The sequence below is a fragment of the Pelecanus crispus genome, chromosome 5 (genome assembly GCF_030463565.1).
Source record: "Pelecanus crispus isolate bPelCri1 chromosome 5, bPelCri1.pri, whole genome shotgun sequence".
In the NCBI taxonomy this organism is placed as follows: domain Eukaryota; kingdom Metazoa; phylum Chordata; class Aves; order Pelecaniformes; family Pelecanidae; genus Pelecanus; species Pelecanus crispus.
The window spans coordinates 60,071,131-60,185,820 of record NC_134647.1 but is presented as its reverse complement, the minus strand read 5'-3'; the positions used below and the strand labels follow the sequence as shown (position 1 = coordinate 60,185,820).

General features: G+C 47.5%; 2 protein-coding genes across 3 annotated transcripts; both read right to left on the bottom strand.

Moving 5' to 3' along the window:
- Nucleotides 1-43,114: 43,114 nt before the first annotated feature.
- On the bottom strand, nucleotides 43,115-98,242 carry LOC142593565 (uncharacterized). Its single transcript, XM_075711214.1, is given in 27 exon segments — nucleotides 43,115-43,186; nucleotides 43,677-44,414; nucleotides 44,613-44,732; nucleotides 44,734-45,073; nucleotides 54,601-54,790; nucleotides 54,951-54,999; nucleotides 56,371-56,406; nucleotides 60,639-60,674; nucleotides 61,165-62,231; nucleotides 65,172-65,184; nucleotides 65,455-65,516; nucleotides 72,031-72,177; nucleotides 73,142-73,173; nucleotides 74,632-74,734; nucleotides 75,862-76,008; nucleotides 79,694-79,840; nucleotides 82,425-82,732; nucleotides 85,271-85,457; nucleotides 86,960-87,140; nucleotides 87,807-88,025; nucleotides 89,347-89,502; nucleotides 89,993-90,076; nucleotides 90,759-90,887; nucleotides 92,691-92,762; nucleotides 93,377-93,502; nucleotides 94,926-95,019; nucleotides 98,223-98,242. Coding segments are annotated over 27 exon segments (4,875 nt in total).
- A 6,405-nt stretch (nucleotides 98,243-104,647) lies between these two features.
- LOC104037748 (quinone oxidoreductase-like) lies at nucleotides 104,648-111,989 on the bottom strand. Of its 2 annotated transcripts, XM_075710101.1 has the most exons (8): nucleotides 111,873-111,989; nucleotides 111,382-111,534; nucleotides 109,496-109,659; nucleotides 108,639-108,690; nucleotides 106,493-106,642; nucleotides 105,976-106,077; nucleotides 105,787-105,882; nucleotides 104,648-105,525 (listed from the first exon to the last, which is right to left on the bottom strand). In XM_075710101.1, exons 1-8 carry the CDS (start codon nucleotides 111,987-111,989, stop codon nucleotides 105,364-105,366), a joined length of 996 nt encoding a protein of 331 aa, XP_075566216.1. In that variant the 3' UTR covers nucleotides 104,648-105,363. The 2 variants fall into 2 exon arrangements, with proteins under 2 accessions (XP_075566216.1, XP_075566217.1); XM_075710102.1 differs by lacking the exon at nucleotides 105,976-106,077.
- Nucleotides 111,990-114,690: the final 2,701 nt, after the last annotated feature.

The following is a 114,690-nucleotide window of genomic DNA, read 5'->3' as shown; positions in this document are numbered from 1 at the left end:
AAGACATTGCTCCTTGCTCCTTTCAGTGGTACAAAACTTCTCATTTTCTGAAGAATAGGAACCTGCCATGGTTGTACAAAACACCAGTGCAGCAGCACAGACTGCTGGGGGTGCCTGCCCAGGGACAGATCTGGCAGCACCGAATTCAATGAGGGCATTGCCGTTAAATTCCCAGGGGGCTGGAATTGACCCTGTGTTATTCCCCTGGTGTAATTACAGAATCCATGGGAAGCAATTACCCATTTTACATGAACAGCTGAGTATTCTTCTTCCTGTCAGATGCCCTTTCGATATTATACTCCTCTTTGCCCTTAATATTGTCTTCCATCGTTTCAGCATGAGAGCCATCTTCACTGCTGTGCTGAGTACCGATGCATGAGAGAGCGTGTGCAGGCCTCCTATCTGCATGGAAAACCATCCCATCGCTGGGCACGCCGGGCAGCCCTGCGACTGGGGCCGCCCGGGGGACAGGTAGTCCTCACGGCTGGCAGCAGTCTCTGAAGCAGGTTTCTCCTCTTGGTGCAGCTTCTCGCCAGCCTCCACTCCCAACACTGCAGCCAGGAGGGAGGGTTCTTTCCTTGTGGGTAGAAGCTTCTTTTAAAGAAATCCGGCAATCAGAGCATGCTTTGGTAGCTCTACCCTATGAAACATCTGGTCAATTAGATAGTCAGGTAGGGAATTTTCATCAGCATCCCAACTGCACCTTCTCCCATCTGCTCTGCACGTCTTTTCTCAAAGCATGCCAATTTCCAGTGTTGCTTTTAGAAAGAATACGACGTATCTCCTCCAGTTGCAAAGAAACCTGGATGTTGTTTTCTTGCGGTTTGCAGTGTGGACATTGGATTGTTACAGTGGAAGGACAACAGAATGGCTGAGTTCAGTGTGTGTTGGCAACGTCATGTTTGACCTGGAGGGTGTTAGCACCAACGTCAGAACTGTTTGTTGGCAATGAACTGGAATTTGTTCAGGGGACACCTCCTTTTTTCCCCCCAGTGACTTATCCAAGTGGGCAAAATACTAATTTCAGTGTGTTTTACGCTCTTTTTCTGCTTTCAGGAACGAAAAATGGGAAATGATCAAGGAGGATGTTTTTAACCTGAACAAATTCTGGCTGTTTGCATTTTGACCTGCAGATGTGCCTGCCCCTCAGCTCGGATGCTGCAGGGTTAGTGGACTCCTTGTGCAGGGGCATCTCCTGTCTCATTGGCTAATCCTGTTTCAAGCCATAAGCTCTACAAATTCTATAGCTATAATGGGAAATATTCCTGCCAGACAACCATTTGCAAAATAACAAAGCTAATCATTGGTTTGAAAAGTTATCATGATGATTGATGATGTAATATAGCGATGATGTAATATAGCGATAGTAATTACAGCGATGTAATATATACAGAAATATATACCAACAGAAATGTATACCTACAGAAATATATACCTACAAAAATATATACCTACAGAAATATATACAGCATATCTACCCTCAGCCCTCCCTCCCACCAGCCAGCAGAAGCTGCTCCTTCTCCTCGTCCTCGTCCTCCTCCTCCTCCTCCCTCTCCTCAGGTGCAGATTCCTCCACTGCAAGCTGACCCTCCGCCTGCAGCCTACCCACTGTGTCTTCCTTGGGTAGCAAATCTCCCACCCATGCCATTTCTTCTCCTGACTCTTCGGTGCAAGCATCTCCTCCCTCAGCAACAAAATCTTCCTTCTCAAGTGCTTGTCTCTCCCCTACCATCTGCCCTTCTTGTACCACTTGTTCTGCTGTCTTCTGCACATCAAGTGTTCTTGTTCCTTCTGCCAAGAAAGCTCCATCTGGTGCTATTAAGAAATAATCAAAACATTAGTTTTATTGAGAACTGTATTAGTGTTAAGGCTGTTTTACAGGGTTATTATTAAAGATGCTATCTCTCCCAAGCAATGAAGGGACATCAGCATGGTGATGAGAAGAAAACTTGCTGTGCTGCTTCTCATCACACACCTGTGCTCTGACTATGTTTCCAGTGCTGCTGTTCTGGCATCTGGCATAACTAATTTAAGCAAAAATGTTGATGCATGACCAGATTTCAACTCTGACAAGTTCTCCCTTCCCTGCCTACTCTCCCTCCTTCCTTCACCTGCCTAGTAGGGAGCTGAGGTGTGTGTATGAAATAGCTATAAGCTTGACAACAACACACAAAAATTCAGAAATAGGTGGTAAATTTCTTATGTAAAATATGCACACACAGGAAGAAGAATACTCAGCTGTTCATGTAAAATGGGTAATTGCTTCCCATGGATTCTGTAATTACACCAGGGGAATAACACAGGGTCAATTCCAGCCCCCTGGGAATTTAACGGCAATGCCCTCATTGAATTCGGTGCTGCCAGATCTGTCCCTGGGCAGGCACCCCCAGCAGTCTGTGCTGCTGCACTGGTGTTTTGTACAACCATGGCAGGTTCCTATTCTTCAGAAAATGAGAAGTTTTGTACCACTGAAAGGAGCAAGGAGCAATGTCTTTCCCAAGCTACCCTTTCTCAAACTGGGCAAAGGCTGTCTCGCCCCAAATCATCTCCCATTGGTTTTGACTTATTTTACCATCTTGCACTACTGCTGCACTCCAGAATTACTGCTTTTTGCTGCCTGGTTGGGCAACTGCCTGTGCAACTAGACCCCATCTCTAGAACAGCAGCCAGAGAAGACTCCAGGAGACAAACAGGCCTGGAGGACACTCTTTGTCCAGCCTGCCTCTGCCAGCAGAGTGGAGCTTGTGTCCAGTTTCCCACAACCCTTCCACTGGCCTTGCTGCTCCCCACTGCCACTCTGCCCTTCCGGTCCTTCAGCGCTGGACTTGATTCACTCAGGGGGCAGGTCTGCTGCAGAGGAAAGCAGAAGGTGCACAAGGCAGCTCAAGCAGCTGCAGACAGTCAAGGAGCCAGAAGAAGAAAGGACAGGCTGAGAAGAGAGTTTCCAGAGAGAGAATTAAGGTTGTGGTAGGAGAGGAGAGAGCACAGCAGGTTGTTTCCTCCCACCAGACCACACATTGCCTGAACAGTAGACCAAGCAAGTGGTGCCTGGGGGAGGAGCAGAGGTTCAGCCAGTCCAATATTTCTCCGTGTTTTGGGAAAAATAAGCTTGACAGCTGTGGAACAATCCTTGCAATTATTGTCTTCGTAACTACGAAGGAGTGCTGTTTCCTGGGATGGCATGTACAGGCTTATTTCATTTGTCTGCTGCACACGGAGAAGCTGCGCTAGTAAAATGTGACAGATGGTTGTGGTACTCGTGGAGTAAAATAAAGGAGTGAACATCCCAACTGGCAAAAATCCACAGTGATTTGTGTAACTGTTGCAGGACACAGCACTGAAGGAGCTGCAGAAAAAGCTTAGAGGAGAGTTTCTTCCCCATCCTGGAGCTGTACCGGGGACACGACAACCTCGTCTGGGTTTACAACATCCTACGAAACAAGAAAAACATTAGCTTTACAGAAAACGTGCTAAGCTTTGAGCTACTGAGATGACGCTCTAACAGATTTCCTACAGGCAGCTGCCAGAGTAACCAGAGAAGCCGAGTGCTGCCGTTGACCTGGAGCGTCAGAGCCAGCGGGTGCTGCCGAGGCTCACCCGCTGCCACTAGCGCCAGGCTGAGGAGCGGGCAGCCCAGCCCCCCTCCCAGAGCGGGAAAGAGCGGGAAGGGGCGAGCTGCTGACGTGCGGCAGCTCTGACGCGGCGTGGGCGGGGCCAGGAGTGACGGCGGCAGTTTAAAACCGGTGTAACTGCCCACTTGGGCGCAGTCACCGAGGCGAAGGGCTCCGGAGCGGACGCTCGTGCCGGAACACCCTTGCTGAGGCGGCAAAACAAAAGCGCGAAGGGCGGGAACGGGCAGTCCAGCCCCCCTCCCAGAGCGGGAAAGGGCGAGCTGCTGACGTGCGGCAGCTCTGACGCAGCGTGGGCGGGGCCAGGAGTGACGGCGGCCAAACCCCCCCACCTATAAAAGCAGCCCCCAGGGAGCGCGAGCGACCAGGACGTGGCGCGTCAGTTTGCGCGTGTCAGGGAGCGTGTGGAAGGCTGAGTGTCCCCCCTCCAAGTTCCAAAGGGGAACCCAGGCAGTGGTCACCGTCCTCCCAGGAGAACACCTGGCAGCGATGGTCACCGCCCGCCCGAAAGGCGCTGCCAGAAGGAATGCGGCGACCCAGAGGGAGCTCCCGCCCAAACACGCGGCCGTCCAGGTCGCCGGCTGCAGGGAGTGCCTGAGCCTGTCGCTTGCGCCAGACGGCAGCGGGGACGGCAAATGTCTTCGGTGTGAGCAGGTGGATGATCTGCTCAGCCTGGCGGCAGAGCTGAAGGAGGAGGTGGAAAGGCTGAGGAGCATCAGGGAGTGCGAGAGGGAGATAGACCGGTGGAGCCGCACCCTGCCGTCCCTGGGGCCAGGGCAGCAGGCGGAGGCCCCACAAGCAGCGGAGGATCCCCTGCCCTCTGACCGGCAAGCAGAAGGAGGGGATCCAAGAGACCGGGGGGAATGGAAACAGGTCCCTGCCCGGGGAGGCAGGCGAATCCCCTCCCAGCCTCCCTCACCTTCCCAGCTGCCCTTACACAACAGATATGGGGCTCTGGAGGTTGAGGGCCAGGCAAGCCGGGAGGGAGGTGAAGGGGAAGGTCCAGCCAGGGGGTTGCCGAGGGCCAGTCAGTCACCCCCACGGATTACGACTGCCCCTGTTAAGAAAAAAAGGAGGGTAATTGTGGTGGGCGATTCCCTCCGGCGGGCAACTGAGGGCCCGATCTGCCGCCCGGACCCATCCCACAGGGAAGTCTGCTGCCTCCCTGGGGCCCGGGTTAGGGACGTTATGAGGAAACTCCCCGACCTCGTGAGGCCCTCCGATTATTACCCGTTGCTGGTTATACAGGTCGGTAGTGATGAGATTACAGAGAGAAGTCCTAAGGCAATGAAGAGGGACTTCAGGGCACTGGGGCGATTGGTCGCAGGATCGGGAGCACAGGTTGTGTTTTCCTCAATCCCGTCAGTGGCAGCAAGGAACACTGAAAGGAATGGGAAAACTCACCTGATTAACAGGTGGCTCAGAGGCTGGTGCCGTCGGTGGAATTTTGGGTTTTTCGATCATGGGGAGGTCTACACGGCACCGGGCCTGCTGGCGGCTGATGGAGATCGGCTGTCTCCAAGGGGGAAAAGGATTCTCGCCCATGAGTTGGCGGGACTCATTGGGAAGGCTTTAAACTAGGTTTGAAGGGGGAAGGGGATATACACGGGCCCGCTAATGAGGAGCCCAGGGACAGCACGACAACGTTGGGGGCGAAATCGACAGCCCAGCTTAAGTGCATCTACACCAATGCATGTAGCATGGGCAACAAACAGGCGGAGCTGGAAGCCCTTGTGCAGCAGGATGGCTATGACATAGTCACCATCACAGAAACGTGGTGGGATGACTCTCATGACTGGAGTGCTGCACTGGAGGGCTATAAGCTCTTCAGAAGGGATAGGCAGGGAAGGAAAGGCGGTGGGGTGGCTCTGTATGTTAGGGAGTGTTTCGACTGCATAGAGCTTGACAGTGGTGATGACAAGGTGGAATGCTTATGGGTAAGGATGAGGGGGAAGGCCGGAAAGGCGGATGTCCTGTTGGGAGTCTGCTATAGACCACCCAACCAGGATGTAGAGGTAGATGAGGCATTCTATAAACAGCTGGCAGAAGTCCCACAATCGCTAGCCCTTGTTCTTGTGGGGGACTTCAACTTGCCAGACAACTGCTGGAAATACCACACAGCAGAGAGGCAGCAGTCTTGGAAGTTCCTAGAGCGTGTGGGGGATAACTTTCTAATGCAGCTGGTAAGCGAGCCTACCAGGGGAGGTGCCCCGCTTGACCTGCTGTTTACCAACAGAGAAGGGCTTGTGGGAAAGGTCGAGGTCGGAGGCCGTCTCGGGCTTAGCGACCACGACATGATAAAGTTCTCAATTTTGGGTGATGCTGAGCGGAGGGGCAGCAAAACTATTACCATGGACTTCCGGAGGGCAGACTTTGGCCTCTTCAGGACCCTGGTTGGGAAAGTCCCTTGGGAGGTGGTCCTGAAGGGCAAAGGGGTCCAGGAAGGCTGGGCCCTCTTCAAGAAGGAAGTCTTAAGGGCGCAGGAGCAGGCTGTCCCCGTGTGTCGTAAGACCAACCGGCGGGGAAATCGACCGGCCTGGCTGAATAGGGAGCTTTTGCGGGGACTCAGGGAAAAAAGGAGAGTCTACCACCTTTGGAAGAAGGGGCGGGCAGCTCAGGAGGAGTACAGGGATCTTGTTAGGTCCTGCAGGGAGGAAATTAGAAAGGCAAAAGCCCAGCTAGAACTCAATCTGGCCAGTGCTGTAAAAGACAATAAAAAATGCTTTTATAAGTACATCAGCAATAAAAGGAGAGCCAAGGAGGATCTCCATTCTTTGCTGGATGTGGGGGGGAACATTGTCACCGAGGACAAGGAAAAGGCTGAAGTACTTAACGCCTTCTTTGCCTCTGTGTTCAACAGCCAGACCGGTCATCCCCAGGGTACTCAGGCCCTTGAGCACGAGGATAGGGATGGGGACCAGAATGGAGCCCACATAGTCCAGGAGGAAGCAGTTAATGACCTGCTACGCCACCTGGACGCTCACAAGTCTATGGGGCCGGATGGGATCCACCCGAGAGTACTGAGGGAGCTGGCGGAGGAGCTCGCCAAGCCACTCTCCATCACCTATCAGCAGTCCTGGTTAACAGGGGAGGTCCCTGATGACTGGAGGCTTGCCAATGTGATGCCCATCTACAAGAAGGGCCGGAAGGAGGACCCGGGGAACTACAGGCCTGTCAGCCTGACCTCGGTGCCGGGGAAGATTATGGAGAGGTTCATCTTGAGCGAACTCCACAGGCAAGTACAGGTCAACCAGGGGATCAGACCCAGCCAGCATGGGTTCACAAAAGGCAGGTCCTGCTTGACCAACCTGATCTCCTTCTATGACCTGGTGACCCGCCTGGTAGATGATGGAAAGGCTGTGGATGTCATCTACCTGGACTTTAGCAAAGCTTTTGACACCGTCTCGCATAATATCCTCCTCGGGAAGCTGGCAGCTCACGGCTTGGACAGGCATACTCTTCGCTGGGTAAAGAACTGGTTGGGTGGCCGAGCCCAGAGAGTTGTGGTAAATGGTGTTAAGTCCAGTTGGCAGCCGGTCACGAGCGGTGTTCCCCAGGGCTCTGTTTTAGGGCCAGTCTTGTTCAATATCTTTATCAATGATCAGGATGAGGGGATCGAGTGTGCCCTCAGTAAGTTTGCAGACAACACCAAATTGGGTGGGAGTGTCGATCTGCTCGAGGGTAGGATGGCCCTGCAGAGGGACCTGGACAGGCTGGATCGATGGGCCGTGGCCAACTGTATGAGGTTCAACAAGGCCAAGTGCCGGGTCCTGCACTTCGGTCACAACAACCCCATGCAACGCTACAAGCTTGGGGAGGAGTGGTTGGAAAGCTGCCTGGCCAAAAAGGATCTGGGGGTGTTGGTAGATAGCTGGCTGAACATGAGCCAGCAGTGTGCCCAGGTGACCAAGAAGGCCAACAGCATCCTGGCTTGTATCAGGAATGCTGTGGCCAGCAGGAGCAGGGAGGTGATCGTCCCCCTGTACTCGGCGCTGGTGAGGCCGCACCTGGAATACTGTGTCCAGTTTTGGGCCCCTCACTACAAGAAAGACATTGAGGTGCTGGAGCGTGTTCAGAGACGGGCAACAAGGCTGGTGAAGGGTCTGGAGAACAAGTCTTATGAGGAGCGGCTGAGGGAACTGGGGTTGTTTAGCCTGGAGAAGAGGAGGCTGAGGGGAGACCTTATCGCTCTCTACAACTACCTGAAAGGAGGTTGTAGTGAGGTGGGTGTTGGTCTCTTCTCCGAAGTAGTTAGCGATAGGACGAGAGGAAATGGGCTCAAGCTGCGCCAGGGGAGGTTTAGGCTGGAAATTAGGAAAAATTTCTTTACGGAAAGGGTGGTCAAGCATTGGAACAGGCTGCCCAGAGAGGTGGTGGAGTCGCCATCCCTGGAAGTGTTCAAAAAACAGGTAGATGTGGCACTTTGGGACATGGTTTAGTCTATTCTACCCTTGATTGGTTTAGGTGGGCTTGGTAGTGTAGGTTAATGGTTGGACTGGATGATCTTAAAGGTCTTTTCCAACCTAGACGATTCTATGATTCTATGATTCTATGATTGCAGTGATCAAAAAGAATCTTAATTTTTATTTCCTTGTGATAATCAGAAATAGCTTGTGATTCATGAATAATCAGTACAATTAAGCATTCTTTTCTGCATTCTCTTGTTAGTGTATGGCATTACAAAGTGTTTTGGTGGCTTTAATCAGCTGCTTTTCAAGCTCTAGCAGTGCGTGATGATCAAGTGAAAGTGTGTGGATGCATAGGTGTGCATAGGTGGAAAGGAACAGGTAACGGTAAGGGCCTTTCATGGCTACCTATGCATTAAGGCCTTTGTTAAGGGCCACCCTTTTTCACCTTTTTTTGTACTGGGATGCAGTACTGCTGCATGCACCAAAACTCACTAGTTCAATACAGATTTTTCTGTGATGAGGAGAAAAGACTGTTGGGAAGCCACCAAATCTTGAAATATGGCTCTTTAACATCAGCAACTAATAGTGTAAAACAGCTAGCCATCTAGGCAGGGGCTCCCTACTGATCAGCTGGCAGGCACTGCTAATGTTTTTCAGTATGTGTTTGCCATGGCTTGCTTTGTTCTCCTTTACTGCAGCAGCTCAGGACATATGCGTTTAAATCATTTACATTCTCTGTGGTTTTAAATAAGACAGGTTTAATCTTCTTTCTTAGCAGCCTGATTTGCTGCTTCTGTCTTTTACGTCAGCACACTAATAGAGTGTTCATCAGTTATGACTTGCATCTCATTTGGCAATCAGCAGTAGGCCATGGGGGTGTGGTGCTGAGCAGCCTTGCCTCCGTGGAAATGAGGGAAGCTGTTTTCAAAGGGGCTTCTTGAGAATCTCACAACTTGGAGTCACTTTTCTGTTTGGCCCACATGAGCTGTGGCCTCTTAACATTTTCTCCATGACTTTTGGTGAGAGGAGGCAGAGAAGCTGGCTTTACTGAATTTTCCCTGTTGTGTTTGCTGAGGAGGTAAGAAAGAGACGGATAATACTCTAATTTGACATTGGGTATTTTAGTGTGAGGAGTGGTTACCCAAATACTGGATGGGGGCCTCGAGGGGTTTTTAGAAGTCTAAATATGTAAATACAGTAAATAATGGAAGAGGCATGGATTAGGAGCTAGGGATACTGGTGGAAAAGCCTTTTTTGTGACCGCTGGTTCTATTGTGAACGCATGTGTTCTGTGCTCTGAGCTGTTTGCTCCCCATATGTGTAAATGACTGTCAACAAGAGGAGCAGTGCTTCCAACATTTATCTTCTTGGGGCAGGAAGCCTGAAGGAGTTCTGCAGTCCTTATTTAGTGCTAGTAAGTGGTAGACTGTAACACTAGATAAGGATGTTTCAAGGTTACCTCTAGCTTTGGGTGACATTTCAGATCACTGGGATTTTGGATTTCTAGGGACTTTCATTTAAGTTTGAAAGTCCTCAGATATTCTTCATTTCTGTCCTTGGCATTCTGTCACTTCAGTACTTTAGAAGCACTGATGGAAAGAAAAAGAGGTGAGCAATAAGATCTGAAAGGGGAGAAATTATGGCCACGAGGAAAGCTGGTGTGCCAGCAGTGACAGCTCTCCTTCACAATTTAGGTTTGTTGCCTCTCTGCTGCATGTGCAGTGAACTAGTGGTAGCAGTGGAATTACTGAATTTTCAATGGAAATCACTGACATCACTGTGCATGCTGGTGCCTGGGATTTTAAATAGCGCAGCCTTGGCTGGAAAGGCAAGGATTCTTTAATGCATATGCATGAAGACAGTCTTTACCTATGGATCTCAGCAAAGTTATCTATCAAATGTTACAACTTGTCAAGCTAGTAGCCTGGGATGAAATCCAGACCGTGTTGCTGTAAGAATGGTAATTCTGCTGTAAGCTTCGTTTGTACCAGGATTTCACCTGGGACCTGAATGAGCATATTAGAACAGTGTGATAACAGAATGTTCCTCTGCAGCACCCCTTGGCTGGATTTAATGAATTCATTTAGTTTGTAAGCCACTTCTTTGCTAATTAGCCACGTCAATCCACATTTATCGTACTTTGCCCTACGATATATTACCTTTCTCCAGCTTTCTCTATTGCTTGTGGTTTTTTTCATCACAACAAGTTTTTCTCCTGTAATGAGACTGTCTTGCATTTTAGTTCTGTTTGCCCAGCTCTTAATCTTTCTAGTCCTTTCAGTGGCTAATCATTTTGTTTGTTTTGCTGTTAATGTATTAATCATACTTGATGCATCATTCAGTAGCTTTGTTGCATTTTTGCTACTCTGTCTATGAAGAACGTGATGGTTTTTTATGATAATGTGCTCTTATGAGTCCTATCTGTGGTCTTAGATTCTCTCATGGCTTTAAAAAGACTGAGCAAATGCAAAGGCAAAAGGAGATTAATGAAGTTAACCTCTGTCTGCTTAAAAAGAACTTTATTAGTTGTGAATTCCATTTCCTGTCTGACAGTATGATTCTTTTATTTTAGAGTATGATGAAGATTTTGAAGCATATGAAGAAGTTAATGAAGAGGGACAGGCTGGTGATCACATGAGTGGAATGTCAAAGTCATCCTCAGATGATAAAAACCACAATTTAGACTATGAAAACGAGAGGAAAAACTCATCACAGAAGGCACTGCAGGCCTCTGACAGCGAGGAAGATGAAAGAGATGGTGATTCTGAGAGTGACTCAGAGGATGAGGAACAAGGTTAGGTTTTTTCATAATGAGGCTTAGAGAAGTTAACCTGATGCATGTTTTACATTTTGTGCGTGTCCAGTACGTATGTTGAGTCTGCTTAGGAAAAACCACGCAATTCCTACTGAATTGGTAAAATACAGCTATTTTCTCTGTTCTTATTAATTCTACCATCTGTCACTGAAATACAGCCAAACCCACTGGCAATGTAAGCGTGTGTCAGCTCACAGTAGACACTGCTGAGCTATTTAGTTGCAGAAATGGAGAGGGAGCCAGTCAGCAAATTAGCATGAAATATTTGGGGCAGATCAGCACTTCATGTCAGTGGTCACCGACGTCCAAGAAGCTATGACCGCTTACACCTGCCGAGGATACTCACTTTTATCTGAGAAGTCACCAGGAAACCCAGCATGCCACCTTGTATTTCAGAAGTGCTGTCTTTAGCGGCCCTGAATAATCAGAACCTCAGCTTTGTCCTCTGGTACATCACTGACTCTGTCCTGGCTCAGGGAGGAAACGCCATCAGCTCAGCTGCCCGTGCTACTTGCAGCGGTTACGCGGTTTGTGAGAGTCCTTGTTCAAGTCTGGCTGTGAATGAGTGAGAGTCCGAGTCAGTGAGATAGTTTGTGATTCTTGATCCAAATGTAGGTACAAAAGTGTGCAGTGAGGTGTCCAAGACCATTATTATTATTAATTCAGAAAGATTAAACTGTTCTGGAGTAATTTTTTGTAGAATAAGTAGCGTTTTCTGTCATTCGGTTTTTTGGATCAGCACTTTTAATGTCTAGTGTTTTAACTGTGTGCCTTCATGCCATCCAAGCCATGCATCTTCATAAATAATCCCACAGAAAACTTGTGGGCAATTTCCCATTTATTAGACGAACACTAGAATTCCATCCACCACGTGGTGAATAAGCCAAAAGTGAATTGCCTCTTCCTTCTGGCACAGTGTTTTATTTCTCTCTAACGTTGCTCGTCTATGGCTTTGTTAGATCCTGAGCTGACTTATATGCTTCTTGCTTGTCATAATGTACCAGGATTTCTCCATTTACTGCTGTGTTCCTTACACTTGACAGTCCTATTGTGCAAGCGGTTCCTCAAGTTAAAGGGAAACATTACTTTCACATTTGTATTTCTAGGTGAATTAAACAAAGGTGATACAGCTGTTTGTGAAAAGGTTGCAGCTGCAAGAAAGGTGCAGTCTTTTTATAGAAAGTATAAAATCCAACAAACTCAAATCGGGTTTGAAACATCCTTGCTTATAAAATCATTGCGCCCACTTGGGCGCAGTCATCGAGGCGAAGGGCTCCGGAGCGGACGCTCGTGCCGGGGCACCCTTGCTGAGGCGGCAAAAAAAAAGCGCGAAGGGCGGGAGCGGGCAGCCCAGCCCCCCTCCTAGAGTGGGAGAGAGCGGGAAAGGGCGAGCTGCTGACGTGCGGCAGCTCTGAGCTGCGTGGGCGGGGCCAGGAGTGACGGCGGCCAAACCCCCCCACCTATAAAAGCAGCCCCCAGGGAGCGCGGCGACCAGGAGCGCGGCGACCAGGACGTGGCACGTCAGAAGGGCGTGGCGCGTCAGTTTGCGCGGTCAGGGAGCGCGGGGAAGGCTGAGTGTCCCCCCTCAGGACGTCCACCATGTGTCCCCCCTCAGTGTCCCCCCGCGACCAGGAGCGCGGCGACCAGGACGGGCAAACAGGGCGTGGCACGTCAGGAGGCCGTGGCGTGTCAGTTTGCGCGTCAGTTCGCGCGGTCAGGGCGCGCGGGGAAGGCCGAGTGTCGCCCACCCCCCCCCCCCCCCTCCAAGTTCCAAAGGGGAACCCAGGCAGTGGTCACCGTCCTCCCAGGAGAACACCTGGCAGCGATGGTCACCGCCCGCCCGAAAGCCGCCGCCAAAAGGAATGCGGCGACCCAGAGGGAGCTCCCGCCCAAACACGCGGCCGTCCAGGTCGCCGGCTGCAGGGAGTGCCTGAGCCTGTCGCTTGTGCCAGACGGCAGCGGGGACGGCAAATGTCTTCGGTGTGAGCAGGTGGATGATCTGCTCAGCCTGGCGGCAGAGCTGAAGGAGGAGGTGGAAAGGCTGAGGAGCATCAGGGAGTGCGAGAGGGAGATAGACCGGTGGAGCCGCACCCTGCCGTCCCTGGGGCCAGGGCAGCAGGCGGAGGCCCCACAAGCAGCGGAGGATCCCCTGCCCTCTGACCGGCAAGCAGAAGGAGGGGATCCAAGAGACCGGGGGGAATGGAAACAGGTCCCTGCCCGGGGAGGCAGGCGAATCCCCTCCCGGCCTCCCTCACCTTCCCAGCTGCCCTTACACAACAGATATGGGGCTCTGGAGGTTGAGGGCCAGGCAAGCCGGGAGGGAGGTGAAGGGGAAGGTCCAGCCAGGGGGTTGCTGAGGGCCAGTCAGTCACCCCCACGGATTACGACTGCCCCTGTTAAGAAAAAAAGGAGGGTAATTGTGGTGGGCGATTCCCTCCGGCGGGCAACTGAGGGCCCGATCTGCCGCCCGGACCCATCCCACAGGGAAGTCTGCTGCCTCCCTGGGGCCCGGGTTAGGGACGTTACGAGGAAACTCCCCGACCTCGTGAGGCCCTCCGATTATTACCCGTTGCTGGTTGTACAGGTGGGCAGTGATGAGATTACAGAGAGAAGTCCTAAGGCAATGAAGAGGGACTTCAGGGCACTGGGGCGATTGGTCGCAGGATTCTATGATTCTACGATTTATGAGTTAGAATTGTTCTGATTTAACAATTTTCAACATTTCAAAGTCCCAAGAATGCCCTGAAGTGTGGCCAGCAAGAAGCCTGGATCTCCAAGGAGAGAGCAGCCCCCCCCGCACGCTACCCGTCCCGCAGCACGGGGCACCCGTGCACGCTGGAGGCCTCGCTTGTCTGTAACGTGGGGTGGAGGCAGCCCCCCAAGCTAAAAAACCCTGTGTGAGGCCACCATTCCCCTTGTGATCCTGCCATTCACATCTCTGCTGAACACCCCCAGATGCTCTTCTCAAAGCACTCATGTGTGCAAGTGCCCTATGCACAGCAATGAAGACACAACCCCGACTCACAATGAAGAGTCTGCAGTTCAGAAAGGCAAATGAACGCAGGAAAATTTAATCAGAACATGGAAACAGATACAATCAAACATGAACACTCTGTATAAACAAACTTCTTAACAAACTTCTGAAAATATATACCTACAGAAATATATACCTACAGTATGTAAAATATGCACACACAGGAAGAAGAATACTCAGCTGTTCATGTAAAATGGGTAATTGCTTCCCATGGATTCTGTAATTACACCAGGGGAATAACACAGGGTCAATTCCAGCCCCCTGGGAATTTAACGGCAATGCCCTCATTGAATTCGGTGCTGCCAGATCTGTCCCTGGGCAGGCACCCCCAGCAGTCTGTGCTGCTGCACTGGTGTTTTGTACAACCATGGCAGGTTCCTATTCTTCAGAAAATGAGAAGTTTTGTACCACTGAAAGGAGCAAGGAGCAATGTCTTTCCCAAGCTACCCTTTCTCAAACTGGGCAAAGGCTGTCTCGCCCCAAATCATCTCCCATTGGTTTTGACTTATTTTACCATCTTGCACTACTGCTGCACTCCAGAATTACTGCTTTTTGCTGCCTGGTTGGGCAACTGCCTGTGCAACTAGACCCCATCTCTAGAACAGCAGCCAGAGAAGACTCCAGGAGACAAACAGGCCTGGAGGACACTCTTTGTCCAGCCTGCCTCTGCCAGCAGAGTGGAGCTTGTGTCCAGTTTCCCACAACCCTTCCACTGGCCTTGCTGCTCCCCACTGCCACTCTGCCCTTCCGGTCCTTCAGCGCTGGACTTGATTCACTCAGGGGGCAGGTCTGCTGCAGAGGAAAGCAGAAGGTGCACAAGGCAGCTCAAGCAGCTGCAGACAGTCAAGGAGCCAGAAGAAGAAAGGACAGGCTGAGAAGAGAGTTTCCAGAGAGAGAATTAAGGTTGTGGTAGGAGAGGAGAGAGCACAGCAGGTTGTTTCCTCCCACCAGACCACACATTGCCTGAACAGTAGACCAAGCAAGTGGTGCCTGGGGGAGGAGCAGAGGTTCAGCCAGTCCAATATTTCTCCGTGTTTTGGGAAAAATAAGCTTGACAGCTGTGGAACAATCCTTGCAATTATTGTCTTCGTAACTACGAAGGAGTGCTGTTTCCTGGGATGGCATGTACAGGCTTATTTCATTTGTCTGCTGCACACGGAGAAGCTGCGCTAGTAAAATGTGACAGATGGTTGTGGTACTCGTGGAGTAAAATAAAGGAGTGAACATCCCAACTGGCAAAAATCCACAGTGATTTGTGTAACTGTTGCAGGACACAGCACTGAAGGAGCTGCAGAAAAAGCTTAGAGGAGAGTTTCTTCCCCATCCTGGAGCTGTACCGGGGACACGACAACCTCGTCTGGGTTTACAACATCCTACGAAACAAGAAAAACATTAGCTTTACAGAAAACGTGCTAAGCTTTGAGCTACTGAGATGACGCTCTAACAGATTTCCTACAGGCAGCTGCCAGAGTAACCAGAGAAGCCGAGTGCTGCCGTTGACCTGGAGCGTCAGAGCCAGCGGGTGCTGCCGAGGCTCACCCGCTGCCACTAGCGCCAGGCTGAGGAGCGGGCAGCCCAGCCCCCCTCCCAGAGCGGGAAAGAGCGGGAAGGGGCGAGCTGCTGACGTGCGGCAGCTCTGACGCGGCGTGGGCGGGGCCAGGAGTGACGGCGGCAGTTTAAAACCGGTGTAACTGCCCACTTGGGCGCAGTCACCGAGGCGAAGGGCTCCGGAGCGGACGCTCGTGCCGGAACACCCTTGCTGAGGCGGCAAAACAAAAGCGCGAAGGGCGGGAACGGGCAGTCCAGCCCCCCTCCCAGAGCGGGAAAGGGCGAGCTGCTGACGTGCGGCAGCTCTGACGCAGCGTGGGCGGGGCCAGGAGTGACGGCGGCCAAACCCCCCCACCTATAAAAGCAGCCCCCAGGGAGCGCGAGCGACCAGGACGTGGCGCGTCAGTTTGCGCGTGTCAGGGAGCGTGTGGAAGGCTGAGTGTCCCCCCTCCAAGTTCCAAAGGGGAACCCAGGCAGTGGTCACCGTCCTCCCAGGAGAACACCTGGCAGCGATGGTCACCGCCCGCCCGAAAGGCGCTGCCAGAAGGAATGCGGCGACCCAGAGGGAGCTCCCGCCCAAACACGCGGCCGTCCAGGTCGCCGGCTGCAGGGAGTGCCTGAGCCTGTCGCTTGCGCCAGACGGCAGCGGGGACGGCAAATGTCTTCGGTGTGAGCAGGTGGATGATCTGCTCAGCCTGGCGGCAGAGCTGAAGGAGGAGGTGGAAAGGCTGAGGAGCATCAGGGAGTGCGAGAGGGAGATAGACCGGTGGAGCCGCACCCTGCCGTCCCTGGGGCCAGGGCAGCAGGCGGAGGCCCCACAAGCAGCGGAGGATCCCCTGCCCTCTGACCGGCAAGCAGAAGGAGGGGATCCAAGAGACCGGGGGGAATGGAAACAGGTCCCTGCCCGGGGAGGCAGGCGAATCCCCTCCCAGCCTCCCTCACCTTCCCAGCTGCCCTTACACAACAGATATGGGGCTCTGGAGGTTGAGGGCCAGGCAAGCCGGGAGGGAGGTGAAGGGGAAGGTCCAGCCAGGGGGTTGCCGAGGGCCAGTCAGTCACCCCCACGGATTACGACTGCCCCTGTTAAGAAAAAAAGGAGGGTAATTGTGGTGGGCGATTCCCTCCGGCGGGCAACTGAGGGCCCGATCTGCCGCCCGGACCCATCCCACAGGGAAGTCTGCTGCCTCCCTGGGGCCCGGGTTAGGGACGTTACGAGGAAACTCCCCGACCTCGTGAGGCCCTCCGATTATTACCCGTTGCTGGTTATACAGGTCGGTAGTGATGAGATTACAGAGAGAAGTCCTAAGGCAATGAAGAGGGACTTCAGGGCACTGGGGCGATTGGTCGCAGGATCGGGAGCACAGGTTGTGTTTTCCTCAATCCCGTCAGTGGCAGCAAGGAACACTGAAAGGAATGGGAAAACTCACCTGATTAACAGGTGGCTCAGAGGCTGGTGCCGTCGGTGGAATTTTGGGTTTTTCGATCATGGGGAGGTCTACACGGCACCGGGCCTGCTGGCGGCTGATGGAGATCGGCTGTCTCCAAGGGGGAAAAGGATTCTCGCCCATGAGTTGGCGGGACTCATTGGGAAGGCTTTAAACTAGGTTTGAAGGGGGAAGGGGATATACACGGGCCCGCTAATGAGGAGCCCAGGGACAGCACGACAACGTTGGGGGCGAAATCGACAGCCCAGCTTAAGTGCATCTACACCAATGCATGTAGCATGGGCAACAAACAGGCGGAGCTGGAAGCCCTTGTGCAGCAGGATGGCTATGACATAGTCACCATCACAGAAACGTGGTGGGATGACTCTCATGACTGGAGTGCTGCACTGGAGGGCTATAAGCTCTTCAGAAGGGATAGGCAGGGAAGGAAAGGCGGTGGGGTGGCTCTGTATGTTAGGGAGTGTTTCGACTGCATAGAGCTTGACAGTGGTGATGACAAGGTGGAATGCTTATGGGTAAGGATGAGGGGGAAGGCCGGAAAGGCGGATGTCCTGTTGGGAGTCTGCTATAGACCACCCAACCAGGATGTAGAGGTAGATGAGGCATTCTATAAACAGCTGGCAGAAGTCCCACAATCGCTAGCCCTTGTTCTTGTGGGGGACTTCAACTTGCCAGACAACTGCTGGAAATACCACACAGCAGAGAGGCAGCAGTCTTGGAAGTTCCTAGAGCGTGTGGGGGATAACTTTCTAATGCAGCTGGTAAGCGAGCCTACCAGGGGAGGTGCCCCGCTTGACCTGCTGTTTACCAACAGAGAAGGGCTTGTGGGAAAGGTCGAGGTCGGAGGCCGTCTCGGGCTTAGCGACCACGACATGATAAAGTTCTCAATTTTGGGTGATGCTGAGCGGAGGGGCAGCAAAACTATTACCATGGACTTCCGGAGGGCAGACTTTGGCCTCTTCAGGACCCTGGTTGGGAAAGTCCCTTGGGAGGTGGTCCTGAAGGGCAAAGGGGTCCAGGAAGGCTGGGCCCTCTTCAAGAAGGAAGTCTTAAGGGCGCAGGAGCAGGCTGTCCCCGTGTGTCGTAAGACCAACCGGCGGGGAAATCGACCGGCCTGGCTGAATAGGGAGCTTTTGCGGGGACTCAGGGAAAAAAGGAGAGTCTACCACCTTTGGAAGAAGGGGCGGGCAGCTCAGGAGGAGTACAGGGATCTTGTTAGGTCCTGCAGGGAGGAAATTAGAAAGGCAAAAGCCCAGCTAGAACTCAATCTGGCCAGTGCTGTAAAAGACAATAAAAAATGCTTTTATAAGTACATCAGCAATAAAAGGAGAGCCAAGGAGGATCTCCATTCTTTGCTGGATGTGGGGGGGAACATTGTCACCGAGGACAAGGAAAAGGCTGAAGTACTTAACGCCTTCTTTGCCTCTGTGTTCAACAGCCAGACCGGTCATCCCCAGGGTACTCAGGCCCTTGAGCACGAGGATAGGGATGGGGACCAGAATGGAGCCCACATAGTCCAGGAGGAAGCAGTTAATGACCTGCTACGCCACCTGGACGCTCACAAGTCTATGGGGCCGGATGGGATCCACCCGAGAGTACTGAGGGAGCTGGCGGAGGAGCTCGCCAAGCCACTCTCCATCACCTATCAGCAGTCCTGGTTAACAGGGGAGGTCCCTGATGACTGGAGGCTTGCCAATGTGATGCCCATCTACAAGAAGGGCCGGAAGGAGGACCCGGGGAACTACAGGCCTGTCAGCCTGACCTCGGTGCCGGGGAAGATTATGGAGAGGTTCATCTTGAGCGAACTCCACAGGCAAGTACAGGTCAACCAGGGGATCAGACCCAGCCAGCATGGGTTCACAAAAGGCAGGTCCTGCTTGACCAACCTGATCTCCTTCTATGACCTGGTGACCCGCCTGGTAGATGATGGAAAGGCTGTGGATGTCATCTACCTGGACTTTAGCAAAGCTTTTGACACCGTCTCGCATAATATCCTCCTCGGGAAGCTGGCAGCTCACGGCTTGGACAGGCATACTCTTCGCTGGGTAAAGAACTGGTTGGGTGGCCGAGCCCAGAGAGTTGTGGTAAATGGTGTTAAGTCCAGTTGGCAGCCGGTCACGAGCGGTGTTCCCCAGGGCTCTGTTTTAGGGCCAGTCTTGTTCAATATCTTTATCAATGATCAGGATGAGGGGATCGAGTGTGCCCTCAGTAAGTTTGCAGACAACACCAAATTGGGTGGGAGTGTCGATCTGCTCGAGGGTAGGATGGCCCTGCAGAGGGACCTGGACAGGCTGGATCGATGGGCCGTGGCCAACTGTATGAGGTTCAACAAGGCCAAGTGCCGGGTCCTGCACTTCGGTCACAACAACCCCATGCAACGCTACAAGCTTGGGGAGGAGTGGTTGGAAAGCTGCCTGGCCAAAAAGGATCTGGGGGTGTTGGTAGATAGCTGGCTGAACATGAGCCAGCAGTGTGCCCAGGTGACCAAGAAGGCCAACAGCATCCTGGCTTGTATCAGGAATGCTGTGGCCAGCAGGAGCAGGGAGGTGATCGTCCCCCTGTACTCGGCGCTGGTGAGGCCGCACCTGGAATACTGTGTCCAGTTTTGGGCCCCTCACTACAAGAAAGACATTGAGGTGCTGGAGCGTGTTCAGAGACGGGCAACAAGGCTGGTGAAGGGTCTGGAGAACAAGTCTTATGAGGAGCGGCTGAGGGAACTGGGGTTGTTTAGCCTGGAGAAGAGGAGGCTGAGGGGAGACCTTATCGCTCTCTACAACTACCTGAAAGGAGGTTGTAGTGAGGTGGGTGTTGGTCTCTTCTCCGAAGTAGTTAGCGATAGGACGAGAGGAAATGGGCTCAAGCTGCGCCAGGGGAGGTTTAGGCTGGAAATTAGGAAAAATTTCTTTACGGAAAGGGTGGTCAAGCATTGGAACAGGCTGCCCAGAGAGGTGGTGGAGTCGCCATCCCTGGAAGTGTTCAAAAAACAGGTAGATGTGGCACTTTGGGACATGGTTTAGTCTATTCTACCCTTGATTGGTTTAGGTGGGCTTGGTAGTGTAGGTTAATGGTTGGACTGGATGATCTTAAAGGTCTTTTCCAACGTAGACGATTCTATGATTCTATGATTCTATGATTGCAGTGATCAAAAAGAATCTTAATTTTTATTTCCTTGTGATAATCAGAAATAGCTTGTGATTCATGAATAATCAGTACAATGAAGCATTCTTTTCTGCATTCTCTTGTTAGTGTATGGCATTACAAAGTGTTTTGGTGGCTTTAATCAGCTGCTTTTCAAGCTCTAGCAGTGCGTGATGATCAAGTGAAAGTGTGTGGATGCATAGGTGTGCATAGGTGGAAAGGAACAGGTAACGGTAAGGGCCTTTCATGGCTACCTATGCATTAAGGCCTTTGTTAAGGGCCACCCTTTTTCACCTTTTTTTGTACTGGGATGCAGTACTGCTGCATGCACCAAAACTCACTAGTTCAATACAGATTTTTCTGTGATGAGGAGAAAAGACTGTTGGGAAGCCACCAAATCTTGAAATATGGCTCTTTAACATCAGCAACTAATAGTGTAAAACAGCTAGCCATCTAGGCAGGGGCTCCCTACTGATCAGCTGGCAGGCACTGCTAATGTTTTTCAGTATGTGTTTGCCATGGCTTGCTTTGTTCTCCTTTACTGCAGCAGCTCAGGACATATGCGTTTAAATCATTTACATTCTCTGTGGTTTTAAATAAGACAGGTTTAATCTTCTTTCTTAGCAGCCTGATTTGCTGCTTCTGTCTTTTACGTCAGCACACTAATAGAGTGTTCATCAGTTATGACTTGCATCTCATTTGGCAATCAGCAGTAGGCCATGGGGGTGTGGTGCTGAGCAGCCTTGCCTCCGTGGAAATGAGGGAAGCTGTTTTCAAAGGGGCTTCTTGAGAATCTCACAACTTGGAGTCACTTTTCTGTTTGGCCCACATGAGCTGTGGCCTCTTAACATTTTCTCCATGACTTTTGGTGAGAGGAGGCAGAGAAGCTGGCTTTACTGAATTTTCCCTGTTGTGTTTGCTGAGGAGGTAAGAAAGAGACGGATAATACTCTAATTTGACATTGGGTATTTTAGTGTGAGGAGTGGTTACCCAAATACTGGATGGGGGCCTCGAGGGGTTTTTAGAAGTCTAAATATGTAAATACAGTAAATAATGGAAGAGGCATGGATTAGGAGCTAGGGATACTGGTGGAAAAGCCTTTTTTGTGACCGCTGGTTATATTGTGAACGCATGTGTTCTGTGCTCTGAGCTGTTTGCTCCCCATATGTGTAAATGACTGTCAACAAGAGGAGCAGTGCTTCCAACATTTATCTTCTTGGGGCAGGAAGCCTGAAGGAGTTCTGCAGTCCTTATTTAGTGCTAGTAAGTGGTAGACTGTAACACTAGATAAGGATGTTTCAAGGTTACCTCTAGCTTTGGGTGACATTTCAGATCACTGGGATTTTGGATTTCTAGGGACTTTCATTTAAGTTTGAAAGTCCTCAGATATTCTTCATTTCTGTCCTTGGCATTCTGTCACTTCAGTACTTTAGAAGCACTGATGGAAAGAAAAAGAGGTGAGCAATAAGATCTGAAAGGGGAGAAATTATGGCCACGAGGAAAGCTGGTGTGCCAGCAGTGACAGCTCTCCTTCACAATTTAGGTTTGTTGCCTCTCTGCTGCATGTGCAGTGAACTAGTGGTAGCAGTGGAATTACTGAATTTTCAATGGAAATCACTGACATCACTGTGCATGCTGGTGCCTGGGATTTTAAATAGCGCAGCCTTGGCTGGAAAGGCAAGGATTCTTTAATGCATATGCATGAAGACAGTCTTTACCTATGGATCTCAGCAAAGTTATCTATCAAATGTTACAACTTGTCAAGCTAGTAGCCTGGGATGAAATCCAGACCGTGTTGCTGTAAGAATGGTAATTCTGCTGTAAGCTTCGTTTGTACCAGGATTTCACCTGGGACCTGAATGAGCATATTAGAACAGTGTGATAACAGAATGTTCCTCTGCAGCACCCCTTGGCTGGATTTAATGAATTCATTTAGTTTGTAAGCCACTTCTTTGCTAATTAGCCACGTCAATCCACATTTATCGTACTTTGCCCTACGATATATTACCTTTCTCCAGCTTTCTCTATTGCTTGTGGTTTTTTTCATCACAACAAGTTTTTCTCCTGTAATGAGACTGTCTTGCATTTTAGTTCTGTTTGCCCAGCTCTTAATCTTTCTAGTCCTTTCAGTGGCTAATCATTTTGTTTGTTTTGCTGTTAATGTATTAATCATACTTGATGCATCATTCAGTAGCTTTGTTGCATTTTTGCTACTCTGTCTATGAAGAACGTGATGGTTTTTTATGATAATGTGCTCTTATGAGTCCTATCTGTGGTCTTAGATTCTCTCATGGCTTTAAAAAGACTGAGCAAATGCAAAGGCAAAAGGAGATTAATGAAGTTAACCTCTGTCTGCTTAAAAAGAACTTTATTAGTTGTGAATTCCATTTCCTGTCTGACAGTATGATTCTTTTATTTTAGAGTATGATGAAGATTTTGAAGCATATGAAGAAGTTAATGAAGAGGGACAGGCTGGTGATCACATGAGTGGAATGTCAAAGTCATCCTCAGATGATAAAAACCACAATTTAGACTATGAAAACGAGAGGAAAAACTCATCACAGAAGGCACTGCAGGCCTCTGACAGCGAGGAAGATGAAAGAGATGGTGATTCTGAGAGTGACTCAGAGGATGAGGAACAAGGTTAGGTTTTTTCATAATGAGGCTTAGAGAAGTTAACCTGATGCATGTTTTACATTTTGTGCGTGTCCAGTACGTATGTTGAGTCTGCTTAGGAAAAACCACGCAATTCCTACTGAATTGGTAAAATACAGCTATTTTCTCTGTTCTTATTAATTCTACCATCTGTCACTGAAATACAGCCAAACCCACTGGCAATGTAAGCGTGTGTCAGCTCACAGTAGACACTGCTGAGCTATTTAGTTGCAGAAATGGAGAGGGAGCCAGTCAGCAAATTAGCATGAAATATTTGGGGCAGATCAGCACTTCATGTCAGTGGTCACCGACGTCCAAGAAGCTATGACCGCTTACACCTGCCGAGGATACTCACTTTTATCTGAGAAGTCACCAGGAAACCCAGCATGCCACCTTGTATTTCAGAAGTGCTGTCTTTAGCGGCCCTGAATAATCAGAACCTCAGCTTTGTCCTCTGGTACATCACTGACTCTGTCCTGGCTCAGGGAGGAAACGCCATCAGCTCAGCTGCCCGTGCTACTTGCAGCGGTTACGCGGTTTGTGAGAGTCCTTGTTCAAGTCTGGCTGTGAATGAGTGAGAGTCCGAGTCAGTGAGATAGTTTGTGATTCTTGATCCAAATGTAGGTACAAAAGTGTGCAGTGAGGTGTCCAAGACCATTATTATTATTAATTCAGAAAGATTAAACTGTTCTGGAGTAATTTTTTGTAGAATAAGTAGCGTTTTCTGTCATTCGGTTTTTTGGATCAGCACTTTTAATGTCTAGTGTTTTAACTGTGTGCCTTCATGCCATCCAAGCCATGCATCTTCATAAATAATCCCACAGAAAACTTGTGGGCAATTTCCCATTTATTAGACGAACACTAGAATTCCATCCACCACGTGGTGAATAAGCCAAAAGTGAATTGCCTCTTCCTTCTGGCACAGTGTTTTATTTCTCTCTAACGTTGCTCGTCTATGGCTTTGTTAGATCCTGAGCTGACTTATATGCTTCTTGCTTGTCATAATGTACCAGGATTTCTCCATTTACTGCTGTGTTCCTTACACTTGACAGTCCTATTGTGCAAGCGGTTCCTCAAGTTAAAGGGAAACATTACTTTCACATTTGTATTTCTAGGTGAATTAAACAAAGGTGATACAGCTGTTTGTGAAAAGGTTGCAGCTGCAAGAAAGGTGCAGTCTTTTTATAGAAAGTATAAAATCCAACAAACTCAAATCGGGTTTGAAACATCCTTGCTTATAAAATCATTGCGCCCACTTGGGCGCAGTCATCGAGGCGAAGGGCTCCGGAGCGGACGCTCGTGCCGGGGCACCCTTGCTGAGGCGGCAAAAAAAAAGCGCGAAGGGCGGGAGCGGGCAGCCCAGCCCCCCTCCTAGAGTGGGAGAGAGCGGGAAAGGGCGAGCTGCTGACGTGCGGCAGCTCTGAGCTGCGTGGGCGGGGCCAGGAGTGACGGCGGCCAAACCCCCCCACCTATAAAAGCAGCCCCCAGGGAGCGCGGCGACCAGGAGCGCGGCGACCAGGACGTGGCACGTCAGAAGGGCGTGGCGCGTCAGTTTGCGCGGTCAGGGAGCGCGGGGAAGGCTGAGTGTCCCCCCTCAGGACGTCCACCATGTGTCCCCCCTCAGTGTCCCCCCGCGACCAGGAGCGCGGCGACCAGGACGGGCAAACAGGGCGTGGCACGTCAGGAGGCCGTGGCGCGTCAGTTTGCGCGTCAGTTCGCGCGGTCAGGGCGCGCGGGGAAGGCCGAGTGTCGCCCACCCCCCCCCCCCCTCCAAGTTCCAAAGGGGAACCCAGGCAGTGGTCACCGTCCTCCCAGGAGAACACCTGGCAGCGATGGTCACCGCCCGCCCGAAAGCCGCCGCCAAAAGGAATGCGGCGACCCAGAGGGAGCTCCCGCCCAAACACGCGGCCGTCCAGGTCGCCGGCTGCAGGGAGTGCCTGAGCCTGTCGCTTGTGCCAGACGGCAGCGGGGACGGCAAATGTCTTCGGTGTGAGCAGGTGGATGATCTGCTCAGCCTGGCGGCAGAGCTGAAGGAGGAGGTGGAAAGGCTGAGGAGCATCAGGGAGTGCGAGAGGGAGATAGACCGGTGGAGCCGCACCCTGCCGTCCCTGGGGCCAGGGCAGCAGGCGGAGGCCCCACAAGCAGCGGAGGATCCCCTGCCCTCTGACCGGCAAGCAGAAGGAGGGGATCCAAGAGACCGGGGGGAATGGAAACAGGTCCCTGCCCGGGGAGGCAGGCGAATCCCCTCCCGGCCTCCCTCACCTTCCCAGCTGCCCTTACACAACAGATATGGGGCTCTGGAAGCTGAGGGCCAGGCAAGCCGGGAGGGAGGTGAAGGGGAAGGTCCAGCCAGGGGGTTGCCGAGGGCCAGTCAGTCACCCCCACGGATTACGACTGCCCCTGTTAAGAAAAAAAGGAGGGTAATTGTGGTGGGCGATTCCCTCCGGCGGGCAACTGAGGGCCCGATCTGCCGCCCGGACCCATCCCACAGGGAAGTCTGCTGCCTCCCTGGGGCCCGGGTTAGGGACGTTACGAGGAAACTCCCCGACCTCGTGAGGCCCTCCGATTATTACCCGTTGCTGGTTGTACAGGTGGGCAGTGATGAGATTACAGAGAGAAGTCCTAAGGCAATGAAGAGGGACTTCAGGGCACTGGGGCGATTGGTCGCAGGATTCTATGATTCTACGATTTATGAGTTAGAATTGTTCTGATTTAACAATTTTCAACATTTCAAAGTCCCAAGAATGCCCTGAAGTGTGGCCAGCAAGAAGCCTGGATCTCCAAGGAGAGAGCAGCCCCCCCCGCACGCTACCCGTCCCGCAGCACGGGGCACCCGTGCACGCTGGAGGCCTCGCTTGTCTGTAACGTGGGGTGGAGGCAGCCCCCCAAGCTAAAAAACCCTGTGTGAGGCCACCATTCCCCTTGTGATCCTGCCATTCCACATCTCTGCTGAACACCCCCAGATGCTCTTCTCAAAGCACTCATGTGTGCAAGTGCCCTATGCACAGCAATGAAGACACAACCCCGACTCACAATGAAGAGTCTGCAGTTCAGAAAGGCAAATGAACGCAGGAAAATTTAATCAGAACATGGAAACAGATACAATCAAACATGAACACTCTGTATAAACAAACTTCTTAACAAACTTCTGAAAATATATACCTACAGAAATATATACCTACAGTATGTAAAATATGCACACACAGGAAGAAGAATACTCAGCTGTTCATGTAAAATGGGTAATTGCTTCCCATGGATTCTGTAATTACACCAGGGGAATAACACAGGGTCAATTCCAGCCCCCTGGGAATTTAACGGCAATGCCCTCATTGAATTCGGTGCTGCCAGATCTGTCCCTGGGCAGGCACCCCCAGCAGTCTGTGCTGCTGCACTGGTGTTTTGTACAACCATGGCAGGTTCCTATTCTTCAGAAAATGAGAAGTTTTGTACCACTGAAAGGAGCAAGGAGCAATGTCTTTCCCAAGCTACCCTTTCTCAAACTGGGCAAAGGCTGTCTCGCCCCAAATCATCTCCCATTGGTTTTGACTTATTTTACCATCTTGCACTACTGCTGCACTCCAGAATTACTGCTTTTTGCTGCCTGGTTGGGCAACTGCCTGTGCAACTAGACCCCATCTCTAGAACAGCAGCCAGAGAAGACTCCAGGAGACAAACAGGCCTGGAGGACACTCTTTGTCCAGCCTGCCTCTGCCAGCAGAGTGGAGCTTGTGTCCAGTTTCCCACAACCCTTCCACTGGCCTTGCTGCTCCCCACTGCCACTCTGCCCTTCCGGTCCTTCAGCGCTGGACTTGATTCACTCAGGGGGCAGGTCTGCTGCAGAGGAAAGCAGAAGGTGCACAAGGCAGCTCAAGCAGCTGCAGACAGTCAAGGAGCCAGAAGAAGAAAGGACAGGCTGAGAAGAGAGTTTCCAGAGAGAGAATTAAGGTTGTGGTAGGAGAGGAGAGAGCACAGCAGGTTGTTTCCTCCCACCAGACCACACATTGCCTGAACAGTAGACCAAGCAAGTGGTGCCTGGGGGAGGAGCAGAGGTTCAGCCAGTCCAATATTTCTCCGTGTTTTGGGAAAAATAAGCTTGACAGCTGTGGAACAATCCTTGCAATTATTGTCTTCGTAACTACGAAGGAGTGCTGTTTCCTGGGATGGCATGTACAGGCTTATTTCATTTGTCTGCTGCACACGGAGAAGCTGCGCTAGTAAAATGTGACAGATGGTTGTGGTACTCGTGGAGTAAAATAAAGGAGTGAACATCCCAACTGGCAAAAATCCACAGTGATTTGTGTAACTGTTGCAGGACACAGCACTGAAGGAGCTGCAGAAAAAGCTTAGAGGAGAGTTTCTTCCCCATCCTGGAGCTGTACCGGGGACACGACAACCTCGTCTGGGTTTACAACATCCTACGAAACAAGAAAAACATTAGCTTTACAGAAAACGTGCTAAGCTTTGAGCTACTGAGATGACGCTCTAACAGATTTCCTACAGGCAGCTGCCAGAGTAACCAGAGAAGCCGAGTGCTGCCGTTGACCTGGAGCGTCAGAGCCAGCGGGTGCTGCCGAGGCTCACCCGCTGCCACTAGCGCCAGGCTGAGGAGCGGGCAGCCCAGCCCCCCTCCCAGAGCGGGAAAGAGCGGGAAGGGGCGAGCTGCTGACGTGCGGCAGCTCTGACGCGGCGTGGGCGGGGCCAGGAGTGACGGCGGCAGTTTAAAACCGGTGTAACTGCCCACTTGGGCGCAGTCACCGAGGCGAAGGGCTCCGGAGCGGACGCTCGTGCCGGAACACCCTTGCTGAGGCGGCAAAACAAAAGCGCGAAGGGCGGGAACGGGCAGTCCAGCCCCCCTCCCAGAGCGGGAAAGGGCGAGCTGCTGACGTGCGGCAGCTCTGACGCAGCGTGGGCGGGGCCAGGAGTGACGGCGGCCAAACCCCCCCACCTATAAAAGCAGCCCCCAGGGAGCGCGAGCGACCAGGACGTGGCGCGTCAGTTTGCGCGTGTCAGGGAGCGTGTGGAAGGCTGAGTGTCCCCCCTCCAAGTTCCAAAGGGGAACCCAGGCAGTGGTCACCGTCCTCCCAGGAGAACACCTGGCAGCGATGGTCACCGCCCGCCCGAAAGGCGCTGCCAGAAGGAATGCGGCGACCCAGAGGGAGCTCCCGCCCAAACACGCGGCCGTCCAGGTCGCCGGCTGCAGGGAGTGCCTGAGCCTGTCGCTTGCGCCAGACGGCAGCGGGGACGGCAAATGTCTTCGGTGTGAGCAGGTGGATGATCTGCTCAGCCTGGCGGCAGAGCTGAAGGAGGAGGTGGAAAGGCTGAGGAGCATCAGGGAGTGCGAGAGGGAGATAGACCGGTGGAGCCGCACCCTGCCGTCCCTGGGGCCAGGGCAGCAGGCGGAGGCCCCACAAGCAGCGGAGGATCCCCTGCCCTCTGACCGGCAAGCAGAAGGAGGGGATCCAAGAGACCGGGGGGAATGGAAACAGGTCCCTGCCCGGGGAGGCAGGCGAATCCCCTCCCAGCCTCCCTCACCTTCCCAGCTGCCCTTACACAACAGATATGGGGCTCTGGAGGTTGAGGGCCAGGCAAGCCGGGAGGGAGGTGAAGGGGAAGGTCCAGCCAGGGGGTTGCCGAGGGCCAGTCAGTCACCCCCACGGATTACGACTGCCCCTGTTAAGAAAAAAAGGAGGGTAATTGTGGTGGGCGATTCCCTCCGGCGGGCAACTGAGGGCCCGATCTGCCGCCCGGACCCATCCCACAGGGAAGTCTGCTGCCTCCCTGGGGCCCGGGTTAGGGACGTTATGAGGAAACTCCCCGACCTCGTGAGGCCCTCCGATTATTACCCGTTGCTGGTTATACAGGTCGGTAGTGATGAGATTACAGAGAGAAGTCCTAAGGCAATGAAGAGGGACTTCAGGGCACTGGGGCGATTGGTCGCAGGATCGGGAGCACAGGTTGTGTTTTCCTCAATCCCGTCAGTGGCAGCAAGGAACACTGAAAGGAATGGGAAAACTCACCTGATTAACAGGTGGCTCAGAGGCTGGTGCCGTCGGTGGAATTTTGGGTTTTTCGATCATGGGGAGGTCTACACGGCACCGGGCCTGCTGGCGGCTGATGGAGATCGGCTGTCTCCAAGGGGGAAAAGGATTCTCGCCCATGAGTTGGCGGGACTCATTGGGAAGGCTTTAAACTAGGTTTGAAGGGGGAAGGGGATATACACGGGCCCGCTAATGAGGAGCCCAGGGACAGCACGACAACGTTGGGGGCGAAATCGACAGCCCAGCTTAAGTGCATCTACACCAATGCATGTAGCATGGGCAACAAACAGGCGGAGCTGGAAGCCCTTGTGCAGCAGGATGGCTATGACATAGTCACCATCACAGAAACGTGGTGGGATGACTCTCATGACTGGAGTGCTGCACTGGAGGGCTATAAGCTCTTCAGAAGGGATAGGCAGGGAAGGAAAGGCGGTGGGGTGGCTCTGTATGTTAGGGAGTGTTTCGACTGCATAGAGCTTGACAGTGGTGATGACAAGGTGGAATGCTTATGGGTAAGGATGAGGGGGAAGGCCGGAAAGGCGGATGTCCTGTTGGGAGTCTGCTATAGACCACCCAACCAGGATGTAGAGGTAGATGAGGCATTCTATAAACAGCTGGCAGAAGTCCCACAATCGCTAGCCCTTGTTCTTGTGGGGGACTTCAACTTGCCAGACAACTGCTGGAAATACCACACAGCAGAGAGGCAGCAGTCTTGGAAGTTCCTAGAGCGTGTGGGGGATAACTTTCTAATGCAGCTGGTAAGCGAGCCTACCAGGGGAGGTGCCCCGCTTGACCTGCTGTTTACCAACAGAGAAGGGCTTGTGGGAAAGGTCGAGGTCGGAGGCCGTCTCGGGCTTAGCGACCACGACATGATAAAGTTCTCAATTTTGGGTGATGCTGAGCGGAGGGGCAGCAAAACTATTACCATGGACTTCCGGAGGGCAGACTTTGGCCTCTTCAGGACCCTGGTTGGGAAAGTCCCTTGGGAGGTGGTCCTGAAGGGCAAAGGGGTCCAGGAAGGCTGGGCCCTCTTCAAGAAGGAAGTCTTAAGGGCGCAGGAGCAGGCTGTCCCCGTGTGTCGTAAGACCAACCGGCGGGGAAATCGACCGGCCTGGCTGAATAGGGAGCTTTTGCGGGGACTCAGGGAAAAAAGGAGAGTCTACCACCTTTGGAAGAAGGGGCGGGCAGCTCAGGAGGAGTACAGGGATCTTGTTAGGTCCTGCAGGGAGGAAATTAGAAAGGCAAAAGCCCAGCTAGAACTCAATCTGGCCAGTGCTGTAAAAGACAATAAAAAATGCTTTTATAAGTACATCAGCAATAAAAGGAGAGCCAAGGAGGATCTCCATTCTTTGCTGGATGTGGGGGGGAACATTGTCACCGAGGACAAGGAAAAGGCTGAAGTACTTAACGCCTTCTTTGCCTCTGTGTTCAACAGCCAGACCGGTCATCCCCAGGGTACTCAGGCCCTTGAGCACGAGGATAGGGATGGGGACCAGAATGGAGCCCACATAGTCCAGGAGGAAGCAGTTAATGACCTGCTACGCCACCTGGACGCTCACAAGTCTATGGGGCCGGATGGGATCCACCCGAGAGTACTGAGGGAGCTGGCGGAGGAGCTCGCCAAGCCACTCTCCATCACCTATCAGCAGTCCTGGTTAACAGGGGAGGTCCCTGATGACTGGAGGCTTGCCAATGTGATGCCCATCTACAAGAAGGGCCGGAAGGAGGACCCGGGGAACTACAGGCCTGTCAGCCTGACCTCGGTGCCGGGGAAGATTATGGAGAGGTTCATCTTGAGCGAACTCCACAGGCAAGTACAGGTCAACCAGGGGATCAGACCCAGCCAGCATGGGTTCACAAAAGGCAGGTCCTGCTTGACCAACCTGATCTCCTTCTATGACCTGGTGACCCGCCTGGTAGATGATGGAAAGGCTGTGGATGTCATCTACCTGGACTTTAGCAAAGCTTTTGACACCGTCTCGCATAATATCCTCCTCGGGAAGCTGGCAGCTCACGGCTTGGACAGGCATACTCTTCGCTGGGTAAAGAACTGGTTGGGTGGCCGAGCCCAGAGAGTTGTGGTAAATGGTGTTAAGTCCAGTTGGCAGCCGGTCACGAGCGGTGTTCCCCAGGGCTCTGTTTTAGGGCCAGTCTTGTTCAATATCTTTATCAATGATCAGGATGAGGGGATCGAGTGTGCCCTCAGTAAGTTTGCAGACAACACCAAATTGGGTGGGAGTGTCGATCTGCTCGAGGGTAGGATGGCCCTGCAGAGGGACCTGGACAGGCTGGATCGATGGGCCGTGGCCAACTGTATGAGGTTCAACAAGGCCAAGTGCCGGGTCCTGCACTTCGGTCACAACAACCCCATGCAACGCTACAAGCTTGGGGAGGAGTGGTTGGAAAGCTGCCTGGCCAAAAAGGATCTGGGGGTGTTGGTAGATAGCTGGCTGAACATGAGCCAGCAGTGTGCCCAGGTGACCAAGAAGGCCAACAGCATCCTGGCTTGTATCAGGAATGCTGTGGCCAGCAGGAGCAGGGAGGTGATCGTCCCCCTGTACTCGGCGCTGGTGAGGCCGCACCTGGAATACTGTGTCCAGTTTTGGGCCCCTCACTACAAGAAAGACATTGAGGTGCTGGAGCGTGTTCAGAGACGGGCAACAAGGCTGGTGAAGGGTCTGGAGAACAAGTCTTATGAGGAGCGGCTGAGGGAACTGGGGTTGTTTAGCCTGGAGAAGAGGAGGCTGAGGGGAGACCTTATCGCTCTCTACAACTACCTGAAAGGAGGTTGTAGTGAGGTGGGTGTTGGTCTCTTCTCCGAAGTAGTTAGCGATAGGACGAGAGGAAATGGGCTCAAGCTGCGCCAGGGGAGGTTTAGGCTGGAAATTAGGAAAAATTTCTTTACGGAAAGGGTGGTCAAGCATTGGAACAGGCTGCCCAGAGAGGTGGTGGAGTCGCCATCCCTGGAAGTGTTCAAAAAACAGGTAGATGTGGCACTTTGGGACATGGTTTAGTCTATTCTACCCTTGATTGGTTTAGGTGGGCTTGGTAGTGTAGGTTAATGGTTGGACTGGATGATCTTAAAGGTCTTTTCCAACCTAGACGATTCTATGATTCTATGATTCTATGATTGCAGTGATCAAAAAGAATCTTAATTTTTATTTCCTTGTGATAATCAGAAATAGCTTGTGATTCATGAATAATCAGTACAATGAAGCATTCTTTTCTGCATTCTCTTGTTAGTGTATGGCATTACAAAGTGTTTTGGTGGCTTTAATCAGCTGCTTTTCAAGCTCTAGCAGTGCGTGATGATCAAGTGAAAGTGTGTGGATGCATAGGTGTGCATAGGTGGAAAGGAACAGGTAACGGTAAGGGCCTTTCATGGCTACCTATGCATTAAGGCCTTTGTTAAGGGCCACCCTTTTTCACCTTTTTTTGTACTGGGATGCAGTACTGCTGCATGCACCAAAACTCACTAGTTCAATACAGATTTTTCTGTGATGAGGAGAAAAGACTGTTGGGAAGCCACCAAATCTTGAAATATGGCTCTTTAACATCAGCAACTAATAGTGTAAAACAGCTAGCCATCTAGGCAGGGGCTCCCTACTGATCAGCTGGCAGGCACTGCTAATGTTTTTCAGTATGTGTTTGCCATGGCTTGCTTTGTTCTCCTTTACTGCAGCAGCTCAGGACATATGCGTTTAAATCATTTACATTCTCTGTGGTTTTAAATAAGACAGGTTTAATCTTCTTTCTTAGCAGCCTGATTTGCTGCTTCTGTCTTTTACGTCAGCACACTAATAGAGTGTTCATCAGTTATGACTTGCATCTCATTTGGCAATCAGCAGTAGGCCATGGGGGTGTGGTGCTGAGCAGCCTTGCCTCCGTGGAAATGAGGGAAGCTGTTTTCAAAGGGGCTTCTTGAGAATCTCACAACTTGGAGTCACTTTTCTGTTTGGCCCACATGAGCTGTGGCCTCTTAACATTTTCTCCATGACTTTTGGTGAGAGGAGGCAGAGAAGCTGGCTTTACTGAATTTTCCCTGTTGTGTTTGCTGAGGAGGTAAGAAAGAGACGGATAATACTCTAATTTGACATTGGGTATTTTAGTGTGAGGAGTGGTTACCCAAATACTGGATGGGGGCCTCGAGGGGTTTTTAGAAGTCTAAATATGTAAATACAGTAAATAATGGAAGAGGCATGGATTAGGAGCTAGGGATACTGGTGGAAAAGCCTTTTTTGTGACCGCTGGTTCTATTGTGAACGCATGTGTTCTGTGCTCTGAGCTGTTTGCTCCCCATATGTGTAAATGACTGTCAACAAGAGGAGCAGTGCTTCCAACATTTATCTTCTTGGGGCAGGAAGCCTGAAGGAGTTCTGCAGTCCTTATTTAGTGCTAGTAAGTGGTAGACTGTAACACTAGATAAGGATGTTTCAAGGTTACCTCTAGCTTTGGGTGACATTTCAGATCACTGGGATTTTGGATTTCTAGGGACTTTCATTTAAGTTTGAAAGTCCTCAGATATTCTTCATTTCTGTCCTTGGCATTCTGTCACTTCAGTACTTTAGAAGCACTGATGGAAAGAAAAAGAGGTGAGCAATAAGATCTGAAAGGGGAGAAATTATGGCCACGAGGAAAGCTGGTGTGCCAGCAGTGACAGCTCTCCTTCACAATTTAGGTTTGTTGCCTCTCTGCTGCATGTGCAGTGAACTAGTGGTAGCAGTGGAATTACTGAATTTTCAATGGAAATCACTGACATCACTGTGCATGCTGGTGCCTGGGATTTTAAATAGCGCAGCCTTGGCTGGAAAGGCAAGGATTCTTTAATGCATATGCATGAAGACAGTCTTTACCTATGGATCTCAGCAAAGTTATCTATCAAATGTTACAACTTGTCAAGCTAGTAGCCTGGGATGAAATCCAGACCGTGTTGCTGTAAGAATGGTAATTCTGCTGTAAGCTTCGTTTGTACCAGGATTTCACCTGGGACCTGAATGAGCATATTAGAACAGTGTGATAACAGAATGTTCCTCTGCAGCACCCCTTGGCTGGATTTAATGAATTCATTTAGTTTGTAAGCCACTTCTTTGCTAATTAGCCACGTCAATCCACATTTATCGTACTTTGCCCTACGATATATTACCTTTCTCCAGCTTTCTCTATTGCTTGTGGTTTTTTTCATCACAACAAGTTTTTCTCCTGTAATGAGACTGTCTTGCATTTTAGTTCTGTTTGCCCAGCTCTTAATCTTTCTAGTCCTTTCAGTGGCTAATCATTTTGTTTGTTTTGCTGTTAATGTATTAATCATACTTGATGCATCATTCAGTAGCTTTGTTGCATTTTTGCTACTCTGTCTATGAAGAACGTGATGGTTTTTTATGATAATGTGCTCTTATGAGTCCTATCTGTGGTCTTAGATTCTCTCATGGCTTTAAAAAGACTGAGCAAATGCAAAGGCAAAAGGAGATTAATGAAGTTAACCTCTGTCTGCTTAAAAAGAACTTTATTAGTTGTGAATTCCATTTCCTGTCTGACAGTATGATTCTTTTATTTTAGAGTATGATGAAGATTTTGAAGCATATGAAGAAGTTAATGAAGAGGGACAGGCTGGTGATCACATGAGTGGAATGTCAAAGTCATCCTCAGATGATAAAAACCACAATTTAGACTATGAAAACGAGAGGAAAAACTCATCACAGAAGGCACTGCAGGCCTCTGACAGCGAGGAAGATGAAAGAGATGGTGATTCTGAGAGTGACTCAGAGGATGAGGAACAAGGTTAGGTTTTTTCATAATGAGGCTTAGAGAAGTTAACCTGATGCATGTTTTACATTTTGTGCGTGTCCAGTACGTATGTTGAGTCTGCTTAGGAAAAACCACGCAATTCCTACTGAATTGGTAAAATACAGCTATTTTCTCTGTTCTTATTAATTCTACCATCTGTCACTGAAATACAGCCAAACCCACTGGCAATGTAAGCGTGTGTCAGCTCACAGTAGACACTGCTGAGCTATTTAGTTGCAGAAATGGAGAGGGAGCCAGTCAGCAAATTAGCATGAAATATTTGGGGCAGATCAGCACTTCATGTCAGTGGTCACCGACGTCCAAGAAGCTATGACCGCTTACACCTGCCGAGGATACTCACTTTTATCTGAGAAGTCACCAGGAAACCCAGCATGCCACCTTGTATTTCAGAAGTGCTGTCTTTAGCGGCCCTGAATAATCAGAACCTCAGCTTTGTCCTCTGGTACATCACTGACTCTGTCCTGGCTCAGGGAGGAAACGCCATCAGCTCAGCTGCCCGTGCTACTTGCAGCGGTTACGCGGTTTGTGAGAGTCCTTGTTCAAGTCTGGCTGTGAATGAGTGAGAGTCCGAGTCAGTGAGATAGTTTGTGATTCTTGATCCAAATGTAGGTACAAAAGTGTGCAGTGAGGTGTCCAAGACCATTATTATTATTAATTCAGAAAGATTAAACTGTTCTGGAGTAATTTTTTGTAGAATAAGTAGCGTTTTCTGTCATTCGGTTTTTTGGATCAGCACTTTTAATGTCTAGTGTTTTAACTGTGTGCCTTCATGCCATCCAAGCCATGCATCTTCATAAATAATCCCACAGAAAACTTGTGGGCAATTTCCCATTTATTAGACGAACACTAGAATTCCATCCACCACGTGGTGAATAAGCCAAAAGTGAATTGCCTCTTCCTTCTGGCACAGTGTTTTATTTCTCTCTAACGTTGCTCGTCTATGGCTTTGTTAGATCCTGAGCTGACTTATATGCTTCTTGCTTGTCATAATGTACCAGGATTTCTCCATTTACTGCTGTGTTCCTTACACTTGACAGTCCTATTGTGCAAGCGGTTCCTCAAGTTAAAGGGAAACATTACTTTCACATTTGTATTTCTAGGTGAATTAAACAAAGGTGATACAGCTGTTTGTGAAAAGGTTGCAGCTGCAAGAAAGGTGCAGTCTTTTTATAGAAAGTATAAAATCCAACAAACTCAAATCGGGTTTGAAACATCCTTGCTTATAAAATCATTGCGCCCACTTGGGCGCAGTCATCGAGGCGAAGGGCTCCGGAGCGGACGCTCGTGCCGGGGCACCCTTGCTGAGGCGGCAAAAAAAAAGCGCGAAGGGCGGGAGCGGGCAGCCCAGCCCCCCTCCTAGAGTGGGAGAGAGCGGGAAAGGGCGAGCTGCTGACGTGCGGCAGCTCTGAGCTGCGTGGGCGGGGCCAGGAGTGACGGCGGCCAAACCCCCCCACCTATAAAAGCAGCCCCCAGGGAGCGCGGCGACCAGGAGCGCGGCGACCAGGACGTGGCACGTCAGAAGGGCGTGGCGCGTCAGTTTGCGCGGTCAGGGAGCGCGGGGAAGGCTGAGTGTCCCCCCTCAGGACGTCCACCATGTGTCCCCCCTCAGTGTCCCCCCGCGACCAGGAGCGCGGCGACCAGGACGGGCAAACAGGGCGTGGCACGTCAGGAGGCCGTGGCGCGTCAGTTTGCGCGTCAGTTCGCGCGGTCAGGGCGCGCGGGGAAGGCCGAGTGTCGCCCACCCCCCCCCCCCCTCCAAGTTCCAAAGGGGAACCCAGGCAGTGGTCACCGTCCTCCCAGGAGAACACCTGGCAGCGATGGTCACCGCCCGCCCGAAAGCCGCCGCCAAAAGGAATGCGGCGACCCAGAGGGAGCTCCCGCCCAAACACGCGGCCGTCCAGGTCGCCGGCTGCAGGGAGTGCCTGAGCCTGTCGCTTGTGCCAGACGGCAGCGGGGACGGCAAATGTCTTCGGTGTGAGCAGGTGGATGATCTGCTCAGCCTGGCGGCAGAGCCGAAGGAGGAGGTGGAAAGGCTGAGGAGCATCAGGGAGTGCGAGAGGGAGATAGACCGGTGGAGCCGCACCCTGCCGTCCCTGGGGCCAGGGCAGCAGGCGGAGGCCCCACAAGCAGCGGAGGATCCCCTGCCCTCTGACCGGCAAGCAGAAGGAGGGGATCCAAGAGACCGGGGGGAATGGAAACAGGTCCCTGCCCGGGGAGGCAGGCGAATCCCCTCCCGGCCTCCCTCACCTTCCCAGCTGCCCTTACACAACAGATATGGGGCTCTGGAGGTTGAGGGCCAGGCAAGCCGGGAGGGAGGTGAAGGGGAAGGTCCAGCCAGGGGGTTGCCGAGGGCCAGTCAGTCACCCCCACGGATTACGACTGCCCCTGTTAAGAAAAAAAGGAGGGTAATTGTGGTGGGCGATTCCCTCCGGCGGGCAACTGAGGGCCCGATCTGCCGCCCGGACCCATCCCACAGGGAAGTCTGCTGCCTCCCTGGGGCCCGGGTTAGGGACGTTACGAGGAAACTCCCCGACCTCGTGAGGCCCTCCGATTATTACCCGTTGCTGGTTGTACAGGTGGGCAGTGATGAGATTACAGAGAGAAGTCCTAAGGCAATGAAGAGGGACTTCAGGGCACTGGGGCGATTGGTCGCAGGATTCTATGATTCTACGATTTATGAGTTAGAATTGTTCTGATTTAACAATTTTCAACATTTCAAAGTCCCAAGAATGCCCTGAAGTGTGGCCAGCAAGAAGCCTGGATCTCCAAGGAGAGAGCAGCCCCCCCCGCACGCTACCCGTCCCGCAGCACGGGGCACCCGTGCACGCTGGAGGCCTCGCTTGTCTGTAACGTGGGGTGGAGGCAGCCCCCCAAGCTAAAAAACCCTGTGTGAGGCCACCATTCCCCTTGTGATCCTGCCATTCCACATCTCTGCTGAACACCCCCAGATGCTCTTCTCAAAGCACTCATGTGTGCAAGTGCCCTATGCACAGCAATGAAGACACAACCCCGACTCACAATGAAGAGTCTGCAGTTCAGAAAGGCAAATGAACGCAGGAAAATTTAATCAGAACATGGAAACAGATACAATCAAACATGAACACTCTGTATAAACAAACTTCTTAACAAACTTCTGAAAATATATACCTACAGAAATATATACCTACAGTATGTAAAATATGCACACACAGGAAGAAGAATACTCAGCTGTTCATGTAAAATGGGTAATTGCTTCCCATGGATTCTGTAATTACACCAGGGGAATAACACAGGGTCAATTCCAGCCCCCTGGGAATTTAACGGCAATGCCCTCATTGAATTCGGTGCTGCCAGATCTGTCCCTGGGCAGGCACCCCCAGCAGTCTGTGCTGCTGCACTGGTGTTTTGTACAACCATGGCAGGTTCCTATTCTTCAGAAAATGAGAAGTTTTGTACCACTGAAAGGAGCAAGGAGCAATGTCTTTCCCAAGCTACCCTTTCTCAAACTGGGCAAAGGCTGTCTCGCCCCAAATCATCTCCCATTGGTTTTGACTTATTTTACCATCTTGCACTACTGCTGCACTCCAGAATTACTGCTTTTTGCTGCCTGGTTGGGCAACTGCCTGTGCAACTAGACCCCATCTCTAGAACAGCAGCCAGAGAAGACTCCAGGAGACAAACAGGCCTGGAGGACACTCTTTGTCCAGCCTGCCTCTGCCAGCAGAGTGGAGCTTGTGTCCAGTTTCCCACAACCCTTCCACTGGCCTTGCTGCTCCCCACTGCCACTCTGCCCTTCCGGTCCTTCAGCGCTGGACTTGATTCACTCAGGGGGCAGGTCTGCTGCAGAGGAAAGCAGAAGGTGCACAAGGCAGCTCAAGCAGCTGCAGACAGTCAAGGAGCCAGAAGAAGAAAGGACAGGCTGAGAAGAGAGTTTCCAGAGAGAGAATTAAGGTTGTGGTAGGAGAGGAGAGAGCACAGCAGGTTGTTTCCTCCCACCAGACCACACATTGCCTGAACAGTAGACCAAGCAAGTGGTGCCTGGGGGAGGAGCAGAGGTTCAGCCAGTCCAATATTTCTCCGTGTTTTGGGAAAAATAAGCTTGACAGCTGTGGAACAATCCTTGCAATTATTGTCTTCGTAACTACGAAGGAGTGCTGTTTCCTGGGATGGCATGTACAGGCTTATTTCATTTGTCTGCTGCACACGGAGAAGCTGCGCTAGTAAAATGTGACAGATGGTTGTGGTACTCGTGGAGTAAAATAAAGGAGTGAACATCCCAACTGGCAAAAATCCACAGTGATTTGTGTAACTGTTGCAGGACACAGCACAGAAGGAGCTGCAGAAAAAGCTTAGAGGAGAGTTTCTTCCCCATCCTGGAGCTGTACCGGGGACACGACAACCTCGTCTGGGTTTACAACATCCTACGAAACAAGAAAAACATTAGCTTTACAGAAAACGTGCTAAGCTTTGAGCTACTGAGATGACGCTCTAACAGATTTCCTACAGGCAGCTGCCAGAGTAACCAGAGAAGCCGAGTGCTGCCGTTGACCTGGAGCGTCAGAGCCAGCGGGTGCTGCCGAGGCTCACCCGCTGCCACTAGCGCCAGGCTGAGGAGCGGCACACTGGGCAGTGGGAGCTGCTCTGCACGGCCGGAGGTGTTTATACTTGACTGAGGGGCTGCGAGCGTTAGCGCCAGAGCAAAGATACTTGGAACGAGGTTTCAGGAAGAGGAAAGAATGCAGAAGCTGCTACCCAAAAGGATTTCTCATCCCTTAGCCCAGCTACCAGCAGCAGATACTTAAGGAGAGTATAAGAAATGGGACAAAGTGGTGCATCCTCTGCTTCTGACAGGGATCAGTCTGGGGACTCAAATGGGCACAGGGGGCAGTGGCCGACCCACGCAGGACTCACCTCTAGGGGACTGTGGCTCCTCTCGTCCACGTCCACGTCAGCAGCTCCCAGGGCGTCTGGGCTCCCTCCAACAGGACTGATCTCCCTCTGCTCCCTGACGCCAGAAGCGCACCATCCATGCTCCAAGACACCCACTACCTCTCTCTCTCTGCCAAGTGATGGGCTTCCACTCAAAAGTGCTTCTGCTGAGCCCTCCTCGTCCTCATCGTCCTCCTCCTTCTCCTCGTCCTCGTCCTCCTCCTTCTCCTCGTCCTCCTCCTCCTTCTCCTTGTCCTCCTCGTCCTGCTCCACCTCCTCCTCCCTCTCCTCCTCCTCCTCCCTCTCCTCGTCCACCTCCTTCTCCTCATCATCCTCCTCCTCCTTCTCCTCGTCCTCCTCCTCCTCCTCAGACCACTGGAGAAGGTCCTTGGCATGAATTTAAATTCTGAACACTTCACCTACCAGGTGTATTCAACTGTAGAATATGTAAACACCGATTACCTATTTACTGCACTTTTTTTTTATATCGAACAACATTGAGAATGTCTTGGTCCAGTGAATATGCCACTTTCGATTTTATGGACATTCCCTGGTTGAAAGGAAAAGACCATTGCTGAATGGTCAAAGGTCAGATATGTTCTTTCAAGCAAATATTGCATATCTTGCACAGAATAAACATTTCAACCGCACCACTCAGGATCACTTGATGAAATGCTTTCATTTAAACTGCTGAGGACTGTAAAGCTATTATTAGCCTTTTTTGTTGACTTTTCTCTTTCAAAGCACTTCCTGGTATCCGGACTGAAAATACAAATGCAACCGTCTTTAGTACAGGAGGGAACAAACATGAATTATTTGATCGCATTTGAATTTCCTTTCACATGTACATTGATCTTAAGTGACTTACAGTAACAATCCACTCAAAATCCTGCTCATTTCAGTTCCCTTTCCTGATCTGAAAACACAGTCATTGTCCCCCTGTGTAGGGGTAGAGCACCCCGTGGCCCACCGAGCAACGCCTGCCAGGCTGCTGCGCACCCAGCCCTGGACGCCGCAGCCTGGCAGGGTCTCAGGGAGCCCTTGGAGGTGTGGGAGAGCTGAAAGGGAGACTCTGGCAGTGGAGATCCACAGCCGGCACTGGGCTGAAACAGCTTTACACTGACCACCCCTCCTGCAGTTTCAGCACAGACTGCGTGGGCCCAGGGAGTTACCCCTGACTGACACCAGCAAAAGCAAAAGGGCGGTCACAGAGGTGAAGGGCTCTGGAGCGGGCGCTTGTGCCGGGGCACCCTTGCTGAGGCGGCAAAAAGCGCAGGGCGAGGGCAGGCAGCCCAGCCCCTCGCCTAGAGCGGGGAAGAGTGGGGAAGAGCGGGAAAGGGCGAGCTGCTGACGTGCAGCAGCTCTGACGCAGCGTGGGCGGGGCCAGGAGTGATGGCGGCCAGACCCCCGCACCTATAAAAGCGGCCCCCAGGGAGCGCGGCAAACAGGAGGGGCAAACAGGGCGTGGCGCGGCAGTTGGCGCGGCAGTTGGTGCGGCAGTTGGCACGGTCAGGGCGCGCAGGGAAGGCTGAGAGCCCCCGCTCCTAGTTCCAAAGGGCAACTCAGGCAGTGGTCACCATCCTCCCAGGAGAATACCTGGCAGCTATGGTTACCGCTTGCCTGAAAGCCGCCCATGAAAGCTGTCCATTCCAAAGAAGGAATATGGCGACCGAGAGGGAGCTCCCGCACAAACACACAGCCGTCCAGGTCGCCGGCTGCAGGGAGTGCCTGAGCCTGTCGCTTGTACCGCAGGGCAGCGGAGACGGCAAATGTCTTCTCTGTGACCAGGGAGATGATCTCCTCAGCCTGGCGGCAGAGCTGAAGGAGGAGGTGGAAAGGCTGAGGAATATCAGGGAGTGTGAGAGGGAGATAGACCGGTGGAGCCGCACCCTGCCGTCCCTGGGGCCAGGGCAGCAGGCGGAGGCCCCACAAGCAGCGGAGGATCCCCTGCCCTCTGACCGGCAAGCAGAAGGAGGGGATCCAAGAGACCGGGGGGAATGGAAACAGATCCCTGCCCGGGGAGGCAGGCGAATCCCCTCCCGGCCTCCCTCACCTTCCCAGCTGCCCTTACACAACAGATATGGGGCTCTGGAAGCTGAGGGCCAGGCAAGCCGGGAGGGAGGTGAAGGGGAAGGTCCAGCCAGGGGGTTGCCGAGGGCCAGTCAGTCACCCCCACGGATTACGACTGCCCCTGTTAAGAAAAAAAGGAGGGTAATTGTGGTGGGCGATTCCCTCCGGCGGGCAACTGAGGGCCCGATCTGCCGCCCGGACCCATCCCACAGGGAAGTCTGCTGCCTCCCTGGGGCCCGGGTTAGGGACGTTACGAGGAAACTCCCCGACCTCGTGAGGCCCTCCGATTATTACCCGCTGCTGGTTATACAGGTGGGCAGTGATGAGATTACAGAGAGAAGTCCTAAGGCAATGAAGAGGGACTTCAGGGCACTGGGGCGATTGGTCGCAGGATTCTATGATTCTACGATTTATGAGTTAGAATTGTTCTGATTTAACAATTTTCAACATTTCAAAGTCCCAAGAATGCCCTGAAGTGTGGCCAGCAAGAAGCCTGGATCTCCAAGGAGAGAGCAGCCCCCCCGCATGCTACCTGTCCCGCAGCACGGGGCACCCGTGCACGCTGGAGGCCTCGCTTGTCTGTAACGTGGGGTGGAGGCAGCCCCCCAAGCTAAAAAACCCTGTGTGAGGCCACCATTCCCCTTGTGATCCTGCCATTCCACATCTCTGCTGAACACCCCCAGATGCTCTTCTCAAAGCACTCATGTGTGCAAGTGCCCTATGCACAGCAATGAAGACACAACCCCGACTCACAATGAAGAGTCTGCAGTTCAGAAAGGCAAATGAACGCAGGAAAATTTAATCAGAACATGAAAACAGATACAATCAAACATGAACACTCTGTATAAACAAACTTCTTAACAAACTTCTTAACAAAATAACTTAACTTCTTAACATATATTAAATAACATTAAATAACTTCTTAACAAAATATATACCTACAAAAATATATACCTACAAAAATATATACAGCATACCCTCAGCCCTCCCTCCCACCAGCCAGCAGAAGCTGCTCCTTCTCCTCGTCCTCCTCCTCCTCGCTGCTCCCCACTGCCACTCTGCCCTTCCGGTCCTTCAGCGCTGGACTTGATTCACTCACGGGGCAGGTCTGCTGCAGAGGAAAGCAGAAGGTGCACAAGGCAGCTCAAGCAGCTGCAGACAGTCAAGGAGCCAGAAGAAGAAAGGACAGGCTGAGAAGAGAGTTTCCAGAGAGAGAATTAAGGTTGTGGTAGGAGAGGAGAGAGCACAGCAGGTTGTTTCCTCCCACCAGACCACACATTGCCTGAACAGTAGACCAAGCAAGTGGTGCCTGGGGGAGGAGCAGAGGTTCAGCCAGTCCAATATTTCTCCGTGTTTTGGGAAAAATAAGCTTGACAGCTGTGGAACAATCCTTGCAATTATTGTCTTCGTAACTACGAAGGAGTGCTGTTTCCTGGGATGGCATGTACAGGCTTATTTCATTTGTCTGCTGCACACGGAGAAGCTGCGCTAGTAAAATGTGACAGATGGTTGTGGTACTCGTGGAGTAAAATAAAGGAGCGAACATCCCAACTGGCAAAAATCCACAGTGATTTGTGTAACTGTTGCAGGACACAGCACTGAAGGAGCTGCAGAAAAAGCTTAGAGGAGAGTTTCTTCCCCATCCTGGAGCTGTACCGGGGACACGACAACCTCGTCTGGGTTTACAACATCCTACGAAACAAGAAAAACATTAGCTTTACAGAAAACGTGCTAAGCTTTGAGCTACTGAGATGACGCTCTAACAGATTTCCTACAGGCAGCTGCCAGAGTAACCAGAGAAGCCGAGTGCTGCCGTTGACCTGGAGCGTCAGAGCCAGCGGGTGCTGCCGAGGCTCACCCGCTGCCACTAGCGCCAGGCTGAGGAGCGGCACACTGGGCAGTGGGAGCTGCTCTGCACGGCCGGAGGTGTTTATACTTGACTGAGGGGCTGCGAGCGTTAGCGCCAGAGCAAAGATACTTGGAACGAGGTTTCAGGAAGAGGAAAGAATGCAGAAGCTGCTACCCAAAAGGATTTCTCATCCCTTAGCCCAGCTACCAGCAGCAGATACTTAAGGAGAGTATAAGAAATGGGACAAAGTGGTGCATCCTCTGCTTCTGACAGGGATCAGTCTGGGGACTCAAATGGGCACAGGGGGCAGTGGCCGACCCACGCAGGACTCACCTCTAGGGGACTGTGGCTCCTCTCGTCCACGTCCACGTCAGCAGCTCCCAGGGCATCTGGGCTCCCTCCAACAGGACTGATCTCCCTCTGCTCCCTGACGCCAGAAGCGCACCATCCATGCTCCAAGACACCCACTACCTCTCTCTCTCTCGTGTTTTCACAGAGGCCTGGCTGTTCCCCCTCAGCTTTCACTCCTGCCTGCTCTGTCCCCTCCGGCAGCCCGTCCTTGCCCTCCACTGCCCCAGTCCCGGGAGGTGCCAGCTGTGGCAGGGTGCCCAGGCACAGCCCCTCACCTCCTGTGGACCCTCTCCCCCTTGGCTCCGGTCCCCCATCCTCATGCGCAGGGGTGCTCTGGGAGGTTTCTGCAATTGGCTGCTCCTCAAGGAACATCGCTCCACATGGTTCTCCATGCCATGGGGACTCGAGACGCGCTGTGTCCCACTCCCACTCCACCTCGTCCTGGCCCTCGGCCCCCGCCAGCTCTGGCCCCCTTCCCTCGCACCCCAGCACTGCCTCCTGGTTCACCCCTTGCCCACAGGCCACAGCTCCATCAGCCACCCCTTCCCTGTCCATCCCAGACTCGCTGGCTGCCCCCCTTCCCTCGGCTGACACCCCCTCTGATGCTGCTGCCCCCATCCCGCTCTGTCCCCCCAACGCTGGTCCTGTCACCCCCTCCTGTGCCACTGCCCCGTCGCCCATCCCACCATCCCCAGCCACCACCACCTCCTGCCCCGCTGCCTCCCCCGTCGCCTCCCCTGCTGCTCCCTCATCCAGAGCCCCTGGCCCTGCCTGACTGCCCGCCACAGCACCAGCCACCACCCCTGCCTCCCCCGCCCTGCTCACACTCAGCCCTGGGGCAGGCACCACCCCCTCACCAGGAGACCTCTCCTTCCCTCTCTCTTCAGCACACTCCAGAGATCCCTCCATCCCAGCCGCCAGCTCCCTTGGACCTGCTGCTCCACCCGTGAACTCCTCTCCACCTCCTGACTCCGCTCTGGCTATCTCCGCAGATTCTCCCATCACCGCTCCATCAGGTTTTTCTTCCATTGCACTCTGTCTCTGCTTTGCTGCCAAGGGATGGGCTTCCACTCAAAAGTGCTTCTGCTGAGCCCTCCTCCTCCTCGTCCCCCTCCTCCTCCTCGTCCCCCTCCTCCTCCTCGTCCCCCTCCTCCTCCTCTTCTGTTGTGGTGTCCTCCAACTGAGATGACCCTTCACTTATGGAATCCCCTCCAGCATCCACCAGTGCCTCTAATTCAGGTGTTACTTGCAACACGGGACCCTTGCCAGGCTCCACAGACTCCTCCACTGCATCCTCTGCGCTCAGGAGAGAGCTCCCTTCTACCTCTGATGCCTCGCCTGTCTCAGATGTTCTTGCTCCTACAGCATCCTGCTGGCGGCTGATGGAGATCGGCTGTCTCCAAAGGGGAAAAGGATTCTCGCCCATGAGTTGGCGGGACTCATTGAGAGGGCTTTGAACTAGGTTTGAAGGGGGGAAGGGGATATAAACGGGCCCGCTAGTGAGGAGCCCAGGGGCAGCATGGCAACATTGGGGGCGAAATCAATAGCCCAGCTCAAGTGCATCTACACCAATGCACGTAGCATGGGCAACAAACAGGAGGAGCTGGAAGCCCGTGTGCAGCAGGATGGCTATGACATAGTCGCCATCACAGAAACGTGGTGGGACGACTCTCATGACTGGAGTGCTGCACTGGAGGGCTATAAGCTCTTCAGAAGGGAGAGGCAAGGAAGGAGAGGTGGTGGGGTGGCTCTGTATGTTAGGGAGTGTTTTGACTGTATAGAGCCTGACAGCGGTGATGACAAGGTCGAGTGCTTATGGGCACTTTGGGACCTGGTTTAGTCTAGTCTACCCTTGATTGGTTTAGTGTGGACTTGGTAGTGTAGGTTAATGGTTGGACTGGATGATCTTAAAGATCTTTTCCAACCTAAACGATTCTATGATTCTATGATTTATGAGTTAGAATTGTTCTGATTTAACAATTTTCAACATTTCAAAGTCCCAAGAATGCCCTGAAGTGTGGCCAGCAAGAAGCCTGGATCTCCAAGGAGAGAGCAGCCCCCCCGCATGCTACCTGTCCCACAGCACGGGGCACCCGTACACGCTGGAGGCCTCGCTTGTCTGTAACGTGGGGTGGAGGCAGCCCCCCAAGCTAAAAAACCCTGTGTGAGGCCACCATTCCCCTTGTGATCCTGCCATTCCACATCTCTGCTGAACACCCCCAGATGCTCTTCTCAAAGCACTCATGTGTGCAAGTGCCCTATGCACAGCAATGAAGACACAACCCCGACTCACAATGAAGAGTCTGCAGTTCAGAAAGGCAAATGAACGCAGGAAAATTTAATCAGAACATGAAAACAGATACAATCAAACATGAACACTCTGTATAAACAAACTTCTTCTTAACAAACTTCTTCTTAACAAACTTCTTCTTAACAAACTTCTTAACATATATTAAATAACATTAAATAACTTAACTTCTTAACAAAATACATACCTACAGAAATATATACAGCATACCCTCAGCCCTCCCTCCCACCAGCCAGCAGCAGCTGCTCCTTCTCCTCGTCCTCCTCCTCCTCGCTGCTCCCCACTGCCACTCTGCCCTTCCAGTCCTTCAGCACTGGACTTGTCACGGGGCAGGTCTGCTGCAGAGGAAAGCAGAAGGTGCACAAGGCAGCTCAAGCAGCTGCAGACAGTCAAGGAGCCAGAAGAAGAAAGGACAGGCTGAGAAGAGAGTTTCCAGAGAGAGAATTAAGGTTGTGGTAGGAGAGGAGAGAGCACAGCAGGTTGTTTCCTCCCACCAGACCACACATTGCCTGAACAGTAGACCAGACTTGAAAATTAAAAGCTCTACCTTTTGCAATATGAGAAATCATGCCTTCATCCAAGACATATCTTGCACCACGTTTGTTGCTTACGTTTACAACTAGCTTTCTGTCCCTTCTTATATTTTAAAATTTTTCTCATTTTATACATACATATTAATCAGTTATCAATCACTATCCTATTTTTACAGCACTCACACTGAAAGTCCTACCTCCTGAATCTGGGAGAGCTCAGGCCCACTATCAAAATCAGGAACATGTAATCATTTAAAAAACCTCTAATGGAAGTTTTGGTACAAAATGAAATAAAACATCCCAAACTGTCATGCCAACTCAGAATTAAATATTACTGTCTCCACAAAAGTACAGTGTCTGAACTGTCCAGCTGCTAATATTGGTCTGAGTCTAATGGAATGGATTTTGCCAGTCCCTGTAAAATAGATGCTTTGTTCACTTTGTCTGAAAGAAACCAAATGGGGTGTTGTGCGTGGTATAGTCTACATGTTTACCTGCTTCATTAGCAGAGAGAGGAGTTAATTTACTCTGGCTGCTGCTTACAAAGTATTCCCTTCTGTAAAGTGAGGTCTTGCATTGGGCAGGAATGGTAACAGCAACTGTGAAGTTGTTTCAGAATTAAAGTATTCAAAATGAAGCACCATGCGAACCTGAGAAGTTAACAACTAGGAGATTCCAGGAAGCAAACCTACCGCTATTCGCTACCTGGAAGCAAAGGGAAACTCAATGGATTCCTGATTTCCACAGCTATTTTCTTGACTGGAAGCCATTTTTTTCATGGCCTGGATTCTTTATCTAGGGCCTTATAACTGCCAAAAAAGCATTAATTATACATGACTACAGAAGCCAGCCAGTCATCACCCAATTTTATACAAGTTAGGAAAGAAAAGAGCACAAGGAGGGTTTGATAGCCTAGAAAGGAAAGGGAAAGGGCAAACACTTCTATAAAAAGACTTCAGATTAATAAGAACTCACGTGATGATCATTTCCAATTGCCTTTGCTATTTCCTCCTGGACTGGTTTGCAATCTTCAAAAACTATCACAAAGTTACAAAAAGAGGAAGCAAGAAAGAGAAACTGTTAAAAGCCAGAAGGGGAGTAGAAGTCATCCAGCTATCTCAGCCTGGTTTAAAATTTGAAATGTTAGGACAGAGCCGATTGGAGCCATGTAAATCTTCACCAGCAATAATTTTTTTAAGTAGATTAAAACCAAATGGAGACAACCATTAAAAACCCAAGGAAAATTCATGCAAGACCATCTACTGAAACATAAAGCGGCAATATTCCACAACATTTTCACAAAACAGTGAGATTGCTTTTGTCAGTCAGTCTGAGGGGGGTTCAACATACAAGCAACAACACTGTTTTATAGACTTAATATTTTCATTGTTCTAGGAATACTTTTAAAAAAAATTCTATGTTAAGCTCCCAACTATAGTCCTGATGATTCCCCAGTTCCCCAAATTAAGTGACTGAAGACCCGTGCTTATCTACAAGTAAGTGAGGAAGTATTTTCTACTCTGTAAATGCAATGATTGTGATGCTTCACAGTCAAGTCATACATTTGACATTATTGTTACGATTGTGCTATCAATTCCATTTTTGCTTTATGACATGATGGATGATTACGTGAATGGCTTTCAAGCTAGTAATACTAAACAACCTCTTTATGAGCAGTATTCCAGCTACGTCCACAGTGTGATCCCTTCAGCACCTCCTCTGAGAGCTCTTCCCTCTGGTAACCCAGGCTTCTCCCTTCAAGTTCTATCAGTTTTCTATATCCTTCCTTTTCTGTGGCATTTATTGGCTTAGTCTTTTACATAAAGAGCTTGCTAGTTTGCCATGGGTATGGATTGACAGCATAAAGTCAAATCTCGCACTTGGTTTTACAGCCAGATGGCCTCTACTGCCAGTATGCTGTGCCCATTAGGAACCACAGACCTTCAGGTACATCTCTGAAACAGCTGTCCACTTTTGTTTATGTCATGACTGTCAGTGTGAGACTTGATTAATTCTGGTTGCTGCTTGGATGGTGCCAGTGGCCATGTGTTTCAGACTCCTCCTCTGCAGCTTGGAACAATCAAGTCTTTGACTAAGAGGGGGTAACTCAGTCAATTGCTTGTACTCGATACTTAAGCATAACTTTCAGATCATAAAGGAGACAATCACAACATTTCTAGATCTTATCACTGTATGTGACATGAAGCAGTACACTGGTCAGCTTCATCTATGCAGTGCAAGTGCTGCAGAGACACTTGTTCCAAGTTCCAGTTTCTAGATGTCTACAGACAAATTCTACGCCAAGGCTCAGTGAGAACACGGACACTTTTCAGTATCTTCACCAATGATCTCCACAGAATCTGCCTATGCTGTTTTATTTAGACAAAGTATTTTGTTTGAGAGTAGAGGAGCAGGGTTTCAGCCAGAGAGAAAAAAAAGATCTGAATCCTGACTTGGCCTTCTATTACAAAAATACAGAGACTGAAACCAATTGCCACAACAAACCACTTCACATGTTTCTGGCTAAATCATGACTCACAGCCTAGATAAAGAGGTGTTACATGGTATGGTATCTTGACTTTCAAGCAACACCTTATTTTGATTTCTCTGAAAATAAAAATAAGGAGCCATGAGTAAAAAGCTAATGCTCCGACACTAAGGAAATGGCTGACTTTGGGCCACTCTGCAGTACAGCATGTAATAAAGGTACCCAAAATTTTGGGCTTCATAAAGAGCGAACAGGACAGAAGCAGTGAACCTGCTGTGACAGGGGCTGGCAGTATCAGCAGATTCAAAACCAGACTAGACCAACTCATGCACATCAGATCCATAAATGGATACTAAAGGACTAGGCATGCATTTTTTTCTAACAGCTACTATACAACAGATTGGAGTGTGAGAGAGCTACGAAATGAATGAAATTCAGAAAACAGAGCCTCCTGTGTTCATGAACAGCATCTTCTATTGCCACTGTGAGAGGCAGACTACTGTGAGAGGTGTGCCTCTGGGCTGATCTGTCAGGAATTTCTGAAGTTACTAGGAGGTCTGCTAGAAGAAAACCACTTGCATAAAAATAAGCACAGTAAGACTGACCGAGCTGGCCACTAGTCTCATCCAAATTGCCCTCTTAACCCACAGAAATACTGTCTTGCTTCAAAGCATTTGTACAGGTCTTCTATGGATCGCTGTCACTCCTGGGCATCATGTATTGAAATCACGTGTACTTCCATGTGGCAGAATGTTCCCTCCAACAATTTTTTAAGAAAAATGGCTATAAATTCTTATGAGACTGGTTTTTTATACATGTAGCTGTGTGTATGGGATTTAATCTGACTGCCGCTTCAGAGTCAGTCAGGGCACTGAAAGGTCCAGGAGTGGGAGAGGTGTTGTTCCCACTGGCTTGCAGTGAGAAGACTTAACACTGTCTTCCCTGCCACAGCCTTGCACTCTTCCGAAATCCCCGCCTCTCTCTTGCCAATGCATAACCCTGTGCTCCCTCACCTTTCTCCTATGAGATTGCTTTTCTCTTCACTATTGATTCTGTCTTTCTACTCACCCTTGTCTCTGTTACTTTTCCTCTTTTTTTACTTTTGTTTTTATTTTTACTTCTTCCTCCTGTGGTTCCTCCTACTTCATGCTTACACCCATCCTTCCTACCCCATCAGTACCCTGCACCCACACAGCTCTGAATAGAAACGTGAGAAAATTTTTAAAAGACCATTTCAGTCTACAGAACAAAAGGCACTTGCTCAGCATGAACACCTTTTTGCTGGTACCATAGGTCCTAAATGGCAGTGATGGCTTCACTCCTTGCTGTCACATTTCACCTGGGTGAAGCTCTAAGATCTCTGCAAGGAACCATGCAAGTCAGGCAGGGAAGGTCCCAGGAAAGCATTTATAAGGTTTGCCCTGAGGCAATATATTAATGTCTAGATCTGTCACAACTAGATATATTAGGGAAGCGGCAATCCAGGTTGAGTGGAAAAGAGGTGGGTATTAAAGAGGTATATGGATTCAGTTATAAGAGAAAAACTACGTAGGATTTGGCAACATGATGACTCAGGCAGGGGATACGCTGTCTTGGAGAATTTGTAAATGTAAACATAAAGAAGGGAAAAGAACTGCTTCAGGATGTGCAAAAAGGCAAAACTAAAAGCAATGGAGTTAAATTAAAGAAAAATCTTTGTAATAATGAATATCCAGAAAAATATTCCACTGTTGAGACCTATTAGGCACTTTAATAATCTCCTAAAAAATAGAACTAGTAGTTGCTACTAAAGTTGCTTGAAGTGTTTCCACACAGACTATTTTCAGAGAGCAAGCAGCCTTCATTCAAACAGAAAGCTCTTCTTGTCCTCAAAATTACCAGTGAATTATTGTTTTTCATAAATTTATTATTACATCTCGGTTGGGAAAAGCCCACATCTTTTTTACCCCTTCTCTCCACCTCTTCTGTTCAGTGGTGAAAAAAAAAGTAGAAGATTTCATTACAAAGGGGAAAATATCAAAAAGCAACAAATAGGAAACAGGAATAAAAAAATCACAGGCATTTTGTGTTCAATGTATCAAGGCCTAGAGTGGTTAATAAAAACAATGCAAAAAAAGTTATCATTTCCTTTAAAGGATTAAAACCAAACCTGGATAAAACTAGATGAGGACTCCAATGCCATCAGGTAAACAGTAAATAGACATTTGGAAGATGACAAACCCTTCCCACAACAAACTTCCTATTCATGCAGAAGGAAATGCCCTGCACCAGTTCGGGTTCCGCTGTTTACTGTTTGTAAACACATTCTGTGCAAGCGCAAAGGAGTAGATACCAACGGGTTTCTGAATGCTTCTACCACCCTGAGCGCAGAAACCTTTTTGAAGATTAATCACTACAGCCAGAACAAAAAGATCATCCTGACTTTCAAACTTAAATGAAAGTCCCTAGAAATCCAAAATCCCAGTGATCTGAAATGTCACCCAAAGCTAGAGGTAACCTTGAAACATCCTTATCTAGTGTTACAGTCTACCACTTACTAGCACTAAATAAGGACTGCAGAACTCCTTCAGGCTTCCTGCCCCAAGAAGATAAATGTTGGAAGCACTGCTCCTCTTGTTGACAGTCATTTACACATATGGGGAGCAAACAGCTCAGAGCACAGAACACATGCGTTCACAATAGAACCAGCGGTCACAAAAAAGGCTTTTCCACCAGTATCCCTAGCTCCTAATCCATGCCTCTTCCATTATTTACTGTATTTACATATTTAGACTTCTAAAAACCCCTCGAGGCCCCCATCCAGTATTTGGGTAACCACTCCTCACACTAAAATACCCAATGTCAAATTAGAGTATTATCCGTCTCTTTCTTACCTCCTCAGCAAACACAACAGGGAAAATTCAGTAAAGCCAGCTTCTCTGCCTCCTCTCACCAAAAGTCATGGAGAAAATGTTAAGAGGCCACAGCTCATGTGGGCCAAAGAGAAAAGTGACTCCAAGTTGTGAGATTCTCAAGAAGCCCCTTTGAAAACAGCTTCCCTCATTTCCACGGAGGCAAGGCTGCTCAGCACCACACCCCCATGGCCTACTGCTGATTGCCAAATGAGATGCAAGTCATAACTGATGAACACTCTATTAGTGTGCTGACGTAAAAGACAGAAGCAGCAAATCAGGCTGCTAAGAAAGAAGATTAAACCTGTCTTATTTAAAACCACAGAGAATGTAAATGATTTAAACGCATATGTCCTGAGCTGCTGCAGTAAAGGAGAACAAAGCAAGCCATGGCAAACACATACTGAAAAACATTAGCAGTGCCTGCCAGCTGATCAGTAGGGAGCCCCTGCCTAGATGGCTAGCTGTTTTACACTATTAGTTGCTGATGTTAAAGAGCCATATTTCAAGATTTGGTGGCTTCCCAACAGTCTTTTCTCCTCATCACAGAAAAATCTGTATTGAACTAGTGAGTTTTGGTGCATGCAGCAGTACTGCATCCCAGTACAAAAAAAGGTGAAAAAGGGTGGCCCTTAACAAAGGCCTTAATGCATAGGTAGCCATGAAAGGCCCTTACCGTTACCTGTTCCTTTCCACCTATGCACACCTATGCATCCACACACTTTCACTTGATCATCACGCACTGCTAGAGCTTGAAAAGCAGCTGATTAAAGCCACCAAAACACTTTGTAATGCCATACACTAACAAGAGAATGCAGAAAAGAATGCTTAATTGTACTGATTATTCATGAATCACAAGCTATTTCTGATTATCACAAGGAAATAAAAATTAAGATTCTTTTTGATCACTGCAATCATAGAATCATAGAATCATAGAATCGTCTAGGTTGGAAAAGACCTTTAAGATCATCCAGTCCAACCATTAACCTACACTACCAAGCCCACCTAAACCAATCAAGGGTAGAATAGACTAAACCATGTCCCAAAGTGCCACATCTACCTGTTTTTTGAACACTTCCAGGGATGGTGACTCCACCACCTCTCTGGGCAGCCTGTTCCAATGCTTGACCACCCTTTCCGTAAAGAAATTTTTCCTAATTTCCAGCCTAAACCTCCCCTGGCGCAGCTTGAGCCCATTTCCTCTCGTCCTATCGCTAACTACTTCGGAGAAGAGACCAACACCCACCTCACTACAACCTCCTTTCAGGTAGTTGTAGAGAGCGATAAGGTCTCCCCTCAGCCTCCTCTTCTCCAGGCTAAACAACCCCAGTTCCCTCAGCCGCTCCTCATAAGACTTGTTCTCCAGACCCTTCACCAGCCTTGTTGCCCGTCTCTGAACACGCTCCAGCACCTCAATGTCTTTCTTGTAGTGAGGGGCCCAAAACTGGACACAGTATTCCAGGTGCGGCCTCACCAGCGCCGAGTACAGGGGGACGATCACCTCCCTGCTCCTGCTGGCCACAGCATTCCTGATACAAGCCAGGATGCTGTTGGCCTTCTTGGTCACCTGGGCACACTGCTGGCTCATGTTCAGCCAGCTATCTACCAACACCCCCAGATCCTTTTTGGCCAGGCAGCTTTCCAACCACTCCTCCCCAAGCTTGTAGCGTTGCATGGGGTTGTTGTGACCGAAGTGCAGGACCCGGCACTTGGCCTTGTTGAACCTCATACAGTTGGCCACGGCCCATCGATCCAGCCTGTCCAGGTCCCTCTGCAGGGCCATCCTACCCTCGAGCAGATCGACACTCCCACCCAATTTGGTGTCGTCTGCAAACTTACTGAGGGCACACTCGATCCCCTCATCCTGATCATTGATAAAGATATTGAACAAGACTGGCCCTAAAACAGAGCCCTGGGGAACACCGCTCGTGACCGGCTGCCAACTGGACTTAACACCATTTACCACAACTCTCTGGGCTCGGCCACCCAACCAGTTCTTTACCCAGCGAAGAGTATGCCTGTCCAAGCCGTGAGCTGCCAGCTTCCCGAGGAGGATATTATGCGAGACGGTGTCAAAAGCTTTGCTAAAGTCCAGGTAGATGACATCCACAGCCTTTCCATCATCTACCAGGCGGGTCACCAGGTCATAGAAGGAGATCAGGTTGGTCAAGCAGGACCTGCCTTTTGTGAACCCATGCTGGCTGGGTCTGATCCCCTGGTTGACCTGTACTTGCCTGTGGAGTTCGCTCAAGATGAACCTCTCCATAATCTTCCCCGGCACCGAGGTCAGGCTGACAGGCCTGTAGTTCCCCGGGTCCTCCTTCCGGCCCTTCTTGTAGATGGGCATCACATTGGCAAGCCTCCAGTCATCAGGGACCTCCCCTGTTAACCAGGACTGCTGATAGGTGATGGAGAGTGGCTTGGCGAGCTCCTCCGCCAGCTCCCTCAGTACTCTCGGGTGGATCCCATCCGGCCCCATAGACTTGTGAGCGTCCAGGTGGCGTAGCAGGTCATTAACTGCTTCCTCCTGGACTATGTGGGCTCCATTCTGGTCCCCATCCCTATCCTCGTGCTCAAGGGCCTGAGTACCCTGGGGATGACCGGTCTGGCTGTTGAACACAGAGGCAAAGAAGGCGTTAAGTACTTCAGCCTTTTCCTTGTCCTCGGTGACAATGTTCCCCCCCACATCCAGCATCCCACCCATGCCATTTCTTCTCCTGACTCTTCGGTGCAAGCATCTCCTCCCTCAGCAACAAAATCTTCCTTCTCAAGTGCTTGTCTCTCCCCTACCATCTGCCCTTCTTGTACCACTTGTTCTGCTGTCTTCTGCACATCAAGTGTTCTTGTTCCTTCTGCCAAGAAAGCTCCATCTGGTGCTATTAAGAAATAATCAAAACATTAGTTTTATTGAGAACTGTATTAGTGTTAAGGCTGTTTTACAGGGTTATTATTAAAGATGCTATCTCTCCCAAGCAATGAAGGGACATCAGCATGGTGATGAGAAGAAAACTTGCTGTGCTGCTTCTCATCACACACCTGTGCTCTGACTATGTTTCCAGTGCTGCTGTTCTGGCATCTGGCATAACTAATTTAAGCAAAAATGTTGATGCATGACCAGATTTCAACTCTGACAAGTTCTCCCTTCCCTGCCTACTCTCCCTCCTTCCTTCACCTGCCTAGTAGGGAGCTGAGGTGTGTGTATGAAATAGCTATAAGCTTGACAACAACACACAAAAATTCAGAAATAGGTGGTAAATTTCTTATGTAAAATATGCACACACAGGAAGAAGAATACTCAGCTGTTCATGTAAAATGGGTAATTGCTTCCCATGGATTCTGTAATTACACCAGGGGAATAACACAGGGTCAATTCCAGCCCCCTGGGAATTTAACGGCAATGCCCTCATTGAATTCGGTGCTGCCAGATCTGTCCCTGGGCAGGCACCCCCAGCAGTCTGTGCTGCTGCACTGGTGTTTTGTACAACCATGGCAGGTTCCTATTCTTCAGAAAATGAGAAGTTTTGTACCACTGAAAGGAGCAAGGAGCAATGTCTTTCCCAAGCTACCCTTTCTCAAACTGGGCAAAGGCTGTCTCGCCCCAAATCATCTCCCATTGGTTTTGACTTATTTTACCATCTTGCACTACTGCTGCACTCCAGAATTACTGCTTTTTGCTGCCTGGTTGGGCAACTGCCTGTGCAACTAGACCCCATCTCTAGAACAGCAGCCAGAGAAGACTCCAGGAGACAAACAGGCCTGGAGGACACTCTTTGTCCAGCCTGCCTCTGCCAGCAGAGTGGAGCTTGTGTCCAGTTTCCCACAACCCTTCCACTGGCCTTGCTGCTCCCCACTGCCACTCTGCCCTTCCGGTCCTTCAGCGCTGGACTTGATTCACTCAGGGGGCAGGTCTGCTGCAGAGGAAAGCAGAAGGTGCACAAGGCAGCTCAAGCAGCTGCAGACAGTCAAGGAGCCAGAAGAAGAAAGGACAGGCTGAGAAGAGAGTTTCCAGAGAGAGAATTAAGGTTGTGGTAGGAGAGGAGAGAGCACAGCAGGTTGTTTCCTCCCACCAGACCACACATTGCCTGAACAGTAGACCAAGCAAGTGGTGCCTGGGGGAGGAGCAGAGGTTCAGCCAGTCCAATATTTCTCCGTGTTTTGGGAAAAATAAGCTTGACAGCTGTGGAACAATCCTTGCAATTATTGTCTTCGTAACTACGAAGGAGTGCTGTTTCCTGGGATGGCATGTACAGGCTTATTTCATTTGTCTGCTGCACACGGAGAAGCTGCGCTAGTAAAATGTGACAGATGGTTGTGGTACTCGTGGAGTAAAATAAAGGAGTGAACATCCCAACTGGCAAAAATCCACAGTGATTTGTGTAACTGTTGCAGGACACAGCACTGAAGGAGCTGCAGAAAAAGCTTAGAGGAGAGTTTCTTCCCCATCCTGGAGCTGTACCGGGGACACGACAACCTCGTCTGGGTTTACAACATCCTACGAAACAAGAAAAACATTAGCTTTACAGAAAACGTGCTAAGCTTTGAGCTACTGAGATGACGCTCTAACAGATTTCCTACAGGCAGCTGCCAGAGTAACCAGAGAAGCCGAGTGCTGCCGTTGACCTGGAGCGTCAGAGCCAGCGGGTGCTGCCGAGGCTCACCCGCTGCCACTAGCGCCAGGCTGAGGAGCGGCACACTGGGCAGTGGGAGCTGCTCTGCACGGCCGGAGGTGTTTATACTTGACTGAGGGGCTGCGAGCGTTAGCGCCAGAGCAAAGATACTTGGAACGAGGTTTCAGGAAGAGGAAAGAATGCAGAAGCTGCTACCCAAAAGGATTTCTCATCCCTTAGCCCAGCTACCAGCAGCAGATACTTAAGGAGAGTATAAGAAATGGGACAAAGTGGTGCATCCTCTGCTTCTGACAGGGATCAGTCTGGGGACTCAAATGGGCACAGGGGGCAGTGGCCGACCCACGCAGGACTCACCTCTAGGGGACTGTGGCTCCTCTCGTCCACGTCCACGTCAGCAGCTCCCAGGGCGTCTGGGCTCCCTCCAACAGGACTGATCTCCCTCTGCTCCCTGACGCCAGAAGCGCACCATCCATGCTCCAAGACACCCACTACCTCTCTCTCTCTGCCAAGTGATGGGCTTCCTCTCAAAAGTGCTTCTGCTGAGCCCTCCTCGTCCTCATCGTCCTCCTCCTTCTCCTCGTCCTCGTCCTCCTCCTTCTCCTCGTCCTCCTCCTCCTTCTCCTTGTCCTCCTCGTCCTGCTCCACCTCCTCCTCCCTCTCCTCCTCCTCCCTCTCCTCGTCCACCTCCTTCTCCTCATCATCCTCCTCCTCCTTCTCCTCGTCCTCCTCCTCCTCCTCAGACCACTGGAGAAGGTCCTTGGCATGAATTTAAATTCTGAACACTTCACCTACCAGGTGTATTCAACTGTAGAATATGTAAACACCGATTACCTATTTACTGCACTTTTTTTTTATATCGAACAACATTGAGAATGTCTTGGTCCAGTGAATATGCCACTTTCGATTTTATGGACATTCCCTGGTTGAAAGGAAAAGACCATTGCTGAATGGTCAAAGGTCAGATATGTTCTTTCAAGCAAATATTGCATATCTTGCACAGAATAAACATTTCAACCGCACCACTCAGGATCACTTGATGAAATGCTTTCATTTAAACTGCTGAGGACTGTAAAGCTATTATTAGCCTTTTTTGTTGACTTTTCTCTTTCAAAGCACTTCCTGGTATCCGGACTGAAAATACAAATGCAACCGTCTTTAGTACAGGAGGGAACAAACATGAATTATTTGATCGCATTTGAATTTCCTTTCACATGTACATTGATCTTAAGTGACTTACAGTAACAATCCACTCAAAATCCTGCTCATTTCAGTTCCCTTTCCTGATCTGAAAACACAGTCATTGTCCCCCTGTGTAGGGGTAGAGCACCCCGTGGCCCACCGAGCAACGCCTGCCAGGCTGCTGCGCACCCAGCCCTGGACGCCGCAGCCTGGCAGGGTCTCAGGGAGCCCTTGGAGGTGTGGGAGAGCTGAAAGGGAGACTCTGGCAGTGGAGATCCACAGCCGGCACTGGGCTGAAACAGCTTTACACTGACCACCCCTCCTGCAGTTTCAGCACAGACTGCGTGGGCCCAGGGAGTTACCCCTGACTGACACCAGCAAAAGCAAAAGGGCGGTCACAGAGGTGAAGGGCTCTGGAGCGGGCGCTTGTGCCGGGGCACCCTTGCTGAGGCGGCAAAAAGCGCAGGGCGAGGGCAGGCAGCCCAGCCCCTCGCCTAGAGCGGGGAAGAGTGGGGAAGAGCGGGAAAGGGCGAGCTGCTGACGTGCAGCAGCTCTGACGCAGCGTGGGCGGGGCCAGGAGTGATGGCGGCCAGACCCCCGCACCTATAAAAGCGGCCCCCAGGGAGCGCGGCAAACAGGAGGGGCAAACAGGGCGTGGCGCGGCAGTTGGCGCGGCAGTTGGTGCGGCAGTTGGCACGGTCAGGGCGCGCAGGGAAGGCTGAGAGCCCCCGCTCCTAGTTCCAAAGGGCAACTCAGGCAGTGGTCACCATCCTCCCAGGAGAATACCTGGCAGCTATGGTTACCGCTTGCCTGAAAGCCGCCCATGAAAGCTGTCCATTCCAAAGAAGGAATATGGCGACCCAGAGGGAGCTCCCGCACAAACACACAGCCGTCCAGGTCGCCGGCTGCAGGGAGTGCCTGAGCCTGTCGCTTGTACCGCAGGGCAGCGGAGACGGCAAATGTCTTCTCTGTGACCAGGGAGATGATCTCCTCAGCCTGGCGGCAGAGCTGAAGGAGGAGGTGGAAAGGCTGAGGAGCATCAGGGAGTGTGAGAGGGAGATAGACCGGTGGAGCTGCACCCGACCGTCCCTGGGGCCAGGGCAGCAGGCGGAGGCCCCACAAGCAGCGGAGGATCCCCTGCCCTCTGACCGGCAAGCAGAAGGAGGGGATCCAAGAGACCGGGGGGAATGGAAACAGGTCCCTGCCCGGGGAGGCAGGCGAATCCCCTCCCGGCCTCCCTCACCTTCCCAGCTGCCCTTACACAACAGATATGGGGCTCTGGAAGCTGAGGGCCAGGCAAGCCGGGAGGGAGGTGAAGGGGAAGGTCCAGCCAGGGGGTTGCCGAGGGCCAGTCAGTCAACCCCACGGATTACGACTGCCCCTGTTAAGAAAAAAAGGAGGGTAATTGTGGTGGGCGATTCCCTCCGGCGGGCAACTGAGGGCCCGATCTGCCGCCCGGACCCATCCCACAGGGAAGTCTGCTGCCTCCCTGGGGCCCGGGTTAGGGACATTACGAGGAAACTCCCCGACCTCGTGAGGCCCTCCGATTATTACCCGCTGCTGGTTGTACAGGTGGGCAGTGATGAGATTACAGAGAGAAGTCCTAAGGCAATGAAGAGGGACTTCAGGGCACTGGGGCGATTGGTCGCAGGATTCTATGATTCTACGATTTATGAGTTAGAATTGTTCTGATTTAACAATTTTCAACATTTCAAAGTCCCAAGAATGCCCTGAAGTGTGGCCAGCAAGAAGCCTGGATCTCCAAGGAGAGAGCAGCCCCCCCCGCACGCTACCCGTCCCACAGCACGGGGCACCCGTACATGCTGGAGGCCTCGCTTGTCTGTAACGTGGGGTGGAGGCAGCCCCCTAAGCTAAAAAACCCTGTGTGAGGCCACCATTCCCCTTGTGATCCTGCCATTCCACATCTCTGCTGAACACCCCCAGATGCTCTTCTCAAAGCACTCATGTGTGCAAGTGCCCTATGCACAGCAATGAAGACACAACCCCGACTCACAATGAAGAGTCTGCAGTTCAGAAAGGCAAATGAACGCAGGAAAATTTAATCAGAACATGAAAACAGATACAATCAAACATGAACACTCTGTATAAACAAACTTCTTAACAAACTTCTTAACAAAATAACTTAACTTCTTAACATATATTAAATAACATTAAATAACTTCTTAACAAAATATATACCTACAAAAATATATACCTACAAAAATATATACAGCATACCCTCAGCCCTCCCTCCCACCAGCCAGCAGAAGCTGCTCCTTCTCCTCGTCCTCCTCCTCCTCGCTGCTCCCCACTGCCACTCTGCCCTTCCGGTCCTTCAGCGCTGGACTTGATTCACTCAGGGGGCAGGTCTGCTGCAGAGGAAAGCAGAAGGTGCACAAGGCAGCTCAAGCAGCTGCAGACAGTCAAGGAGCCAGAAGAAGAAAGGACAGGCTGAGAAGAGAGTTTCCAGAGAGAGAATTAAGGTTGTGGTAGGAGAGGAGAGAGCACAGCAGGTTGTTTCCTCCCACCAGACCACACATTGCCTGAACAGTAGACCAAGCAAGTGGTGCCTGGGGGAGGAGCAGAGGTTCAGCCAGTCCAATATTTCTCCGTGTTTTGGGAAAAATAAGCTTGACAGCTGTGGAACAATCCTTGCAATTATTGTCTTCGTAACTACGAAGGAGTGCTGTTTCCTGGGATGGCATGTACAGGCTTATTTCATTTGTCTGCTGCACACGGAGAAGCTGCGCTAGTAAAATGTGACAGATGGTTGTGGTACTCGTGGAGTAAAATAAAGGAGCGAACATCCCAACTGGCAAAAATCCACAGTGATTTGTGTAACTGTTGCAGGACACAGCACTGAAGGAGCTGCAGAAAAAGCTTAGAGGAGAGTTTCTTCCCCATCCTGGAGCTGTACCGGGGACACGACAACCTCGTCTGGGTTTACAACATCCTACGAAACAAGAAAAACATTAGCTTTACAGAAAACGTGCTAAGCTTTGAGCTACTGAGATGACGCTCTAACAGATTTCCTACAGGCAGCTGCCAGAGTAACCAGAGAAGCCGAGTGCTGCCGTTGACCTGGAGCGTCAGAGCCAGCGGGTGCTGCCGAGGCTCACCCGCTGCCACTAGCGCCAGGCTGAGGAGCGGCACACTGGGCAGTGGGAGCTGCTCTGCACGGCCGGAGGTGTTTATACTTGACTGAGGGGCTGCGAGCGTTAGCGCCAGAGCAAAGATACTTGGAACGAGGTTTCAGGAAGAGGAAAGAATGCAGAAGCTGCTACCCAAAAGGATTTCTCATCCCTTAGCCCAGCTACCAGCAGCAGATACTTAAGGAGAGTATAAGAAATGGGACAAAGTGGTGCATCCTCTGCTTCTGACAGGGATCAGTCTGGGGACTCAAATGGGCACAGGGGGCAGTGGCCGACCCACGCAGGACTCACCTCTAGGGGACTGTGGCTCCTCTCGTCCACGTCCACGTCAGCAGCTCCCAGGGCATCTGGGCTCCCTCCAACAGGACTGATCTCCCTCTGCTCCCTGACGCCAGAAGCGCACCATCCATGCTCCAAGACACCCACTACCTCTCTCTCTCTCGTGTTTTCACAGAGGCCTGGCTGTTCCCCCTCAGCTTTCACTCCTGCCTGCTCTGTCCCCTCCGGCAGCCCGTCCTTGCCCTCCACTGCCCCAGTCCCGGGAGGTGCCAGCTGTGGCAGGGTGCCCAGGCACAGCCCCTCACCTCCTGTGGACCCTCTCCCCCTTGGCTCCGGTCCCCCATCCTCATGCGCAGGGGTGCTCTGGGAGGTTTCTGCAATTGGCTGCTCCTCAAGGAACATCGCTCCACATGGTTCTCCATGCCATGGGGACTCGAGACGCGCTGTGTCCCACTCCCACTCCACCTCGTCCTGGCCCTCGGCCCCCGCCAGCTCTGGCCCCCTTCCCTCGCACCCCAGCACTGCCTCCTGGTTCACCCCTTGCCCACAGGCCACAGCTCCATCAGCCACCCCTTCCCTGTCCATCCCAGACTCGCTGGCTGCCCCCCTTCCCTCGGCTGACACCCCCTCTGATGCTGCTGCCCCCATCCCGCTCTGTCCCCCCAACGCTGGTCCTGTCACCCCCTCCTGTGCCACTGCCCCGTCGCCCATCCCACCATCCCCAGCCACCACCACCTCCTGCCCCGCTGCCTCCCCCGTCGCCTCCCCTGCTGCTCCCTCATCCAGAGCCCCTGGCCCTGCCTGACTGCCCGCCACAGCACCAGCCACCACCCCTGCCTCCCCCGCCCTGCTCACACTCAGCCCTGGGGCAGGCACCACCCCCTCACCAGGAGACCTCTCCTTCCCTCTCTCTTCAGCACACTCCAGAGATCCCTCCATCCCAGCCGCCAGCTCCCTTGGACCTGCTGCTCCACCCGTGAACTCCTCTCCACCTCCTGACTCCGCTCTGGCTATCTCCGCAGATTCTCCCATCACCGCTCCATCAGGTTTTTCTTCCATTGCACTCTGTCTCTGCTTTGCTGCCAAGGGATGGGCTTCCACTCAAAAGTGCTTCTGCTGAGCCCTCCTCCTCCTCGTCCCCCTCCTCCTCCTCGTCCCCCTCCTCCTCCTCGTCCCCCTCCTCCTCCTCTTCTGTTGTGGTGTCCTCCAACTGAGATGACCCTTCACTTATGGAATCCCCTCCAGCATCCACCAGTGCCTCTAATTCAGGTGTTACTTGCAACACGGGACCCTTGCCAGGCTCCACAGACTCCTCCACTGCATCCTCTGCGCTCAGGAGAGAGCTCCCTTCTACCTCTGATGCCTCGCCTGTCTCAGATGTTCTTGCTCCTACAGCATCCTGCTGGCGGCTGATGGAGATCGGCTGTCTCCAAAGGGGAAAAGGATTCTCGCCCATGAGTTGGCGGGACTCATTGAGAGGGCTTTGAACTAGGTTTGAAGGGGGGAAGGGGATATAAACGGGCCCGCTAGTGAGGAGCCCAGGGGCAGCATGGCAACATTGGGGGCGAAATCAATAGCCCAGCTCAAGTGCATCTACACCAATGCACGTAGCATGGGCAACAAACAGGAGGAGCTGGAAGCCCGTGTGCAGCAGGATGGCTATGACATAGTCGCCATCACAGAAACGTGGTGGGACGACTCTCATGACTGGAGTGCTGCACTGGAGGGCTATAAGCTCTTCAGAAGGGAGAGGCAAGGAAGGAGAGGTGGTGGGGTGGCTCTGTATGTTAGGGAGTGTTTTGACTGTATAGAGCCTGACAGCGGTGATGACAAGGTCGAGTGCTTATGGGCACTTTGGGACCTGGTTTAGTCTAGTCTACCCTTGATTGGTTTAGTGTGGACTTGGTAGTGTAGGTTAATGGTTGGACTGGATGATCTTAAAGATCTTTTCCAACCTAAACGATTCTATGATTCTATGATTTATGAGTTAGAATTGTTCTGATTTAACAATTTTCAACATTTCAAAGTCCCAAGAATGCCCTGAAGTGTGGCCAGCAAGAAGCCTGGATCTCCAAGGAGAGAGCAGCCCCCCCGCATGCTACCTGTCCCACAGCACGGGGCACCCGTACACGCTGGAGGCCTCGCTTGTCTGTAACGTGGGGTGGAGGCAGCCCCCTAAGCTAAAAAACCCTGTGTGAGGCCACCATTCCCCTTGTGATCCTGCCATTCCACATCTCTGCTGAACACCCCCAGATGCTCTTCTCAAAGCACTTATGTGTGCAAGTGCCCTATGCACAGCAATGAAGACACAACCCCGACTCACAATGAAGAGTCTGCAGTTCAGAAAGGCAAATGAACGCAGGAAAATTTAATCAGAACATGAAAACAGATACAATCAAACATGAACACTCTGTATAAACAAACTTCTTCTTAACAAACTTCTTCTTAACAAACTTCTTCTTAACAAACTTCTTCTTAACAAACTTCTTCTTAACAAACTTCTTCTTAACAAACTTCTTCTTAACAAACTTCTTCTTAACAAACTTCTTCTTAACAAACTTCTTCTTAACAAACTTCTTCTTAACAAACTTCTTCTTAACAAACTTCTTCTTAACAAACTTCTTCTTAACAAACTTCTTCTTAACAAACTTCTTCTTAACAAACTTCTTCTTAACAAACTTCTTCTTAACAAACTTCTTCTTAACAAACTTCTTCTTAACAAACTTCTTCTTAACAAACTTCTTCTTAACAAACTTCTTCTTAACAAACTTCTTCTTAACAAACTTCTTCTTAACAAACTTCTTCTTAACAAACTTCTTCTTAACAAACTTCTTCTTAACAAACTTCTTCTTAACAAACTTCTTCTTAACAAACTTCTTCTTAACAAACTTCTTCTTAACAAACTTCTTCTTAACAAAATAACTTAACTTAACATATATTAAATAACATTAAATAACTTAACTTCTTAACAAAATACATACCTACAGAAATATATACAGCATACCCTCAGCCCTCCCTCCCACCAGCCAGCAGAAGCTGCTCCTTCTCCTCGTCCTCCTCCTCCTCGCTGCTCCCCACTGCCACTCTGCCCTTCCAGTCCTTCAGTGCTGGACTTGTCACGGGGCAGGTCTGCTGCAGAGGAAAGCAGAAGGTGCACAAGGCAGCTCAAGCAGCTGCAGACAGTCAAGGAGCCAGAAGAAGAAAGGACAGGCTGAGAAGAGAGTTTCCAGAGAGAGAATTAAGGTTGTGGTAGGAGAGGAGAGAGCACAGCAGGTTGTTTCCTCCCACCAGACCACACATTGCCTGAACAGTAGACCAGACTTGAAAATTAAAAGCTCTACCTTTTGCAATATGAGAAATCATGCCTTCATCCAAGACATATCTTGCACCACGTTTGTTGCTTACGTTTACAACTAGCTTTCTGTCCCTTCTTATATTTTAAAATTTTTCTCATTTTATACATACATATTAATCAGTTATCAATCACTATCCTATTTTTACAGCACTCACACTGAAAGTCCTACCTCCTGAATCTGGGAGAGCTCAGGCCCACTATCAAAATCAGGAACATGTAATCATTTAAAAAACCTCTAATGGAAGTTTTGGTACAAAATGAAATAAAACATCCCAAACTGTCATGCCAACTCAGAATTAAATATTACTGTCTCCACAAAAGTACAGTGTCTGAACTGTCCAGCTGCTAATATTGGTCTGAGTCTAATGGAATGGATTTTGCCAGTCCCTGTAAAATAGATGCTTTGTTCACTTTGTCTGAAAGAAACCAAATGGGGTGTTGTGCGTGGTATAGTCTACATGTTTACCTGCTTCATTAGCAGAGAGAGGAGTTAATTTACTCTGGCTGCTGCTTACAAAGTATTCCCTTCTGTAAAGTGAGGTCTTGCATTGGGCAGGAATGGTAACAGCAACTGTGAAGTTGTTTCAGAATTAAAGTATTCAAAATGAAGCACCATGCGAACCTGAGAAGTTAACAACTAGGAGATTCCAGGAAGCAAACCTACCGCTATTCGCTACCTGGAAGCAAAGGGAAACCCAATGGATTCCTGATTTCCACAGCTATTTTCTTGACTGGAAGCCATTTTTTTCATGGCCTGGATTCTTTATCTAGGGCCTTATAACTGCCAAAAAAGCATTAATTATACATGACTACAGAAGCCAGCCAGTCATCACCCAATTTTATACAAGTTAGGAAAGAAAAGAGCACAAGGAGGGTTTGATAGCCTAGAAAGGAAAGGGAAAGGGCAAACACTTCTATAAAAAGACTTCAGATTAATAAGAACTCACGTGATGATCATTTCCAATTGCCTTTGCTATTTCCTCCTGGACTGGTTTGCAATCTTCAAAAACTATCACAAAGTTACAAAAAGAGGAAGCAAGAAAGAGAAACTGTTAAAAGCCAAAAGGGGAGTAGAAGTCATCCAGCTATCTCAGCCTGGTTTAAAATTTGAAATGTTAGGACAGAGCCGATTGGAGCCATGTAAATCTTCACCAGCAATAATTTTTTTAAGTAGATTAAAACCAAATGGAGACAACCATTAAAAACCCAAGGAAAATTCATGCAAGACCATCTACTGAAACATAAAGCGGCAATATTCCACAACATTTTCACAAAACAGTGAGATTGCTTTTGTCAGTCAGTCTGAGGGGGGTTCAACATACAAGCAACAACACTGTTTTATAGACTTAATATTTTCATTGTTCTAGGAATACTTTTAAAAAAAATTCTATGTTAAGCTCCCAACTATAGTCCTGATGATTCCCCAGTTCCCCAAATTAAGTGACTGAAGACCCGTGCTTATCTACAAGTAAGTGAGGAAGTATTTTCTACTCTGTAAATGCAATGATTGTGATGCTTCACAGTCAAGTCATACATTTGACATTATTGTTACGATTGTGCTATCAATTCCATTTTTGCTTTATGACATGATGGATGATTACGTGAATGGCTTTCAAGCTAGTAATACTAAACAACCTCTTTATGAGCAGTATTCCAGCTACGTCCACAGTGTGATCCCTTCAGCACCTCCTCTGAGAGCTCTTCCCTCTGGTAACCCAGGCTTCTCCCTTCAAGTTCTATCAGTTTTCTATATCCTTCCTTTTCTGTGGCATTTATTGGCTTAGTCTTTTACATAAAGAGCTTGCTAGTTTGCCATGGGTATGGATTGACAGCATAAAGTCAAATCTCGCACTTGGTTTTACAGCCAGATGGCCTCTACTGCCAGTATGCTGTGCCCATTAGGAACCACAGACCTTCAGGTACATCTCTGAAACAGCTGTCCACTTTTGTTTATGTCATGACTGTCAGTGTGAGACTTGATTAATTCTGGTTGCTGCTTGGATGGTGCCAGTGGCCATGTGTTTCAGACTCCTCCTCTGCAGCTTGGAACAATCAAGTCTTTGACTAAGAGGGGGTAACTCAGTCAATTGCTTGTACTCGATACTTAAGCATAACTTTCAGATCATAAAGGAGACAATCACAACATTTCTAGATCTTATCACTGTATGTGACATGAAGCAGTACACTGGTCAGCTTCATCTATGCAGTGCAAGTGCTGCAGAGACACTTGTTCCAAGTTCCAGTTTCTAGATGTCTACAGACAAATTCTACGCCAAGGCTCAGTGAGAACACGGACACTTTTCAGTATCTTCACCAATGATCTCCACAGAATCTGCCTATGCTGTTTTATTTAGACAAAGTATTTTGTTTGAGAGTAGAGGAGCAGGGTTTCAGCCAGAGAGAAAAAAAAGATCTGAATCCTGACTTGGCCTTCTATTACAAAAATACAGAGACTGAAACCAATTGCCACAACAAACCACTTCACATGTTTCTGGCTAAATCATGACTCACAGCCTAGATAAAGAGGTGTTACATGGTATGGTATCTTGACTTTCAAGCAACACCTTATTTTGATTTCTCTGAAAATAAAAATAAGGAGCCATGAGTAAAAAGCTAATGCTCCGACACTAAGGAAATGGCTGACTTTGGGCCACTCTGCAGTACAGCATGTAATAAAGGTACCCAAAATTTTGGGCTTCATAAAGAGCGAACAGGACAGAAGCAGTGAACCTGCTGTGACAGGGGCTGGCAGTATCAGCAGATTCAAAACCAGACTAGACCAACTCATGCACATCAGATCCATAAATGGATACTAAAGGACTAGGCATGCATTTTTTTCTAACAGCTACTATACAACAGATTGGAGTGTGAGAGAGCTACGAAATGAATGAAATTCAGAAAACAGAGCCTCCTGTGTTCATGAACAGCATCTTCTATTGCCACTGTGAGAGGCAGACTACTGTGAGAGGTGTGCCTCTGGGCTGATCTGTCAGGAATTTCTGAAGTTACTAGGAGGTCTGCTAGAAGAAAACCACTTGCATAAAAATAAGCACAGTAAGACTGACCGAGCTGGCCACTAGTCTCATCCAAATTGCCCTCTTAACCCACAGAAATACTGTCTTGCTTCAAAGCATTTGTACAGGTCTTCTATGGATCGCTGTCACTCCTGGGCATCATGTATTGAAATCACGTGTACTTCCATGTGGCAGAATGTTCCCTCCAACAATTTTTTAAGAAAAATGGCTATAAATTCTTATGAGACTGGTTTTTTATACATGTAGCTGTGTGTATGGGATTTAATCTGACTGCCGCTTCAGAGTCAGTCAGGGCACTGAAAGGTCCAGGAGTGGGAGAGGTGTTGTTCCCACTGGCTTGCAGTGAGAAGACTTAACACTGTCTTCCCTGCCACAGCCTTGCACTCTTCCGAAATCCCCGCCTCTCTCTTGCCAATGCATAACCCTGTGCTCCCTCACCTTTCTCCTATGAGATTGCTTTTCTCTTCACTATTGATTCTGTCTTTCTACTCACCCTTGTCTCTGTTACTTTTCCTCTTTTTTTACTTTTGTTTTTATTTTTACTTCTTCCTCCTGTGGTTCCTCCTACTTCATGCTTACACCCATCCTTCCTACCCCATCAGTACCCTGCACCCACACAGCTCTGAATAGAAACGTGAGAAAATTTTTAAAAGACCATTTCAGTCTACAGAACAAAAGGCACTTGCTCAGCATGAACACCTTTTTGCTGGTACCATAGGTCCTAAATGGCAGTGATGGCTTCACTCCTTGCTGTCACATTTCACCTGGGTGAAGCTCTAAGATCTCTGCAAGGAACCATGCAAGTCAGGCAGGGAAGGTCCCAGGAAAGCATTTATAAGGTTTGCCCTGAGGCAATATATTAATGTCTAGATCTGTCACAACTAGATATATTAGGGAAGCGGCAATCCAGGTTGAGTGGAAAAGAGGTGGGTATTAAAGAGGTATATGGATTCAGTTATAAGAGAAAAACTACGTAGGATTTGGCAACATGATGACTCAGGCAGGGGATACGCTGTCTTGGAGAATTTGTAAATGTAAACATAAAGAAGGGAAAAGAACTGCTTCAGGATGTGCAAAAAGGCAAAACTAAAAGCAATGGAGTTAAATTAAAGAAAAATCTTTGTAATAATGAATATCCAGAAAAATATTCCACTGTTGAGACCTATTAGGCACTTTAATAATCTCCTAAAAAATAGAACTAGTAGTTGCTACTAAAGTTGCTTGAAGTGTTTCCACACAGACTATTTTCAGAGAGCAAGCAGCCTTCATTCAAACAGAAAGCTCTTCTTGTCCTCAAAATTACCAGTGAATTATTGTTTTTCATAAATTTATTATTACATCTCGGTTGGGAAAAGCCCACATCTTTTTTACCCCTTCTCTCCACCTCTTCTGTTCAGTGGTGAAAAAAAAAGTAGAAGATTTCATTACAAAGGGGAAAATATCAAAAAGCAACAAATAGGAAACAGGAATAAAAAAATCACAGGCATTTTGTGTTCAATGTATCAAGGCCTAGAGTGGTTAATAAAAACAATGCAAAAAAAGTTATCATTTCCTTTAAAGGATTAAAACCAAACCTGGATAAAACTAGATGAGGACTCCAATGCCATCAGGTAAACAGTAAATAGACATTTGGAAGATGACAAACCCTTCCCACAACAAACTTCCTATTCATGCAGAAGGAAATGCCCTGCACCAGTTCGGGTTCCGCTGTTTACTGTTTGTAAACACATTCTGTGCAAGCGCAAAGGAGTAGATACCAACGGGTTTCTGAATGCTTCTACCACCCTGAGCGCAGAAACCTTTTTGAAGATTAATCACTACAGCCAGAACAAAAAGATCATCCTGACTTTCAAACTTAAATGAAAGTCCCTAGAAATCCAAAATCCCAGTGATCTGAAATGTCACCCAAAGCTAGAGGTAACCTTGAAACATCCTTATCTAGTGTTACAGTCTACCACTTACTAGCACTAAATAAGGACTGCAGAACTCCTTCAGGCTTCCTGCCCCAAGAAGATAAATGTTGGAAGCACTGCTCCTCTTGTTGACAGTCATTTACACATATGGGGAGCAAACAGCTCAGAGCACAGAACACATGCGTTCACAATAGAACCAGCGGTCACAAAAAAGGCTTTTCCACCAGTATCCCTAGCTCCTAATCCATGCCTCTTCCATTATTTACTGTATTTACATATTTAGACTTCTAAAAACCCCTCGAGGCCCCCATCCAGTATTTGGGTAACCACTCCTCACACTAAAATACCCAATGTCAAATTAGAGTATTATCCGTCTCTTTCTTACCTCCTCAGCAAACACAACAGGGAAAATTCAGTAAAGCCAGCTTCTCTGCCTCCTCTCACCAAAAGTCATGGAGAAAATGTTAAGAGGCCACAGCTCATGTGGGCCAAACAGAAAAGTGACTCCAAGTTGTGAGATTCTCAAGAAGCCCCTTTGAAAACAGCTTCCCTCATTTCCACGGAGGCAAGGCTGCTCAGCACCACACCCCCATGGCCTACTGCTGATTGCCAAATGAGATGCAAGTCATAACTGATGAACACTCTATTAGTGTGCTGACGTAAAAGACAGAAGCAGCAAATCAGGCTGCTAAGAAAGAAGATTAAACCTGTCTTATTTAAAACCACAGAGAATGTAAATGATTTAAACGCATATGTCCTGAGCTGCTGCAGTAAAGGAGAACAAAGCAAGCCATGGCAAACACATACTGAAAAACATTAGCAGTGCCTGCCAGCTGATCAGTAGGGAGCCCCTGCCTAGATGGCTAGCTGTTTTACACTATTAGTTGCTGATGTTAAAGAGCCATATTTCAAGATTTGGTGGCTTCCCAACAGTCTTTTCTCCTCATCACAGAAAAATCTGTATTGAACTAGTGAGTTTTGGTGCATGCAGCAGTACTGCATCCCAGTACAAAAAAAGGTGAAAAAGGGTGGCCCTTAACAAAGGCCTTAATGCATAGGTAGCCATGAAAGGCCCTTACCGTTACCTGTTCCTTTCCACCTATGCACACCTATGCATCCACACACTTTCACTTGATCATCACGCACTGCTAGAGCTTGAAAAGCAGCTGATTAAAGCCACCAAAACACTTTGTAATGCCATACACTAACAAGAGAATGCAGAAAAGAATGCTTCATTGTACTGATTATTCATGAATCACAAGCTATTTCTGATTATCACGAGGAAATAAAAATTAAGATTCTTTTTGATCACTGCAATGATTTTATAAGCAAGGAAGTTTCAAACCCGATTTGAGTTTGTTGGATTTTATACTTTCTATAAAAAGACTGCACCTTTCTTGCAGCTGCAACCTTTTCACAAACAGCTGTATCACCTTTGTTTAATTCACCTAGAAATACAAATGTGAAAGTAATGTTTCCCTTTAACTTGAGGAACCGCTTGCACAATAGGACTGTCAAGTGTAAGGAACACAGCAGTAAATGGAGAAATCCTGGTACATTATGACAAGCAAGAAGCATATAAGTCAGCTCAGGATCTAACAAAGCCATAGACGAGCAATGTTAGAGAGAAATAAAACACTGTGCCAGAAGGAAGAGGCAATTCACTTTTGGCTTATTCACCACGTGGTGGGTGGAATTCTAGTGTTCGTCTAATAAATGGGAAATTGCCCACAAGTTTTCTGTGGGATTATTTATGAAGATGCATGGCTTGGATGGCATGAAGGCACACAGTTAAAACACTAGACATTAAAAGTGCTGATCCAAAAAACCGAATGACAGAAAACGCTACTTATTCTACAAAAAATTACTCCAGAACAGTTTAATCTTTCTGAATTAATAATAATAATGGTCTTGGACACCTCACTGCACACTTTTGTACCTACATTTGGATCAAGAATCACAAACTATCTCACTGACTCGGACTCTCACTCATTCACAGCCAGACTTGAACAAGGACTCTCACAAACCGCGTAACCGCTGCAAGTAGCACGGGCAGCTGAGCTGATGGCGTTTCCTCCCTGAGCCAGGACAGAGTCAGTGATGTACCAGAGGACAAAGCTGAGGTTCTGATTATTCAGGGCCGCTAAAGACAGCACTTCTGAAATACAAGGTGGCATGCTGGGTTTCCTGGTGACTTCTCAGATAAAAGTGAGTATCCTCGGCAGGTGTAAGCGGTCATAGCTTCTTGGACGTCGGTGACCACTGACATGAAGTGCTGATCTGCCCCAAATATTTCATGCTAATTTGCTGACTGGCTCCCTCTCCATTTCTGCAACTAAATAGCTCAGCAATGTCTACTGTGAGCTGACACACGCTTACATTGCCAGTGGGTTTGGCTGTATTTCAGTGACAGATGGTAGAATTAATAAGAACAGAGAAAATAGCTGTATTTTACCAATTCAGTAGGAATTGCGTGGTTTTTCCTAAGCAGACTCAACATACGTACTGGACACGCACAAAATGTAAAACATGCATCAGGTTAACTTCTCTAAGCCTCATTATGAAAAAACCTAACCTTGTTCCTCATCCTCTGAGTCACTCTCAGAATCGCCATCTCTTTCATCTTCCTTGCCGTCAGATGATTTTGACATTCCATTCATGTGATCACCAGCCTGTCCCTCTTCATTAACTTCTTCATATGATTCAATATCTTCATCAATCTCTAAAATAAAAGAATCATACTGTGAGACAGGAAATGGAATTCACAACTAATAAAGTTCTTTTTAAGCAGACAGAGGTTAACTTCATTAATCTCCTTTTGCCTTTGCATTTGCTCAGTCTTTTTAAAGCCATGAGAGAATCTAAGACCACAGATAGGACTCATAAGAGCACATTATCATAAAAAACCATCACGTTCTTCATAGACAGAGTAGCAAAAATGCAACAAAGCTACTGAATGATGCATCAAGTATGATTAATACATTAACAGCAAAACAAACAAAATGATTAGCCACTGAAAGGACTAGAAAGATTAAGAGCTGGGCAAACAGAACTAAAATGCAAGACAGTCTCATTACAGGAGAAAAACTTGTTGTGATGAAAAAAACCACAAGCAATAGAGAAAGCTGGAGAAAGGTAATATATCGTAGGGCAAAGTACGATAAATGTGGATTGACGTGGCTAATTAGCAAAGAAGTGGCTTACAAACTAAATGAATTCATTAAATCCAGCCAAGGGGTGCTGCAGAGGAACATTCTGTTATCACACTGTTCTAATATGCTCATTCAGGTCCCAGGTGAAATCCTGGTACAAACGAAGCTTACAGCAGAATTACCATTCTTACAGCAACACGGTCTGGATTTCATCCCAGGCTACTAGCTTGACAAGTTGTAACATTTGATAGATAACTTTGCTGAGATCCATAGGTAAAGACTGTCTTCATGCATATGCATTAAAGAATCCTTGCCTTTCCAGCCAAGGCTGCGCTATTTAAAATCCCAGGCACCAGCATGCACAGTGATGTCAGTGATTTCCATTGAAAATTCAGTAATTCCACTGCTACCACTAGTTCACTGCACATGCAGCAGAGAGGCAACAAACCTAAATTGTGAAGGAGAGCTGTCACTGCTGGCACACCAGCTTTCCTCGTGGCCATAATTTCTCCCCTTTCAGATCTTATTGCTCACCTCTTTTTCTTTCCATCAGTGCTTCTAAAGTACTGAAGTGACAGAATGCCAAGGACAGAAATGAAGAATATCTGAGGACTTTCAAACTTAAATGAAAGTCCCTAGAAATCCAAAATCCCAGTGATCTGAAATGTCACCCAAAGCTAGAGGTAACCTTGAAACATCCTTATCTAGTGTTACAGTCTACCACTTACTAGCACTAAATAAGGACTGCAGAACTCCTTCAGGCTTCCTGCCCCAAGAAGATAAATGTTGGAAGCACTGCTCCTCTTGTTGACAGTCATTTACACATATGGGGAGCAAACAGCTCAGAGCACAGAACACATGCGTTCACAATAGAACCAGCGGTCACAAAAAAGGCTTTTCCACCAGTATCCCTAGCTCCTAATCCATGCCTCTTCCATTATTTACTGTATTTACATATTTAGACTTCTAAAAACCCCTCGAGGCCCCCATCCAGTATTTGGGTAACCACTCCTCACACTAAAATACCCAATGTCAAATTAGAGTATTATCCGTCTCTTTCTTACCTCCTCAGCAAACACAACAGGGAAAATTCAGTAAAGCCAGCTTCTCTGCCTCCTCTCACCAAAAGTCATGGAGAAAATGTTAAGAGGCCACAGCTCATGTGGGCCAAAGAGAAAAGTGACTCCAAGTTGTGAGATTCTCAAGAAGCCCCTTTGAAAACAGCTTCCCTCATTTCCACGGAGGCAAGGCTGCTCAGCACCACACCCCCATGGCCTACTGCTGATTGCCAAATGAGATGCAAGTCATAACTGATGAACACTCTATTAGTGTGCTGACGTAAAAGACAGAAGCAGCAAATCAGGCTGCTAAGAAAGAAGATTAAACCTGTCTTATTTAAAACCACAGAGAATGTAAATGATTTAAACGCATATGTCCTGAGCTGCTGCAGTAAAGGAGAACAAAGCAAGCCATGGCAAACACATACTGAAAAACATTAGCAGTGCCTGCCAGCTGATCAGTAGGGAGCCCCTGCCTAGATGGCTAGCTGTTTTACACTATTAGTTGCTGATGTTAAAGAGCCATATTTCAAGATTTGGTGGCTTCCCAACAGTCTTTTCTCCTCATCACAGAAAAATCTGTATTGAACTAGTGAGTTTTGGTGCATGCAGCAGTACTGCATCCCAGTACAAAAAAAGGTGAAAAAGGGTGGCCCTTAACAAAGGCCTTAATGCATAGGTAGCCATGAAAGGCCCTTACCGTTACCTGTTCCTTTCCACCTATGCACACCTATGCATCCACACACTTTCACTTGATCATCACGCACTGCTAGAGCTTGAAAAGCAGCTGACTAAAGCCACCAAAACACTTTGTAATGCCATACACTAACAAGAGAATGCAGAAAAGAATGCTTAATTGTACTGATTATTCATGAATCACAAGCTATTTCTGATTATCACGAGGAAATAAAAATTAAGATTCTTTTTGATCACTGCAATGATTTTATAAGCAAGGAAGTTTCAAACCCGATTTGAGTTTGTTGGATTTTATACTTTCTATAAAAAGACTGCACCTTTCTTGCAGCTGCAACCTTTTCACAAACAGCTGTATCACCTTTGTTTAATTCACCTAGAAATACAAATGTGAAAGTAATGTTTCCCTTTAACTTGAGGAACCGCTTGCACAATAGGACTGTCAAGTGTAAGGAACACAGCAGTAAATGGAGAAATCCTGGTACATTATGACAAGCAAGAAGCATATAAGTCAGCTCAGGATCTAACAAAGCCATAGACGAGCAATGTTAGAGAGAAATAAAACACTGTGCCAGAAGGAAGAGGCAATTCACTTTTGGCTTATTCACCACGTGGTGGGTGGAATTCTAGTGTTCGTCTAATAAATGGGAAATTGCCCACAAGTTTTCTGTGGGATTATTTATGAAGATGCATGGCTTGGATGGCATGAAGGCACACAGTTAAAACACTAGACATTAAAAGTGCTGATCCAAAAAACCGAATGACAGAAAACGCTACTTATTCTACAAAAAATTACTCCAGAACAGTTTAATCTTTCTGAATTAATAATAATAATGGTCTTGGACACCTCACTGCACACTTTTGTACCTACATTTGGATCAAGAATCACAAACTATCTCACTGACTCGGACTCTCACTCATTCACAGCCAGACTTGAACAAGGACTCTCACAAACCGCGTAACCGCTGCAAGTAGCACGGGCAGCTGAGCTGATGGCGTTTCCTCCCTGAGCCAGGACAGAGTCAGTGATGTACCAGAGGACAAAGCTGAGGTTCTGATTATTCAGGGCCGCTAAAGACAGCACTTCTGAAATACAAGGTGGCATGCTGGGTTTCCTGGTGACTTCTCAGATAAAAGTGAGTATCCTCGGCAGGTGTAAGCGGTCATAGCTTCTTGGACGTCGGTGACCACTGACATGAAGTGCTGATCTGCCCCAAATATTTCATGCTAATTTGCTGACTGGCTCCCTCTCCATTTCTGCAACTAAATAGCTCAGCAATGTCTACTGTGAGCTGACACACGCTTACATTGCCAGTGGGTTTGGCTGTATTTCAGTGACAGATGGTAGAATTAATAAGAACAGAGAAAATAGCTGTATTTTACCAATTCAGTAGGAATTGCGTGGTTTTTCCTAAGCAGACTCAACATACGTACTGGACACGCACAAAATGTAAAACATGCATCAGGTTAACTTCTCTAAGCCTCATTATGAAAAAACCTAACCTTGTTCCTCATCCTCTGAGTCACTCTCAGAATCGCCATCTCTTTCATCTTCCTTGCCGTCAGATGATTTTGACATTCCATTCATGTGATCACCAGCCTGTCCCTCTTCATTAACTTCTTCATATGATTCAATATCTTCATCAATCTCTAAAATAAAAGAATCATACTGTGAGACAGGAAATGGAATTCACAACTAATAAAGTTCTTTTTAAGCAGACAGAGGTTAACTTCATTAATCTCCTTTTGCCTTTGCATTTGCTCAGTCTTTTTAAAGCCATGAGAGAATCTAAGACCACAGATAGGACTCATAAGAGCACATTATCATAAAAAACCATCACGTTCTTCATAGACAGAGTAGCAAAAATGCAACAAAGCTACTGAATGATGCATCAAGTATGATTAATACATTAACAGCAAAACAAACAAAATGATTAGCCACTGAAAGGACTAGAAAGATTAAGAGCTGGGCAAACAGAACTAAAATGCAAGACAGTCTCATTACAGGAGAAAAACTTGTTGTGATGAAAAAAACCACAAGCAATAGAGAAAGCTGGAGAAAGGTAATATATCGTAGGGCAAAGTACGATAAATGTGGATTGACGTGGCTAATTAGCAAAGAAGTGGCTTACAAACTAAATGAATTCATTAAATCCAGCCAAGGGGTGCTGCAGAGGAACATTCTGTTATCACACTGTTCTAATATGCTCATTCAGGTCCCAGGTGAAATCCTGGTACAAACGAAGCTTACAGCAGAATTACCATTCTTACAGCAACACGGTCTGGATTTCATCCCAGGCTACTAGCTTGACAAGTTGTAACATTTGATAGATAACTTTGCTGAGATCCATAGGTAAAGACTGTCTTCATGCATATGCATTAAAGAATCCTTGCCTTTCCAGCCAAGGCTGCGCTATTTAAAATCCCAGGCACCAGCATGCACAGTGATGTCAGTGATTTCCATTGAAAATTCAGTAATTCCACTGCTACCACTAGTTCACTGCACATGCAGCAGAGAGGCAACAAACCTAAATTGTGAAGGAGAGCTGTCACTGCTGGCACACCAGCTTTCCTCGTGGCCATAATTTCTCCCCTTTCAGATCTTATTGCTCACCTCTTTTTCTTTCCATCAGTGCTTCTAAAGTACTGAAGTGACAGAATGCCAAGGACAGAAATGAAGAATATCTGAGGACTTTCAAACTTAAATGAAAGTCCCTAGAAATCCAAAATCCCAGTGATCTGAAATGTCACCCAAAGCTAGAGGTAACCTTGAAACATCCTTATCTAGTGTTACAGTCTACCACTTACTAGCACTAAATAAGGACTGCAGAACTCCTTCAGGCTTCCTGCCCCAAGAAGATAAATGTTGGAAGCACTGCTCCTCTTGTTGACAGTCATTTACACATATGGGGAGCAAACAGCTCAGAGCACAGAACACATGCGTTCACAATAGAACCAGCGGTCACAAAAAAGGCTTTTCCACCAGTATCCCTAGCTCCTAATCCATGCCTCTTCCATTATTTACTGTATTTACATATTTAGACTTCTAAAAACCCCTCGAGGCCCCCATCCAGTATTTGGGTAACCACTCCTCACACTAAAATACCCAATGTCAAATTAGAGTATTATCCGTCTCTTTCTTACCTCCTCAGCAAACACAACAGGGAAAATTCAGTAAAGCCAGCTTCTCTGCCTCCTCTCACCAAAAGTCATGGAGAAAATGTTAAGAGGCCACAGCTCATGTGGGCCAAAGAGAAAAGTGACTCCAAGTTGTGAGATTCTCAAGAAGCCCCTTTGAAAACAGCTTCCCTCATTTCCACGGAGGCAAGGCTGCTCAGCACCACACCCCCATGGCCTACTGCTGATTGCCAAATGAGATGCAAGTAGTAACTGATGAACACTCTATTAGTGTGCTGACGTAAAAGACAGAAGCAGCAAATCAGGCTGCTAAGAAAGAAGATTAAACCTGTCTTATTTAAAACCACAGAGAATGTAAATGATTTAAACGCATATGTCCTGAGCTGCTGCAGTAAAGGAGAACAAAGCAAGCCATGGCAAACACATACTGAAAAACATTAGCAGTGCCTGCCAGCTGATCAGTAGGGAGCCCCTGCCTAGATGGCTAGCTGTTTTACACTATTAGTTGCTGATGTTAAAGAGCCATATTTCAAGATTTGGTGGCTTCCCAACAGTCTTTTCTCCTCATCACAGAAAAATCTGTATTGAACTAGTGAGTTTTGGTGCATGCAGCAGTACTGCATCCCAGTACAAAAAAAGGTGAAAAAGGGTGGCCCTTAACAAAGGCCTTAATGCATAGGTAGCCATGAAAGGCCCTTACCGTTACCTGTTCCTTTCCACCTATGCACACCTATGCATCCACACACTTTCACTTGATCATCACGCACTGCTAGAGCTTGAAAAGCAGCTGACTAAAGCCACCAAAACACTTTGTAATGCCATACACTAACAAGAGAATGCAGAAAAGAATGCTTAATTGTACTGATTATTCATGAATCACAAGCTATTTCTGATTATCACGAGGAAATAAAAATTAAGATTCTTTTTGATCACTGCAATGATTTTATAAGCAAGGAAGTTTCAAACCCGATTTGAGTTTGTTGGATTTTATACTTTCTATAAAAAGACTGCACCTTTCTTGCAGCTGCAACCTTTTCACAAACAGCTGTATCACCTTTGTTTAATTCACCTAGAAATACAAATGTGAAAGTAATGTTTCCCTTTAACTTGAGGAACCGCTTGCACAATAGGACTGTCAAGTGTAAGGAACACAGCAGTAAATGGAGAAATCCTGGTACATTATGACAAGCAAGAAGCATATAAGTCAGCTCAGGATCTAACAAAGCCATAGACGAGCAATGTTAGAGAGAAATAAAACACTGTGCCAGAAGGAAGAGGCAATTCACTTTTGGCTTATTCACCACGTGGTGGGTGGAATTCTAGTGTTCGTCTAATAAATGGGAAATTGCCCACAAGTTTTCTGTGGGATTATTTATGAAGATGCATGGCTTGGATGGCATGAAGGCACACAGTTAAAACACTAGACATTAAAAGTGCTGATCCAAAAAACCGAATGACAGAAAACGCTACTTATTCTACAAAAAAATGATTCCAGAACAGTTTAATCTTTCTGAATTAATAATAATAATGGTCTTGGACACCTCACTGCACACTTTTGTACCTACATTTGGATCAAGAATCACAAACTATCTCACTGACTCGGACTCTCACTCATTCACAGCCAGACTTGAACAAGGACTCTCACAAACCGCGTAACCGCTGCAAGTAGCACGGGCAGCTGAGCTGATGGCGTTTCCTCCCTGAGCCAGGACAGAGTCAGTGATGTACCAGAGGACAAAGCTGAGGTTCTGATTATTCAGGGCCGCTAAAGACAGCACTTCTGAAATACAAGGTGGCATGCTGGGTTTCCTGGTGACTTCTCAGATAAAAGTGAGTATCCTCGGCAGGTGTAAGCGGTCATAGCTTCTTGGACGTCGGTGACCACTGACATGAAGTGCTGATCTGCCCCAAATATTTCATGCTAATTTGCTGACTGGCTCCCTCTCCATTTCTGCAACTAAATAGCTCAGCAATGTCTACTGTGAGCTGACACACGCTTACATTGCCAGTGGGTTTGGCTGTATTTCAGTGACAGATGGTAGAATTAATAAGAACAGAGAAAATAGCTGTATTTTACCAATTCAGTAGGAATTGCGTGGTTTTTCCTAAGCAGACTCAACATACGTACTGGACACGCACAAAATGTAAAACATGCATCAGGTTAACTTCTCTAAGCCTCATTATGAAAAAACCTAACCTTGTTCCTCATCCTCTGAGTCACTCTCAGAATCACCATCTCTTTCATCTTCCTCGCTGTCAGATGACTTTGACATTCCACTCATGTGATCACCAGCCTGTCCCTCTTCATTAACTTCTTCATATGATTCAAAATCTTCATCATACTCTAAAATAAAAGAATCATACTGTGAGACAGGAAATGGAATTCACAACTAATAAAGTTCTTTTTAAGCAGACAGAGGTTAACTTCATTAATCTCCTTTTGCCTTTGCATTTGCTCAGTCTTTTTAAAGCCATGAGAGAATCTAAGACCACAGATAGGACTCATAAGAGCACATTATCATAAAAAACCATCACGTTCTTCATAGACAGAGTAGCAAAAATGCAACAAAGCTACTGAATGATGCATCAAGTATGATTAATACATTAACAGCAAAACAAACAAAATGATTAGCCACTGAAAGGACTAGAAAGATTAAGAGCTGGGCAAACAGAACTAAAATGCAAGACAGTCTCATTACAGGAGAAAAACTTGTTGTGATGAAAAAAACCACAAGCAATAGAGAAAGCTGGAGAAAGGTAATATATCGTAGGGCAAAGTACGATAAATGTGGATTGACGTGGCTAATTAGCAAAGAAGTGGCTTACAAACTAAATGAATTCATTAAATCCAGCCAAGGGGTGCTGCAGAGGAACATTCTGTTATCACACTGTTCTAATATGCTCATTCAGGTCCCAGGTGAAATCCTGGTACAAACGAAGCTTACAGCAGAATTACCATTCTTACAGCAACATGGTCTGGATTTCATCCCAGGCTACTAGCTTGACAGGTTGTAACATTTGATAGATAACTTTGCTGAGATCCATAGGTAAAGACTGTCTTCATGCATATGCATTAAAGAATCCTTGCCTTTCCAGCCAAGGCTGCGCTATTTAAAATCCCAGGCACCAGCATGCACAGTGATGTCAGTGATTTCCATTGAAAATTCAGTAATTCCACTGCTACCACTAGTTCACTGCACATGCAGCAGAGAGGCAACAAACCTAAATTGTGAAGGAGAGCTGTCACTGCTGGCACACCAGCTTTCCTCGTGGCCATAATTTCTCCCCTTTCAGATCTTATTGCTCACCTCTTTTTCTTTCCATCAGTGCTTCTAAAGTACTGAAGTGACAGAATGCCAAGGACAGAAATGAAGAACCAATTAGGCAAATAAACAATTACCCAGACAAAGAGAATTAAGGGAATAAGGAGATTCATTTTCTGTATTAAAAATCAATTGAGATTCCAACTGCATTGCTGGAAGTGAGGCCTCCTTAGGTAACTGTCAGAAATGTGCCCACCTTCTGGAAGGAAAAAGGCTTGATTAATCACAAGCACACATCCACAGGGACCGACAAGGAAGCTGAGCAGTAGCACTGCAGAATTATGAAAGTAAAAATAGGAATAGGAAGTAGGAATTAAAATCTCTCTCTAAATTTGACTTACTCTGAAAAAGTCTTTATAATAAGGAGTGTGTGAAGGCACAGGCTGAGCTCACCATCTCTTCCCATAGGGGCAGGCAGAGCTGTAAGCAGGCTGATGGCAACAGGGACTGGCCTTAGGTGGCACTGGGGAAATGGCACATTCTGAGCATGCAGTTGGAGCTGCCATGCATCGTTTTTATACCACAAATATTATCTTTGTCTGCCACAAGAAACACCCCTTGGGCAAACTTTCAGCAAGGGCAGCTTCTCTCCCGTCTTTCTTTTTAAATCTCTGTCAACAGAAATGAGATGGGACTCAAGCAAAAGGGGCAAGGCCAGCCAGCTACGGGAGCGTTCAGTAAAGGGAAAGAATGATAGCCCCAGCGGGGTCAGAGCAGAGAAGGCAAGAAAGGTGAGCTGGTAGGCCTGGAGTAGAGGGAACAAATGCTCAGACAAGAAAGGAAGCTGAAGGTTTGGGCAGGTGTCAGGTAAGCAGTGCCTAGGGCAGTGTGGTGGAGAAGGGACTGGAAAGAGCCTTCCGTGAACAAAGCATTGCACTCCCACTGGCAACAGACAGGAGAAAAGACCAAAATAGTTCATCTGGTGCTAAATCTTGCTGCCATTTTGCTGCTATGTGCTCCTCCCACCTTCCCTCCCCTTCTGCACCCAGCATTCAGCCTCCTCCCCCTCACAGTTCGCCCCCCGTCCCATCCCATCCCATCCCATCCCATCCCATCCCATCCCATCCCATCCCATCCCATCCCATCCCATCCCATCCCATCCCTCCCTCCCTCGCATCAGGCAGCAGGAGACTTTTCCACCTCCTGCCCCTATGGCCACCATCCTCTCTCCATTCACCTTATGCTGATGTCCCGTCTCCCTTAGGAGCTCACCTCAGACTCACTGTCTCCCTACCCACACCCAGTCCCATTTCTTCCTTCTGCTCGACTTGTCCTCCACCTGCTCCCATTTTCCTTCTTCACTGTTGTCCCTTCACTCTGCCCCACCTTCCTCCTGCTTTCCCACCTCCCCACGCTCCTCTTTCAGCCTCTCAGACCTTCCTTGCTCACTTTCTTGGCTCTTGCAAAACCCTCTCATCCTATTGCTTGGCTGAAAGGAGCCCCACTAATTTTATTGCCCAGACACAGGCATCACCATTTTTCTCGCACATGAGGTGTCCTAAGAGACGATGCTCCAGGCGAAGCTGGAGGCCCACAATCCCCTACCTTCTCCAGAATCATCCTCTCCCATTTTTCATCCCCTGCTTGTGTTTTGGAATACTGTACCATTTTTACTGGTGTCTTCCTGACTATCTTCATTCTCACGATCAGATAGTTTTTTCCTTTCTTCTTTTCTGTACTCCTGTCCAGTCTGCATTTTGTTCTCAATATTAAGTGGCCTCAAGTGAGTTCTCACTTCACAACTTGGTAAGTTGACTAACACTGAACCTTTGCTTGATTTCTGCTCAACATTGCTTTTACTTGGCTCACTGCGGACTCGATCTCTCCAGGAAACCACACGCTTTTCCTCGTGGTCCTCCAACTTCCTCTTCGGAGGGGACGGGATTTTGTCCAGACCCATTGTAATAAGGCACCTATAAAAAAACCAAGGTGAGTTGGAAAGTATCACGTTTTTCTTTCTGTGAGCAATGGAAGGGAAGGAAGGAAGGAAGCAGACACAGGGAGCTATCTAGCTCATTATCAACAGTAAAACCAGGTACCTATCTGCCTCTGCTTTGCCACTCAGACAAGGTTACTGATTAATGACTGACTTGGAGAAGCACCCTAAAATCCTCAAGTGCTCCACAAGCACAAATGCAGTTCCTCCTTGAAGGAGAGTAACACTGTCTGTGCTTAAAGGTGACAATTGAAGTATAAACAGATGAAAATCAGAATTATCATAAGGGTCCATTAATTTCAAGCTACACCAAGCATGATCTGTGAAGATATAATCACTGAGAAAGGCAGACAAGCTCCAAGTCGGAGGTGTGCTTGATCCAGATCCTGCTTTAACACCCAGTGAAGTGAAAACTCAGGTTTTGTGGATAAGACTTTTTTTGTTTCAAAATTGTCTGCTGGGTCTAATAACTGCGGGGGAAGAGTGAGACTGAAATTGAATTATTTTCTGGTTTTGTTCTGGTTTTCCTACCTAACAGAAACCCAAACAGTTGGAAAACAAAGGTTTTTGAATGACTTGTTGAGAATGCTCCTCTTGTATAAAATGGAGTGACAGCCTCTCTATGTTACGGTCAGGAGGCTCATGTAAGACCAGAGTTCCTACTCCTGATTAACATTAACTGCAGAAATGAAGAGTCACCCTACACCACCTATGAGTGTCAGGACATTGTGCTGTATGCAGTACGTTGATTCCAATCTGCAAGCAGAGGATGAAACTGAATTTTCACTCTAGCTAATCACAAGTCTCTCTGGAAACCCGTATTTTCTTCACAGACAGCTATGTCTTAAAAGCTTTTCCTCCACCAAAACTGCTTTTTTTCTGTAAGGCTTGATTGCAGTTCCCCTCACATTCCAGCTGTTTACAAACTACTGTGAAATATCCTAGAGTCATTCAGTATAGAAATCCTTCAGTTTTGCAGGCATAAAATGGAAATGTGACAATTTCTGAGAAGAGTCCTACCTTTCAACTATTTGTTCATGGTATTTTTTCCAGGGACCTTTGAGGTATTGAAGCACTTCTACTGTACTGAAATGCTGGACCTAGGCCAGCAGAAAACTCCCTGTGCAGGGATCGCAGCATTGGTGTAGAAATCACTGCAGCGTCACCTCTTTGTGAACCAAAGCCTTAACCCAACAGGGAAAATCAACGGGGATCTTTACTGAGAATCAGAGTGGGTATTTAATGTGCGGATGTGGTGTCATACTCAAACCAGTTAAAAACTGCGACTGCATTTGACCTGAAGTAGATGTGAAAATAGTTGTCATTTATGGAGAGAATCTGGTTAATGGAGATGCTTTTTAGCCACCAGGTAAGGTTGGCTGGACTGACAAGAGACAGGAAAACAGAGGTATCACTGAGAATAACAGGGGAAGGTGGACAGAAGGTGGGGGTGACTCACGAAGAAATTAACCAATTTCTGGAGACTATATGAATTCAGAAAATTCACTTCAAATCTTTCTAAAAATCACAAAAAGCCGAGATTTCAGCATTTCCTAAACTCTGTAGCCACTATATCCATTCTGAATTCAGACGCTTTTCACTACTTTGAACATACTAAGTAATATAATTACATAAATCCTGTTCAATGTTAGATTTGAGTAGAAAAAATACAGTACAATAAAGTTGAATTTTTTTTTCTTATAATTTGGTCCTTATCTAAAAAATAGAGTATAGCTCTGTGGAGGTTCTGTTCTTCCAACTGCTTGTTGCTCTTCTAAAAATTACTTACAAAAAGAACAAAAAAGTTTTTAAACGATCTGCGTGTGCAGAAGTTTACTTGTCTGGCACAACTTAACAATCACACAAAAGGAAGATTTTATTAAAATGAAAGCTTCTTAGCAAAACCACAGCTGTTGCTCACAGCATTGACTTGTGCCCAAAGCCAAGAATCTTCTGCACAGATATGTTGTCTGAACCATGGCTAACGTTCAATACTGTCTTATTCTGCAGCCAGGGGTATTACAGCAGAATCCCACCTTAGAGGCAGAGCTGTTTAAAAATAAATTATCTTGTTCCCACAATCACAAAGAAAACCCTGAAAACTACAGTTAACTCAGCAGCACTCTTGATATTTATTTCACTATCACTTCCACCAGAAACATGCAAGTGGCATACATATACCACCCCACACCTATTCCTCCACACTCAACTATTGAGGAAGTGCTGTCTGCCTCCTGACAAGCTGATAGATCCAGTGCAAAATTGTCCACTGCTGTGTGTACTCCACAGAGTGACTGAAGAGGCAGCACAAAAGTAGCTGACTTTGATGGTATCCTTGGATGTGGGACCCTGAGGGATGAGCTCAATTGTGTACATTTCAAGGGGCACTCAGAAACAGATGAGGTTCTACAGAGCTGCGGGGTGCCAGAAAGATTTAAAAGAAGGAAACAAGTGATACGCTCTCTAAAAACTGGGCTGCTAAGTCCTTGTGAGCAAAGTGTATTCTTCTCCATACCTGTAGCAAGGAGATGCTCCCTCCACATTGAGAAACCCAAAGTATCCGTTTCTGCCTCCCAGCCTGGAACGCTTCTGATGTTTGTACTCACAGCAACAGCTCAACCTGTCCACTTGTATCCCATTGAGAAAAAAGGTGAGGCTGAATGGGAAACCATGGTGCCTTTTTGAGACAAACTGAAAGGTCTCTGTAAGTATAGAAAGGAAAGGGTTCAAAGAAAAAGGTTATGCTTTACTGTCAGCCTATTGCAATCGTTGTATCTCATCTGCATCACCACCAAAGCACCCAGCCCTCTCAGGTCAGGTACTTTGGTTCTTGGCTTTATTAAGTAGTCGGTAAAACTCCTCCCCCGACAACAGCCTTGTCTCTTGCCGAGCCAGGAGTACCAAGCTGGACACACCTGTGACAAGCGAATACATATTCAGTTTGGCTGCTCACTGCTACAGCAGAACAGAGACCAGAGCCTCCCGTCTCAAAAAACTTAACTCTGCCACTTGCCTTACAGGAGCATACATTATGCACAGAAAGTTTAGGATTCCTGGCATGTGTCTACATGGCGTAGTGCAGCAGTATGTTAGAGCTCCTGCAGTGTAATGCACACGTTCCTCAGTGCAGCACATTGCAGAGCGCGACCAGGTTCCAGATCAGCACAGCTGCAATATTAGTGGCTCTGGGCCTGCAATAATACAGTCGTACTCAGAGCAACACTGAACAGCTGAAAGACACTGTTTCTGGAGCCATTTCAGGCTACTCTGCAAAGGTATTTTTCGGCATCCAGGCCTTAAGGGCACTGAGGCTGCTATGCTACTCCATGCTGGGTGGGGGGACCGGGTCGTACTCTCTTAACCCACAAGTCATAGTATCCGTCCAAAGTAAACTGAGCACACACCAGCAGGGAGGAAGCCACACTGCACTCCAGCAGGTTCCCTAGTAAGTGTGAATGGGGCTCGGGACAACAGGAGCACACACAAGGGACACCTTCCGCACAGCTGGGACACAGCTGTGACAAACGCCCTAAGCAGATCTGTGGGCACACTGCAATGCACCCATAACCTTAGGGGACAGGCTTAAGTGCGGGGATCTCCGCACCATCTTCCCATATCCAGTGAAAACACAAATGCAAACACAATGGGTTCTGTGAGCTGGAATGAGGGGTGTGATCTGTGGAATCACTCTTCCTCATAAGAGAAAATCTCACAGTAGTTTCCTCTTCCCAATTTCCCAGAACACAATTCACCTTTTACTGGTGTGACGGAATCACACACACATAAAAGAGATGGGAATTGGGCTCCCACTGTGTACTTAATAAGCAACATGCATAGTAAGCAACATGCATTGATGTATTACAGCATGTCAGAAACAGATAACTCCTATTTAAGGATAGTTTACTGCTACAACTACTTTATTAACCATACTGTAGCTTAGATTAATTTTGTATAGAGATGTATTTTGCTAAATCAGTTCTCTAAATTCATTCTACCACAATTTGCAAAAGCAATTGTAACTTCACTTTCAGTCATGAAACAGTAGGTCCAGATTTAGCGTGGAGGCAGAGGGTATAAAAATCCCTGGATGCATCTTGACTGAGCTCAGATGAAATAATTTTGATATCAAATCAATATTTTAGCCAAAAAAAAAAAAAAAAAAAAGATATTGCCAGAATCAGTATGAACTCTTTGACTCTCTTACCTCCTGGCAATAGCTTGCCTTTGTAGACGCAAAGGTTTTCCCCTCCGCAATGCTGCTGATAGATGTTGATTTCATCTCTGTAATCAGCATTATTGCGAGATAAACGCACACTTTTCCCTAGAAAGACCATGGTAACAAACGCGTTGCTGTGTAACGAGGGCTTAGGGAATCCTCCAGAATTCTGCAGCAGGAAATACACAAAAAATGCATTCAGCTTCCAACTCTAACAAAAGGTGAACACACAGATCATGTATGTGCGGCATACACTTGAGACTTCCAGTCTTTTAAGATAGGCCTTGAGCTGCTGAAATTGGAAAGTGTTTTGTAACGTGCAGAAGGGCAGGAAAATATTTTGGACTGAAAATCCATTGCACTGAATTGCTCAAAATTGCAGGGACTAGGTTTAATGACCCATATCGCCCCTCCCAGTCCTGTGTTCCTACAATTTCCTCTACAGGAGTCAAAACTGGCTGGAGCTGTAGCGTAACAGATGAAGTTTTCATATACTCAAAGGCATTTCATATATCCCTCTGAAGTTCTGGTACTAGATATGGTCAGAGACAGGATCAGATTGACTAAGATGGAAGGCTTTCAATAAGAGTTGCTATGTTTTTTTCTGTCCAAGCACCTTTTTTTCCCCCAACTGATGAAAAACATCAAGCGTTTTAGTATATAGAGAGATGGGTGGCAGTTATATATTTTAATAGTTACAAATTTTCTTTTGTTCAAAAATTCAGTGGATCTTTGTACAAACTAGGTATATACATCTTTCAACATTAGGCGAATACGTCAACAAGGAAGGTAATATACCTATACGTAAGCTGAGAAGTAGGCAGAGATAACTTACCTTTGTTAAAAGTTGCTCTAAGCCATTTGGCGCAGTGATGGGACGATATCGTCTGCCTCTGAACGTCCCACTTCTCACTGCATTTACGTTCTTGTCTCCTTTTTGCACAGCGGGAGGTGGCACCGGTATGAAATAACTGTTAATGATGGGGAGTTGACATGGGGGTACACCAGACTCATATTCCATCCAATTCTTAAGTCCTAACCCACTCCTCTCTCCCTGCAAAAACATTTTAACCAGGATAAACAGGTTATGAAAAATAGTTACCAAGCATATTGAACTAACTGTGGTTTGACTGCTTTTTACATTTAGTAACTCACATACTTCTAGAACAATTCCTTAACTTGGTGCTTGCAATTTTGTTCATGAAAACATTTCTGTGCTAAAACCTTTTCTTTTAATTTGCAAAGCAACAGGCAGATTGCTTGAAAATGTCACCCTCATAGATATACAACATTCTAAACCACGTACTACTTGTAACCATGCAGAGTTCTGCTCACAAGCAGACAGAATACTGCACAACCCCACAACACTGCTGCATTCTCTCAGCTGGCAAGCAAATTCCAAAGCAACCAGAATCTTCCAACAGTAACATCATTTGGCATCAATTATACAAGACGTGGTTCAAAATGCTTCTTTCCCATTTGTAGTGGAGGTTTAGTCCTCCTTCAGGATGAAAGGCAGAGAACCAGGGCCCTGAAAAGCAAGACATCTCTAGAGAACAACCTCTGCAAACATTGCATGCTCTGGATCTGATTTAGCTGTTTTGTCAGTGGCGAGCATTAAAGAAACCAATTATATCGCCCATAATTGGAGTAGACATAGATAATGCCAGCAAATTATTGGAGAAAGGATAGTGACCATCACAATACAGAGGAACTGCATAGCAGAAGGGAGCTATTCATACAGTGTCTGCCAGTCAGGGGTAGCAGGTCACAGTCCCATTCCAAAACCCTCCAGTCCCATGGAACTCCGAACACAAAGCGAATTACAAAATGTTTTTCTAGAACAGAAGACAAGTCCAAATCTCGCCTGAAAGTAACTGCATATATATCAAGATTATGTTTGGCTACTCCAGAAAGCTCTCACTCTCCAAACGCGCTAGTATGACCTAGTAGGAGGAACGGTAAAAAAAAAGAAGTGAGTTTTTTGCTACTTTCCAGCTGTCGATGAAGATGAAAACTTAAAAGACTGTGTGAAAATATTCCTGAGTTATTAACGTTAACTGAGTGGCTGCCTCCCTCTCTACATAACAGAAAATCTATGTAGACGCAGAAAATTTTGCATGGAGAGAGATTTTACACCATGAAAGAGAAGTCACCACATTTTTCCTGGCTGTGATCAAGAACTGGGCATTAGACCAGTAAGAAAATGTCTTGAAAATTAAGGGGAGGTTAAAAAGGAGAGTTTAAAGAAAAGCTGATAACCATTTGGTAGGCATGTTGCCTGCAGTATACAGTTCTGGGAACTACAGTACTAAAGCAGTACCATAAAGCTGTCCCTAAAATTATATTATTTTCAGAATGAAATATGGCCTCACCCCACTGGCAGACTGCTCATCATTTTCAAGTGCACAGCACTCTCGTTTAGAGCTTGAAGTCTTTGGTACAGATCCTGCTCCAACACAGCTGCGACGTGGCTGGAGGCGATGCGGCTGCTGCGCATTTCCTGGAGCTGTATTTGGTCGGCAGGAAGCCTAGAAAAGGAGAAAGCAAACAGCTACAAAATCTCAGTGTATAGTTTCCAGTGCAGAGCAGCATCATAAAGAAAAAAAAATAGCACTGATCAAGATATTTGGAGGTGATGAGTGATTCTCATGTACCTTCAAGGAAACAAAATTTTCTAGTCTGCCTCTGAAGAGTCAGACCCCTTTAGGCATCTCTAACTGGGCATCCAAAAACTGGAGCATCCAAAATAACTCTTGGGCATAAAGCTAGGCTTTGATGCTGTCTCTTCACAGTGCAGCCTTGAAGCAAACATAATAAACTCATAGCAGCTGTAGCAGTGTGCTGTGTTCTGGTGACTTCAGCGCATGGACACTGAGAGAATGCGTGACAAAGGCATGCCTATTTTTGTTCAATACTCAGCATTTTTCTGACTTTATTTCATCTTTTCCTTGTAAACCCTTCAGAATACAACATTAAAATGTTAAAACCTAAAAAAACTGTTTAACTGAGTTAACTCACGATCTTAGGAAAGGCAGGCTCCTTGGATCGCTGTTGATGAGAAGGACGTCCACCTTCATAATCAACTACAGGTCCAGGTGCCCTCTGTATGCGATGAAGAGGAAAAGGTCATTCAGGACTGAAAGCGTCTCTTCAATCTGCACCAATTACCATTATTGAAATGGAGAACCAGTTAAAACTGGACTACATATTTGACCTTTGACCTTAGACTTTAGTGTCATACTTCAAGAGTATATTAACATTCCTTCTCTGCCTGTTAACAGAGCGTAAGAGGCTTCTGAGCCAGAACTCGAAAGCATGGCCTTCTGGAAAGAGCTTTAGTCTTACCGCACCCCTTCAACTCTGTTTTCTAAAAGAGATCCATTGCTTGCAGGATTTTACAACATCTGTAAACTTGCCTACATCCACAGTATTCATTGACAACATCCACAGTAGTCATTGACAATACTTAATGTACTGACACTGGCCTAACTTGGGTGATAAGGCAGACAAAAGGGAAAGATTAAAGCAGATTTATCACAAGCAAAGCTGTTTTTTTCTAAGTTCTGAAGTGCCATTCCTGCAACACGGGCCTCTCGAAATTTCTCTCTAATGACACAATCCCGCAAAGAGGAAATCAGCCTCAAGTGATGAAGAATGAGGCCCTAATCTGCAACAATCAGGGCAGTCAATGCTCTAGACTAAGCACAGATGTCATAGGTATACATGCATGCCTTCGGCCATGTGTGCTTACATTATAGCATATGGAGTATTTGGTGAAACTCACCCGTTGTGAGTGACCAGCTGCTTCTCCAGCCACTAAAGGACAGAGCCTGTAATGATTTCTTGGACCAAGTGGTGGATGCGGGCAGTGCTTAAGGCTAGCACCTTCCACTGCTCTTCTGGATTGTTCCACCTAAAAGAATAGAAATTTACATCTCTGAGGTACTAAATACTCTTCACAGCAATCTTTGAGCTTGCCTTCTGTCTGTCTTTCATTGGACAGCTATGACGATCAAATTGCCTAGACACAATGGAACACCTGGTTAAGGAAGGAAAGGAAATCAAGGGGAGAATGAGAGAGGGATGGGGGGAAGAGACTTGTTCCCATCTCTGGTTCATTTCCCTGCAGCCCTCTCCAGCTGCAGATCCCCCCCAGTTCAATTCATCTGCCTGTTTCTCTGTATCTCCCAATTCTTGGGTTGGTTGAAGGTCCCTTTCTTTTTTAAATTTGAGTGCATCTGCCACTTCCTTGCTCTGACTGCTGTCCCTCCCTACCTTTCCTTCTCAAAAGCTCCACACTGGGCTGACTACCCATCTGGAAATAGATAGCTATGTCTCTCATCCTCCCTTGCTCAGCCATCTGTCTTTCTCCTTTCCTTTTAGATTAGCTACTCAGCCAAATTCACTGATGTATGAGGTGAGAAATACATTACACTGCTAATTCCAGCCAGGTTCCTGTGTCCCAGTGTGGCATCACAGCAAAGGTACAGATCCCGTATCTGGAGGCATCTCCCTTACGCTTCTCACTGAGGGAAGCAGTTTTGGTTTATGTTCCAAAATTATCCAAGTCCAGAATCCCTTGACAGGGTGCCTTAGTCGTTGCTTCCGCTGCGGTGACTTTCTACCAGCAGCAGTTCAGTCAGTAAATAATGCCTTTGCATTACCATAGTGATCAGTGTTTTTCATTACAATCTCCTCCTTTCTTTACCTGAATAATTGCTCAGAAATGTATTATTTAAAATTAAAAAGATTTGACATTTTTCTTCAACTGGTCAAAGAAGCAGCTAGCTTCTCAATGCATTCTTCTCAATGTATGCAGGCTCCGAATAAAGAAATAAGATGTTGAGCATATTTCAGCCAAAATGACAACCACTTTTCCCATATGAGTCCAAGTGACTTCATGGGGAGAAGAACCATTGGCTTCTGTAGGATTTCCATGACTCTAACTACAGGATCAAGCCCTACCTACATGACACCAGAGTGAAGACTTCTGAAACCTCTTTTCATTACTTACATCTGGTTGTGCTAAACATCATGTGGAGAGGCAAACGACTGAAAATGTGAGCTCAGTGCTCAGCAGCAGTCAAAAGTAGATAGTGTCTAGAATTACGAAGAGAACTGCAACGTGCGTCTTAAATTATTCATCCAGTTCTGGTTCCCCATTTCAAAACAGAACTAGTAGAACTAGAAAAGGTAAAAAAATGGCAACAGTAATAAGAAGCCTGGAATGGCTCGTGTATGGAAGATTCAATAGACTGAGGGTCTTCAGCTTGGAACACTGTATGTGTTGTAAAACCACAAATGCCTTGGAAAAGGGGAGCAGTTATTAACTTTTTTCATAACAAGAACAATGGAGCATCAAACAGAATTATCAGACAGCAGATACATTAATTATTGTGCAGAAATGCAAGGAAGTACCATTTCATACAACTCATAATTAAATTCCACAACCAAGAACACTGCAGAACCAAAATAATAAGTAGATTCAAAAGGAATCATGTGCATGAATGGAAGTTCCTGAACTGCTGGATAGAGGAAGAAGGAGATGTTAGCTGGGGCGGGATCATCCTCTACTTGCCTGTTTCTTCTACTTTTTCCAAAAACATCAGAGACAGGACACTTGACTCAATGAATCTCTGGCCTGACTCACAGCTGTTATTTAACACAGGGCAAAACTGCCATGTCCCATCAGTACTCAGTAACGTTCAAGCCTTACCCCGATTTTCTGCACCCTCTCCTTCCTCGCAGAATTTTCAAGGTTCTTTTTTGTTTCCAGCTGATGACGACGCTATGAATGTCAGAGAAAGAGAAATCTCATTAATGGACATTATGAGATGTCAATGAATGTCAGAACACTTGCTTCTGTTCTGCTTATCACTTGCCTCCTCCCTGGTCATTACCTTCATTGAGCCCTACTATGAAACTACTATTGATTCAATCCATTTGCATTACACCTGCATACATTAACTTGGCAAGGGGACAACTGAGCATTTGTAAAGTTGTAGGGACCAACTCCATTCTTGATACGTAACAGGAATGTGCCCAAATTTTGTACTCGGATAAGATATATAACCATGTTCCAACTATTTTGTTTTAATTAGAATTTTTTTAAGCAAACTAGCCCTGTGAATATCATCCCATAATCTGATGACTGCCAAAGTGCAGTAAGTGAGCCAGGACAGTGTATGTTCTAATGACAGTATGGTTTAACAACTAGAGGCCAATGGAGATTTCATGTGAGGGACGTCAAGCACAAAGATTGTCCTTTCTTCCAGCAGGACAGAGCCTTTCAGGGGGACTTGAGGGCACAGCTACGGAAACCAGTCCAGTACGAGTTAACAGCCACTGGCTGTCAGTAGGGAAGTATCTGAAAAGGTTTACACATCACTAGTAAATGCATACCTGTATGTCAAGAACCTTATGACATATGGCCTGAGTCAGGCGCTCCTGTACGTATTTCTGGTGATCCCTCTTCATAGTATTTAGCTGGTATTCTTTCTCAGGTATTATTCTGCCACTCCTTGAGATCTGTCACAAACAAATAAAGTGTAACTGAAAAGAAGATGACAGAATAAAGTATGTTTTTCAACAGAGTGCAATTTCCCAGAAAGACTACTTTCTCTTCCTGGTTAGCTACCACCTCTGCTTCTGCCATGGTGCTGGAACTCACCTTCCCAGCACAGAACTGTAGTTTCTTTGACCCCATGGAACCCATCAGCTAAATGAAGAGAGCAGGAGAGCAGCAGACACATTTTCTAACAGTTGAGGGCTCAGCCTTACTCTTCATGGGCCATTGCCCAAGTCAGCGGAGGGGAATTAAATACTTGCCTTCCTACTGTGTAAGGGTTGCATCTACCTGTGCTAAACAGAGTCACGCTTAGGAGTGCGTAAGTATTTTTTAAAATATTCAGCATACTCACCTTTAGCAAATCGTTCAGTTTTCCATTAAACACTTTTGAAAAATAACACTGAAGCTATTTAAACAGCTAGTAGAGTCAAAGACACTTAGATTTCACAGTTTAAAAAACCTAAGAGAATCAAAATGATTTTGTATATTTGCAAACTGAAAGATTTTGCAGAGGCAAACTCCAATGAGCAAAAAGAAATATGGAGCAAAACCATTAAAACATTCTGAATTTATCAAAACGTCTCCATGAAATATCTTCTTCTGCCTGGATGTGAAATACAAGCAGATTGACAAACATTCTCACATCACCGTAATTGTGCAGTAATACAGTGCCATATGTAACAACTTACTGAAACTGCATTACTGAGCAGAAGCTCAGGGCTAAGCCAAGGCTCTCCAGTATTTACATACATCATCAGTCCATGTCAGCCACTGTTCCCAGTTTCACACAGATAAGCATTATGACTGTTGCATTACAGAAGGTGTAGTGGAAGTGTAAGCTTGATATTCTATGGAGTATGGCCTCCATATTGACTGTTAGCACATCACTTCTAGTGTGGAGTCATCATCCACCAGCAGCCCCCATGCCCCAGGTGGCCCTTGGACCTTGACGTCCTGAAACGTGCTCAATGCCAGCTACAGTATTTCCTCAGCTGGCACTAGTGTCTTCAAAACCACTCAGCGCACAGAGCTAAGCTCTGAGCTCTGTGCTACTTGTCTTTCTGTCATTCTGATTTCAGTAGCGGAGCCTTGCACACCACCGCCCTGTGTCCCTGCGATATCTAGCTGACCAACAGTAGATAATAATCCAGTGGGAAACGCTTGGATTAAACAAACCTGCCCTCAGTCTCAGTGCGATCGTGTGGCTTTCATCTGACACAGCATGATTTCACATGTTTGGCTAGCTGGCCGAATTCTTACCAATGACAACACATACCTTTAACAACTAAACGACAGAACCATCAGTGGTTTGACTTACGCAATATTAAAAGAAACAAATAATCTTTTTCTTTTTTCTCACAAAAGGAAACTTTTCAATCTTACCAGTCCTGATCTCTGAAGATGGCGTCTTATCCTGGTATTGCTGAAATAGCCAACCAGGTGTTTGTCTGTAAGGCTATTGTAGCTCGCAAGAAATCTGAAATAAAATCAATACAAATGCATATAATCCCCTTGACAGCCAAATTATTACAACTTAAGTTATAAAGACTTACCCGATAGTTTGCTGCACAAAATGCTCTCTTGATGAATCACGCCCAGCATTTTGTCAGATAAATGCCCATTAGATCACGTAAAAGCAACAGCTTACTGCCTCCAGAAGATTTGTATCAGAAACAAGGGACTTCTACCTAAGATACAGCAGCTCGGCATCGAACGGCATACCACCACCAAGGCGCAGGGTCCAACACAGCAGAGCCCTGAAAGTCTCCTCCAAGACCAGCTCCTGCAACAGCCTCCTCAGATAATAAACTGACCCTCGGCAGGTCAGTATCACGCCATACAACATTTGGAGCCGGATTCCTGGCTGAGTCCAGCAGGCACAGACCAGCTGTGCAGATGACAGAGTACACAAAACCCAAAACATACTAGAGCTGATGACTAGGCTTTTAGTAAATTAAGGAACTGTCCACTTGGAACTCTGTATTCTACAGGATTTTCATTGCATTATCGTTGCCACTATTATTTATTAACAGTATCTCTTTTTTATCAGCTTGCAGTGCACAATGCACTGTATGCAGAGCCAGTGCTGTGCATCACAATGATTTTTGAAGACCATTCTTACTCGTTTGAAGGGCGATCAGGGCAAAGTCACAGGTAGGCGTCCTACGTTAGTTTTGTAAAGCAAGTCTTCACTGCTAATAATTCACGGTGCAATTAAACCAGTGACTGCTCACCAAAGAAATAATCTGAGAGAGCACCAAAGCTTTAGTTATTCATTGGTAGAGTCACAGGGAATTACAGCCCCCATGTTACATCTGGAGTTTATTGCCACTCCAGTCAAAGAAAGAGTGCTGCCCTGATGGAGACCGTTCCTCACTCTAACACGCTGCTGGATCTTGCACTGTGTCTGCTGGGGACATAAACAAGAAAGGCTTGTCTAGCTTTCAGACAGAACAAATCTAAGCACAGGCTGTCAAACACAAACAGCAAGTTCAACATCCCACAAGGCAGGGGCACCTGCCCAGCATGTTCCATTTGGCGGAAAAGACTACTCTTAGGAGACTTCCCAGATACCCGGAGGAGCCTGCACAACCTGAGCAGGGGCAGCGCCGGGGTCCCACAGCAGCCTGCCAGGGCCTGGGGAGGGCGGGGTGGAGAAGATGGAGCCAGAGGAGTGACAACCGATACAAGCTGAAAGAAGAGGGGCTGAGGTGGGTCTCATGAAAACATTTTTCCTCATGAGGAGGGCGAGGCAGTGGAGGAGGCACCCAGGGGGATGTGCTGTTCCCACCCTCGGCGGTTTTCGGCACCAGTCTGGATAAAGTAACCTGGTCTGATCTCACAGCTGACTCTGTGAGCAGGAGACTGGACTAGAGACCTCCCACGGTCTCTTCCAGAGTGAATTATTTTGTGATCCTACACGACTCGCTTGGCTGCTGTACTAGGCTAGCACTGTTTGATGGCTTCCAGAAGGGAAATGGCTTACATCCAGTCTGTGAGGAGCAGGGGCAAACCCCACATGTGTTGGCCTCTCCCTATTCACTTCAGCAAGCGCTTTGTAAGTCACAGCTCTGCAATTTTCGCCATTTTCCAGGAAAAATGAAGTGCCTTACGTGGTAACTAGAGTGAAACAATCTTCCAAGAACAAGGTTTTAAGTAGTTTGTTTGGAGTTCTGTGTGTTTCTTCGCAAGAGAGATTTTCATGCCCAACACTTTTCAAAGGTTTTCAAATAATCAGCTCGTGCTACAGGTTCCAGTCTTGAACGCAACCAGACATGGAGCCCTCAGCACAAGAGGGACATGCACCTGTTGGAGCAGGTCCAGAGGAGGGCCACAAAAACGATCCGAGGGCTGGAGCACCTCTCCTACGAGGCCAGGCTGAGAGAGTTGGGGTTGTTCAGCCTGGAGAAGAGAAGGCTGCGGGGAGAGCTTATTGTGGCCTTCCAGTACTTAAAGGGGGCCTACAGGAAGGATGGGGGCAATCTTTTTAGCAAGGCCTGTTGTGACAGGACAAGGAGTAATGGTTTTAAGCTAAAGGAGGGTAGATTTAGACTAGACATAAGAAATAAATGGTTTGTAATGAGGGTGGTCAAGCACTGGAAGGGGTTGCCCAGAGAGGTTAGTGGAGGGCCCCAACCCTGGAAACATTCCAGGTCAGGTTGGACGGGGCTCTGAGCGACCTGATCTGGTTAAAGCTGTCCCTGCTCCCTGCAGGGGGGTTGGGCTAGATGGTCTCTAAAGGTCCCTCCCAACCCCAAACATTCTACGATTCTACGATTCTATGGAAACGGGAGCCAAAAGACTCCTGTTTGCTACTGACTGGTTGTATGACCGTGAGCAAGTTATGTCATTACTTCTTTACTCAGAGCATCGCCCACTAACACAGGATGTGTCAAATTTTGTCATGGAGATGGAGATCTGCAGAGGTCCTCAGTACCTGTACTTCACGTTTTCCTGGGGAAGTCTGGATACTCTGAAACTCACAACCTGCAGGTCTGAAGTTGGGCAACAACAAAGGGGAACACCTGTAGTCAGTGGCCCCATTCCCCGTGACTCCATTTACCGTTCACAGAATAAGGTAACTGCCTTGGCGGAGGCCTCTGAGATCCAGAGAGGACCTGGGTGAAAAAGCGCTCAGCTCCGCACAGGCTGGCAAACACCTCCCAGCTTCCCAAGTCGCAAAGGTCAGAGCAGCCTGACTCCACACAAGCGTAACATCCAAACCCCACCGTTTTGCCCATGCTGGAGTACCAGCAAACACTTTTAGGGTCTTGCAAGTTGTTTGAGGCACTTAATTCTATGTCATCGTTCTTACAGAATTAAAAAGGCAAATGACCATTAACAAAGAGCAGCCGCCCAGTTCCCGTTATTCCGGTAGGCTGCGGGGCTGCTGGCGGGTGCGGGAGCTCCCCCGCACAGGAGGGGTGAGCCCCTTGCGCTGCAGCCCCCCGACCACCCGCCGCCGCCCCCCGCCGCAGCAGAGGGCCAGCCTGCCGGGACAGCGCGGGGGGTGGCAGGGCGCTGCCTGGGCCCGGGGCGCCGCTCACCCCGGAGGCGGCCGGACAGCGAGGGACGCGGGGCAGCGCCGCGGGGAAGGGACCGGCCCGGCCCCGGGCGCCCCGCGCCGCCGAGCCCCGCTGGCCCCCGCCGCCCCCCGGCCCTGCGCCCTCCCCCACTCACCCCGGCTGCGGACCGCTCATAGCGCCGACGTGCGGGCGGCGGAGCCGAGGGGAGACCGCGAAATGCCTGTCAGCGCCCGTAGCCCCGACGCTGCCGGTCGCGTCCCCGGTCGTCGCTAGGACACGGCTGGAGTTCGCGGGGGCGGGCGGGGCAACCCGCCGCCAGTGACGGCAGCGCCGCGCGGCCCGGCCCGAGCCCCCGGCGGGTCCCTCGGCCCGGGGGCCTCCGCCGGCACCCCCGAGCCGCTCCTTCACCGCACCTCGGTCAGCGCCCGCTTGGAGCCGAGGCACCGCAGACCCCTCCTGGCCGCAGGAACATGTCGGGGGGAAGCACCCCCGGCGCAGCGCCGGGCCCTGCGGCAGCCCTGCCGCCGCACAGCCGCAGCCCTGGGCTGACACGGCCTGAGCTCCGAGCTGGCAGAAGAGGCTGCGAGGCAGTTTTTGCCCCGCAGTGACTCCAAACTTTCAGGGAACGGGAAGGGAAGGGAAGGGAAGGGGAAGGAAAAGGAGAGGATGGAGAAGGCATTTCGATACAACACAGACCCATGAACTTAAAAATACAGCAGGAGGTGACAGGATGCACAATCATTTCCAATATCCATCCCGATTGCCATTCTTTCAGTACAAATGACGGGAAAGCTCCAACGTATGCATTTCAATGATCTCTAGATTTACTCAAACAAAGGACACATAATCACCCTTCCATGCTCCTAGTTTTCCCTTCTGCCTTCACTTACTTCTTGTGAGTTCAAGCTGAAGCACAAACACACAGGTAATGCTTTCAGGGGCCACAGTACGACTGAATGGAATGCAGATCCGCAAGGCGACGAAGCATAGGGACAGCCTTCCCTCCCTGATGCACTTGCTCCAAAATGTGAAAGAACTTCTGCAGTCCTCAGGTCTTCTGTGGCATGATCTACCCACACTTAGTATTTAATTGTCTTTTGCAAAGGAAGCAACTATCAAGAACATCAATATCCTCTTGATTTTTTACCGTCCCAACCCTGTAATTAAAGTCTCATTAATTTACCCTATCACGCACACGAAGAAGTCAGGAATACTCACAGGGGACCGACCACATGATTCCAATGGAGAGGGCATACTTTTAATGACTAGAAAGCATAGGCAGCATTCATTTGGGGCACAATGAGATTAACAAATAGCAGCTGCTTTCCACAACAGTTCCACTCTTACCTGTTTCAGAAACATGTATAGCAGCAGTTTCCAGACCGTGGCATGTATACGTAACTGCATACTTTGAACCCCAAACCTTGCCTGCGTATGCAAAGGCCAGCACAAAAGTGAGAGCCTGTGCAACCTTTCCCACCACCCACAGCAGCACCAAGCAGACTACCGCTGGGAACCACTGCTTTAGGAACCCCATCTGGTTAAATCAGGACAAGTTACTCAAAAATAAACAATCTGACAGAATGATGCTGCCTAATTCAGTTGTCTATGATCCTCACCCTCTTCCTCCATCCTTCTCTGCAGACTCTGCCAAGGGGACAGCATGTCCTAAAAGGAGAGCTGAACCAAGGACTCTCTAGGTCGACAGATGCTCTGGGTGGGTGGCTTGCACAGATCAGACACACCTGAAAGATTAGCCAGAAATATGACAAATAACGGCTCTAAGAAATTCAGCTGCAGCAGCTGAAGAAGTTACCTAGCCAACATGACCTTCCCTCCACTGGACATTAATGTCTCTCTAACAGAGAAAGCAGCCTGGAACACCCACGAACATCTCAACCATTCCCCCTTGCAGATCACAGTGAAGATGGGTTTGCACTAATAGGCAAGGCTCAGACTACTGTCACTGAGTCATGGGCAACCGATGCCACCCCACCTTCAGCATGACAGCGGTGACAAGATCTTACGCTCCTACAACTACACCCACCAGCTGGAGCCCAACCTTATTTCTGCAACAATACCAGCAATACAACCCGGGTCTCTCAAGTATGTATCCCCTGCCTGCAGCCTGAACGCACCCCCTACAGTGTCCTCACTCCTTCCTGCATTTTTGCCTTCAGTGGTACATCATTACTTTTATCCACACTACTTCTTCCAAAATTAAAACAACTCCTGCCATTTGTATGATAACATCAAAAATGGACAAAAGAATTAAATGTTATATTACATTTCCTTACAAAGCGGTCTGTCTATGTTATGCTGTCTTATTCTGCTAGGTTACTTTTGTAGAGAGAAGCCTGCAATGTAATAAAAAGAGAAGAACTACTCTGACACCTTCTGGTGAGAAACCCCATAACGAACACTACCCTTAACAGCAGCGATGCATACACAGACAAGAAAACTCTGCTCTGAATTTCATCTCCAAGCATTAGCTACAATGCAGAGGCAGCACTAAGCAAGAAAGGAGTCATCGTAAATCATAAGCCTCTCAGTCACATAATACCCTCTGACCAAAGGCCAAATTAAAAAGAACTAGGTATTTTAAAACATACAATGTATAAAGAGAACGTATATTTTTATATGCACATCATCTCCATAATCTTATCCGTTGTTAACTGTTAGTCTTAACCTGCTATTTAGTACCTTAATATTGAGAGAGGTTTTACTTTTTCTAACACTGTTGTCGAGTAGAATCACGGATTCCCTACATGCCCTCACTGCCTCAGACTGCATTCTGCCCGAATGAATAGGAATAATCAGCATCTTTTACCTGAATAATCAGCTGAAAAACTACCTACCCACATCACTTACACTAGGGTTAATCATTCCTAAACCTTCAAATTCAGACTAAGTAGAAATGCAGCTCCCTCCTCCTACGGGAAGTGCAACATACAAGGAAAACGGCTGCTATCTGTTGGGGCATCTGCACAGCCCCCAGGTATGAAGTATCCTACGGCACCTGGGCGGACTAGGAGGCAGGGTACCGCGTTAGCACATTACTACAGCCGAGTCTGCCTAATCCTTCTCTTCCCTAGCAACTATTTTCAAAAGCACTTACTGGAATATTAGTTTGAAATCATTAGCTCCAGAAACACTCAGTCTTCTTCCCTGGCAAAACAATCTGGTTGATGGAATGGTTTATAAGGTTTATAAGAACAAGAAACAATTAAATGACTCAGTATAATAGCAAAATGACCTCACATTTACATTTGCACAGAAGAAACAGTACTGTGGTCTACCTACATTAGAAGATGAAGCTCAAGAAGTTCGCAAAACCAATTATATGACAAACTGCTTGAAAGAAATGAGGACTTAACTCAGCGATGCAGCACATTCCTTTAGTCCTGTGTTTAGTAATGAGGATTACAGCTATAATATCTTAACATCATCCACCCCCACCAGAAATACAAATACTTAAATCCTGCCGAATTAACAGTGTTGGGAAAAGGATGCATTCTTTGTAGAGATGTGCATCTACTTATGGTATGTTAAAAAAATTATTCACTTGTAAGTTCAAATTGGCACTTGAATAGCAGTCCCAAATAAAATTAAAAAGCCTGACATTGCAAACCTGAAACTTGAACTTAGAGTGGTCTCCTATCTACTAACGAGTTAATCGAAAACATAGGAGATGCACTTCCACAGGGACCAACTTGGTGCTGGACAGTGTTCCTTACATTACTTAACCTTGCATTAGCAAAACATTCCTTCCCTATTTGACCCTAACACCTTGCTCTTTTATCATCAGTATCAATTGAATTCGTTTCGTAAGCCTCACCATAAAGATCTTCTTTCCTTTTTTGTGGTATGTGCCTGGTTATTGCTCACAAGTTCATATTCTTGAAAACCATACTAATTTCCTCCCCCAACACACTACAGTTTGCACAGCAATATTTACCTCCAGGATGTCACCTGTCTCAGACCTGACCCTCAGTTCCCAGCTTAGAGAAATGATGAAAATACTACCCAATGAGACCTTACTAGTGCCTTTAATAAAAAGAAAACACTAATCTAGGTGTAACTGAAGGACAGATGCCACCCATCTTCCATCTGATACCAGTCTTTCCTAGCATTGATTGCTAACCCAAAAGTGAGTGTGAGCATTAGAATTAATTGTAAAAACGGAGAATATGAAAAAGATTAATACCTATAGTCAGTTATTTAGAAAAGTATCAATGTTTATTATTTCTCTGACATTCTCTCAAATTAGAAACTAACAACATGCAACTGGGCAAAGAACAGTTCCCAACAGTCTCATTAACTATGCTAGCTATATTTGAAGTAGCATGAGCACACATACTTCCATGGGTATCCTGGGAAGAATACAAGGATGCTGCCCAGATGTGTAGGGATGGGATGAGGAAAGCTAAGGCACAGGTGGAGCTGAATTTGGTGAGGGCTGCAAAGAACAGTAAGAAGAGCCTTTACACATACGTTGGCCACAAAAGGAAGATTACAGAAGATGTACCACCTCCAGTAAATAAGACAGGAGAGCTGGTGACAACTGACATGGAGAAGGCTGATGTACTCAACAATCACCTCTCCTATGAAGAGAAGCTGAGAGAGTTGGGGTTATTCAGCCTGGAGAAGAGAAGGCTCCAGGGAGACCTTATTGTGGCCTTTCAATATATAAAGGGGGTTTATAAGGAAGATGGAGAAAGACTTTTTACCAAGGCCTGTATTGACAGGACAAGGGCCAGTGGTTTTAAACTGAAAGAGAGTAGGTTTAGGTTGGACCTGAGGCAGAACGTTTTATGGTGAGGGTGGTGAGACGCTGGAACAGGTTATCCAGAGAAGTTGTGAATGCCCCATCATTGAAAGTGCTCAAGATCAGGTTGGATGTGGCTTAGTGCAACCTGATCTAGTGAAGGATGTCCCTGTCCATGGCAGGAGGGTTGGACTAGATAATCTTTACAGGTCCCTTCCAACCCAAACCATTCTACGATTCCATGATACTTCAACGCTTGTTATCCAAATCAACTACAATGACACAAAAATACGTCTTTTTGCTAGAGCTCTAAATAAAATTCCCCTCTTAATTTCCATCCACTTCCCATTAACAAGGTGTCAAAATATTTTCATCCATTTCGCAGTGATACCACAAAGGGATGTGGCTGTTGAAGAAGACCACGTGAAGCCCAGGACTCACTTCCAGGTCTACTGAGACTGCACTTGGAGAGTGGAAGGAAGTAAAGCTATATTCTCTCATTTGCAAGCAAACATTTTGCGTCTCTTTGCATAGCTATGCACAAGAGAAAAATCAAGCAGAAAGACTGGGTATTTTCTGAGACAGATTTTAAACAAGCTGGCACTGCATCAGTTCTAATGATCCAGCTATTCCCGGTCTCCTCCAAGGGGAAGTCACTTGGCAAGAAGGAGGATCTTACAGGTGACAGATGCTATCACCTGCAACATTTTCTGTGTAAATAAGTCGACAATTTTCTACCACTTTTTTTAGCATACCTAGTATTTGTATGCTAACACACCTGCAAGCTTGGAAAATACTTCAATGCCAACTACTCTAATAAACAAACAAACAAACAACAAACCAACCCAAAAAACCACCGTGCAAAAACAGGCATAGGTTGCTGCTTTGTTTTGTTTTAAACATGTCTGCCAAGTACAATGAAGACACTTGAATGTCAGCAAGAATTCAACACAAATACTGTCCAATTTTCTGAAAGGAAGCAATTGTTCCTAGAGGACACACAGGTAAAATAACTAATCAATTTCAGGCTCTAGAGGCAAGTAGTGTGTCAGGACTTGACTCCTCCCAACCACACACAGAACAATTGGGGTCTATCAAGCACTAAAACAAAATGTTACGATCTGATCGAGAGGCTTATAAAGAGACAGATTGTGGGGCCCTCTTACCTCAATATTTTAGCAAGGGATCACAAGCACAGAGGAGAAGCCCAGACATTTCAAAAGATTTTACCAATTATTTTCCGAGTTTAGATTAAGCAAAATGTCAGTAGAAATGAATGCCTGTTCAGAAAAAAAAATCACATCTTAGAAAATGGTAGTGCAATGAAGCTACCACCCTGAGGAAACTGGACATGGATTCAGAGAACGTGTGCTGGTTTGTGATAGGATGACACCAAATGAATCCGGACCAAATGTTAAAAAGCAAGTAACCTTCACAGACAAAAACACTTCTAAAAACTTTCTGTTTAGTAAGGACTCACTTTTCCTCAAAGGAACAGAAAAGCTCATCTGTGAAGTTGAGAATACTCTTCTGCAAGGGATGACTTCACTGCTCATTAGAGAATTCTATCATTAAAAGGAAGTGCCTGTAATACCAAACAGTATTTTGAGCGTAAAAACTGTCAACATATCAAAGAAATTGTCCTTCCTTAATTGGACTGCGTTTGGAACAAGTCAACAATGTATACACATTCATTTATGAAATAACATGAATTCTCAGTACCCAGGAAAGCAGTGCAGCCTCTCTTTTCTCCTCATTGTACCCAGGGATTCAGGTGACTTTAAATTTAATAAAGGTCACAGGAAGAATTGAAATCCTTGCTACCTAGCCATTTAGAAGGAACCGGCAGCTGCTTCTGCCAATATGATCAGTTGCAAAGTAGCAAATACTAGCATACAGCTTCAGAGTTATGGTCCCTTTGGATTAAGTGGGACACTTTCACCTCAGACACTAAGTCAGCCGTAGCAAAATGAAACTGCCTCTGCTTCTGAACAGTTCATATCTGAGAGATTCTTTGGCCATCTTTTGAGCTGGAAAGTGAACTATTTTGGCAGTAAAAGCTTTTATTCCAAGTAAATTCTGTGACAGAAGACAAATTTTGTGGCTAAAGAATTTAGAGTCCTAATTATATGCATATAATTAGTTACATCCATTTGTGTACCTGCTTAAAAAGCAGGCTTCCATTTTGCACTGCCTACAGTGGCTTCACTATAACTTCACATAGAGCATGATAGCAAATTCTGTCTTAGGTATTAGTTTCCCCTGCATCACATGGCCACACCAGCAGAGAAAAGGTATTATTTCCACAGCGGCCAAAAAAGCTACAAAAATTACTTTAAAGTATACACAACTCTGCTTATTACAAAAAGAAAATAGACTGTTAATTAATTAATGTAATTAATGAATGTAAGTTAGCATGTGCTGTTACTGTCAAACCTGACCAAAAGTTTGGTTTATAACATACTTTCAATGAATCATGTAAGCAAAGGTGCAGTTAGAACAGCTACAAAAGAAATGGAAAAATACTTTATGGAAGGAGCACCATCTTTCCTCGAGCACCACTGCTATGAATAATGTCTTCATGAGCCTTAGCTACTTTCTCCAAGGGATATTCAGAGCCTACAATTGGTTTCAGCCAGCCAGCTTCTATACCATCCAGGAGTGCTGTTGCACATTCATGCCTCTCCTCCTGCATGTAATACAGACAGCATTTACCACAAGGTGTTTACATTTTAGAAAAGTATTGACTATTTATGCAAGTGTTAAACCAAATTTCACAACCCAAAAATATTTTATGATGTTCTGAGATTAAATCAAAATGTGAAGGAGTGAACAAGCAAGTTACCTGCAGGGAAATTAGGCTTTCATCCCTACAAACTATTTTAACTGGAAAGAGAGAGGTGTTGGAATAAGCCAACAAAACATTCTTTAAAATAAAAATGTTTCTTACCTCAGTTGCAAGAAACAGACTAACTCCAATTATGCTAGATTCTTTACTCATAGTGTCTCTTGGGTTTATCTCAATAGGACCTCTACAGCCCACAACCTGTCACAAACAAGTTAAAAGATAGTTCAAGTTATAACTGTTGAATTCCACTGCTAAATGCACAAACTAAAGTCAGTGACAAAAAATACTTACCATTACCCTTCCTGCACAGGACAACAGTTGCAAGTCAGTAGCAAGATTGATGTTAGAGAGCATTTCTATTATTAGATCAACTCCTTCCATCCCTGTGTATTCCTATACAGGACATAATACATTATTTAAATCACTCCAGTTAGTGCTTGGGTACCACTGTTTATTTCATATGCTACGGCTAACATACATTTTACAGTTTATTGTTTAAAATTTAAATACAGCCTTTCTATTAAGGCTGGCCGCTAATAAGTTTAATTTTAGCATATTTTGATATCCTGAATTATGACATACTACCATATTGGAATTTGCTGGAACGCAAGAGTTTCTAAATGCCATTGTCTGTGAAGAAAGCTCAGCTTTTCCAGCCTGGAAAAGTTTTTCCGTGTGCAGAAATGAAAAAGGCAGCACGCTAGTTCTCCTACATAAATCTACTTTAAAAAACTTCTGCCAACAAATGTTCACATTTTGTTAGTAAGAAAAATACAAGCTGCATCACTTAGCCCTGATACATGCGCACCTTAATTTTATCAATGTAATTAGCTTCTCTGTGATTAAATGCCTGGTGAGCGCCATTTCTCAGAACCATGCTCATGCCTTCCTCAGTTCCTGCTGTACCCAAAACCTTTAAACCACAAGCTCTAGCAATCTGACATGTTGCTATTCCCACCTGAGGGTGAAAAAAAAAAGAAAAGAAGAAAAAGAAAAAAAAAGTCTTTTTTTTTTTCTTTCTTTCTTAGCATTTTAAATTTTATATATTCTAGCAGCAACTTGAAACTTACACATTTAAAAATTTGGCCTGCTAACTTCTTTTTGCCATAGTAAGTAATTTGGATCTTAAAGATAGCCAAATCATCTTTAAAAAAAGAAAAGATATTTACAGAGGCATAGTAAAGCTTTGTGGATTTTTTAATAGCTATCAGCATTTGGTATAAATCCACATCGAATGTTTTCTATCTGTTAAAGTTGGGCCATGTATATTTGATACAAGGCCAAAAAAATTCTTCTCTTCACAGAATCACCTGCTATTGATACCAGCATTATATATTGCAAAGAAAATCTGCAATCACCAATTTTATTAACGCTACTTTTGCACCTTTCACAAAGAGCTTAAATGATATCTTTAGAAACCAAATTCTCAGCGTCTCATATGAGCTTTGCACTCCACAGGATGTTTAGAGGTGAGGGTTGCCTTCATAAAAACCTGATGTTGGAGCCAATGATCACATGAGGCATACCAATGGCATCTCTTGATTTTGCTTTGTGTCACAGCAACAGAATGCGAAAGCAAAACGAGGGAACAGCTGACACATACAATGCCTCCCTGGGATTCAGTCCCAGCTGATCAGCTTCCAGAGGCTACAGATTTGGCAGCCCACTGTATCAACCATACAGCTGGATACCTCCTCCAGGATATGTTAAGGTATGCACTTTTTTATTTTGGGGGGAAACACACAAACAAACAAACAGATACACAAACAAAGATGACCATAAAAACTCCATTCTGTGGCTCTGCTAATTAAATTTGTACGTATGAATAACACACAAAATAAATGGACAGGGCTTCTTGAAAAAATCTACCATGACCATCTATCTGTCTGGCCAGGATCTACCCAAACTCTTTGCCGAATGAGACCTTGTTTTCTCAATAGCAGATCATCAGTTTTCAACTAAATGAAACAACAAATACCATTAATTAAAATACATCATGACCAGACTGATTTTCAGAGAAAAATTCAAAAGGAGGCACATTTTTAAGAATCATTATGGAAGTCAGCATCACTGCTTTTACAAGTATCCCTATTACAAAGGTTACAAGTCCACCGAACAAGACTTGCATTCTATGCTTCTGCAAACCAAAGGCAATGTATCTTTTCAAGAAACAGAAAATAAGTAAGAATAGAAACACTCCATTTAGTTTAAGGGGGAAAAAAAAAGAGGCTACGATGCTGAATGTCATTCTAGCATCGTAGAATGAGATCTGAATTCCTCCTCATATGAGACTGTCATAATCACCTTTTTGCTGTCTACCAAATAATTAAGGAAACTTTGTCTGTTTATAGCAGCCGTTTGGTGTATCAGCAGAAGCTGAGCAATGAAGTGCAGAGTATGGGGGATAAATTAAAGTAGAATGCTGTGTGAAAGAGATCTAAAGTTAGCTTGCATGTAAAACCAAAGAAAACTATATGTTCAATTTCACATAGTATTCGGTCATGAACTTATAGATCCTAGTATCTCTCCTTGTGCAGCTAGCTGTTAGTTAACAGGTAAAAATATCCCAGAAATGCATAGTTGCTAGGCACCAGTGATTACTACTCAGAGAACCGAGAACAACTTGTACATATTTTAAAATTACAGCTTTCTGCTATTATTTTTATCTCAGGAAGACTGGTTACAAAGCTTCCAGACCAACTTCTGACTGCAGCAATGTGTTTATTATGTGACTCTCTGTATTAGGGGCCTTACACAATCCTAGTATGCAGTTTCATAGTTATTTGGAATAACGGGATTTGCTCTAAGAAAAAAGTATCCTAAAGTGTCTGAAATAAAAACCTAGTTTTGTTAATCCATTAATTGATATGTGACCATAAATCATATCACAGACAAAAGGCGATACAAGGACAGAAAGCAGCATTTCTTATAACTTGCCTTCTCCAAATACTTACTCCCCCACTCGCACCATGCACTAGCACACTTTCCCCTGCTTTGGCACGCCCTCTGAATGGAAAAACAGAAAATATTGGCATTATGATTGCAGTACATAATCATTAAGCATCAGATTGCATATACTGACATCAAATCTCATCTTTCACACCGTCTTCCAATTTATGTTATGGCTAAACAGGTATAATCAGCCTCTTTGGGAAAACAAGGAAGCAAAATAAACCGTATCATTTATGAATTTAAGTACTATGCAATTACGTCAACACGCAACATGCAGTCTGGTACTGAACCTCAGTTCAAGATCTTCACCTTTTACGGATCTTAAAATAAACCACGCTAGTTCTAATCATGCGTTCTATCAAGCTAAACCAGATTTCCAGTCCTAAGCTCTCACTTAGCTGACACAGAAGTCTGGCTTTTACTCATTATACTGTCCTATGGCAACAGACAGGACTGTAGGCAGAGTCTCTCTGGCAGAGAAGCTCATGAAGAAAAGAGGTGGGTCTGCTCTACGGCACATTGTCTGTTTAATTAAGAAATTGGAACTATTCCTGGTTTTCTTCCCTAGCTAAAATACCAGCGAGTACTGAAAGAGAGTTACACATTTTATTACATGATACTTATCGAAGAAGCCTTTCCAGGTCTGTTCTCTTAAGAAGAAATACTTCACAGGAAAATACAGTCACTAGCTTGTAGGTAACAAGGATCTGACAATTCCATCAGTGTAACAAATTTAACAAGTGTTTTAAACATTTCCGACTCATTGATGTCACCCCATTTTACAGGACAATGAAAATATGGGGTTCTGTATTTTCAATATGCAAAAGCGAAATGCACAAACTTAGATTTGGCACCTTACTTTTGGAAAAGAGCGCGATAAGCAGTGAAGTAGGGTATTCCAATCGCTGCTCCTTGCCTAAAGTCCAATTTATCCGACAAAGGAAAGACTCTGTTAGCTGCAGCAACTGCATAATCTGCGTATCCTCCAGAGATGGTACCAATGGTAAAAACCCTGTCACCTTTCTAGAGAGAAAGAAAGGAAAGAAAATAGAGAAATTAATCATCTCCCTTATTTTTTCCTTAATAGACATTAAGAACCAGTTCACAGAAGTCTAGGCTATTTCTAACAGCTCTCCTATTAAAAATAACCAGTTATATTTGTCACAGAGAAGATTTTGATAAATGCTAATACATACAATCAATGCAATACAAACCATATAATTTCATATACTTAGATTTAAGTGTCATAATTATAACCCCGGCTCTACAGTGTAACACACAAACCTACTGTCTCATTAATATTAACCTTAATGAACCCGAACACTAAAGAATTCCAAATGCAAAAACACAGATTCCAAATGCAAAACCTCAAAAGCTTTTACAAACACAAAAGAAACATTTCTCAATTATTTTTGTTTAAATGTGGGAAAAAAGATACACTCTTAATATACCCTAAGGTAACTAAATACTGCTGCTGTTCTTCAACAGGGAATACTCAAACCAGCAATTCAGTAGGCGATGCAGGAAACGCACCACCTGGCAGCGTGCTGTGTGTGTGCGCGCCTAGGCGCTTCAGTGCTGCTGATGGAGCGCAGTGCCAGCTGCTGTGGTCCAGGTCAGCGTCCAACCTGGTGCAAGCCCGCTCGCAGAACAAAGTCAGTATCTGTCAACATTCGCAGTTACTGAGCTCTGATTTTTCCGCTATCTGCATGTGGATCTCAATAAATAGACAGCGTGTGGACTACATCAGTTTGGTTTGCACACATCGGGTATCAACTACTGTGCAGAGAGGGCTGCATATCAGCATAGCTGCTTTCTCAAGCATTATCAGTATGCAAATGAATGAGCTTGGCTACTCAGCATTTTCAGGATGTCTGCCTGTGGCACATACTGATCGCATCATCTCTCTCTTTCATTCAAGCAAAAAGCATCACGATTTCCATAAGAAACAAAAAGCCCACACAGCAGATAGAGCAAACTACTGATAAGAAACTATGAATAAACATGATTCTTCTCTCTAGATAACCAAATCTCTCATCTCTCCCACAAGAGTTACATAAATTCCAAGTCAGGAAATGCCAACACAATTTTCAACTACAATTTTTATGTTTGTCTGAGACCAACGGTCTAGTGACTTGAAAGGAAGAACAGATTTAAAAACTAAATTAATTTCATAGATATCTTTCAGCAAACTTGTAATTACCTTCTCATCTCTCAAGACTTGTCCCCTGAAAAAATCCTAGTAAAATTACTAGACTGGAGTAATAAAGTATTTGAACAGTTTTAACAACAAATATGCAATTTATGGGGTGTTATAAGTCAGCAAAATAAAAGCTATTTCCATTTCCAAAAAAACTTTACAGAAAATTTTTCAGTTCTGCATGAAATTATTACTTCAAACAGGAAGCACCCAACTTCAAATATTTCTGCAATGCCATAAAAACGGTTCTGAACCACAACTTTTGTACACCTGATATCATTGCTTTAAGCAGACAAACTGAAGTGCCTCTTCTGAGACCTTTTAACTCTTGGAGGTCAACAGCATTAAAGCCTTCCCTACAGTTCAATCTGCAGACCGGATTGCCAATACGATCTTGCTGCTTGCCTTTACCAGTCAATGAAGGTGATTTTCCCCTCCAAATAGATTACATGATTATAAGCAATAAAAGCAGGAACAGTACTATAGCAATCACACAAAAGAGGAGACAATAAAGAACAATGAATTAAAACCCAATGCGTAAATACCTTGAATGCAGTCACATGTTCCCCAACACCTTCTATTACACCAGCCACATCTGAGCCAGGAGTATAGGGTAGAGCTGGTTTTCTAGCATAATTTCCAGAACGAATATATGTCTCGACAGGATTTACCCCACAGGCATGGACTTTAATTAACACCTAAAAGAAAAGATGCTTCTTAAGCAATAATTAAAAAGATTTAGAACTTGAATTCACAGCACAGTATCATGGCACTTCAACTACATTCTTAAACAGAGTTAGCCAAAATTCAGTGCTGAACTGAAGCTAGTCTTAGGAAATCCTTTATAGGGAATATGTAGCCCATATAACAGCAAAAAGCCCACATTTGTTAAACGTGATGTCTCAGGTAGTATGAATACACTGATGAAAGACTACATACTCAAGATGAAAAGTTTTGGTTTGTATTCTTCATCCTGTTCTGAGTGTACCTGTTATCATTCAATATCATTATTTCAGTTCACAGAACTCATATACACCTGATTTTCTTTTGGATCAGGAATTAAGACATCTGACTGGAGTTTAAGAACTTCAGGGCCACCAAATTCAAAAACTCTGACAGCTCTCATCACATTTCTTGTGGCTGCCATAGCCATCAGAATACCTGGGGGGAAAAAAAAAAAAACAATATTATTGTATAGTCTTCATAATTTATTTTGCATCTTCAAATCAACCAACCACCTGTCAAGCAACTGACTAAAAAGAGACTCACTCCTGATTTAAGCTGGGGGGGGAATGTTTGGTTTGGGGTTTTTTTCCCAAATCTTGCAAAAGGCAGGCAATAAACCCTACCACTTGCAAGACTTTATGGGTACTAAGAGAATAACATGCAAATAATTTAGCCGTAGAAGTATTTTTACAGCAGCTCCTGTGAGCACTGCACTGCTATCACATATGCAGAGATGTACAGTACTTTGGGGAAAAACATTGACAATTTACTATTATATTCTGGCAAAATAGCCTGTCGTACGTTGGCTGACTGGGTAATCTAGCCAAGTGACATCCCAGTCACTGCTCCGGCTTACTATTAAACTTGTATGTAAAAAAAGCAACAAAAAACTACTCATCAGCTATCAAAACCAGAAGATAACATAGGACATTAAAACAAGCCAGGAAAAACCGAAGTGCAGACATTCAAGATTCCAACCCTTAATTCCAGCTGGATTTTCCCACTGCAGCTGTATGCGACAGAGACCATGAACCACAGCCCTCAGGTGCTACAGCTCACAGCCTTGTATGCGCTAATGGAAGCAATGACAATTTATCAACACATGAAGCTGTGACTATTCCAACTGCATTCATTTGTGAAATATTCTAACAAAACACCGCGAGCAAGTTACTCCTACTACAGGAAAAGTTATACACAATTTTTCAGAAAGCTGATAGATTCAGACAGAGGAGCTTTACTGGGTACGCAGCAAATAATCACAGGACAACAAAAAGGCATACAGGAATCTTAAAGACACCCAGAGATCATGCTTTTGGCCAACTCCAGCTAAAGAACTTCAGGGCTGTAGCCAGAGGTAGGCTTTTTCCCAAAGATGATGACAGCTTTTAAAAGTACCTGGCTTAATCACTGGTTTTTTTCTCCTAGCTAGTAAGTCTGTAAGGCTTCACATTTTTGGTTACCTGTTCAATTCAGGAAGAGCATGAGTCACAAGGATATACACTACTAACGTTTCCCTTGGGACGTGACAAAAATCTACACCGCAAAGTAGTCTCTGAAGTACAGGTCACTTTTATACATAGCGATTATAAACCAAATTAAAAGGCGGCTTCTATTCTGCTCAGAAAAAAACTGGACCCGTAGGTTTTAATAAACGGTTCTGCCGCATGATGACTGATCCTTAGGATGAGGCCTTCTCTAGACAACTGGAAGCAACCCCGCTATCTGCTGGAGGGGCAACAGGCGGGCACAAGCAATCCAGGAGGCTTCCCGAGCGCCTTGGTGACAACATCCTGGCATGGCAATGGAGGAGTGGAGAGGAGAGGTGCCCTCGTACCCACAAGCAGGGAAGGAGTGGGGGGGATGCGGAGGCTGGGGGCAGCCTTGGCTACAGCAACCAGGAGACGGTGGAGTTCAGGACCCGGGAGGAGGGAGCAGGGCACGCCAGGACCACGGCCTGTGGGTCAGGAGGGCAGGCTCTGCCCCCCCAGGGAATCCCACGGGATTCCGGAGAGCCCCGCAGGGGTCGGGGGGGGCCCAGAGAAGCTGGCTGAGAGTCAAAGGACAACCTCTCCGAGCTCAGTGGTCCCTCCGGACAAGCACACCAGCAAGCAGGCCTGGCCGGCGACAGGAGCAGCTCCCCCGACAGAAAGCGGGGTGGGCAACGAGAGGGGACCCGGGAGGCGACCCCCCAGCAGGCGGGGATGGGGTCGGGAAGGCCACGGCCAGCTGGGGTTGGACAGCGGGCACCAAGACGGGCTTCTGCGAGTGCCCGGCCAGCCGAGGGGAGGGGAGGGGAGGGGAGGGGAGGGGAGGGGAGGGGACGGGACGGGACGGGACGGGACGGGAGGGGAGGGGAGGGGACGGGACGGGAGGGGAGGGGAGGGGAGGGGACGGGACGGGACGGGACGGGACGGGAGGGAAGCGCGGGCGCGGCGGCCCGGAGCCGCTCAGAGCCTCCCCCGCCTCGGAGCAGCCGCCGGGAGCGCGGGCCCCGGGGCGGTCGGGAAGCGGAGCCTGGTCTTCCGTCGCCAGCAGGCGCACAGCCAGGTGAGAGGGGCCTGATCGGGCTCCTGGCAGGCTCACCGGCCGCTCAGCAGGGAAACGCGGCCGCCCCCCCGCTCCGCGCCGGCGGGGAGGTCCCGCCCCGGACGCGCCCCTGTGGTCAGCCCCCGCCCCCGCCGCCGCCGCCGGAGGCCCCGGGGCTGCCGCTGGCAGGGCCGTCCCGGAGCACGGCGGCCGTGTCCGCCTCGGCCTGCCGAGCCCGGCCCCGCGCGCCGGGCACAACCGGCACGGGCAGCGCGGGGCCGCCGCCAGCCCCGCCCCGCCCCGCCGCCCCCGGCAGAGCCGAGTCTCGGTGACCGCCGGGGAGCCGTGGCGCTCACCGCCTACCTCCGGAGCGCTCCTGCCCCCGCGGCGGAAAGCCGGCCCGGGCCGATCGGCGGCGGGGGCGGAGGCAGCCGGGGGGCGGGCGTCCCACGCCCCGCCCGGGCCGCCCGCCCCTCGGCCGTCGCCTGGGGAGGTTTGGCCCTCGCGGGCTCCCGTCAGGCTCGCGCGGCGGCCGCCGTAGGTGCGGCGCGGGGGCCGCCATTGCGGGCCCGGGGCCCCCTCATGGCGGCCTTCTGGCAGCG

Bases quoted from the DNA above. Each gene is read 5' to 3' on its own strand.
- LOC104037748 (XM_075710101.1), bottom strand. From the start codon at position 111,989: ATGGCTATGGCAGCCACAAGAAATGTGATGAGAGCTGTCAGAGTTTTT. The intron at 109,660-111,381 runs GTATTTACGCAT...CTTTCTCTCTAG, and splicing joins AACATGTGACTGCATTCAAG to AAAGGTGACAGGGTTTTTAC. The intron at 106,078-106,492 runs GTGCGCATGTAT...TGTCCTGTATAG, and splicing joins ATTACATTGATAAAATTAAG to GAATACACAGGGATGGAAGG.